Source organism: Psittacula echo (assembly GCF_963264785.1).
Source record: "Psittacula echo genome assembly, chromosome: 1".
Classification (NCBI taxonomy): domain Eukaryota; kingdom Metazoa; phylum Chordata; class Aves; order Psittaciformes; family Psittacidae; genus Psittacula; species Psittacula echo.
This window is the reverse complement of record NC_137735.1, coordinates 91,115,211-91,259,389: the sequence shown is the minus strand read 5'-3', so window position 1 is coordinate 91,259,389 and position 144,179 is coordinate 91,115,211. Positions and strand designations below refer to the sequence as shown.

At 41.2% G+C, this 144,179-nt stretch overlaps 3 protein-coding genes across 14 annotated transcripts; 2 read left to right on the top strand and 1 right to left on the bottom strand.

The window, feature by feature from the left end:
* Window positions 1-34,806: 34,806 nt before the first annotated feature.
* On the bottom strand, window positions 34,807-41,286 carry CKAP4 (cytoskeleton associated protein 4). The gene is made up of 2 exons (XM_080613290.1): window positions 40,883-41,286; window positions 34,807-36,437 (listed from the first exon to the last, which is right to left on the bottom strand). The coding sequence occupies exons 1-2, from the start codon at window positions 41,234-41,236 to the stop codon at window positions 35,109-35,111; spliced, it is 1,683 nt and encodes a 560-aa protein (XP_080469416.1). The 5' UTR covers window positions 41,237-41,286; the 3' UTR covers window positions 34,807-35,108.
* A 7,218-nt stretch (window positions 41,287-48,504) lies between these two features.
* TCP11L2 (t-complex 11 like 2) lies at window positions 48,505-65,619 on the top strand. Of its 11 annotated transcripts, XM_080622114.1 has the most exons (12): window positions 48,812-48,852; window positions 49,548-49,607; window positions 51,707-51,827; window positions 53,784-53,953; window positions 55,720-55,888; window positions 56,869-56,989; window positions 57,889-58,109; window positions 58,648-58,784; window positions 59,830-60,017; window positions 61,353-61,534; window positions 62,273-62,445; window positions 63,043-65,619. In XM_080622114.1, exons 4-12 carry the CDS (start codon window positions 53,818-53,820, stop codon window positions 63,291-63,293), a joined length of 1,578 nt encoding a protein of 525 aa, XP_080478240.1. In that variant the 5' UTR covers window positions 48,812-48,852; window positions 49,548-49,607; window positions 51,707-51,827; window positions 53,784-53,817; the 3' UTR covers window positions 63,294-65,619. The 11 variants fall into 11 exon arrangements, with proteins under 11 accessions (XP_080478241.1, XP_080478244.1, XP_080478236.1 ...); XM_080622115.1 differs by lacking the exons at window positions 48,812-48,852; window positions 49,548-49,607 and adding an exon at window positions 48,505-48,743; XM_080622110.1 differs by lacking the exon at window positions 49,548-49,607 and having other exon boundaries at window positions 48,718-48,839; window positions 55,756-55,888.
* Window positions 65,620-67,381: 1,762 nt separating this feature from the next.
* On the top strand, window positions 67,382-143,957 carry POLR3B (RNA polymerase III subunit B). Of its 2 annotated transcripts, XM_080625852.1 has the most exons (28): window positions 67,382-67,488; window positions 68,630-68,662; window positions 71,134-71,190; window positions 71,284-71,348; window positions 71,890-71,965; window positions 74,608-74,708; window positions 75,887-75,978; window positions 77,179-77,296; window positions 78,315-78,423; window positions 86,098-86,220; window positions 87,721-87,837; window positions 88,331-88,465; window positions 95,159-95,320; window positions 98,008-98,208; window positions 99,269-99,431; window positions 101,070-101,223; window positions 103,010-103,084; window positions 103,835-103,933; window positions 107,437-107,564; window positions 114,720-114,929; window positions 116,787-116,945; window positions 118,361-118,478; window positions 119,176-119,318; window positions 130,520-130,623; window positions 131,482-131,648; window positions 134,120-134,233; window positions 138,920-139,093; window positions 143,447-143,957. In XM_080625852.1, exons 1-28 carry the CDS (start codon window positions 67,417-67,419, stop codon window positions 143,574-143,576), a joined length of 3,399 nt encoding a protein of 1,132 aa, XP_080481978.1. In that variant the 5' UTR covers window positions 67,382-67,416; the 3' UTR covers window positions 143,577-143,957. The 2 variants fall into 2 exon arrangements, with proteins under 2 accessions (XP_080481978.1, XP_080481979.1); XM_080625853.1 differs by lacking the exons at window positions 138,920-139,093; window positions 143,447-143,957 and adding an exon at window positions 134,649-134,785.
* The last annotated feature ends 222 nt before the right edge of the window (window positions 143,958-144,179 follow it).

Sequence of the window (144,179 nt, the reverse complement as noted above, 5' to 3'; positions counted from 1 at the left end):
ATCCAGAAAGGATGTGCTCTCCCCTCTGCTCTCAAAGGCTTTTTTTCAACCCCCATGCCAACACAATCCACAGCATGACCCTGCCAAAACCACTGTGCCAGGTGCCCCCAGGCATCCCTGGCCACCTGAGGAACTGGTTGGCCTTCTCTCCTCCTTCCTGAACCAAACTCCACTGAAGAAGCTCTGAGATTCAATTTGAGCAGAGTGCTATGGCAAAAATACACAAATAAATGACAGCTTCAAACACATGCCTCAAAAGCTGTTTTTTTTAACAAACGCTTTGCCATCTTCCCCTGCCAGACTTGTGCATAAAAGATTTCATCCTTTTGCATCAATGACAAAAATGACAATGATAAAAATGGCAAAAAAACACCATTGAACAAAGGAACGTCTGTCTAGTTACCACATGGCTCAAACGAGTATTTTTATCCAATCCTCATCACTAGCCTTAGTGATCAAAAAATATTCACACTCAATTTTAAAATAATACCTGTGGCTCAAATAAAGGGAAATATCATTCACCATCAGGTGTTTCATGGAGATTAGAAATAATAGCAGAGATGAAATGCCTTTTTGTGCATGGGAAACATGATATGGAGGCTCTGAGCACTCCATCAGCAACAGGACCTGAATCGTTCTGATTTACCCATCAATGGCTAAATTTAGTCTCCAAACTTGGCATGGTATCTTTCCACAGGAACAATTCATTTCCTCTTTTTCTTTTTTTTTTTTTTTTTTAAGCCTAACATCCCTAAACTGGTGTCTTTATTCCAAGGCATTAGTGCTCAAGCCCAAATACGCTGACTCAGCTCCTCGGCAGAGTAAGACCTTTGGATAATTGCAAGTCCCCCAAGAGCTGCCAGACCTCAGAACAAAGACACTTGGCTTCTCCAGCCTCTCTGCTTAAGTCGTCCCACATGCCAGCTGCCTGGCCAGGGTAGCCAAAGGGCTCTGGGATTATCACAGGCCCACATTTCCTGGGAAGGCAAGGCAACAGCGACACAATGGCTGACCAAGCAATGCTTTGTCACAGAGGCAGACAGCCTCACGCAAGGCTCAGGAGACCATCCCTTGCATCAGGCTGGCATCCCATGGAATCCAACCGCAAAGGGCTTCAGGTGCCATGCCAGAGGTGTGGCTGAGGTGAGCTGAGGAACGCTGACACAAGGATAAGGGAAGGCCAAGGAGGCAACCAGAAATTAAGTTACATTAGTCACACGTTAACCTAAGCAACCTCAACTGTCTTCTTAACACTTACAAACCACAAGACCTGAGTTTATTTTGTGATTGTACATCCACCTACAACTGACACAGGACAGTTTCAGACATGCCAGCCATGCCAGTCCCTTTTTCCATAGCTGCTGTGTGGCTGGGTTGTTTTGGGTTTTTTTTAATGAAAGGAACCACCCATTGAAGTATTTTATTTTCCTCCATTGGTGAGAGCAGAGCCTGAAAAGTTACTCTTGAGCAGGACCCAGGCCTTTGCATCCCACCATGGGCCAATGGCAGCTTTAAGGACTGATACCTCTTAAACCACCAGAGCTAGGAGCAAAGCCCATCTGTCTTTGGAGTGCTAGGGAGCACTAAGCATTTACTCCGTGCAATAGTTTAACAGACTGAATTGAGAGTTGGTCTATGGTCTTTAGTTCAAAAGATAAAAAATACTGAACTCGAATGTACTAAAATGGTACAAGAGCAAGGGACAACTATAACCTTGCCCCCTGCCTCTTTCCCCCTTTGCAACACACAGCAAAGGTTACAGGAGGGTTCTCCGCATCTATTGAACATCTGGCATTTTTGGTGTGGGTCCAGGATGTTTGATGGGTATGGCCAGACATGAAGTTATCACACCCAGCCCTGTAGTGTTCAAAGGTCTAGGATCCCCTAATTTATACAACATACTCTGTTGCCTGCGAAGACACGGTGATACATATATTCTGTTTAAAAGCAGATACTTCTGAAATCATAACTTGCAGATGCTCAAAGTCTTTCATGTGGGTAAGACAAATGAGAGCCATAGAGACTGATTTTGTAGCCAGGCAGTACAGGAAGCAACAGCAGGAGAACACTATTGAAAGCCTGGATACACTTATGGCTTTAATGAATTGGTCATCAAATATAACAACACACATATGCAGTTTTTACCTTGCTTTGTAGTTCGCTCCCCACCCCCCTCAGCTATCTAGCGAAGTGGAAATTATTTTGAGTTTAGTTTATTAAATGGAGACACATGGTACTCGCATCTGCTGGAAGATATTTGAGGGAAAAACACTGACAAATATAATTTGCATATTCAGTCAGAGACCTTTTCATCTGAGACATTTCCTCTGACATGCCAACTATCCCAAGTACATCAACCCATCAGGCTAATGACAAGAGTTTTTCTATAAAGTGTCCGGTGCATGCCTGGGCAATTTAGGGACAAATCCTGACTTACATAGGAAGCAAGAAGAGACAAGTTCAATAACCTCTGTGAGCCAGATTCCCACACCAACATGCCCATCACTAGCATGCAAACCATCAAAACTGTATGCCAGAGGCAGGAACTGGCAGCAGCCTTCATCGCTCCTCACGGTCATCTTGTACAACGGTGCCCTGCTGAAAGGAACATGGTGCAGTAAGAGAAGATGCTTTGGCACCAGCATCCTGCTTCACACAGATGTAAGGTACATAAGCATGGTACAGGAGGAAGAGACTCAAGACAGGGAGATGCCCACATCAAAGCAAAGGTCAGCCAATTTCTGAATCCCTGGAATACAAGGCTTGGAAACATGTCCCACATGTTCTGCATTTGGATTACCATGGCTGTACATACGTTGACCTGCCAGTGCCAAGCATCCTTCCTTGGCACTGTCATGGCCACCACATTCTTCCTCACAATTCCTTACTCTAGCAAAGACTTTCTAGTTATTTATTTACCAGACAAAACACAGACTAACTACGATTACAGTTCTGTAAAGAATAAACAATTGCTCACAAGAACTGCACATTCCACACGGTTTTATTCAACATGTATGACCCCAAACTACAATATATACAATAATTGTCTCCACATGGCAAATCCACATTGTGGTCCTTAAAAAATAATACTAATTTTTAGAACACATGCCACCAGAAAATGCAGTATATTTTAGCCATATCCAATGAAAGACTTTGTATAAGCAATTTCCATTCTGTTGTGTTTTCTAGCGTATGGTCTGTGAAACCATTTGTAATAACGCTCAGGCATTTTATAGTGTTTTTAGCTGAAGGCTGTGTTACAAACATTGGCTCAAATTCTGTTGTGCATTTCCCATTTAGACGGATCACATTCAGTACACAGCAGGCCAAAATGTGTCCCATTAATTAGTCTAACTTCTATATATTAAGTAGTATCTCTTCAGAAAGGGATATACTAAGGCACAGGGAAGTTAATTGATCTGCCCAAAACTGTTCAAGGAAGGGAAAAGGGAAGGGGAGAAAGAAGCAGTCTCTTGGAAACTTTTCATTCTTCACCTGTAAGAAAGCCCAGCATCTCTGAAGACATGATGTCCTCTCAAAGCTCAGAAAGAACACCCTGTTCTTTAGTTTGGTAAAAGATTTGACACGACAAGCTAACATATTCAGATGACCCCTAACTGGCTAGTCATTAATTCAGGCTTTCGTACCACTGGACTATACTCCCCTGAACAAATCTGCTTCGCCAACAAGAATTCCCAGTGCAGAAAACAAGTATTTTGTACTAGTGCCTTCCCTCAGTGATCTGCTTGCTGAAATCAGTTATTTTTATCTGCAACCCTTTATGTTTAGGTCTGCTTTGGCATTTCAACTATACAAGTGTTATGTGAAGACTGCAGTAGCACAAGTCTTCTGCAAATAGTACTTACAACCAGGTAGTAACTCCTCTTATAATAAGCCCACAATATTCACTGTGAATTACATTAGATGAAATCCAGTGGTTTTTTTCTTTTCCCTTTTGAAACCAAAGTCTCAGAACACATCTAAAAATTAAGGGTGGAACAAATAGATCAACAGCAAAACTGTTTTCAGGCCACATTATCTTTCCAACTTCTGTTCATTCCGTAACTAGAATATGCGTGCATGCTTTGGTACAACTTTTACAGAGGATGACCTGAGTTTCACCAACATGCCTTCAGCACCATGAAAACATTGTCCAGATTTAACCACATTATGAGTCCCCAAAAGAACTCAGTATGCACACCTTAAGTAATTCAGGTTTTGGCAATATGTTTTGCAAGAATGTCTCTTCCACTGAGGAACCTTTGGCCCAACATAAGTGTGCTGTGGCAGAAGATGTGTATGCAGCATCTCACCACAGGCTGCACAGGTTCTGCTGGCAGCTACCAGCTCGGAAGCAGGGAGCGAGGCAGCACTCTCTGTGCGGGTCACAGCGCTGGCATGCAGAACAAAGTGAGAGGCAGCAGCACAACTGGAGTACAAAGAGGCTGGGAACAGAGACCAAAGCTGAATGTCACCAAGGGACAAAGACCCACGGCAAAGAGAGTGCCCAGGAGGCAGGAGAGACCGAACTCTGCAGGAGGAGGCTGTCATCCTGAGGACCCTGATGTTACATACTCTGCATGTCTGGAAAAATCAGGTATTAGATTGCGCACTCAAAACTAGCTGATACTTCTGATGATTTTGGCTTCAATTGCCAAGTTTTTCTTTCTCATGTATAAGACGGGGTAGTGATACAAGCCATTGTTACTGTTATTCAAGTGTATTATCATAGCTGTGGAAGCCACATTCACGAATCGGGATCCTGCTGTGCAAAGTACTGTACATGCACTTTACATCACAGCAGTATTGTGTAGATACTTCCACTGGTGTCTGCAACAAAGGAAGATATCTTAATAAGAACAACAAAGAATCTCAAAAAAACTCTGCATCAGATTTGGACATTATCCTGGAGAAGATGCACGCTGAGCGATCAAGACAAAAATCAGCATTAACTAGTGACCCAGCTGCTAACTGAAGCAGAAGTTGTCAAGAAAAAATTGGAATATAAGATCTTATTAAAGATAAGGGAATTCCCATGCATAAGACGGAAGAGAGGGATACCAGCAAAAGTAGACAAGAAAACTGGGACAAACATCCCACCTGGCTTTCACTGTACTCAGTGACCCATGAGCATGGTTTTCTCTTGTTATTTGGAACCCCTGAAAACCACACCACAAACAAACAAATGGTTGTGTGGCCAACAAGGCCTTAATTACTGACATGAGCTGTCACTGTTGGTATTCATGTTTTGGTTTTGTCATGATATGGAGAAATACAATCAGCAAAGCAAAGGTCCTCCTTTCATGTAATCTCTTCTTGTTTCAGGGTTTCCAAAAACCCTGTGCAACTCTCCAAAAGGATCACGAAGCAGAGCTGTCTTAAAGCAAAGATTTTCACTGGAATTGTAAATAAAGTATTTCTGTTGCCCAGAAGTTTGGTGGTTTTTTACAAGATTTTAACAGATTTTTACAGAAACTAATTTCATTTGGCAACATCCTTCTACCAACTCTTCTATGCAGAAGAGATAAAGAACACACACCACCACATGTAACATGCCTGCACTGATATGCACCGCATGCCTGTTTTTCATGTTGGGCTGCAGCTTGTCATCAATTCCCAAATAATTAACTTTCTAGAGGAACAGCTGGAGGAGAATAGTGCTTCCTCCACCTGCTGGTGAGGAGGAAGAAAAGATGTCCTGGCGCTCAGGCACAGAGAAGGAGGTGAAGGCTGAGGGGAGGCCCCTGCAGCTATTCCCTATCTCCTCTGAAGTGCAGCCTAAGGAGAGAAAGGGAGAAAAGCTCCTGGCTTTTGCAAATGGCAAAATGTCTCCTAAGAACAGAAGGGTAACCAAAAGGAAGTGCAGATAATACAGGGTGCTTCATGAGAGGTTGTAAGAAACCAGCAACATTAGCAGGCTCCAGGTCCACAGTGGAAGGGAGAGCAAACAGCTCCCAACAAAGCACCTCACAGGAGGGCACGCACAGGGAGCTGTAACAGCCAGGGTATGGAACCGCTGGGTTAAACTCTGCTGGGAGTGCTCCAGGTTTATCTGGTGTCTAACAGGGTTTATCTGGTGTCTTCCATGTTTTAAAGAGCTACATGTTCCTCTACTGACATCAATTTAATAATAATGCATTGTTGTATCCAGGCATTGCTTTCTGTATGTCAGGAAAAGACAGATAGGAGTTTTCAGTCTTGCTATCTGTATTTTAAAGTTGCATTATAAGGAGTATTTACCCCAGTGGAATCATTTACTCGAAGAATCCAGCAGCACCTACCAGCTTCACGTATCATGGATGGGATCAGCCAGAGGTGGTCAACATACAGCTTATCTAAGTCTGACATAAGTGTAACTGTGGATTTCTTGGCTAACAAACAGTGACTACATAACACAAAAAGCTCAGTTCTTTGGTTTAACATGTGCAAGATGACAAGTGGAGAAAACACCCACAGAAATGTCAGCATGAGCGTTACTTCACAGGCTTGCGATATCATCTCTTCATCCTTACACTTACTAACAGGTGCCTTAATTTAAAATACTGTAAGCTACACAGTGTATACTGAGCCAATATTAATGAAGGAAATCTTACTGGCAGTATCAGGCACCTCATACATCATGTAGCGGGCCATATTTTAACGGCTTCATGCAGCATGCAACACTGTCTGCAGTCACCATGGTAACTAATACACAAATTCACATAAGTTGTTTCCAATAACAAACTAAATGTATCATACAATCTACCTCAGAGCTTTATGGCAGGAAGCTTTATGATCACTTTCCACCGAATTAAGAGGAAAGACAAAGAAACTATGATGATTTGAATAAACATGCAACCTGTTAATAAGTGCCAAAGACTACTTTCATTCAAGTCAAAATAAATCCTGCTATTGATTGCCAGTGGCACAGGACAAATGCACATGTGTACCGCGGATCAAACTGTCTTCTCACCTTGGTTTTACTTCATTAACGCAGATCTGCTAATTTCTATTTCACTCCTGAGCTCTCCATTTATACAGATGACAACAAAACTGAAGTTTATGCCTGGCTAATCATACAGCTATCTTCAGGAAATGCCATACGGCTAAAGAGATTGTTGACAGACAAGAGAAGCAGAAAGGCCAAATACAATTGCTTGGACAAGGCTTATAACTCGGAACACAATGCCACTGCCAAGGTCCAGCTCTGCAATCTGTTACCATGCAGCTTGAAATACCTGCTTACCACTGAGTAAAGAAAAAAAGATATTAGCTAAACCAGTAGCAGAAGAGGAAGCAAATGGACTGGACTAGAGTGACCTTGGGACTCTCTCTCTTGCTACCTAGCTGCCAGTTGCAGAGATGATTTGTACTGGATGCGGTACAAGAGAGGGTGCCAGATAAATCGCTCGCTGTGTGCATCCCCTGCTGGGCATCCAGTCCAACCTGCTCACCAACACTGCAAATGCTGTCCACTAACAAGAACTGAGGAGAGGAAAGAGGAGAAAGGTGATGGTGAGGGGGAACTGAAGGAAAACTCTGCCTCTTTCTGATCATTTATCCTGTCAGTGCTCTCATCTCACCCACGGAAAGTGATCAGTGCTCACCGCCAACAGCCAGACAGGGGAACTGTCAGAAAACAAGAAGCATTTTCCATTCACTTTGGTCTGGCTGGATTCCTGACAACTAGCTTTTACTCTGTAAGCAGACAAAAGGTGGGTATTTTACATACACTCACAGATGTTAAAGTTCAAACACACATGTTGCACCAGAACTCGCCTGCAGACTAGTTAATAATTATAAAGTGCCACACGCCAAGGCTTATATTACTCCAGTATAAAACTCACACCGCGGTAAGGATTTGTTTAGCTTCTACATGCCAGCTGATAGAGTGTAACATTTTTACAGTATTCTGATTTTCACCCTCTCCATTTCAAGATGGCATTAGCCATACAAATTCATTTCAGACTGTATCATCTAAGTACTCTTAGCTGTGCAGCTGAAGCACTTGACAGTTAGCAAAATACACAAAGACCTGCCGTGTTGTTAACTTAGAGGAGATACACATCTATGCTACATCCTTTCCTCCTGTGAGGGCAATTCCCAAATCTGCATCTCATATTTACAACAGTGACCTTTGCTTTAATTTATCAAGTCTTTTGAAAAAAGGGGTTTTCAACGTATTTGTTTATTTACTACATTTGGTAGTGCAACTCAAAACTAACGTACTTACAAAATAGTAGTTAGCATATAACCTAGCCCTGGAGCTTTTCTTAGCTTGGAATTGTAAAACAGCCAAGACAGCAAACTTTAAAAATCATGGACTTGGAGTGAGCATGTGCAGAGATGTCCATCTCTGGTTTCTCTTTAGCCAGCCTCCAAATGAGCTAATAAACTGAAAGCATACATGATATGACTGTACAACTTGGCTGAAACACGCATTTTCACTGCAGACACAAAGATATTTAGTTCCAAAGTAAAACATCCCTTACTGGCATCTGCAATTTCATTTTCTGTTTTACAGCTGCTTCTGCCTCTGGGTGCGTGTTGAGCTTCCAGGCAACAGAAAGGGAAAGATACATGAGGCAAAACCTATACCATCACTAGGGAAATGCCTCGTTTTTAAATAAAGTCTAGTAAAAACTCAATCAGTCTTTTTCAAACGAGAAGCAGCGCTAAGACCTCTTTAGAAAACCACCTATTTCTCTGGGCGATCTTTAAAGCAACGCCTGCCTCTCATTCGCTCACCCTCTGCGAACAGTTACGTATTTCAGGGAAGGAAAAATGACAATAAGCCTAATGTGTACATTTCTTCAGTTGCATTTCTACACCCTGCTGGAGCACTGTATCAATGAGGAAATGCTGAAGCTGAGTTATTGCTTGGACAACCTCCGGGCTGCTTGAAGTCTCCAGCCAGCCGGCACCGCTGAGCGGTGAAACGGATCATAAAGACCAATGGGGCTGGGTTGCAGTCCCTGCAATTTTTTTAGGTGTCAGCAAAGTTCAGGTCACAAGAGTATGATTGAATCACGGCATTTTTAATGGGAGAACCAAAGTCTTCCCTTCTGACGGTACTTTGGTTAGCTGGGGGATGTGACAGGTTCCACTAAACCACTGGGGAAAGATAACTTGGTCACAGTGGTCCACATGTAAAAACAGAACAAAAACAATAAGCTACCCCATTCTTCCAATAATAACACATCCTTTTAAAACATACTGATGAGTTACTACAACACTACACCACTCCCCTCCTCCCCCAAAAAAACAAACAAACAAACAAACAAACAAACAACCCACTAAATTTCTCTATAGGATCTGTACTCCAAACAAAGCCCTGGCTGGACCCAAGCGGCTGTGGACACGGGTGGGATGCTCACACGCTCCCGGGGCCCCGTGGCTGCCGCCTCACCGAGACACATACAGGGACCGGTACCCAAGAGACTGCACCCAGTCCGCTCCATCCTGAAGTACGTGTTGGAAGGAAACATTATATACACGCATGCACATTTATATATAAGAAAAAGGCAAAGAGGAACCCCTCCGCCTGCCTTACCACTCTGCCAGAAAACCTCTCGATGGCCCGCTTGACTTTGCCGTAAGTGCCTTTGCCCAAGGTCTCCTGCAGCTCGTAGCGATGCTTCAGGTTGTGCTTGTGGTGATGCCGCTTCACCCCCTGCTGCTTCCTCGCCGCCGTTACCTCCGGAGACGGAGCCTCCCCGATCGGCTCCTCCATGGCCGCTGCTGCCGCCGCTGCCTCACCGCCGCCGGCCGGCCCGGAGCCGCAGGAGGAGCAGCGGGGCTGCGCGGGGCTGCTGCAGCTGCTGCCGCAGGCGGCCGCCTCGGCACCCTCCATGCCCGGCGGCGGCGGGCGCGGGCTGTGAACGCCCCGCCGGCCTCAAAGCCTCTGCCTCAGCCCCGCGCCCGCGCCGGCACCATGGGGCGCGGCGGGGCGGGGCGCGAAGGCATCGGCGCCCCGCGCTCTCCTCCCCTTCGCCGCCCGCCCCGGCGGCAGCAGCAGCAGCAGCAGCAGCAGCAGCGGCGGCGGCGGCGGCACAGCCGTGGGACGGACCCTCCGCTCCGCTCCGCCCCGCCCCGCCGTGGCTGGGCCGCCCCCAGCGCCGCGGCCCGGGCGGGGCAGGCCGAACCGGCGGGGGCGCTGTCCGGCAGCGACCTTCTTTGTGCTGTGATGGGTCGGGGTACCACGGGGTGGCCCGTTGGAAAGCGGCTCCTCAACGGGGCTGGCCCCCGGCGTGGCAGGGAGGGAAGGGCGGCCTGCCCCCAGCCCGGGCTTTCTCCGCGGCTGAGCCCCCCGGCCTCTGCGGGCCGGGCTGAGGCGAGACTGAGGGCCGGCTCAGTGCCTGCGATTGCACCTGCAGAGCCTGGGTGTGAGTGTGGGTATGGGGCTAGCGGGCAGGGGCCTGCATCGCATTTGGGTTTGGGAGGTTTTTCCAGAAAACGCGTAATTCCCCCCATTTGCCAAGCAGGCGAGGGTTTCCTGTAGGGTTTCCATGGAATGGGAACTGGTGGAAAAACACGGGCACACCCGGCTGCTGCTGGTCCTTGGCATGGGCTTGTGTGGTTTGCCTCCTCCAGGAGGTTTTAGGCTGAAAGGAACCTGCCTGGGTACAAGTCCTGCAGTGGCTGCCATGCAAATCTAGAACGGAGGGACCTCGTTACCATTACCCCAGGACTGCCAAGACCACCACTAAATGGTGTCACTGAGGGCCTCATCTACACTTGCATGGGGTTGAATCATTTTGGCATGCTCCAGTGTGACGAGTTTGCTCGACCAATGTAAAGACCTTCATGTGTGATTCTTGTCTTGGTGTGTCCTCCCCACTGACTGATTGTGAGCTCTGCAAGGATAACCCACAGACTTTTTGAAATCCTGGGTTCAGCTTCATGGTCACAGTGATGTCAAGGCACAGAGTTTCAATAACTTCTTCCACCTTGCTGCTGGAGTGTTAACACAGAAGTTAGTCCATGTGCTCAGCTGATCTGACTGGCTGACTCCTGCAAAGGCTCAGATTTGTCAGAGATGGCTAACTTGGGAGCATCGAGGTGATGGGGTGATACCCAGGTGTGTCATTTGGTTCCTCCAGCTCGCCAGGCTACGTGTAAGGCAGCACTTGCTCAAGGTTTCTTCCCAATAGTGAACACACTGCTCTGAGGTTGCAGCCTTAGCCCCTCTGACTTGATGAACTTGAAAACTCTCTGTAATTACCACCTCCACAGCTTCATTTTAGGATCAGCAGAAGTGCTCCACTGGCTCAAGGCAAGTCTGCCTAGTGCAGTTCCTGGCAGGAGACAGCACCACATGGCACAGGTTGAGGATGACAGAAAGAATCCTGCAGTGATCAGAAGTAAAACCTCCTGTGATGAATTCTTGATCTTTGGGACCCTGATATTGGCTTAAGCCCTGGAGCATGGAATTCCACATCTCTTCCATGGAGTGCACTGCAGACTGGCTATTCCAAAGCAGAAGGGGTAAGGGAAGCTTCACTCTGTTACTATAAAAAAGAAAGACCACCTCGTAGTAGAGCACCTGTAGGCCCTTTCCTTCATTTTAACTGTGGAAAGGACAACAGTTCTGTAGCCACCTCTGGGTAAGAAATAAGACTACATAGGTAGCTTTCATGTTCTTGTTTTATGTTCTGAAGCACTATTGCATTCCCACCACCTAGCACAGAATAAAACAATGCCTGGGCTACCTTGACATGCAGGAGAGGGAGATCTGCTACTGCATCGGCTGCCTTCCATGCCCTCAGTGTGAAACTGACTTGTGTAGCTCTTCTCAAACTGGGGGAATGCCCCAAGAAACACCCACATGAAGGAATGAAGGGCAGACCTGCTGGAGGCAGGGATTGGTCCAGGGATGGAATGGGGATGCAGCAGCACCAAGAGGCAGAAGGGAGCTAGGAAAAGGGCTGGTAACACGCAGAACAGGAGAGGTGCCCTTGACTGCTGGGAGAAGTGAAAAATCGTCCTGGCATGTGTTCACCACAGTGCAACTTCACTTAAGTAGATTAAATTAGAGTCTTGATGTTGCTGAGTGCCAAGGGTACAGCACTCTGTCAGGATGACAGTAACAACTGCCCGGTGGTTTTGCATGTCCAGAGCAATCCCTCATCCCACCTAGATGAGAGTAGCCTGGGTCTTGCTCTGATCTGCACCAGCTGCCTGCACGCTGGACTGTGTGGGAGCAGCTCAGAAAGGGCTTGGTCCCCCCAGAGGCAGCAGGGAAGAGTGTCCAGCTACGGCTGTCTGGAAGTTGCCTTCAGGCTGGAACTCATTATAGCCTACATCCAGGTCCTTTATACCTCTTGAATAGCCGAAAAACATGAATGCTAGTGATGAAAATAGGTTTCATTATGTTATACTCCTGAGCATTGTTAATGTTCGTAAAAGTATTCTCTTCTAGGTGCATGGAAGGAGACAAGACAGTTCAATAAGGAACTATGTCATCAATCATTGCTATATATTGTGTTTGGAGAGATATAAGGCATCATAAAACACTGAAAGCTCCAAAATGAAAAATGCCAATTTTGCAATGGAATATAAGCACAGGTACTTGGAGCATTACAAATACCACTTCTCCTTTTTAAAGTTCCATGCTCTTAAATGTGCAGCCAGAGAGCATTAAGCAAATTAAATATGTAAATTAAAACTGGACACAAGAAACTTTCTGTGCTCATTTGTAATAGCAATGGGAATTAAAATTCATGATAAATATAATAGTATACATATGATTGAGTTTGTCACTGACATATAGAGATATTTCCTTTTAATTTTTAGCATATTTGCAGTCAGTATTATACTTGTCAGTACAGGAATAAAAATCTCTAGAGCAAATAGTACACCAGTGTCCTTCACAACAAGTATGAGAATACCAAGAAGTAAAAGTCGCAGAAGAAAGATGAGACAATGTTAGAATGGAAATAGAAAATCTTAAATACTGACTTTAGTAGGCAATTTGCATTGTTGTAGCTGTTCCTGTCAGTGTAAAACATGCTGTGTTTCATCCTTTCTGAAATAAACATTTGGTGAGAATTTCAGCTCTCTGAGCTTATAGACATCACTAGGGAATTCTTCATTTCTGACAGTATTATTTTACAAAAATGCTTTTCCGTATTCACAAAAAGGAATTATCTTCCCATTGAAACCAGCAGACTCCTGCTAGACAGCTTCAAAGGAAATAGGATTAGGCTCTAATTTGCAAAATGGCATTAGGGGATATGTTGTACCAACTCTGAGCTATACAGATAATCACAATAACAATAAAGGCACTGATTTCAGCAGGCTTACCTTCTTGAAGTCAGCGTCAGTTGGTGAACAATCTATAAAGATTGCAACGTTAGGATTATAAATTCATCCCAAAATTCTGTACAGTTATATTGCAGTGTAACATGGTGAGATGATATAATTTATACACAAACAGACTCTTCAGTGTTTGTGAAGTGTTCAACAGTGTTGTTACCACTTGGCTTCCAGGGGGCTGTTGGAGAACTGGAACACTTTTGACTGTAATGTAGAGGAAAGAGAAGAAATGAGTACTAAAGGGATTCCTGGATGTAAGGATCTTATTCTCTGATATTAACGTCCTGCTCTCTTAAGTTTCAGTCCTCTTTGCTGAACTCTGGTCTGTATGTGGAGAAACATGGAACCATCATCTTAAGTTGCTTTTGCTCATGCTTGATGATCAAGCTAAGCATAGGCGTACACATTTGCTGGGCCAAGCTGAAGTGCTCAGCATTGTCCAGTCTGCAAATCTAAAGATGATATAACTGCAAATATTTGGAAGGTGCTGGCAGGCGAAACCAGAGGCCATTCTCTCAATTGAACTTTCTCCTCTGTGTAAGTACCTGCTGAGAGAAAGCTTTTTGTTCAGCTGAAGTGAGAGCATGTTAATGTGTTCCACTCAATGATAGGGATTATCCTTTAGAAAGAGGCAGCTGGCAGAGGCGGCTGCTTTCTTGCAGCAGGTATCTGCATATTATCTGCTCTTGGCAGATCACACCCAGTCCTTGAAATTGCATGCTTTATGAAAATTACAGAAGTCACGCAAGTTCAGGATTAAGACTGCAATGCTGATTTTCTCTGTAGTGAGCCATATAAAAACTTTACCTTGACAAGCAGTTGTCTTTTGAGATTTGTCTCATTTGCATCGCACAGATGTCAGTTCACTATTAAAAGAATACTTCAATCAAGTAATGAATACCCACACCCTGGATCGGGATCCAGGGCTCAGATTCAGAGGTCATAACTTCCATCTAAACTCTTGTTATTTGCTTGCCTCAAAGCTTCTCAAGGTATCCGTGCAATAGGTGTAGTTAAGTCCTCTAAAGCTGGATCCTGGACCCATTACAGAGCTTTATGGGCAATGAAGAAGTCGAGGAATACTTTTAAGTCTGTTAGAGGACTCTGGAATTTAGGCTAGGGTTCTTTATAAGACTTTCAATAGCAGAGGAGCCATATGTCCCTAAAACATCTTTTAAAATTCCATTTCCAAGCCTCAAGCCTTTCTTTCAGTAGCTTCCACCGAGAATTTAGACAATGAGCATGCTATCAGATTTTCCTGTAATACTGGTTATTTCTTTTACTGCTTGTTGTGTTTTATTGGAATATCCATAGAATAGAGGATACTAGTTGCCTGCTGAATTTACATCTCCAGATCTGAAAGTTCATTTTCATATTTACATATACATGTGCCTGTATGCTTATGTCAAATTATTTTACCTATGTAAAATCTGCTTTTCTACACCCAACAGTTCTGTGTGGTACCTGAACTCCTCACTGCTGTTGCTAAACTAGGGCACGCAGTACCTCTGAGAAGTGAGGAGAAACAAGTGGAACCACACGGGACAGAAAGCTGGAATGTAGGGTCTAAGGCCCAGGGTCTCTTCTGTGGCAGGGTTCCCAAAAGGATTGAGCACACACAATTCCTTCATCTGTTGCTTTCCTATTTCTTGTTCAGCTTAGATACTCTTTCAGTAAAACTCAGTGATGGTGTGTTTATTGTGCTATTTATATAGTATTTTTATTAAATAAATGAGCCATCCGATCTAAACTACCAGCTCCATGCTTTTGGAATTACAGTCCACATATATCAGCAGGCTGTGATGAGTTAAAAACCAACACTGCAGTTTCCATCATCGTGAGCAGGGAGTTGCGGCAGACCACGGTTGCTGGATTGCTCATCTAACCAAAATAAACTGCAAAAAACAAAGTGAAAAAAGCAGTTAAGTCACTCAGCAGCACGCTCCTCTCCTCTCATTGCTTCCTTCTTTACCTTCAGTTCCCTCCCTTCCGCCACCTGTGGGTTTTTTGCCCTTGAGAGACTGACTGCATCACTTTCAACCATCAGCATGTTAGGCCACGTGCAGGCAGCCAGATCTCTGCCTGGCCCATTTTGTCCGCTGCTGTATCCCACACGTGGAACAACTGTTCTTGGAATAGCATACACATGTATGTCTTCTCCAAAGCACCAGGGAGGCATCACCTCTGAAGCATGACTGAAGGGACACTCCCTGGCCACCATTTCACAATGCTGCTGACCCCAACTCCCCCAGCTCAATGGTGCGTGCAAGCAAGGTGCCTTGACTTTGGTTTTCGGTGCTTTTCCACCCTTGCAATTTCCACAACCCAAGCCCTTATCTGGTAAACATGGGTAGACTTTGGTGGTGCCTGTGGGTTGTGGCGGAAAAGGGTGGAGCTGTGTGGCCGTGGCTTGGGTTGGGGCCGGGAGGCAGCAGAATGGAGAAGGGGGAAGCGAAATGCAGCCGAGGTGCTGACAGCCTGGGGGGCATCCTGCTGAGGGCTGCTGCCCACACTGGGAACTCCAGGGGCCTTCTCTCAGAGACCCTTGTATGGGAATGTAACGGGGAAGTGTGAACTTTTACCATTGTGACCCCTTCATCCTGGATGACTCACAGATGAGATGGGGCAGATATGTCCCTTCAGGACTCCGGGATTTCCTGCCCAGTCTGATCGACTGGAGATACAGCATAGCCACTGGGTAGATCCTACAAAGAGTGGTGCTTTAGCCTCCGTTGTGGCTTTTGTGTGGCATTCATTGCACTGATGCCTGTGATGAAGAAAACCAAAAGTATGTTTTGCACAAGATGTTTGTTTTGATGTTGAGATCTGTGGATCTGTGTCTAGATTGTATCGCTCTTTTCATGCAGCTATTGGATGTTTTCTTGGAAATGCTAGAGTAAGGCTGCTCCAATAATACAGAGTAAAAAAGTCTGGTTTTTTTCTTAAATACATATATTTTTAGAGTGAAGAAGGTTAAGCACTAGATGTTATGATAGAAATCATGATGCATGTTGCATCAATGAGTAACTGGACGTTCATGACTTTGAAGGTACTCATCTAAGCAAGCCTTTCCCTAAGGCTACCACTGACCAGAAGGTATCTGGGATAATGGCAGCAAATCTTGCCCAGTTACTGAAAATGGACTCCATGACACTCAGAACATAACATCTGCTGCGTTATGATAGATACACGATGTACCTTATCAGAAAGAATAGGATTTGTTATATTCGACTGGTAATACGCATCTCTTCCCTGGGTACAACCCTGGCTTGGCAGTGTGGGTTTGCAGTTCATGTCTAGAGGAGGAGAGGGCACTGTGTGCCACCTTACTCCTGTTGGGAGACAAATCTGTGGAGAATAGATGGCAACATGGCTCTCTATTCCCTCTTTCCCACTTGTGCTGCGGGTAACTGGCAACCTGCTTCCCTCCGTAGACAAAGAGGAGCAAGGGCTGAATTGTGCCTTCCTGAAAGGCAGCCCTTTCCTCTCCTGAACGTGGACAACTCCACCCCTTGCCATGAGCACCACACTAGGGATGCAGTCTGGCTCTGAGAATTTGCTTCCTGCTCCTCACCTCCCTCTAAATTCCCACTGAAACAATGGAATTCACATAGTGTGCATCAGGGCTTCGTAGCTTTAAGACTGGCTGTATTTTTCCTTTAGTGATAATTAGTTTGTCAGAATCAAAACAATACTGAATTAGAAAATAGACTTAGCATGGAGGCTGCCAGCTTCCTTTAGTGTTACTTTGTTTACTTTTCATTTGTCTGCAGCCACTTCCTGGCTTTAGAAAATAGCGTTGTCTATGACTTGTAAATAAAATTAGGTCAAATAATAAAAACTGTTAATGGCAGCATAATAATTTTATGGTAAGTGATTAGAAAGATGTAAACAGAATATTATGACTTTAGGACGTGTACCAACGATGCAGCATGGCTTTTACAGCAAAAGGACATACCCAGAAGTCTGGGGCAGCAAACTACAAAGAGCAGCTAAATGGGAAATGAATCTGTTTGCGTATAGATACCCGAGAACCAAATATAATTTTCCATTAGATCTTTTTCAAGTCCCATCCTTTATGCCTGTTTGCCAGCAGAGAGAACTCTCTAAATCAATAGCAAATTGGCTAAGCGACAGACTTGATCAAAGCCTCATTATGCATGAAAATTTCATTTCACTGGCTAGGGAATTGTGAGGGGGGAGGCTTTATGGTTCTCTGTGTTTCCTTTGTGCTTCTCATGGAGTATGAAGGGAATTGCAAATTTCCAAAATCCCCGTAGCGCCATAGGGAAGCAGAGGACTCCAATGCTGTCCTAATTACCAGGCCCACAGCAGGATGACTGTTAGGGCTAGGGTGGGGGCTTTCAGGGATGGGGAAGAGATGTTCTTGCTGTGCTGACAGGCCATTTTATTTGGAGCTGATGCTAGCTGGTCCACACGACAGCCACCTCTAGGCTTCCCCAGTCTGCGCTGCGGCCGCAGGCAGTCACAGTTCAACAACGCCAAAAAGACAACACAGATCTTCAGAGAAGATGCAGCCACAGTCATACAAGGAGAAGGAATGCAACACAGTGATGCCAGTAGCTTCCCTGCAACAATGCAAAGCGCACAGCACTCTGTTTAAAGCTAAGTGTAGGAAAGACCTGCCTTCCCCAAGAAGTCCGCAGAGATGCCTCACTCTCCTCCATGAGCTATGGCGAACCAGAAAATCTGGCCCAGAGCCTAAAAACACTTTTAAACTTGTCTTTCCTTATCTCTCCTCCAGAACTAGAATGCTCTTTCCTGCCTCCCAAGAATTATACAAAAATAAATCTTCTCGGATCTGCAGAATGCTTTGCTGACATTAATTGTGTTATAGGAAAGAAACAGATTTATTTTTAATGGAACAGGACACTCATTTCTAAAGAACATGTTTGAAGGTCTGTTACCAAGATGAAAAAAGTGTTCAAATTTAATAAGAGGAGCAACGTGACCTCTGCATGTTTCCCATTGCCTTAGCAAGGCCGAATCCTTCTCATTTTACCTCAGCTTGTGCTAATCTCCATGAGGGCTCCATGCACAGGAGTCTTTGTCAGCACCGAAGATGACACCAGCTAGGCTGCCTAGAATTAACCAGATGCTGCTGCAAAACAGCTGGAAGTTACTAATCTTCTCCCTCAGTATCCGTCCCCTCTTGGCCATGACACTGTCTGAAGTCTTCTGTCTGATCCCTTCCTGCTTCTGTTCCCTTCCCTCAGTCCTCAACCCACTCTCACTTGCTGGGGCAGATGCAGCAGGCTGATTGTGGGCATTTCCCCCTTAGGACCTGGACATGGAGCTCAAGAACTTTGCCCCATCAGGGGTTCTGTTTTGCCCCATCACCGTTCTGCCCTGGCTTGATAAAAAGGAGTGTTTTGACCTCTCATCAGCTGTCACCTACGCAGTATGTCTGGGGTTTTCCAAGGAGCCAGAGGGCTGTCGGTGCTCAGATCTCGCTGGCTTTGCACGGTGTGACACACATCCTCTGCTCTGAGTCACTGAACTCTTGAATGTGCAACCTGAACGCACCTGCTTTCTGTGAGTGGTGGTGCTCAAGAAAAGCAAAAAGGAGTGCTGGGTGATCAAGAAAAGCAAGAGGTGGCATGGGGCATGTTCATTTTTAAACGGGTGAATTAGCCCAGGATGCTCCCTCTCCTGCAATTTTCAGCTCCATTGGAAATGCATAGATCAAGTATCTGATAGACGGAAATGAATCAGATGGGGCTGTAACTTTACACACACCTTCAGTGGGGAAATGCAATAGCTAGATTTCTAAGATTTCATCCTTGCAATACCCATATGAGAAGAGAGAAAGGAAGAAATGTGCTTCTTGCTACAGCCTTATCTAATGTGGTCTGGTTGCTGTTGGTGAAAGAGACAAAACCTGCTTTGCTTTAGAAAGCGAAGCAGACCCTTTCTGTAGCACCACCAAGTGGTTGAGCATCTGTGGAAAAATCTATCTGCAAAGCAAGCAAGCAGCAGTGCTCACAGGAACGTTTTTCAACTACTTTACAGTCTTTTAAGTAGTAAATATTATTTTCAGCATGCAAACCTGGATGCAAATTGGTATTAACATCACTGAAGCTGGCCAGAGTGTGGGTGAAGACAGTATTAGATGTATTGCACTCAAAGCTATCAGAAGACTGACAAAAACTGAATGCTTATCTGTCTTCATTGTGGGTAAGCAGATGTCTTGAAAAAAAAAAAAAAAAACAGGACCTGGCTGCATTAGGAGTGCAACAGGTTTATAAAGCAGATTTGAACAGCTATGAAATGGGTTGTGATCAGAAATAGAAATGGGGTCGGGTTCCTGGTTCCATGAAAGGCTCCTGGTGTAAAATTGCCCCATCAGTGAAACTTCTTCATATGAGATGTTACAAGCTGTTGCTGCCCTACCTTCAGGGTTGCTACCCGAGGGGGATTCCTTTGTCTTCAGTCTCCTTATGATGGAGAGGGGCCTGTAACAGCCTGGTTGCTCAAGCTCACCCCTGCCACAAAGAGACTTTCAGGCAAAGAGATTGCTTGGGGTGTCCCTTGTAAAACCTGGCTCCCAAAATGGTCCTCAGGAGCACACAAGTATCTAGTATAAGAGCCCACACCACTGGTATTGTCCTGCTCATGGCTTATTTGAACCCACAAACCTGACTTATCCTGCTCCGGGGACTTGACCATCAGGCTTCATCTGTATAAAACTGATTTAAGCAGGTTTCAGTGCAGGAGCAAAGCCTTTGCATCTGGGGTAATTAGCCCTTAAAAAGGCACACTGTGTAATATGCCTCTCGCCTACCATGTCCGCCTGCATTCATTAATTGTAGGTGTCATTAGGTCTTAGCCAATGACCCCTACTTGCTTCCTGGCTGAAAAGGAGGACACTGAGGCTTGTGTTCATCACTTACCCTTTGCAGAGCCACAGCAACACTAGCTCCCTTCTATCTCCAGGAACAAAGGGGACCAAAGGTATCTCTGTTTTTCATGGGGCCTGCTCAGGTGGAAAGAGCCCCAGGAGAAATAAAAAGCCACCTTCTGCTGTGCCAGGTTCTGTAATTAATAAAACACATGCTTGGTGGCCATTCTGTTTGCCAGCCTGCAAACTTCATGCACATCCAAAGATGCCTGAGGTACTGCTGTTTGGAAAAGCAGCAGAAGACTCAGCGCTCCTAGTGACAGAGATAGGCTTTCAAAAATGCATTTCTTAGCATGACAGGCAAAGCTGTCATGGGGTGAAGTCTCAGGTGAAGCATTGCAGAGTCCCATTTTGAGGGACTTCCAGTGATATGGTTGCTAGACTCATCCTGCAAGATGCTGCAGGTAAATAATGGGAATATTCTTACTTGAAAAGAAGAGAAGCACCAACAGACCAGAACCCATCATAAACAAGCTTGTGAGAGCTAAATGTGATTTTCAGAGGAGGTGATTATGCATGGATGTCACAGTGTTCACTGGGAGCAATGGCTGTTCAGCACTCCTGAAGAGAAGGCTGCATTGATCCTGAGGGAAAGTAGATAAATTGAGTCAAAACACATGGTAGTTTCTAATCTAATTTCCAAGAGATTATTATAGTCAATAATAACTGTGCATTTGTGCATATGCGTCTGTGATATAATGAACAGCAGTATATATATAAGTATATATAAAAATATTATCTACATATATGTATGTACACGAGCAAGATCATATTGCTTTAACAGCTATAGTAGGGACCCTGTCAATGTTAGCCATCAATATAAAACATCCTTTAATGTTCATCTTGATGCTTGAAAGTCATAGTTGACAAGGAGTTGAAATATTGTTCACTAATAGCTCTAAAACTGTAATCACAGCAGAGCACATCACTACTTTCAAGCCGAAGTCAAGCTGCCTTTATTAATACAAAGCCGGGCACCCCACTGTAGCTCTGCCCATCTGTATGCATGCTGTATTTAAAATGGAAAAAGGCCTCCAGGGAAAGTGAACCAGATTCACCACGGGTACAAGCAGGCATGGCTCCTTTGAGGTCTGTGGAATGTGTTTGCTTACACCAGTAATGGATTTAATCCAGAGAGCATTGTTCTTTATAAGACTGTCTTTTTCTTTGTGTTTATGCCAGCTTAACTCCATTTACTTTGGTAGGAATAATAATAATTTATACCAGTGTGAGTGTTGCTATATAACACCTTTCATTGCCTGTTTCCTTTTCTACTTTACTGTACTTTTTCAGCAGGTGCTGCTGCTCTGTTTTTTCTACTTCAGATTTCATTGGTCTCAATGAGAAGGCAGCCAGGCCTTCAGTGCCCACATCCAGTACCTGTTTCCCAGTGCACATCCCATTCCTGGTGCTGAGGATTTCTCTGTTGCCTTCACTGGCACTTCCCTCCTTCCAGCATCACAACCACCACCATTGCAGCCAGAAAGATCCGTGCATTCCAGTAGTTCATCAATGCTACTTGTTAATTGTCCAAAGACTGGACGCAGAGGGGTGCTGCTCTGTGTGTGTGAGGCACCCCTTCTCTTCCTTGTGGGTTGACTGGATAACCTGATTTTCCATGGAGAAATAACTTATTAACACCGGCCATGTCAGTAAAACTAGGTAGGAAACAATAGTGTGCAAGTATCAGGCGGTATTGTAGAGCACTAGAGCTGATCAAAAGGGCTTAATATTTAGTGGTCAGGAGAGCAGACCAGAATGAAGGTAATGGTAACTCTCCCTTATCATGCAGTTAGCAAAAAGCACACACTTATTCTGCCTCTTTACTGTCAGACTTTGTGTCTCCAGACTTAACCTTGCAGTGAGTGCCACCAAAAGCTATTTCCTTAAGTTTTGCCTTCCTGAAAATCAGTGGCAGAATAGGTGCATGGATTTGGGCTATTGACTTTATATATGCTGCTAAAAGGAGAGCCAGTCAGAAAAGGCTACCTAACCATCACACCATGGGTGTGGTTGGAGAGGTTAAAGTACAAGCTGCCTTTCTTAAATGCCTGTCCTCTCACAAACTGATGTCATTTCCCCTGATAGCTGGAGCATTAGCCCTCTCCTCGGTTGAAAGATGAGTCCCCAAGGAGCCTAAATTAAAGACGCCCGTACAAAAGTGCAGGGCCTGACCTCTTGCAGCTGCACCGGGGCTAATACTGATTCATTGTGCTGCTCCATGTTACAGAACAAGGGGGCAGGGGAGGGATATGGAGGCATTTCGGGCTCCTCGTTAGCTCATTCATAGACACCTGGTATCCCGCCTCCTCCTTACGCTTCGGTGCACACCACCCCTATTGTGTAGAAACCCCACTTCTTTAGAGATCTGAGCTGCTTGGGCTGGACAAAGACCAACATTAAATCCGCAGCTGCCCAGGAAGAGGCTTTCTCCGTCAGCAGTTATTATTGAGGATGTCTGATGAGAGACCGGAGTGGGAAACTCCTCTCACCTCTGTCACTTCCAGTTACAGGTTTGGATGGATCTGTCTGCACATAGTTTTCTTCCTTCACATAAAAAACATGGGCCACTCCATAGCTGATCTGGACTGTCACACCTCTGCTGACCCACTTTAGCTCCAGAGCTCCATGAGAGGTATATGATCCGCTGCACTCATCACATTTGGCTGGACAACACTCCAACTGTTTACAGCCTGCAGGGGCAGTGAGGCCAAAATGCCCCCATTGCAGCTCCTTCACCCTCAATGAAGTTGCATCAAGGGTAAATTTGAACCAACAAGGGCCACCTCCTATTCTCAGTTACCCCAGAGAGAGCCTGGAATTGCATCATCAGTGTCCAGGGAGTTAGTTTAGATCCACATGGGCACAAATGTGAGCAGAATCTGGCATGGGGTTTAAAGGAGCAGAACAAAGAGGGGTTTATGTCAAAAAAGAACAGTGGTAGGCGGCACGTATAAGCTGTATAGTCCTGAGTTTTGAAAGGAAAAGAAATGTAAAGTTAATAGAAAACCTTTGTGGCTACTAAATATGTTTTATTCTTGAATCCCCTGTGGAAGCGATCAGCCCCTTGGCTTATAAAAATAGGTGCAGCAGGTGTGAGTTTGAAGACTTTTGTGCCTCGTGTTAAGGGCACTAATGAAAAGTTTATGGTCAGTGAAACCTGGAGGAGAAAGCGGGAGTGGAAAAAATTCTGCCCTGCTACACTAGAGAACATCTGGAGCCATGCCATTGATCAGGGGAATTTAAATCTACATCTCAAAAGCTTTGCGTATCTGATCACCATTCCCACTATCACTGCCTAAACAGACCTCATGCTGGTAACCTGACCTATTTAGTTGGTAGCTGCGCCTCCTTTTCTCTGCATCTAACTCATTTCTTTCAAGGTGATGCTGAGGACCAGTGTTGTTATCTGATTTTCTTTTGATTTCCCTGTTTACTCTGATGTGTTTCCTGTGTTTTCTTTGGGCACATCAGCTAAGTTGCAGCTCTTGAAGGCGGCCAAGGACAAGTTGCCTCCTAGGGACTGATGCTAGTCAAGCTGCAGCATGGGGGTGTGAACATTATGCAAATAGCAAGATATGGAGCTGAGAGTGGGGATTCACAGCCGCCACGGGGAATTGGATGACTGAATCCCATTAGGGTTGCAGTGAGGTTTGGCAACCTTGCTCTTCCTGGCTGCCTTTGAAGAAGTCTCAACACAAAAGCTGAAGGCTAAATCTTGCATAAAGCAAGACACTTTTACTCCCACAGGAATGAGTACTGCTCATTGCTATTGCAGTAGCTGAGCTGGATGCTGTGTAAGGACCCCTAGGCAAAACTCTCATTATCCTGTATAAGGATAGAAGGAAATACAAGAATTTCAGGCACTGTCAAAAGATATTATGAGAATGTTGAAGATCTGTCCAAATCTCTACAGGCAAATCAGCTAGAATGATAACTGCAATATATTGGTATGATCTGTGCATATTTATAATTATACTATATTTATACAAAGTGATCAATGTTCTTATTCAGAGATCCACATGCACTTTAGCAGATGCTATTACTCATTTAGTAATTACTGAATTGCTAAACGTGTGAATAGTGAAATAGTGAATTACTAAATAATGAAATAGTGAATTACTCATGTGACTCTTCAAAACGGAAAGCCTGGTCATCAGAAACTAGCTGCCCTATGTATTGCAGTATGGAATCATAGAATCATAGAATAGTTAGGGTTGGAAAGGACCTTAAGATCATCCAGTTCCAGCCCCCCTGCCATGGGCAGGGACTCCTAACCCTAGGCCATGTTGCCCAAGATTCTGTCCAACCTGGCCTTGAACACTGCCAGTGAAATTCTGCCCCAGCTTGTAGATACTATGGGATTTGGGACAGCAAGAGGCAGTTAATCAACATGTTTAACCCAAAGATGGACAGTACCAGACCTGTTCTACACATCTTAAGTAATGCCAGTTCTTGACTGACTATGAAATTGTTTTAACTTGAAAGTACGTTTACACTGCCAGAGTGATGAGAAGGGGCTCTTGTGTCTCAACAAACCAAGCTGCAGAATTAGGGACTTCAGCATTACATCTCATCCTAAGGGTCCTGCAGTCTTCCTTTGCCCTCTGCTGCTGAAGCAGTGCATGAGAGTGAACAGGCAGTGACAAAGCCCTACTAAACCCCAGTGCTCTGGAAGGGTTTCCCACACAGCTGCTTACTCACATTTAAATATTTAAGATCATTAGAGTATCATAACAATGTGCTGCTTCCTTCTTGCTTGTGATCATGCAAGTTTATTTGATAAATTAAAACAAAACTAAACAATCCCTACTTTAAAATGGTTTAATTTTTACTTTAAAAAGAGTAAATTGAGTTGAACTGCCTTGAAGTGCTGTGTTTGTCTGTAGGAAATACTCCTAATGAAAGGAGTAGGAGAAGGCAGGGAAAGGACAGACCCCACGGTTTCCTACCAAGGGTTAATATAATGTAGAGTAATATTGTAGAAGCACAGGAAGCTGTGAGATTCTCCATAATATCAAGACTTATATTAAAGCAAAGTGTTGTTTTGAATAAACTTTGTGATAGAAACTGCATTAGAGATCTGCCAAAATGCCCAAAGTTCTTCCTTGATACCTGTGAAGGAGACCCAGAATACAGGGGTTTCATTGTCAGAAATGTGCATATAAAGTCTAGGGTCAAAGTGCATGAGAAGATTTTCAGCTACATCTCAAATGTTGCTGTTCTTTTTGAAAGCAGGTTGATTGGTGGTCTTGAGCCTTTCGCTGCACCTGGGACCTTTCCTCAGAGGGAGTTTTAACTGCACTCACTCTACCTCACTGTACTGGAAACAACGTGGAGAAAGGCTTCCTCCTGCAGTAAAAGCACTTCAGCGAACGCATTGATGAGGAATGTCTGGGACTTAAATACAGGGAAACCCATAGCTGACAGCCTGGAACAGAGGGAGATATAACGAGGCAACTTAAGAAAATAAAAGCTAATTACAAACATGTGTAAAGCATAAGGCAAGAAAAGGAAAACCGGGAAAGAACGGCAAGGATCCTGTGGCAAAGTGACCGGTCGTGAGCTGTCATGCCCAAAGCCACAGGATGAGGTCCACAGCATTTATTGCTCACTGGAAGTCATTTTTCAAGTCAAGGAGCAATACTTCTCCAACATAAATGAAAAATTCCAGTCAGCAGAGGGGAACTGAAGCTCTCTTTAAATAAAAGTATCATTGAAGAGGGACTAATAAATCACCGAGTGACTACATTTTTTCATCTGCAGTGGAGAATCCTCTCTCAAGCCAGATCCCTGTGTCAAGCTCATCCCTGTGGTATTAACAACACACTTCAGGATGTGTTTATCTTTACTCGGTACAAACTTCAGAGAGACCTAAGCACTTTGGGAGTAATCACTTTGGCTGGGAGTTCCAACTGTCCTAGTGGGAGAGAGAGCTGCTAGCCTGAGCCCCCAGTCCCCTTTGTCTTGTATAAACCTATAATAAAGGGCTGCTTCTGCTTTCTGGATGCAGACTGAATGGAGGGAAGGAAAGAAGCTCCTCCGGGCTCCTCTGCCCAAATACATACTGAACACCACTCCCGAACACATTTAGGCATGAAGGAAATTTGAGCTCACACTCAAGACATAGTATAGCTGAATCCTCTGAAAGTCCTTTTGCAGGCAGCAGTATTGAGGTGGGCTGGATTCACTGAAGAACGTGGCAATGTACATTTGCTTGTTGCATTCTTGATTCCTTTTTGCAGGAGTCAAGTGCAGATCACTAACTTCAGGCATCATCCTGAGACAAACTTGTCCCCAAGTTGCATCCAGGAAACGCTGAAATCAGGGCTATATGTATTAACCACCTATCTGCTGCTAATAGTTCAGACAAAAATGCAAACACTGAACTTCACTTGCTCAATGCATCTTTCCTGAGTTTGCTTCTCTTTTGCCAATGCAGAAAAGCACACCTAGTCCTGTACTTGGATTGTGCAGTGAAATTCTTAAATTTATTTCATTGCTCTGCAGGCATAGGATAACTTTCTGTTACAGTGACATGAGAGAAATTGAAAGGAACAATAAATAGCATTCCAAAACCTCTCTTTAATAGATGTGCTTCTTTTTATAGTTCAGATACTTTCACAAACAGGGATTTAGCTCTGTGCAACCATTTGAAACAGCAGCTCTGTTACCAAGTTAATTTTATAGGTAAAGCAGTAAATTCTACCAGTTCTAATGAATGCAGAATAGAAAACTTAAGGAAACTGAAGAGCTTCGTGAAAGCACCCGAAGGTAAATCAAGATCTGACAAAGGACAATGTAGTAGGACTGTTGAATATATTAAGCTTTTACACCCACTGTTCGAGGTTTGGGGACAGACCTCCACATGCACGAGAGCTGCATTACTGAGCTGTGTTAGGTAGAGAGTCAGCATGCAGGCCGCAAGGGGCAGGACACTAAGACATTAATATGACATTCTTCCTGGGAGAATGGACAGAAGAATAGAAGATTCTTTGCCTGGAAAATGTTGTAAACTAATAAAGCTCCCCAGACCCTGGAAAATATGTAATGGGGCTGGAAGCTGGAAAGCAGTAGGCATCCTTTGATCCTTGCAAATTTTGCTTTGCAACAGAGTTCTTCCCTATTCTGATCCTACACATAATTCATCCAGTGACTGCGGAAATTGACAAAGAAGGATCTATGCATGTCCATGGGCCTTGGAAAGACGTGATACCACAGAAGACAGGGAGGGGAAGGGGCAGAAACACCTAGAAGTTAATGTTATAACAGGCACAGTGGTTGCCACCAGCCAACTAGACTGGTTGCTCTCTCTGCTGTGTGCTACATTGCTTCAGCACACCTCATCTTTGTCTTTGATTGATCAGCGCCTTTGGCAGATAGCCTCTTATGTGACTATACAGTGGAGATTGTTCCCCATGCTGTTGTTACAGGATAACCCAAAAGTGCACATGTGATAATACACTCAGAAAGCCCTACAATGTCCTGGCCTGGCTTAATCAAAGGAGGCTCCCCTGAACCCAGAGTAGGAGGAGTCATCCTGCTGCAGCTTTTAAATCCCAAGGGCTTAGGGAGGGGGTACAGGGCTTTTTCCAATCCTGCCCCCAACCTGGAAGGTTCACTGGAAGGCTGTGACATTCTTCTAGGATGCTGTAATGCAGTTTAATCACTGAATGCATTCAAGTACAGAGGCATTTTTCAAGGGTCTAAGAGGTTATTATCACCTCAGTTAATTATCTGTAAGGATTCAGACTCCAGCAAATGTTAATTATCCTTCCATCAATCTCATTTTCACAAAAGCTTAGTAGGGCTATTTTTAGCAATACAGATATCTCCTTCCTCAATGAAAAAGCTGCTCTTTTCTTGCATATCTTTTTGCAAATGTTAAACACATTAGGTGGAACTGAGGGGATTTTCCCTCTCTTAGAAACCATCCTAAGAATGTGCAATACTTAATGAAAGTGCTAAGAACAATGCCATCTTCAGACCTGAATGTATGATGTTAGAAATCTGGTATGGGGATGGGGCAAAAATTATCAGAATGGAGGGCTTGGAGTCCACATTTAATCCTGCAAAATATCCCATTGGTAGAGCAGTTTGATGCTCAGACCATTCGAGTGGATAGATGCCTACATAAGTCTTCTCAGCCGGCACCTATAGGACAGGATTTGAACCACTGGGTGATGGTGTTATATGCATTATGTAGGAATAACAGCGCTACATGCAGATCAGTTAACATCCCTCTTGTTTCTAGAGCTGAGGGTTGTGATGGGATCTCTAAAAGCATCAGCTGGATGTGTACCAGTGTAGCTGCTTTGTCTGAAACCCCAAGCAGCTGGAAGCAATAGCATTGAGAAAGCTGTCCCTCAGTTCAGTGTTTGCTCTGGAGCTTAATGATGAGCATTGGGCTGTCTATACTATTAGTGTTTCCAATTTTTTGGACAGAAATAGGTAGTAAATATGCCCTGGGGCCCAGCCTGCTTCCCCAACACCATAAACCATATTTGTTTAAACCATAAGCCTTACAAGGCAATACTACCTCCTCTGATAATGTTCTTACATTGCTGCCTCCAGACACCAAGAAAGAGACTTTAGAAAGGAAAGGCTCACTCGGGATGGGAAGATCTGTTACATATTCTGGTAAATAGTTCTCATGCACTCAGAGGAGAGGATTTTTGGAGCTTTAGGTACTGGAAATCATCACTGGGTATATTACACATTTTCTGTGTGGCTTTGGGCAAAGTGCTTTGGCCTCAATTTTGTACCAGGGAAGGAAAGGGGAGTGTAGCTACTGGCTTCTACATTTCCTATCTGGTTGGAAACTTTCCTTTAAGACCTCACTGTTTTCACTTTACAGGCTTTGAGTCTCTTACAGTGCTCTCTCCAAACAGGTGGCCTCTCTTGAGAGGTTATCCTCTCAAGCCCTGTTTCAGCTTGTGGCTTCAGATTATTGCTGTAAAGCAAATAATATTTAAGCATCATATTCTGCATCCCCCCTGACATGTTGATAGGAAGTTGGTAACAGTGGAGAAAGTAAGGGAAAAGAAAACTATCAGCACTTTGTTTGAAAGCCAGAGCACTAAAAAAAATGGAAGTTTCAAGGTAACCCTGATTCTTTCTCCACTTGTTATGTTTTCCATCCTGACTCATAGCTCTAGGACTCCATCCCAACCCCAACCTAAGCAGTATTGACAGGAAAGGATTATCCACAGGAATTTGACATAGACAGTGCCAAAGAAAAATCTTTCTGAATGGAACAAAGCCGGCCTTGTTTGAACTAGCTTCTTCCTCTAGAACTGTGGATAGACACCAGGATACAGGGCACAGGAGTTAACTGTGCAATAAGTATTACATCAAAACCATTTATTTCTAAACAGGATATGTCATAAAATGAGACATTACCTCTTTGGCTTTTATTCCTCTCACAGTGAAATTGGAATCACTTGAGAGAAGATTCAGCCCGAATGCCAAGCTCAGCATCTAGATAGCATTGTCTTGGAAAAGATTTAGAGATGTTTGTGTATCTGCCGTAGCCAAAGGAACACCTGCTCCATAAGCTCCAATATAAAACAAAGCAGAGTTCAGGGATCTCTTTGTCTGAGGCCTAGCTGGCTACTACTGTGATGCTGCATTAACTCTGAATAGCTCTGGGGTTTAGTATTTGCATTATAAATGCAGGAATCATCAAGTGCTGCTCTTATAAAGAGATTTTCAAGTTTGCTTTCTCAGTGCATGAGCAATCAATCACTACTCCTGAGAAGATAACATTATATAGGGAGCTTGCAACATATTGCATAATAGAGATTCTAGAGAGGTTTTGCTATGCCAGCAAGAAGAAAATGCACTTTTTGCTTTGGTGTCCAAGGCAGAATTGCTTTTTGAGCATCCTTGGTCAGCGTTAGACCAAATGGGTTCTTGGCAAAAGGGATTGCTCTGTATGCTGTTGTACCGTCTCATGCCAGAATTATAAATAAGCGCTGTTAAAGTCCTGCAGGTAAATACTCTGTCTCTGCATTTCTGACATCGGTATCTGTCGTCACGCACGGAGGGAACACATGCACAATCAATATGATTGATAAAAGTGATCCGTTTATTGTGCTCAAATAATGGGTATATATAGTGTCAAACTGCCACGTACACACAGCTTCCCGTAGTGATTGGTTGGCATATACAGCATTGGGTACATTCCAGGTGCATTTCGGTGATTTCCCCTGCTCATATACACATCCTCCTCTCAAGGTCTCTGCTCCTAGTTCACAGACAATTTTTAGCTACAAGGTAGGCCGGCTGGTCTTCTATCTCTATTGGTTAACTTCCAGGGTTTTTACACTGCTGGCAACTGTACACAACTGGTGTTTTTTCTCACTTTCACAGAATCTGTGCTTAATTAAGCTCAGACATTGGAACATGACCTTTGCTTGCTAACCATACCTCCACAGGTATCTATTTGCCCATGGTTGGGAGAGAATGACAATGACTGAAACATCTGCAGAAAGGGCAAGGTAGCAGCAATGTGTGAGCACTCAAGAGGACCAGGAAGGATGAGTATCTATCTCCTTGTGCTACATATCATATACAGCTGGTACTAAAACCGAACTCAAAACAGCCACAGCTTCCCTCTCCCTAAATACCTATAGATGATGACACAAGAACTGGGCCAGGGACCGGTTATTGCCAAAACGGCCAAACTGGGCAGCGTAAGTAGCACTTGCTTCTAGAATCAGCCCAGCGCTGGCTGAAGGCACTTTTCAGGGGGGTGATACCGCATGAGGAGAGCATCAAACAGGGCACATAAGCCCATGCCGCTGCGGGACCAGAAGGGGGATGGAGGGGGAGCTGTGGCGCCTTTGCGAGCCGGAGGCGCGAGGCACAATCGCGGGGCAGGGATTGCCGTGGGTCGGGCGGACGAAAGGACAGCCCCTAGGGAGCCGCCCGCTGCCGCGCCGCGCTGCCGCCATGAGGGGGCGCCCGCCGTTACCGCCTGCCGCCGGTTTTCCCAGCAAGGCCTGCTCGGGGGTTGGAGATGGTTTATGAACCTCTTTTCCTGTCAATCCTCCCTCCGCTTCCTTGGAATGTAAGCAGCCCGATAGTTCAACTGCTCAGTCCCCTCCTTATGAGGAACGGCTGAGGGAACTGGGGTGTTTAGTCTGGAGATGGCTCGGGGGGACCTTATCTCTCTGTCCAACTCCCTGAAAGGAGGCTGTAGTGAGGTGAGGTTGGTCTCTACTCCTAAGTAACAAGTGATAGGAGAAGAGGAAACGGCCTCAAGGTGTGCCAGGGGAGGTTTAGATTGGATATGAAGAAAAATTTCTTCACAGAGAGTGTGATCAGGCCCTGGAAGGGGCTGCCTGGGGAATGGTGGAATCACTGTCCCTGGAAGTGTAGATGAGGCCCTCAGTGACACAGAATCAGCTAGACTGGAAAAGACCTGTAAGATCAAGTCCAACCATTACCCTGGACTGCCAAGACCACCACTAAACTAAGGGCAAACTGATCTCCCCTCATGATCTCCACTTACAGCCACCCCTCATCTACCCCCCATAGTGGCACACACTGTATAGCTGCTGCCCCTACCCCTCATGGCTGCCCCTCATCTTCCCTCACAATCACCCCTCATGGACGCTTCTCACAGCCCATGGCTGCCCTTGCTGTCCCCTCATGACTACCCCTCCTCTCCCCTCATGATCCTCCCTCATGTTCTCCCCAGCCACGCTGCTGCCCGTGGCTGCTGGAGTACACAGACCAGTACTGGCACCCCCTTCCCTGCCCCTGTCAGGACACACTCCTGAGCACTGACATGGTTTAGTGGTGGACTTGGTAGTGCTGGGGTAATGGTTGGACTTGATGATCTTGAAGGTTTTTCCAACCTGGTTGATTCTATGATTCTCTTTCATCCTAGAACATTTTACCTCTTAGCATCACTCTCTTCCTTGAGATGCTCTCCAGCTCAGCCTCACCTTTCTCGACGAGCTCCAAATGGGACAAACTGCCCTTGGCATTACTGAGCAGAACTGATGACCCACACTGGGTGTTTTTAGGCTAGTGTCTGTACATCTCAGAAAGCTTCTTTTACTGTGGTCATTTAATTTCTCCGCAGCTTTATTTACACTACCAACTGAGTTACGTCAAACAAGATGGTAAAAAGACTAAATCACTAAACCACCTTTAGGCTCCCAGAAACTCTTCTTCCTGTTACAGATTATTTCACTTGAGGCAGCAGTTGATGCGCAAATGGGAGAAGCCCCTGCACAGCACAAGATTTATCTCCATCATGTTTGCTGGCACAGCTATTTGGGCAAAGTTCTTTCAAATGTGATCAAGTCCACAGTGCCGTGGTACAATGACTTCTTCATCTCTAAGATGGGAGCTTTCGATCTTTGAGATCAAATATAGCCCAGCTGCACGGCTGGCTTTACACCCTCCAAGTTCCCTCATCATGCAGCTACTATCCTTTAAAGCCCACTGCATGCTCATGACCACCCTGTTGTCAACAGGTTATATATAATCTTTCAGATGGTAGGTAGTCTAATAACAGGGATTGCCTACTTCTATGAATCTGGCCTCACGAATTGCCAAGGATGTGATGATGCCCATACTCCTGAAATCATCCTTTCCCAAACTTTTGAATGACAGTCATCTATCATGAAGATTGAAACAGTTTATGTGCCTTGCAATTCAGCATTCCAAACTACGCAAAAGCAGCAGCCACTTTGAAGAGATGACATAGGTCCTTTCTGCACACTTTTTCTGTTCTACATGCTTTGGACATTGAAGTCTTACCAAGGCATCACTGGCAGTGTCTGACACAGTATTCATTCACTGCATAAATCACGTATTTCACGTATCACAAGTACCATGTTGGGCTTCTGAGTCTGGAAGTCAACATCGCTGCCTTAAGCTGACTCAAACCCCACTTTCACGAGCTCACCTGTAACTACAACAGATTAAGAGTGCCTCCACATTCCCTTACGAAAGCTGAGAGTACAGGGCTGCGCCACATCTGGTGGTTCACCCAAGCCCTTTCCTGTAACCTCACTGGAAGCATTCTGGGAAACACAACATTAAGTAAGTAGCAATCAGAAAAAAAAGGTGCAAAGAATATTCCAAATGTTTATTATGTATTAAAAATACCGCAAATAAGCCATACAGTTCATTTCACAGTAACCTAAACAACATTGTTCAAGAACTTCAGAAGCCAACAATGAACAGTGCAGTTCCAACAGCGACAAATTACCTTAATGCCATGGCTCCCTCTTTCTCTGCCAGCAATTCTTTCCTGTTTACAGTGGGAACAACTCTGGATATGGTTCAATATCTTACTTACCTAAGAGAACTCCTTTTCACCTGTACTGTTCCCATAAGCACACTTCTGGAAGGTGCTGTTTCAAGGAATTCTTCTAACGTAGTCACGGATCTGGCTAGTGCAGGCTGAGGTGGGATGATGCCCACAATGTATTTCCAAGGTATCTGTGTGCCGACTCCTTTACCAAATCTTTGGATAAAGTTCAAAAGTAAACTTAAAAAAGGAGGGATATTGGAACTCCTTTCCAGAAAGACAGAAACCCAAGAAAGCTCAATGAAAAACTGGGTTTTAAATGAGCACCTAGAGAATTACAACACTTCTTCCTCACTCTCAGCCAGTTCCTAGAAGGATCCTTTGCTACCAGTGCTGCAGGCAGACACCTGGGGACAACGATGGTGACAATCAGGCACCAAGTCCTGAATACATAACAAGAGTTCAGGTTACTGTCAGCTGTGTGAAAACCTGGAAATGTATATGCCTTAGAGCAATTCTGCTGATTTCACAGTGATCTTCCCCCTTGTGTGTTTTGGAGTGTACTGTTATTGTTAGCATGCTCGCTATACATGGAACACAAGGTGCATTTCTGGTCCTTCTCTTTGTTCAAACCTGTGATAGCTTTTACAGAAAACCCTGTATTACCCTGTATTAGGCCTTTCCAGAAGAGACACATCCTCATTATGGAAAGAGTCTAAAAATATGACAAAAATATTACTGTACCCTCTTGAAAGTTACCTCACCCTTCAGATGACCCTTCTAAGCACTGATCTGCACCAGCAGCTGAAGATGCTCCAAAGAAGCCTGTGATCACAGAGAATGAATCTCTCCAGCCATGTGGTGGAACACCTCTCTTAGGTCTTGGTCCCAAGCAATGCCACTTAGCTCAAACCTTCCTTTGAGTCGACGGGGCTCCTTGTTAACTCCTTGGTACAGATTAAGGACTCACAGAAATATACTACAGCTCAGCTAACACCTGGTAAAGTGACCACATGGCTGAATCCCAAACTGTAGAAACAGGTAGGTTGCTTCAAACCTGTTCCACACTTCAAGTTTACTGGACTAAACAGCTTAATATAAGGATGTAGTTTTGTTCATTTGTTTCTTAAACCAAAACATACCAGTAAAATTCCCAGTGCATATAGAAGTATGCTTTTCATACCAAAAGTTGTAGCTTTTCTGTGTGGGGTATCTAGTGTCATAGTGTGAAACACCTTCGTGCCATGAAATATGCCCATGCTGGTGAAACACCTTCGTGCCATTAAATACACTCATGCTAATGAGGTTGTAGTGCCTCAGTTACACCACTACAGTTGCAGCCGTACAGCTTTATAGAGATGAGCCCTTAGAAACTCAACCCCCAACTAAACTCTTGTTTTCCAGAAATTAAAAAAAAAAAAAAAAAAAAACCAACAACAAAACAACCAAAAACACTACACAAGAGAGAAATAAAGGAAATAAGCAGAACCGTCTCTATTATTAAAGTATTCTTATTCTCTTTGGAGGTATCAAATTGCTTTTAAAAAGAGTAAAAAACTGGGCATACAAAAGCTATTCTCCTTAATCCATTATCTGCACAAGGAGCATCTCTGCCTAAACTTTTTCATGGATTTTTTCTACTTTCACAAACAACCTTTCCAGGTCATTCCTCAGGTCATCTATTGAGCTCTTCACAGACTCCAAGTTGTTCTCATTATTTTCAATTTTCACCGAGTAGGAGACTAAGCTATCCACTGCAGTTCTTATCATTTTCAAATCGGAGTCAACCTGGCTGACAGAGGATCTCAGTTCATCTACAGAGCCTTCCACAGAAGAAAACTTTTCAAGATAGCCTTGCGACTGTGCTTCACCCTGGAGATTCCCTTGATCCAACAAAGTATTGATTTGCTTCTGGACATCCTGAAAAGCACCGGAGGATGGCAGTTCACTGATGCTTCTCCTCAAATTCTCCATGTCGTTGTACAGTGAGGTCTGTGATTCACCAAGATTTTTCAGAACATCTGTGACTGAAGTTAAGTCCATGTCTGAGATTCCCTGAAGAGCAGCAATGCTTTGTTCTAGGGTACTGAGCTTATTCTTATACTCTGCCTCCTTAGAAAGAAAGGATCGCAAGTTTTCACTGTTTTGAACAGCAGCAGAAGTTAGAGACTCCAGGCTGTCTTCTATGTGCCTCAATCGAGACTCCAGTCCTTCACTGTTCTTCCCAAAAGTTTCTAATGCTTTTCTGAAGAGCTCATTTTCTTCCCACTTGTTGAGGTCAGCTTTAACTTGCAGCAAATCTTCATCGAGTCTTTTAATGTCACTAGGGAGACGCATAATAGAATCCTCAGCTCTCAGAACTTTCTCCTGTAAAGCTTTTAATGAAAGGTGTTCAGTGTCTGCAGCCTCTTTGAATTTCTCATGTTCTTGTTTGAGGTTGACTAGCTCTTTCACTTCAGTATAGACATCCGACTCCATGGAGTCTATTGTACTCTTCAAGGACTCTATGTCTTTTTCTTTGGTTTTCATGGATGCTTGCATCTCATCAAAAGCATCTTTTAGCACCTTAATTTCATGTTTATACACATCTGCCTCCTCTAGTGAATCAACCTTTGCTTTCATATTGTTGATTTCATCTTGGCTCCTTTGCTGGACTTCGGTGAATACAGCAATGTTATCATTTATAGACTTGGTTAGCTCTGTTAGTCTCTCTTCAACTGTGTTTTCCAGAGATGTGAAGTCTCGTTCCCTTGCATCCTTCACCATGTGGATGCCATCAGACAAGTCTTTCAATATTTCATTTTGCAGCTTCTGCAGCACTTCACTGATGCGGTTTATTTCACTCTCCCCTCTTTTAACAGCCTTCTCAGTCACCTCCTGCTTCTGCTGAGCTATTTTTATCATGGACTCAAATTCTCCAAATGTGGCTTGAAGGGAACGCACCTAAAACAGAAATACACATGGTTAATACTTACAATTTCATCCTCACCCTTTGTGTCCTTATGGCCCTTGTTACTATACGAGATGACCACCTTGCAATCCTTCATGCTCTCTACCCAAGGTGACCCTATGGTGAATGGATACAGCAGGCACAAAAAGCCCATCATCTAGAGCCTTACAGCCATACAGAGAAACCCATCTTCTGCTGAGGATCCTTGGCCTCACTGACCTGCCACCGATGATCCAGGAAATGCATGTGTAAAAATCAAATTCAAGCCTCTTGAGTTTGCATCCACACCCCTGAGCCATCCCTCCCCTATATGATGCCTGGTTCTACAAGCTGCAAGTCCACAAGGGAGAAAACGGAGGGGGGAAAGCAAACAAACAAAAACCATCTGGCATCAGCTTCTGAATACAGAAAAGCTGGCATTAGAAGTTAGCAGGCAGTAATACCCAAGGCCAATTCATGAACATGAAAGAAGTTTCACAGTACACAAGAAAGAATAACAGGAAAAACTAAGGGGAAAGGGGAGGTGGGAATGGCTGGGGAATGGGAGTAGTGACATTTCCTATACACCAATTGAGATACAGATTTTTCTTGTTAGCTATTTTTTAAGATAAAAAACATAGAAAGGCTTTAATGTTCTCAATACTTAGTACCTCATTATTCATACACTCACATGCTCTTAGTGAATGTGCACAGGCAGAGAAAAAAGCCATAGCAGCTGCCAAGGGGACTGACTCGCATCTATCTCAGGTTAATGCAGAGGGCTGTTACCACTGGATCATGGAGGTCCAGTGAAAAAAAACCCCTCTCTTTACAGCTGGTTTTAGTAGCAGCAGGAGGGAAAAAGGCAAGGGGTGAGTGACCTCCACGTTGGTTTACTCTTACAATTAAAGGTAATATCCAGGCCAGGGAAGCACGTATTACTTCACCTGGGGGCCACGCCGAGTATCAGTCTCAGACTGTGGAGAAATCTTTTTGTGTGCGTGTGGGGACTGTACTTTTTAAAACTTTGTAAAGCAATGTAAGAACGCCCACAGGCTGCAACAGGAATCCATCACGTAGAAAACACCTCAAGGCTTTGGCAGGATGGCAAGTGCTGAGTAATGCATGCTGCCTTGCCTCATGCTACTCCCTATGTCTGAGGGGTATATTAATCAGTCGTGCCACACGGGCTGCCATGTTTACTGATTAGATACACAGCTGGAGGGATGGTTTTATTTTATAAATAGAAGGAAGTATATTTTATATGTTCTTAGAAAGAAATACACACAACTCCTTTTTTTCTTCGTAACTGAAGGAGGCTCCATCAGTTCCCAGTCAGACTCTGAACACAGAAATTATTTTCAAAAAATCTAACAGATCTACTATTTAGAAATTAAATTATTTATATGTATTTTCACAAGACTAAATCCCTGGCCAAATCCTCCTTGATTTTCATGGAAGTCTATACTGTGTAAGGATTGTGGGGTTTGGCCATGAGATTTACCCTTACTCCAATAGGTCCCTACAGTTTGAAGCATACCCATATAGATGACTTCTTTTTTTCCCCTTCCCTCTGTAGAAAGGTCTGTAATGTCTTTACATTCCCTATGCTTTTACTCTCTAGTGCTCAAATATGAAACTAGAAGCAAGCTGGGCGGGGCGGGGGAGGGAAACAGATAATACTGCCATATATATTGTAGCAGTGCACCAGCCATTACAGTGACTTACAAACCTTACCTTTCTGTATCACTATGAATAGACTTCAGAAATCTAAAAGAAGAGCACAGCAAAGTTCTCCTCTCCCTCTTATGACAGAATTTTTCTTTGACATATTCAACCAAATCACTGGATTCATATTTGCAATTAACTATCTTCACTTATTAGTCTAAGAAAAAGCATCAGAAATGGCCAGGAGAACTCTCCAAAGGCCAGAAGGTCTCTGCTGCTATATGTTTGACAGAGATGGATCCCACTCCTCCTCAATGGAAGTACTTTATATCGGCTCCTCCACTGCATTTGGACAATGCTCATTGTGGAACTTGAAGCTATTCTCCTATACTTCCCACTGGGTCAGCCACATGAAGGTCAGAGAGCTCTGCCATAATAAAATGGACTGGGGTCTTCAAATTAGACCAGCTTCTAATCTGATCTGTCCTAACCAAGAGCCACCAGGGCACAAAGCAAACCCCTTGAACATGAGGGGTAAAACTGCAACTTCAGAATAGTAGTTTGTGTTCTCTACACAGTTGGTTTGCATGTGCACCGACATGTGAGTTTGTGCGTTTGGTGTCCATGGATGGTAAGGTTTGAGACCATAGCCCTTGAAAGGTTTCACAGCATAAACAGCACATAAAAATGTATCTATAGCTAACGCCTATGACTTCTCTAACTGGTCATACTACCTTCTGTTTTAAACACCAAATGACCTTGGCCTCTCAAGAGAACTGAGCTATATTCAAGACTAAACTTCCACATCATTTCCTTTCTCCTACTGATGTGTAAAGCAGATGAGTTCATATAACACTCCTGACAGGAGCTCTCTGCAATAAAAAGACTGAAGGACAAAGCCAGTTCCAGATGGCAGCCTGCACTGATGGCACACTGCAGGACACTGCACTTTTGGAAAGCAGTGACAACAGCCTGATCTCCTCTGCCTCAAGTCCATTCTTCTGTAAAGACATCAAACCAAAGCAAGCAAAGCTTTCATGAGTTACACTGAAAATCTGTGTAATCTCTTTCCCCTGCCATTTTTGCCTTACTTGTATGTATGTCTTACATCAGCCACCTGCTATACATAGGCAAATAAAGTTTCAGTTCTCTTTGAAACCAACTATTTATAAACATTGGTTACATACCTGTCTCCTAGAGTATGTCAGATATACCTATGATTTTCTGCAATGACATGGAGATGGGAGGAAGCAAAATGTACCCATTCCTATGCTTATATATACGAACGGCTTATATACTGCACATACATCTGCATTCCGTGCTCATGCATTGTACCCTTGTGTCCTGCATTCCTTGACATTGCAATTCCTCCCTTCCTACAAAGAGTCTGTAAAAATGCCTTAAAAAACAGGAAAAAAACAACAGCCCTCACTAGTTCAAATCATGACTTGATCATCAGTGACTAATATCCCCAGGATTTAAAATTAGCTTCAGAAACAACACTACAGCCCTGAATTTTACAACCCTTTTCACCCCTCATGTGAGTTTTCCCTTTCCTCCTTGCAAGGAAGAAGGAACACCAGTGCTGACCCTACAAACTCCACGTGTGCAGGTTGCCTCGCTTCCGGGAACACCACAGACCAGTGAGAGGATCTCTGCTAATGCCTGTCCCAAACGCCCTGTCCCCTCACCACCAGCCCAGAGGGATACACGGAATCCGCACAGCAAGCAGTCAAGCTGAGACAAGAACTTCCTTTTCTTTGATCTGATTCAGTTATAACTTTACATACCGCTTTCCAACCAATTTACCTACTCCCCAGACAGGAGCTTGATTACACGCTGATGATACGCCCTCACAGACGCCATTTCTTAAAGGTTTTAGGCACCCCAAAGCACATCCAGATGGACAGTGCTGTTTGTGAAACTGTAGCTCAGGGGCTAATAAGGCCTGAGACAAAAAGAATTAGGGAAATAACCACTTCTTTCACTACATTTGAGCCACACCCTTTGCCAACAACTTGTCAGCTCTTCCAGGGCCTTGGCCTGTCACAGACGCAGAGAGTGTTGCTCCCTCGGCTGGAGGTAGCAGCAGGAATGTGGAAGGCAGGGTACTGCAGCGTTTCTGGCATGGTCTCTGCTGTCTGGTGAAGTTGGCCCACGTTTTGTTTTATAGAGGCAGGATGGTGCCATCTCCGACCGCGCTGCCACGCCAGTGCACACACCTGCCCGCTCGACGCGGCGACAAAGAACAGCCCATCTGCTACGCTCGGGTTAAACTGATTGGCGAGCGTCGAAGATGCGGAATCACCGCCAGCAGGCTCTCGAACTGCGGCTCCGCCACACTACTGCCAGCGTAAGCATGCTCCCTCCGCTGCGTAAAATGGCTTCGCGCTCAAGCCTTGGAGGAGCGAGCTGGGCAGTGAGCCGCCTCCGGCCGCCACTGCGGGCTGCCCCGGGGGCCGCCCCCAGGTCCCGCCCCGGCCCGGCCCCTCTCTCTGTTGTGCTCTCTGCCAAGGATTCTCTTTTTAGGAGGCCACGTTTGCAAGCGCAGGCCCAGGCTCGATTTGTCCCTCTAATGCCATGAAAGCATCTTTAAGGAGGGGGAGAAGTGGAGGGGGTGGGGTACGGGACACGTCTGCTCTCCCGCAAGCCGGGCTGTCCCGGAGCTGCGTGGCTGCTTTTTTAAGGGGTGAACCCCCCGCCCCGCCAGTCCCGCGGCCCTGCCCGCCCCCGCCGGGCTACTCCGCAGGATATCCCGCCCGCCTCCCACCGATGCCCGGCGCCGCGCTACCTTCTGCACCACGGCGTCCAGGGTGGCGGCCAGTTCCTGCCGCTGCCGGCCGGAGGCCTCCCGCTCCCGGGCGCTCCTCCCGACCTCCTCCCGCAGCTGCCGCACGTACCAGCCGGCGGGCAGCGCGGCGCCCAGCACCACTGCGGCGCCCAGCAGCAGCGCCCAGCCGCGGCGGGAGCCAGCGCCGGAGCGGCTCCCTCCGCCCCCCCCGGCGGCCCTACCGCCCCGGCCGTGCGATGCCGCCGGCGGTTTCTTCGCCGCCGGCTCCTCGGCGCCGCCGGGCTGCGCGCTCTTGTCGTTGGCGGCGGCGGGTGGGCTGCCCCCCTTAGCGCCCCGGTGCTTGGCGGTCGACATGGCGGGACGCCGCCACCGTCGTGCGCGGAGCGGTAGCAGATGGAAAGGGAGGGAGGGATGGAGAGAGGGAAAGAGGGAGGGCGGGGGCGCCGGCCCGGGCAGCGCCGCGCTCCCCGCCCCGCCCCGGCCCCCGCCCCGGGGTGCCGCCACGCACACGGAGACGGCCCCGTACCGAGGGAGGCAGCGGGACGGCGAAGCGGGGGGCACGGCGGAAGGCTCCCCGCCCCGACCGGCGGTGACAGACCCGATCGCGGCCTCTCTGACTGCCGGCGGGACCCAGCCCGGAGGCCTCACAGCGCGCTGCGCCGGGCCCTGCCTTCTCACAGCCCCGGGTGTCCCCAAACCAATCCCGGTTCCGCAGCCGAGTAGTTTCAGTGGCCTCACGCAACTCCTGTTTTGCTTGGTTGTGATTTCGGCTCACAGAGCAAGCTCCAAGAGCAAGGCACGGAGAAAAAGTTGTTTTCTCTATCTGCAGGCTTGTTTCTGTGCCTGCAGAACAGGGACTTGGCATAAGGCTGGTCCCTCGGGCACACAACAGCTGCCTTGACTGGCAGGAGTGCTTCTGGCCTCACAAGCTCCCACCAGTTTCGCAGGGTGCTTTGTGTGAGCACACTCCGTCGAAACTAGGAACTCGGCGCTCAAACTCCCTACGGAGCCTTCACGCTCCGAGCATGCTCTTTTGCCTCACCACATCGACACGAGTCTCCTGCATCCCACATGGCAGGGAAGGATGAGCAGGCTTCCTCCTGCACCATGAGCTCCAGCCGAGGCCTGCCAAGGTGCCAAGCACAGACATCCCATCATCTTTTTCTCTCAGTTTTTATGCTAGCAAGAAGCCAGATTAGAGGGAGGTGGGAGCAGACTGATTTGGATATGTCGCCAAGGAAAGAATTGTGGAGGAAAGAATAAAGCAGAACAAAGAGATGGGATAAGGCACTGGTGGAGGAAACGATCTGCACTGGATTAATTAAGAGGTCCTATGGAAGGGGAGAATTGCATCTGATGCTGTAATACAGGATCCTTATGCAAATTCCACCAAGGAACTGGGTGGACGAGGCTGTGGTTTTAGGGCACTGGTAATAGAGGGCTGGGGGTAGGTACTCTTCATGGAGGAAAGTGGTAGGGAACGTGCTGTACAGCCGTGTTTGGGTGGAAGGGAGATATACAGGAATAACTTGAAAACTTCTGTTGAAGATCCCTGAATTTTTTCAGCATCACAAAGACTTGCTTAAACCCTTTTCAGAAACTGAGTAGTTGTATCTTAAACTGTTATCACGTACTTGCTTGATTGTGGAAACTTGAAAAAAAACACAACCTAAATGCCTTTCTGCTGTCTGCCTACAACTTTGGCCAGACTATAAGACAGGTGACAGCACAGAAAAAGCCTTAAATTTAAAAAAAATTGCCTTGAGTTCAGCAGTATTGTACCCCTTTTTTGTCCTTTAGTCTTAAGTGAAGAGGTTAACATAGTGACTGTTGTCCAGTAAGACATCCAAGTGCTCTGCCAGGTCACTATGTCACTGATGGCTTAGAGAGACGGACTTTTTGTAACGTTTGATGTCAAGTTGTCCACACACGCACAGCACAAGGCCAAAGTGTGTAACTATGTCTGATTTTTCTAACTATAGGTTACAATTCTCAAAGTGAGTCCTAATTTTCACAAGAAAGGACTGGGGCATATTCTTTTTTAATCTCACTGGGTACCTTCCAGGCAACAGCAATACAGACTTTCACATACTAGCTGAGTACAAATACAAGTGCATTGCACTTGTATTTGCTTGGCCTTCTTCAGCTCAAGAGCCCCCCATGCCTTCTTCACTTCTTGAGACCCTTGTGCTGATGTCCTGTTTGCTGCTTCCTTTGAAGTTGGAAGCACCACTTAACTCCCGTTTCATGAGTTGCCTGAAGATTCAGAGTGAGATGGATATTGCAAGTTGCTATTTCAGTGTTACTAGAAGAGAGCTTGCAATCAGGTGGAAACTTGTGTATTGCTGGCAGCTTCCATGAGGTTCTTGGACCCAGGATTCTGGACCTAGGACAGTGTTGTAATGAAGTGTCCAAGTAGCTAGGGTATCAGGATGGACTTGCCAGTATTTTTGAAAACTGCCTTTCATTTCACTACAAGATGATCAATGAACAAAGTAAAGCTGATCCGGTTTTGTTTCTTTCTTTTACAATTATGAAGACCAGAGACTTACACAGTAGACTTCTATTACTGCCTCTGTCTCATGTTTTCAGGGGGTCATGCAGAGCAATAATGGCTCTAGACCTGGGCTAAATGCAAACTGCTAGACAACTAGTAGCAAATGTGGTAGTTTCAAAAGGATTTGGTGTATGTGTTTTTAAGAACAATACAATGAAAAGTTCTTGGCTGTTGGTTTCTCCCTCAGACATGTTACTCTTCTGCTGTATTTTAATTTGTGTCTTTCCAGCTAAAGCTAACTTTTACAACAAAAAGTCTTTACTCATGTTTCTATCTGTTAATATTTGACTGTATTAAATATCTGTGGGGGATAAAAGAAAATTCTGTTCAAGACACAGAGTCAGTGAATGAAAATAATACTTTAAAGCTCTACAGGGGCTTCTGGGCAGAGATCTTACGTGTGTCGCTTCGGTGTCTCTAAGAAATGAAAGAAAATGTTAGTAGCAACAAGCTCGTTCCAGTTCCCTGCCCGGGCTGCTGAACTGCTGATATTAATTTATTTCCTTCTTGTGCCTTTATGTTACATGGAAATGCATTGCTTGCCAAGAGGCGCTGCACAAGTGAAGTTCAGCACATTACTGTGCAAGCCATAACTCCTTGCAAGAGAAAAGCTTGAGGTGCTAATGTATCTGTTTCTCTGTTTGATTACAGCAAGAAATCCAATCAGGTTTTGTCTTGGAAGATATTTTCTTTTCTTGGTCATTCATTTGATTCCCAGTATATATTATAGGCTTTATTTTTAAATAAATTTTAGGTTGAGTATTCTTCAGAGACAACAATCTTTACCTAGGCAGTATGACAGCTCCTGACGTCAGACCAGCAAATCCAGTTCCATTCAATACTTCCGGCAAGGCTTAAGAGGAACTGAACTGTTTAGCCTGTACGTTACTAGGCGGTAACTACTAGCATGGGTAATAGAAGCAGAATTTGTAGTTGAATGTCTCAGGCATTTTGTCAGCACACTTGTGTTTAAACACCAAATGACCTTGGCCTTGACCTTCTACAGATCTGAAGCCAAAAGTTACTATCTGGAGACGATGCTGAAGTGACTGCAAGTTACGGACACAACAGCAAAACTTGCTTAGCTGATTGTACTGACCATGATAGTCCCAAATAGTGGAGAGCTTGCACAGAGTAAAGAGGTTGTCTTGAATACATCCCAGAGGTGGCTGGAGCCAATAGAAGGAGGAGGCTTGCACTGAAACAGTTGAGGAACCTTCAATACTCTGTCCACCTCAATACCATGGGAGTAGAAATCTTCATCAGTAAATGAAGCCCCTGGGAAGGCTAGGACAGCAGTTTCCACAGTGAACATCCAGCCGCAGCCTTAGCTGTCTCAAACTTTGTAAATGTGATAAAGGGGATCTCAGATTTCTCTTAGGAAGGGACTAGAAAGGCCAGGATTTGTAGCAGTACCCTGAGACCCACCTTTGAAGCTGTTTATTTCAGAGAGCTTACAATAAGAACTGAGCCGTATGGATGTTACCAGGGACGATAATCAAGAGGATCATCAGTGTTAAGCATGAAGGGAAGCAAATCATTTTCAGATAGTAAGGCAGTGTAGGCAACTGTTCTACCATTTCTCCTCCAGCTTGGCAGTGACAAGAAAAAGCTTAGCCATGTACTAGCTAGGGCTTGTTCTCACCAAGAAGCCAAAGCAAACTATTCCACACCAAAAGTATTGCTCTACAATTTCTCATTGTACTTGGTGTAGTGTGTCAAACTCTTTCTTTCCTATGTACAGAAAGACAGAGCACTAGTGCGGAGGGGAGTGTGCATTAGGGATTCGCTGAGGCACAGAAGTAGCTAGAGACTGCAGACTGGTGCGGTTGCGGAGTTTACTGATATACCAGTTTCGCTCAGACTTCAGTATTCTGGTTTGCCTCTGTGAATTTGAAGCCAAATGCTTCAGTGTGGAGAAGCAGCAATCCTGTTTGCCTCTCACAAGACTTATTTCTCCGTGGAACACAGGAAACAACAAAAGAGCAAGCTGAGAATGCATCCTTAACACCTGCCTTGTGGACTTTTTGTCTTACCCTTGAGCCTATTATCAAATCTGGGCCTGATGGTCTCAGCCAACTCAGAGTCTTAACATCCATCTGTTAATGCTAAAGCCAGTCTGACTGGCTCAGTTATTAGGATTAGGGTAAAATATCTCGTGACTTCAAGTTAAGTTCCCAACTTAGTTGTCATGAGCCCTGGGGTAAACAATAACATGCCTTGTTCTTTCCCTCTCCTCCCACTTAAACCATCAGTTAGCCGTATACTGGGCCATTTCTGACCTGTGGGGCCAAATGCAGCTGCATGTCTTACCTACTCAGTAGCTGTAGCTATAGCTGTTTGCTGGATAAAGCAGTGCATTAATTGTAGGCTTTATTGGCTTTGCCAGTTTTACTGGTAACAGTAAGAAAATGTTACAAACTAACACCCTGCAAAGGCTGAGCACAACCAGTTCTTCATTTCAATTAACAGTGCTTCTGTAGTGAGAGAGAATTAAGGCCACATTGAGACATTAGTCAAAATTCCAAATTTGTACGTTGTCGTGGTTTAACCCTAGCCGTCAGCAAAGCACCACACAGCTGCTCACTCACTTTCCCCAGTGGGATGAGGGAAAAGAAGCAGCAGGGTAAAAGTGAGAAAACTCATGGATTGAGATAAAAGTAGTTTCATAATTCAAATAAAATAATAAGACATTTTAATGAAAAGGAATATAACAAGGAGAGAGAAATAAACCCCAAAAAGGACGAGTGCTACAAAGGAGAAAACAACTGCTCACCACCAACCCACTTGATGCCAGTCCCCAAGCTGTGATTCCCCAACAACCACCCTCCTAGTTTTTTGCTGAGCATGACTTACTATGGCATGGAATATCTCTTCGGTCAGTTGGAGCCAGCTGTCCCCACTGTGTCACCTCTCAACATCTTGTGCACCCCCAGCCTACTCACTGGTGGGGAGGTGTCAGGAGCAGAAAAGACCTTGATCTTTATAAGCACTGCTCAATAACTAAAATATCGCTGTGTTATCAACACTGTTTCCAGCACAAATCCCAGACATCATCCCATACAAGTTACTATGAAGAAAATTAACTCTATACCAGCCAAAACCAGCACATACCTGCATGTCCTATATAAGACACAAGGAAGTTGATCTTCTTTATGGAGAACACATTTAAAGGTTGTCCTGGCTTACACTGCAGGAGACACAAACATCCACAGTGATATTTCTCCATGGAGAAAATCTCCACAGTAGGTAATCTACTTCAAGATCTAATTAATGGCCTATAGATGCAGTGCCTGTGGATCAGGAAGGAATTGAAACCAAGAAGGAGGTTAAGTGTTGAGTACTCTGGTGTCTAACTTATTCTTGGTCTTTGGACTGGAATCTCGAAGAATGTTTTTGATGTCTCAGCTATGTATACAGATGCACATCTCAGATAGATAGATACATAGATAGGGCCAACTAGGTACTTAATGAGCTCCAAAACAGCTATGTGCTGTGGGAGAAGGGCACTGCAAGCTACAACTGGAAAAAAAAAAAAGGTTGTTTTAAAGCCATCCCTTTCTGGAATCCCATCTCTTACTCCATGATGTAGGGTGATACCCCTGAGATACGTTTTTCTTTAAAGTTCTTTCATACAAATACTTAGAAGCTAGTTTACTTGGTGAGGCTGTGGCATCCCTTTCGTTCCCTGTGCAAGCTAGGCCAGTGAGCATCACAGGTTTCCTCAACTGCCAGTCCACACAGACAACACACAAAATGCACCTAAGTCATTGGCCCTGGTATTTGCAGCAAGTACTCTTTGTGCAGTTTTAGATGATATAGCTGGTTAATTAATAAAAGGTGCCAGCTGCCATCACAGGAAAAAGCAGAATGCAGCTTTCCCCCATCTTTCAGATGGCATTTAAGACAAAATGGATGTAAAACAATAACACTAAATAATGTCCTCTGAAGTGGAAACAGTCCTGTACAAGGCAGCCCATCTGTGTGCCATCAGTCTTCTCCAAGGCTCTTTTCAGCTTCTCTCAGATTGTCATTGCCACATGACATGCAGAAAGTGGGGCAAAGTAGCGCAAACATAGTTATTTAAAACATCGTCTTCTTTCTGGGAGCTATCGGATTAGGCTGTTGGACTTAATCCCATTTAATGTCTCTGGAGGCCAGGCTCAGAGCGCCAGGGCTGGCAGGTGCTCTGCACTGCCAGGAGCTAGTGCTCCTACCCAACCAGGGCACTGCATTTGCTTAGCCAAACTCCCTTGCCTGCTTCAGGCCCTCACTTTTATAGTAGAGGTTAATAGGACCCACAGTGGGCTTTGGTCTATGCAAATACAACATCTATCCCATATAGTTCACTATGTGTGCTAAAAGATTATCTGCAGGAAGGGGACCTCAGTGTCTCCATGACAAACAAAGCTTGATTTAGTTACCTCCTGCCTCAGACATGACTACCACTGTTTTCCCCTCCATGCTTCCTGGTAGGTGGGGCAATGGTGGCACGTAGCTCCTGTGACAGGAAGAGGTGATGACCCCGACAGGTACTGCTAGCCCGGCGGGTGCATGAAGCTGCCTGGTCAATGAGGTCAATACAGTAAGTAATGTATTTACAGTAATAGTGCTGTACTGCCTCATGCCGCGTTCCTCAGTGGGCACTCAGCAGGCCTCCCCGCACCACAGCCATGAGCAAGGCAGCTGACCGAACTCGGCACAGCCCTCAGACTAAGATGGCGGGGGGTGGCAGCGGGGGGCCAAGTTGGCCGGGGTGGGGGGGGGGCACCTCACCCCCTCCCCGTAGAGAGACTAAGGAAAGCAGGGCAGGATTGCTCGTGGGGGCATACTTGAAGCTCCCACGGCAGCGCGGCTAACACAGACAGGCAAACACGCCTTGAGGTGCTGCCCCTTCCCGTCTTGAGAACGGGACCTTCAGTGTCCCGTCCCCCTGCCGTGTGGCCTCACCCCCTGAGGCAACGCGGGGCGGGGCTAAGGCGGAGACCCTGCTCCTTCCCAGTGTGGGGCGGAGCCAGCCACACCGACGCGGCTCTTCCGTAAACACCACCCCGGCCTTCCCACCCACCCGGCAAGGCCCATTCAACGCGGGGGAGTCTGCAGAAGCGTCTCCCCCGTCACCTGATACATTCTCCCCCCTTAGTGCTCGCAGCCGGGTAGAATGAGGACATACGGACGGCTTCTGCGGGGACAGACGCAACTTGACCCAAGTTTTCGGACCAACTGGCCGCTGGCAGGCCGGAAAAGGTTACGTCCCCCCCACGTCACCGGCGGAGATGGACGCGCCCAAGGAAGACACTAATAGTCCGTGCTGGGTATATAGCTCTTGGGGGGAGGGGGATGTTTAAAGCTCTGGCCGGCGCCGCGGGGAGGGAGAGCTGCTTCTGCCGCCGGCCCGCGGTGAGTTACAGGGGTAAGCACGGTAGGGCCGCGTTTGTGCCGGCCTGCGCTGTCCGAGGCGGCACGGCACGCGTCTGGGTGTCCACCTACAGGCTGTGGGGTCAGAGCTGGCCCGTGCGGAGTGCTGGCAGGAGCGGGATGCGCTCTGCTCTGCAGCCCCAGTGGGGCACACGCTGCAGCAAGTGGGCTTAGCAGCCACTGCTGTGGGTCTGTAGTGTGGCCCTTGCCCTGCGTCTCCTGGGCTGTCTCCGTCCCTTGATGTCCGCTGCCCACCGGGACGGGTGCAGCAGTGGGGTTTTCCCGTTGCAGCCCCGCTCCTGCTCCCTTCCCGGGGCGTGTGGGGCCAGGACGCTTGGAGACGGGCAGCCGGAGACAGGCTTCCCTCCTCTCTTGTCCTCCTCCCCCCGGCCCTGTCCTTGGAAACGTTGTTTGTTTTGGTCGGCCAGTGCCAAGCTCCTGCCTTTGGTAACTGCTAAAAACATGGGGCCGGGGGAGGAGACAGGCACAGAAACAGATGAAGGAAGAGGAGGAGCCGGCGGCGGTGCCGCTGCCCCGCTGAGGGAAGGGGGTCGGACGGGGTTGGGCATCCTCGGCCTCAGCGGTATTTCTCGCCCTGGGTTGAGGCGCCTTGTGCCCAAATGCGGGAAGTGAGGGTGACTGCCGTTGGCACGACAGTGGGGGACACTTGCTCATCTCGTTTTTACATAGGTTTAAACTCTTCTTCAGGAGAAGCCTCTATGTAAAGGGGAGAGCTGCGGAACTAGATAGGTAAGGGAGAGAAATGACGGCTCTGAGCTGTGAAAAAGGAGGCATGAGCAAATTCCTTAACTCTTAACAAAGGCTCTTTTCTGCTCCGGTGCCGTGAGTGCTGGCAGAGGTAGAATCAGTGACAAGGAAACCCTAGCCCAGAGGAGATTCGGTCAGTGCCAGCTAGAAGATAGTATGTAAGCCCAGTAGAGTGAACGAAGTGAAGGCACTTAAAGTGGTAAAACTGGACAGAGCACTTTAAAAGTGTGCATGGATGGAGTGACTTACTTGAACAAAGCAGGGCTGTGGAAAAACTTTTCTTGACGATGTTATCTGAAGTTAAACCCATCCAAACTGTCTTTCCCTCCCCCAAGGTGCTTCATAAAATAACTTTTAAAGGAAGCTTTTGGGAATAAAAAGTGTTTGTGTTCTCTAAAACTAATCGGATCTTGTGATCTTTATCAGTTATAACTGTATGATACAGTTACCGCATCACTCAGCCCGATAAAAGCAAGGTGCCTTTAGGCATCTACAGTGTTGTATTCATTGCATCCAAGCTGTTTAAATAGCAACAGAAACCATGATAACTTAGTTAACTAGAATCTTGGGGTTTGTACACTTTGAAGATATTTTTATCTTGATCTCCTATTTAGAGTTTTTCCTTAAAACCCTGTGAAATCATACAGATTGAAAGAGAGAAAACGGTATATTGAAGCCCACTTTGAAGGAGTTCAACCTAATGTAAAAGTAAATGTCAGTTGTTTTCAATTCAGGAAGAGTAAAGCAGGTTGTAACCACAGGCTGGTCCTTTAATAGAATAGGTAGGATATTAAACTGTGTATTAAAACAACAACCTAATATGTAATACCTAATAAACAATTAAAAAAAAGTTGGGATTGTCTATTCAGTATGGAGAGTTACAAAAAGATGTTGGAAGGTCAAAAGGATTTCCGAAATATTTTTACTTGGGAATTATATTAGACCTAAAGTTACATGTGAACTTGACTCTTAATAATTTACAACAAGCTCTGTGCTGTCTGGAAAAGCAGCTCTTCCAGTGTTTAGGCTATAAAAAAAAGGACCAAATAACTTTGTTGTCTTTTGTTGTAACTACTTAGAAGTGCTTTTTTTTTTTTTTCTGGTTTGTACTTCCCTTTGATATGCTCAATGAATGTACTTTTGTCAGAGCTTTTTAGCTGTTGGGTAACATATTAAAACTGTAGATGACATGTCCAGATTCTGCTTGCACATTCATCTGTGTTTACTTTGTTGTGCTTACTGCCTTGTTTATCTTTTAAACTTGTAATTTAGCAATAATGTTCTGAATCTGCAGAATGTACCCATTCTTCCTTACCATTCCATTTGAGGCATCCTACTCGGTAATACATTTACTGTGGCAAAGATTTCAATGTATTTTCAGTGTGTCATCTCCAGTTGCACTGTTGAAACCTGTTATTTAAAACCTCTTATTTAAATTGGGACTTCTGAAGCACTCTGACAGCTCTGCTATCTGTATGTGTGTATGTGTTGTAGGAACAGCTATGGTCTCAGTACTTCAAAATATGTCATGGGCCTCTTTGAAATGCACGTATTTGTTGCTGAAAGACCCTTTACTGGGACTAGTATGTAAAGATTCAATGTATATAGAATTTTATCATCATGGAATCATCATAGAGTGGACTGGGCTGGAAGGGACCTTAATGATCATCTAGTTCCAATGCCCTGCCATGGGCAGGGACCTCCTCCACTAGAACAGGTTGCTCAAAGCCCCGTCCAAGCTGGACTTGAACACTGCCAAGGATGAGGCAGCCACTTCTCTGGGCAACCTGTTCCAATGTCTCAGAACCCTCATGATGAAATTTTAATTCTTACCTTAATGATTTAGACCTCTTGGGAATCAAGATTGGGGCAGAAAATGGCAATACTGACTTTGCTCCATGGCTGGTTGAGTATTTCTGTCAGGAGCACCTTGCAAATTTGAATATTAACAAATTGGAGTATTTATTAGGATTATTATACTAAGAAGTTTTTGAAATGATGATGTGAAAATTGTGTCAGAATTTAGGGATATTAATGGTCATGTAACTTCTTCCATGTTGTTAACACCTGGACTGGAGCAGTAAACACATCTTGAAGTGCTCATGCTAGGCAAGTGACTTGCAAGACCTTTTGGGCCAGTACGCTGCTAACAACATTAATTGAATCTTTCGATGGACCACATGCAACATTAACCTTTTGGAGGTTAGTTATTTTTGTATAAATAAAGGGTTTATACATGACTAACATCTTGAAATACAGCGTTCTGATGCTTATCCAGAAACAATAGTGGGAGGGCAATATAAGCTTTGCAGGCTCTGTAAAGTATTTAAGTGACCAGTTCCATGTCAAAAACCTACAGGTAGGTTACTTGTCACAATTAGTTTCTGGCTGATGCTATCCTGGAGGTCTGTAGCACATGTCTTAAGCTAAAAAGTAGTTTTAGTCTTTTGTGTAACATTAACTAGTGATTAATTTTTAATTGTAACTTAAATACAATTTTCAAGTAAAAAAAAAATCTCACCCTTTTGGTTTTATGGGTTCTCCTGCAACTCTCTTTAGTCAATACTGTTTTAAGTATCTGCCTGTTTTCAGTTGCTTGTTAGACATTATGAAATTGCTGGTTTAATAAGTTATGATGTTGAAGATCACAACACTCTAAGCTTTGAACCTATGACCTCTATCCTGATCAAAAGTCTGTTACTGGCTTCTTCAGTAAGATCGTAAACTGTCAATTCTTGATGCTGTGATTATTTTAACAAAAAACGCCAATGTAATTACATAAATAAGGCACTCAAATGCATCTTCTTTCCTCTTGAGAGAGGAGGAAGAGTAAGTATACACCTAACAAATGTTAATCATCTCAATTAACAGTATAGTACTCATCAGTGTAATACTTCATCAAGTTATAAAGGCCTACTCAGGATGAGCTGGTACCCAAAAACTCAAATGCTCTAAGCTGTAACGTGGTGCCAGTGTAAAGAAATCTTCATTTTTACTCCCTTTTGTCTATCTCTTGGCCATGTGATATGTTGATTCACGTAAATACACACAAAGATCATCCTTTTGCTTCCAAAAGTGGCTTTCCCAAGTTCAACAGTTGTGAAGTGTGGTATTCCTTGCCTGCTGAAGCTGGTGCAATTTAATCATAGATGAAGTCATAGTACGTAAATTTGCTGATGGAGAGTATTGTTGGCTGTGTCTCTGCGTAAAATCTACGACAGAATGCTTCGTAGCTGTAATCAAAGATGGACAGCTACTTTTGGTATCTGGGCCAAATTCCTTTGGTAGTAATTATGGCTGACTTCTAATTCCTCATTTTAATATGATTAGGAGCATATTTTTTACTTCCTGTCATACAGCCATTAATCATCTCTATCGCACTATGCAGCTGTCTAAATTCTCTGCAGTTGCAGTTTATCTGCCTGGGAGGCAGTTTCTTTATGTAGACAGAAGCACTATGAAGCATGACGTTTCTCAGTGTTGTTTATGCTGAATGTAATATTAAGAGGCTCAGTTGCCATTTGATTTAAATCACAAAACCCATCCACCCTCACCCTAGCATTATTTTTGTGGTCTATGCCATTATTGGTCCGATTCTGAGCAAAAACCCACCTAAAGGAGGAGGCCAGGCTTTCAGCTACACCCTGTCAGAATGTAGTATTCTGAATTATTTGACTATTCTACTCAGCAACTTCTGTTTGCTTCACAATTGTTCCACTCAGTACAGTTTGTTTGTGGAAGGAAGTTAATTGCTAAACATCACTTGTTGGTGAAGTCGGGGGGGGGGGGATGGTAACACCATCAGTTGCCTTTATGGATGTTGAGAACTTCCGAAGTTCTGACAACAGGCAACTTGAGGAGTTATGGTGTGTAGTCTTGTATTTATTTATTTTTTTTTAATACAATGAATTTGCAGACTGTCTCTAATGTAACCATGAGGGTATGAAACAGCAGAAGGTATAGAGCTTGCTTGCAAAACAAGTGTAGTTTGTTAATAACTGTGTGCTTCTGCATGTGAAGCCAGATCCTTTCTGCAACACCTTTTTAAGAAAGGTAGCTACTTGTTCTTTATTGACAAAGTAATGATCAGTATCTGACTTCTGAGAAATAAACAATAGTAAACATTGGGTTTATGGCAAGCATATTTTGTTTTTCCAGGTCTTGTGTACTGTAGCACCTAAAGTGAATCAGAATGCCTCTCAATGATGAGCATAACAGTGATTCAGAGTCTTCACGCCTCTCGGAAAGCACAGCTGCTTCTAGCGACACTGAATATTCAAGACAGAGCTTTAACAGCGATTCTTCAAGCAAACCCAGTTCTCCAGCATGTAAGCCTATTTCAACCTTACCTGCATTGTGCATAGACAGATGAGGCTAATTTATTTCATTTCTCTTTGCTATTCTGGGTAGAACCTGGGATTCTGAATCTCTGTTTCAGAGTATTAAGAGAAAGGCATGGCTTTCTCTCTGCTGTGAAACAATGCATCTCCTTGTGTCTGGAACACCACCAGCAGCTGTATCCATGCGGGTCTCCCTGTGCACTCCTTCCCTTCAGAAAGTGTAAGAAAAGTGTGCCACTGTGGACATCCTAATCTTGATGTGGGTAGCGGTCTCCCACTCAACCAGATACAGCTTTGTGCAAAGGGTGACTTTCTTCTGTTTGTTCCATACAGTTAAAAATTATATCTGTAGCTGTCGTGGTTTAAGCCCAGGCCGTAAATTAGAACCACGCAGTCTACTTCCCCCCCACCCCCCCAGAGGGATGGGGAGGAGAATCGAAAGAATGTAACTCCCACGGGTTGAGATAAAAACAGTCCAGTAACTAAGGTATAACACAAACCACTGCTGCTACCACCAATAATAATAATAAGAGAAATAACAAGGAAGAGAATACAATACCACCCGCCGGAAAAGAGCCCGACCGAAAAGAGGACGTGCCCTTCCGGGTAGCTCCCAGTTACATCCCCCGGCATGATGTGCTGTGGTATGGAATACCTCTTTGGCTAGTTTGGGTCAGGTGTCCTGCCCCTGCTTCCTCCCGGCTTCTCCTCCTCCTTGGCAGAGCATGAGACTCACAAAGTCCTTGGTCAGAGTAAACATTCTGACCAGCAACTGAAAACATCGGCTTTATCAGTATTATTCCCAGGCCGAAAGTCAAAACCACAGCACTGCACCAGCTACTAAGAAGGAGAAAAACTGACTGCTGCTGCTGAACCCAGGACAGTAGCTTACAGATTTATGTTATAACATCAAGTTACATGAAGCTAATCTCAAATTCCTTTTTTTTTTTTTTTTTTCATAAATACTAGGATCAAACAGAAAACACACAATTGCACAAGGAGTATATTTTGAGTAATTATAAATAAAACCCTGGTTAAGATGTGCTTCATGTTCATGTCTAAGCATTCTTAGACCATGCATGCTTTTTAGCATCTCTGTAGGTCTGACATTAAAACAAGCTTGTTAGTGGAGCTGTAATTGGCAGCTGGCTATCTGTCTGTCTTTATTACCTGTCTTCAAAGGGTTAATTCCAAATACTAAATTAAAAGGCAGAATTTAGGGGTTTAGAAACTTTGGGAATTACTCTTGCTTTCTAATGTAGAGTTTCTGTTATGTTGTTAATGCTTATTTGTAAAAAAAGCGTAACTTACAATGCATCTGCTATGGAACATAAGTGGGGGTGTTTTGAAGTCTGTAACTTCCAGAATCTTCTCTACAGGCAATAAAACCACAATATAGCCATTATATGCTCAGAATTATAATGGACATCTGGTATCTGTTATTGCCCATGTTTTTGATCTGATGGATTTTACAGAAGAGTTGATAAGCAAATCTGTGGAATGCAAGATCCTGTTTTAAAGGAAAAAAAAATATCTTAGTTAAGATGCAAAAATATGAAATTGCTCTTCAAAATGTTATGAGGCTTGTGTGGTATTACCCACACACACCCCCTGATAAGCTGGGAGTTTCCTGAGTTAGTGTTTTAAGAAGATATAAAGACCCAGCAATCCTAAGTTGTTTTTTCTAGAGTCCAGTTAGCAAGCAGTGAAACTTCTAAATTTTAGTATTTTTCTATTGCACTTATGAATTATAGATACTTGGCTTGAATGGATCTTGTTTGTTCCAGCAGCAAGTCCCCCTAAGATGATTACATTTGATGAACTGATGGCAGCTGCAAGAAATTTGACAAACTTGACCCTAGCTCATGAAATTGCTGTAAATGCAAATTTTTGCATAAAACACGAAGACTTGCCACAGAACAGGTAAGAGCCTGAATTCTGTGAAAAGCAGCACTGGGGTTGGGAAAAGAGTGAAAGAAAATATCACCCCACTCCAAAAATAACCCAATCAAAACAAAAAACCACCAACAAACAAAATCCAAACCCTAAACAGTTTTATCCTGCACCTCCAGGAGTCACTGTCAATACTGTCTTGCTTGGAACAAGTGGAGCAGTCCAGCTGAGTTGATAAACTGTATTGGCATGTTGCTCTGTTTTAAATGTCATGGAAGATAAAGGGTTAATGTAATATGAATGCCCATAGTGAAGATGAGTATTGGTTTGTTCTGTGCAGTACCGAGCCCTGTGGAAAAGGTGAAATGATGGCTTTGTATCTAATGGATCATTGGTGTCATAGTATTAAGAAGCTAAAGCTCATCATGAACATAGCTCTAATATTAGCCCCAGAAGATATGCAGAAATACCTGGAGATCCAGAGGAAGCAAGATATAACTTCCCTTATGTAGGTAGCTAAACAGACATATCTGTGAGCAAGAACAACTTAAAAATGACCCTGCTCTTTGCTTTGAGAAGACTTAGTAAGAAAACAAGGGTATTTTTAGTTGCGTAAGTCCCTTAACTGGTAATTGGCTATATAACTGAGTAGTTTTTGAGAAAGCATAGTACATAACATACAAAGTTAGGACAATAAATACAAATCCAATAAGGAAAAAAGGCAGTTAATACTACTTTACAGACGATTATTATTATTTACAGACTTTATGACACCTGAATTGCCAGCACCACTTTCTAAGACACTTGTATTTTATAAAAGACTCATCAGTCTAGATGATGTTTTGGGAGCTGATGACCCACAGCCCAAGAAAGACATGATTGCAGGGCACAGTAGCTGGTGAGGTGCATTTCCCTCACCAGTGATTGTGATCCGACTAATCTAAATCACTTTTACCAATGATGAAAAATAGTTGGGAGTTGTTTCTGTATCTAATTGAATTATTACACAGTTTTGCAGGCACAGTGAAACAGATTGTACACAAGGCATTTTGGGATCACTTGGAATCGGAACTGAATGAAGATCCTCCAGAATATAAACATGCTATCAAGCTCTTTGAGGAAATTAAGGAGGTAATGTTCCTCCTCTCCTGTGCTCCAGTATTGTTTTGTCAGCTTAGGTCTGAAAGGCTCTGACTTCACTGAAGGGTCTGCTAACTCAGTCAACACCTTTATGTTTGTTCTTTAAAGATGAAACTATATTACTCAGAACTGCAAATAAATGTATTTATACTATATTTATATTAATATATTATGATAAGTTGCAAGTCAGCTCTTCTTTTAAAGCTTTACATCTCTCCTAGTTTCTTTCCAGCAATGTACTGTGAGCTTATGGTATGAACAGGAGTATAAATGTGACTGTACCTGCTCATGTAGACTTTGTTTACTCACCTCCCTGGGCATTTCACACCCACAAGACCCACTCTCAGCACCTTTTCTGGCCCTTTAGATTGGATATTAGGAAAAATCTCTCCACTGAAAGGGTAGTTAGGCGTTGGAACAGGCTTCCCAGGGAAGTGATGGAATCATCATCCCTGGAAGTGTTCAGAAACTGTATAGATGCAGCCTTTAATGACATGATTTAGTGGTGGACTTGGCAGTATTGGGCAAATGGTTTGACTTGATGAGCATAAAGGTCTTTTCCAATCTAGCTGATTCTGCGATTACACATGGAAGCATGCACACCTTCAATCCTAGCACAATACTAAGTCTTTCAAAAATTTGAGTTAGGAAATGTTTGTTTTATAGGGCAGTATCCCAGACATGCTTTCTGTTTTACTAGAGCGTTGAGCTTTTTTGCAGAACTGTACTGAGATAATTTTAGTAGTACTTCTCTGCTACCTTAGTGTTCAGACTTAATATGTCTTGTCAAGTGTTTTTAGCTGACTATAACATTAAGATCTTACTTCAGCATGTTTATGAAGTGGTTTGGTTTTTATTAATACGCTTTTTTATTTCCCGCCCTACTTTAGATTCTTCTTTCCTTCCTGACTCCTGGAGCAAACAGGATTCAAAATCAGATTTGTGAAGTTCTAGATACGGATCTTATACGACAGCAGGCAGAACATAATGCTGTTGATATTCATGGGCTAGCTAACTATATTATCAACACTATGGGAAAGTTGTGTGCTCCAATAAGAGACAATGATATAAAACAGTTAAAAGCAACTGACAATATCGTAGAATTACTGAGGTGGGTATTTGGGTGTTTTATGGGTTTTCAGATGAAAAACTCTTCTGAAAGAGTACTGGGCAGTGGAACGGGGTGGTATAGTCTTAAAAAGCCTTAAAAAGTCTTAAATTGTGTCAGTTTACATAACACCTGTTCTCAAATGATATGAAAACTTATTTTTATAGGTAAGTATTAAAGGGGAGAAGCTATGACATGCTGGCAAGAATATTGTTTTACTTTGTAATGAAATGGGTAGAATGCCTAGCTCAAGCACTACCAGCTCTGACTATCTAAGCCACTGAACAAAAAAAACCACTCTTGCAATAATCTTTTTCAAAGACTGCTTTTTCAGTCTTGTTCATCCTTACAAAACTTACACAGCACATTTGTACAGTTCCTTCTTGAACTATCTAGTGCATGTAGGAGGCCAAACTTTGCATTTAAAAGATCTCTAGAATTCTCTTTCAGAATTGAAGTTAAAGTATGAATGTAGGTATACCTCGCATGTGCTGTTTAAAATCAATAGACTAATTGTCAAATTTTAAACTTCTCCTTTCAGACAAATATTCCGTGTTTTGGACCTGATGAAAATGGATATGGCAAATTACACAATTCAAAACCTTAGGCCATACCTTCAGCGTAATTTGGTGGACTATGAAAGAACAAAATTCCAGGAAATCCTTGAAGAAACACCAAGTAGGTATCCTGCTATCTTTAAAGCAAAACTTTTTGTTAAAAAAAAAAAAAAAAAAAAAAAAAAGGACTATTTAAAGACATGCTATAAAATCTATCAATTGCAGTTAATTTTGAGGAAAACTTCAATTTCTTGTCTGGATCTAACTGATGCAAAAGTTCTTTGACAGGCAAGCTACCAATGGACAATTGCTTAACTTGCTGTAAAGATTGTTTATCTGTAATCTGGGGTGTTTTCAGACAAATTTGTATTTGCTGTATTGGTTTGTATCTGAAAAACAAACAGTGGCTCTTCCTGTCTGGAGGCAGGAGCCCTATATACTGAAAGATGAGACTTTATCTCTTTTGTATGCAGCTAGTCTATTGTTAGTTTGAAGTAAACACATAGAACTAGTTAGTATGCATGAAAGTTGGAACAGGATCCTGCTTTTAATAAACAAAAGGCAAGCTCTGAGGGAATATCTTAGATGATGCAAAATCAGCTTTATCCATTATTACAGGTTATGTGTAATGTGGCTAAACAGGGTTCAGGAAACGTTTTCCAAGAAGAAGAAGTAAGCTTACTAATGTCTGGAGAAGGGGCTTCTAAAATAGGAACCCTGAGCCACTTATGCAGCCTGCAGTATTTATATATGCAGCCTGAGGAAAAACTCTGTTAACAGCAAATGAAATGCTCTTAGAGTTCTTTCTCCCTTCACCTCTATTTTCCAGTCCTGTACCCCAACTAGTAACTTGCCTTCCTGAAAAAGGAAAATTAAAAAATGCTTTGGGAACTCTGAGGCTGCTTTTACCCCAAGATCTTGGCTGAAGTCTTAACAATTTGTTGCTGGGTTTGTACAAGCTAGCTAGAATATTAAGGTGACCAGTGGAAGATAAGTGGAGAAAAAAAAATAAGGGGGAGACCTTACATGTTAAAACTTAGCTGTCCAGTATGTTTGAGTCTTAAGAAGTCATACTCTTGTTTATGAGTTCAACTCTTTTTTTCCTCAAGATAGTGCTTATTTTGATGAGAGCATGCAGTAAATCTGTACTGATTTGCAATGCTTAGGTGCCCTGGACCTCACAACAGAATGGATAAAGGAATCGATAGAAGATGAATTGTCATCTACTTCTGATGAATCTTCATCATCCCCTGGTGCTGACAGTAGTTCTAAACGAACCATTAGTCCTACACTGGTGCTAAACAATGGCTACTTGAAACTGTTACAGTGGAATTATCAGAAAACAATTCCAGAGGTAGGAAGTCTATTTCAGTGTCTTCAGATTTCTAGCTATATGAAAATATTTGTGTAGTATAATAATCCTTCTATTGATGACTAAGTGAAGTATTCTCTTGCACTACTTATATTTCTGAATAGTAAATTTGGAGAGTATGTGCTAGGGTAGAGTCTGTAAACTTTGTCTTCATTCTGTCCCATTATAGCTCACCAGCTCCACCCTGAGAGCAGTCTTGGCCATGGTCACAGGTTGAGCCTGGTACCACCAGCTCTTGGCTTTGTGTACCTTTGAGGGGACTGATTATAACATTCTGTTTTCCTAAGAGCAGCATGAATTAGTGGGATTACTCTTGCTTTAGAACAGAATCAGTAAAAACTTGAAGCCCTCTAGAGTAAATATTCATCTTTTCTCAGTGCATATAAACTATTGCTTTGAGAATCAGTGTTCAGTTTTTCCTACCGACTCCTGATCATTGACCTCTGCAACTTTCCATAAAGCCAGTTTGAAATTGGCCATCATTCAGGGCTAAAATTAGCGTCTGCAGTGGCCTCCTTAGCTATACTTAGGGTGGCCTGGCAGAGAACTTGATGAATACATGGGGAGGCTCTTGTTCTCAGTCAGTGGACATAAGGGAAACCACCGTATTCTTACCTTAATTTGAAAAGTTTTGAATAATAGCTACACACAGGTATCCTCTGGTGAATGTAGTTTGCCATGCTATGAAACTACTGCTACTGAATGTTAATGCCTGTGTGCTTCACAGTGGAGGGATTTGGTTAGGATTGAACTCTTTATAACCTAAAAAGTCACTCCAGCTACGTTTTGCTGTGGGAATTACAGTCTTGGTATGATCAACTGTGTGTTTGCCTGTAACAGGTCATGAATCACTTGCAGAATTTGCTCTGGTTCAGCTGGTGGTTGTCATGCACAGTTGTTCATCACTGTCTGTCAGTTCCAGATTGCCATTTTTCAAAGAACAGCTGAATCTAGAAGACTATTGTCTGTACCCTTGATTGCTACAGTGTCCTCTGGACCCCCTGAGCATTTTGCTTCATTGAATTGTTGGCTGCAAATTTCCATCAGCAGTGATGAGGAATAACATGCAATGTCCTTGGTTTCCTCTGCACTGAAGGCATTACCTTTCTTCCTGCCATAGGCTTACTTGTGGTACTCACACATAATAACACTTTGTGCAATATTACATATGCAGGGTATTTCAGCTGCTGTCTCTTCTGACATTGTGTATTTGTGGTTAAAAATATCAATGCTTCATGACTACATCCTGTATCTGTCCTTTTTCCTGTCTCTCTCTCCCTCTGTATTCCTAAATTAGTATTACTGTTTCAATTCCAGACTCTAATAACAGATGAAGCTCGTCTTCAGGAGTTGAGGGAAAAGCTCAAACAATTAAGGATCATAGCTTGTGTTTGTCTTATAACAAACAATATGGTGGGTGCAGCAATTGTAGATGTGCCTGATTTTGCGGAGCAGCTGAAAAGGATTTCTCTTCCTCTTCTTGAAGGCATGAACAAGAAGTAAGGCCTTATTTTTATCACTCTTCATATTAGTTTATTTATATTAAACAGGAAATACCAGGTGGATCTGAAAACCCTTGGAAACAATTCAAGTGTCATAGTCAGTGCTTGTTAATAATAGGAAAATGTCACATTTTAATACTCTGTATCTATATTCCCTTGAAAATTTAAGTCCGCTCTGTTAGGCACATGCTTTGAAGGGTATATTTTAGTGAAATCTTAATCTTGATGTTAGTATACAGAACTTTGAGCCCTAGTACTAAAGTTCATGCATATGCTTCTAATACTGAAGTGACTCTGGCAGTACATTCACTGAATTGTCTTGCCAGTTGCTTCAAACTAGTTGTAGTTAAAGCTATTTGGCTGCTTACTTCTGCTGCCTACAGGTAAGTGATGTGATCTGAAGGAGTGTCTTAAAATAGTTTTTCCACTCTGCTTTTTCTTACGAAGTACTATGCGTGTGGCCCAGGAAAATACCTTAGCATAATGTCAAAATGAAGTGGTGTCACTGCTGCACACTTGAAATTATTTTTCATGTTAGGTACTTACTTTATCTTCCACATGAAGATTTGTGCTGTACCTGTAGATGCTTGTAAATCTTCAGAAGATAACTTTTCTAAATTCTTTCATTGCAAAGAGTGGGTTGAAAATAAAAGGGGAAAAAGACAAGTAAGGTCACTTTACAACCTATGCTCTAAAAACTGCCAAAGTTAATGCTTTTCTTTTTCTTTCTTCCAGAACTTTTGATTTGAAGGAGGCTCTGAATGCTATAGGTGTCCAAATTTGCAGTAAAGTGAACAGGTCTCTAACTGAAAGAGGGCTTCCCACTCTTGATGAAGAAATGCAGAGTAATTTAATGGGTCAAATTGCTCATATTGTGGAGGAGAATAATCCTGTCTGTTCCTTGATTGGTTAGTAAGATTATGTGTAATTGTTGTCTTCTATGTGTTATGTCATATATCAACTTAATCCCAGCAAGCTTAATCAGCTGTGTAATTATTTTTAAAAACACTTTTTACTGCAGCAAAACACTGGGGCAACTAAGAGTAAGGAAATGTTGTTTACATAAAGAGGGTGTTCTTAGTGTGCTGTAGAGCATGGCTAGTCACAGCTAGAAATACTTTAAAAAGTGCCTGTAGAAACAAGCCTTGACATGTTCATATTTTGACAGAGAATTGAGGAAAAAATGAGCACTATTCAGTCTCCCTTGTGTCAGTTCTGGGTTTAAACGGGTGTTTTTTTAGTGGGTTTTTTTTTTTAGCGGGTGTTGTAATTTGAGTCTACTTAGGTAATGTAACTTGTTGCAGCAGGTTTATGCTGCGTGCAGCTTGCAGGAGCCAACTTTGAGAAGCTTTCAGTATTGTTTCCCACTACAGCACAGGGTTGGGAAAGAGTTGTTACCTACATTGCTGGATTTTGTGCTGTGCTGATGTCTAGGGTGCTTACAAGTTGACTATGGTTTCAGCTTGGGTTCTGTTGTTCTGAGTGTACTTCATACTTTGTTTCAGACAAACGGATCCAATTCTTCCTGAGAAGCTTGCTTGCTCTTCCCAGTTTTCAGAAGTCTATGCCTACTGTGCCAGGAGGCCTTTCTGTGATTCAGACAGAGATGGAGCTTGTTGGATCTCAGTATGCAAGCATTGTAAACTTTAATAAACAAGTTTATGGACCATTCTATGCAAACATACTTAGAAAACTACTTTTTCCTGAGACACCAATGGGAAAAGCAGAAACAGGAACAGCAACAGCTACCAATTAAAAAAATTTCGCCTGTTTTTATCTTCCAAAGTGTTCTGTCTTCCCCACTAAGAGGAGCCCACTCCAGTGAATATCAGTGAGAGAGATCTTGTAAAATGTATACAGAGAGCTTCTGAAATTCACTGGAAAGACATTTAAGTTCAAGGACATACATATTCTAATAGATTAAATTTGTTTAATGCATGTTGTCACTTGTAATAGCTAGTGAACTATTAGTTCTCATAGCAAGCATTTATGATTTGCATTGGGAAAGGGCTGGCAAAGTACTTGGGTTTTTGCCCCATTAGAACAATGTTATTTTTTCAACTTAATATATTTACATATAGCAATGCAATTATGAAATGAGAAAACAATTGTAGATAAAATGTACTGTGCTTACATTGTATTTTTGTAGAGCAACATCTAATACAACATTCAAATTTCTGAAAAGACTTTAATGTAAGAACTGCTTTTGTAACCAAAACCAGGTTCGTACTAGGCCAAGTTCTGGTACTCCTACAACTACTGGAATGAGAACTTGACCTCTGTTAATGTTAAGGAGTGCTGGTGTTGTAAGCTGTATGAAGTACAGCAGTTACAGAAGAAGCATGCACCATTTGAAGTAGGACTCATTCAGAACTTCTCAACTGTAATTGAGATTAATGATAAACACCTAAGAAACATCATGTTGGTGGGAGAGGGCTGGAGTTAATTTCTGTATATAATGTTTATAAGCATTTTGTTTATCCAGTGGTGATCATACAGCTCTTAAATCTAACCTTTAATATGTGTATATACTAATCTTTGATCTTAATGGGTATTACATATTTTTAAGTTGGGTCTTTCTGACCTTTATTCCCAAAAGCACTTGAAAGTGACCTTAGAGAGTACCACAGAGCAACTTTCCCCTTTTATATTCTGTTGGATGAGGGCGTAAGCTTTTCAAAGCATATTCTGGGGTCTAAAAGCAATAACCCAAGTGATGAGTCATTCTGAAAATGTGATTGAGTTCACTTTCACTCATTTTGTGAGAAATATTGCGGTTTTCTTTAAAGTTCTTTGTAATAGGCCGCAATAATTAGTTCCCATTTAAGGTATCAGGAATCTTGCATACAGAAAATTAATAGGCTTGAAATTGAGACACATGGAAATAAACTGTAGGTTTACACAGGCTTTATTTTGCATATTTCAGATTACTGGGAATAGATACTGCTGGAATACATATTATAGATATGTTGTCTATGAAATTGAATTGTAATTTACTTGAAAATAATCTTTTAATATATTACTACATAATAGTCCTTTTTAAAATGTCATATATAAACTCCATATGGTACAAGTTATATAGCTTGTTCTGATATTTTATATTACAATCTATTTTTTATGAAGAGACAAGATCACCCATAAAAGCTTAATGTGTCCTACAAATTGTGTATGTACATTACTATGTCTTATCATAAAGGTCTAAAAAACCTGGGCATTATTAGCACTGTGGTTTTGTAGTCTGTTTCTAGAGAATTGTGTACTCTTTTTGATAAGGGAAATGACTTCTGGTCAGTTGTTCCTCACTGTTGAAGAATTTTGGTCACATGTACATAAGAAACTTTCTCCAAAATGCCTTTTTAGAAAAGAAATTTCTCTAGTGCACTTCTGCTCTATCCCTTGTAAAAAACATTGCACAAAATAAAGATGAATACATATTTTAAAGGGAACTGTTTCCTGAAGCCTGAAAAACCTAGAATATAGGAATTGTGCCACTAGGTAGAACAGGCTTGCTTAGATGAATGTGGAATTTTGATATGCAATTCAAAATCATCAAGAGAGGAATGCATTTGAAAAGCAATTATGGGAAGTTAAATCCTAGTGATTTGCTGCACCTTTGGAAAGACAAACTATTTTAAGCTTCAGCTAAAAGAGGATCTTATCAGTGTTTGAAGATGATTTATAACATGATATTTTTATCCTAATACTTTATATGCATTCTATTATAAAATTAAATGCAACTATAGATCTTCAATGTTCTGGGGAAACTCTCATACTAGGTTTTACCAGTAAGTACTCAAGGGTTCCTTGGGGTTTTTGGTGGTTAACTAGCAAAGGGCAATTTGTAGCATGGCGTATGTTTCAAGTGATTGTTTAATGTACCTTAATTTTTATTTAATGTTTGAAGCATAGGCACTGCATCAGTTTAATGTCATGTGTTTCATGCTGTTGATGCTACTGTGGCTGAAATGCACTTGCCTTTACTCTGAAGTTGTCCTTGTGAACCGAGATGCAATTCTGTAGCAGCTTTCCCTGTTGAAATGAATATTTGAGGGTTTGTATGCATTAAATTGTTTGTGATATGACTGGTGGTGAGAAGTCATTTATGCCAACTTTCTGAAATGTAATGGATTATTAAATGCTGAAGATAAATGATGGCATTAATAACACATGATTCAAATTTCTCAGTTGTAGGTGGAGTCTAGAGCTGTGATTTAAACTGGGCTACACAAATAACGTTCAAAACACTTGTGTGCTTAATTCGGATTCCTTGGAAGAAAGTTGTATTTATTTTGCAGGGCATGGTTTTGACAGCAGGGTGTTTACAGGGGCATCTTCTGTGAGAAGCTGCTGGAAGCTTTGCCCCATGTCCAATAGAGCCAATGCTAGCTGGCTTCAAAACAGACCTGCCACTGGCCAAGGCTGAGCCTCCCATCAGTAATGGTAGCACCTCTGGGGTAACATAGTTAATAAGGAGAAAGAGAAAAACCTGCTGTACAACAGCAGCCAGCAGAGAGGAGTGAGAGGTCAACCCACCACAAAGGTAACGTGTACTTTATCACAGCTCCACTCTTGGGAATCATTAAATAGATGGGAGGCTTCACACTAGAAGATAACTGGGAGTAGAGGGCAATGCCAGATCTCCGTAGTGAGTGGCAATAAAGACATGGGTAAGCATTCTGTTCTTCCTGTAAAATCTCTTAATCTCCTAGAATCACAGAATGGTTTGAGGTGGTTGGTTTAGAAAGGTAAGGAGAAACTCTTAATCCTCTGAACATCATTATTTATTACTGTTTTCTATTGTGGAAGTAATCGTGATTTCTGATTATATACTAATGGAGCAGGCTACAGGTCGTTGGACTGAAACAGTTACTTGTTGAGTATGTCCTTAGGTAGAATCACAGAATCATAGAATAGTTAGGGTTGGAAAGGACCTTGAGATCATCAAGTTCCAACCCCCCTGCCATGGGCAGGGACACCCCACACTAAACCATGTCACCCAAAGCCTCATCCAACCTGGCCTTGAACACCGCCAAGGATGGAGCATTCACAACCTCCCTGGGCAACCCATTCCAGTGCCTCACCACCCTCATGAAGGATGTTGCAGCACTGCTATGTGTTGAACTCTTCAGGCTATTTCTATATTCACCTATTATTCACCTATTAGGTAGGAAGCTAAATGGAAGTGATACGAAATGCTGCTACTCTCAGGTTTAACGTGGGCCTTTGTGTCCAGGATGTATGCATGGAGCCCAGACCAAACTCAGCCACCTGTTCATGCAGAATGTGAGCTAAAGCCATGGTTATACATGAACGGGCAAAAACTTTCTGCCACAGGAATTTTAAAAGATCAGTAATGTTTCTTTGCTTAACCTTAACCTGGGGAAGATGAGTAGTCCTGTTAACTGATCTGGGCATCTCTATAGCACTGATACTTGTGGGGAAAGAAAGGTTGTAGATGATCCAGCTGCAGCGCTGAACACTAAGCTTGGAAAGAGACAACAATAATAATTTCTGAAAGCTTTTCTTTGCATCCTAAACATTGTAAAGCATCAGCACCCCACTTGCTCTGTGCCCTCGTGGGTCAGCCTGCTCCCCAGATTCAGAGGGAGACCCCCAAACGCTGACAGGCATTAAAGTCCCCTCCGAGGAGCCAGAGCATCGGGGGAAGAGGAGGCTGGAGAGACCGGGCCGCCCCTAGGGGAGCCCACTACTACCACCTTCGGCCCGTTTTCCTGCTTGTGCCTCTGCGCTCATCCCTCCGGTGCTCCTGGGCCCGGAACGTTCGTGCACCCAGCGGCTGCTGCGGGAGGACGCGTTTGGTTGCCGCACACCGGTCCCTCGCCGTCAGCCTCCGCTGGGGCTTCTGTGCGGGGCTGGGGATGGAGGCGCTGGCGGAGGAGCTGGGGGCCCTGACCCCAGAGCAGGCGGCGGCTCCCGTGAACACGGTGGAGGTTAGCGGCGGGGAAGGGGCGACACGCGTGATGGGGGTCTCCGTTCCTTGGTTTGCCTAGGAGCAAAGAGGCCTCTGGCCTCCGCGGTGTTTCCTTAAAGTTTGAGGATTGCCTGGCGTGGGGATAGGGAGGAAGCGAAGGCGGCTGTGTGTCAGGTTGTTTGGCTGCACTGGGCTCCGTGTGTGCAAAGAGCACGTCAGAAATGGAGCCTAAAAGCCTTGTGCTGCGATTTGCCATGAGTTCCTCTAGCAGCTCCACCGTGAACGACTGTTACACCACGACTACAGCGCTGACATGTGCTTCTGAATGTCAAACTAAAGTGGTGATGATCTGTGAATATTACTGTATGCTCTCTTCCCTGGAGCCAAGTGCTGCAGCCTCCTGCTGTGCCCTCTGGTCCTCCTCACCTTCACCCTCCACCCGCACCCCTCATCTCCAGTGAGGAGTGGGCTCTCCATGCCATGGGGGGTGAAGGTGGGGCTGATGTAAGATGTTCCCAGGGCTCATCAAACAATAGAAGTGGAGGAGAGTCTGTAGGAACCTTGGTATACTTGGACTGCACTTTGTTGGATATCAGACTTTGTCTTGCATCAAACTTTGATAGTTTTGCTAAATCTCCATAGGAGTCAAGGTGCTGGTAGGTTTTACAGACTCATGTCTGCAAGTGCCGCTCTCAGGACTGAGAGGCAGACTCAGGACTCTTGCATGTATTTTGTCGAGGAAAAGTTGTAGCAATTCTTCCCTTGCTAGGGATATAATTTACAGTGTTAACAACCAAAAAACCATTAGTTGTTCTTAAATGAGGGTGTGTTAGTGAGGAATTTTCTAAGAAATATATATTCCCACATAAGTTGCTTTTAGAAAAGAGGATGTCCCGTTGCATCCTGAGTAAATACTGCGTAGTACATATAGCTTACTAAGATGATCCCAGTCATCTCTCTGTTTTGTTTTTACTCATCTAGGTAGGTTTTGCAGTCTTTTTTTTTTATAAATGGATCTGATTTTAAATAATGTTACTGTTTAAAATTGTAATAATAATAACAACAACAACAATAGCAGTAATAAACCAACCCCAAGCTTAAGCCTCTTAGATGCTTGGTCACTCTTTGGAAAGATATTTCAAATTGTTTTTTGTTTTCAGGAAAAATGGAGACTTCTCCCAGCATTTCTGAAGGTTAGTGTTGTGCATGCATTTCATGGTATAAATCTTTCGTCTCCTTTCTAACTTTACATTCCTCTCTTCTAGCTTTTGCTGTTTCCCAGAATACCTGTCCTCACCCGGGTGGATTTTGCTGTTATTTTTTTCTTAATTCCAATACAATTATGGATAAAGTCATTACATAGATAGGTTTCTTGATTAATTTACAGATTAATTTGTGGGGGCATTCTTTTAGATGATTTTTGAATGGCTATTTTCAATGAGCAATGTATATATATATAATGTTTCGAGATCATTTTACTGGCTTGCTGGCACTCAGAGATCATATCATGGTCTTTATAGAAGACTGAGTGTTAAGTTTGTAGTTGTATTTGTCATAGGAATCATATAACTACAGTTCTGGGTTCTGCAAAGGCTTGAATATATGTATATCTTCCCTTGTGAAGTCACAGCCTGACAGAACTCAGATTGCTAGTTTCTTAATTTCAGTGCTACTCATTTAATCTGGTATTAGTTTAAGGCACAGTTCTATAGAAAATGCCATTGGCTGTAATAACAGGACTGACAAACAGTTGGAAGTGAGGGAGGAGAAAGGCAATAATGAGAATTGTATCATAAAGATGATAGGTAAAGTCTGTGGTGTTCATAGGTACCTTCAGGGAATTGCAGCCACCTCTGCACCCACCGTCAGTCTTGAGAAATGTTGCCCGCTTCAGCAAGGTTCTTTTCAGCCTCACTATGTTAATTCCTTTCCTTCCCAGTTTCTTCTTTCTTTACTTCTCTTTTTGTTGTACCCATGAGTGTTTGATCCTGGCAGGAAAACAAAGCTCAAAAGCCAGTTACTGATTGTGTATGTTTTCACTTTGGCTCAGGGCTCTGAAGATGCTTCAGGGCCCTAATGAATCCTGTTTCTGTGTCTCTCCTAGCAGCCACATGGACTTCCATCACACACTTGAGCTAGTGATATTGTCTGAATTCTTGAGACTGTGAAAAAGGGAGGGTTGCTGCTGATTGTGAGGTGCAATTTGCTGTGTGCATTATGCCAAGTGTATCCATCCCACATTACTTCCAGCCAGTGAGCCCTTTGCTACCAGGCTGCTGATGGTGGTCTGGCCTGTCTGTTGCATGTTGATTTATTTATGCCAGCAGTGATACAGTTATACAAAGCTGATGTGATGCATTACAGTTTCTGAAGTGGAGTTTCCTTCAATAAAGCTGTTGAGATCACCTCATTGAAAAATAGAAAGAACTACTAGCCTGATTTCTAATAAATCCATAATATTTTCCCTAATAAATCCATAATAATAAATCTAATATAATAAATCCATAATTAATAAATCCATAATATTTTTCTTACCTATATCATGTGATGTGCAGTGTTGTTGTAAATTAGGGGAAGTCTTATGTGAAGAATTCTGCTCTGGAGTCATTTCTCCTTTGTCTTAACCGATGGAGGTTTCAATGAGAAGCCTTATTTGTCATTCTAAGCTTCCCATTTCCTACTAGTAATTTTAGAATGAACTGTTGCCTACCACGCGAACAACATAAATGTGTCTATATTCTCTACGAAGTTTTAAGTCTTACAACCTGTAATTTGTCATGGGATGTTTCAAAGCTTAAAGCCCTCTGTAAGCACGTAAGCATGTGTCAATATCAGCTAGTGCTCCTTCCTTTTCAAGGCTGGATTTTGCACTGTAGTGAGGATGGTTACACCTTTTATTTCTGCAAATGCCAGTCTGTTAACAAAATGCATGCTTCTCTTAGTATTCCTTCAAGTCAAAAATCTTTCTTCTTTTCTTGAATCCTAGATAATTTTATTTAGTATAATACCCCTTCTTTTGATTACTCTAAATACCTTAAACTTAAATCCTTGAAATGTATTGTATTAACCCATTACCTGGGGGAACTGGGTAATGTTTATTGTGTGATATTACCCCGGGCATGTCCTCTCTCTTCCTGCCTACAAATCAAACTCAGATTTCTTAGGAGTGTCCTGCCCTCCTGTGACTGTTTCCTTGCTTATTGACCTCTTTCACACCCCACTTCTGTTCCATCTCCCCTATTGATTTGCGCTCCCTCTCATTCCTTATGCTAACTGCTCTTGTTAGAGTGCAGGCAACTTCTTTCTCAAGCTGCACACATGGCTAATTATACTCTAAATGCTTAAAATTATTTCAGAATAACAGCAATCTGATAAAAGATTTTCCTTTGTGTTGGCTCTTGTTTGTTTATATGAATTTCAAAGTCTATTGGGTGTTTACTTGTACAGTTGCTGAATTATTTTTCTGACTCAGAAGGCAATGACAGCTCATGGCGATGCCTAGTGTAGAACCAGACTGGTTGTCCAGGCACTTCTCAGAATTTTTTAACTGAAAGAATTTAGCACAGATCCAAAAGTACTTATAAATTCTTGTCTCTTAATTTCTGCCTTGTATGATTTATGTTACTGACACTAATTCTATTTGCTGCATGCGTGTATATTTTAGGTGAAAGGACTTGTGAAGCAGCACATAGACTCATTCAACTATTTCATCAATGTGGAGGTATGTTTTCTTAGTGGGAAGAGAGTGGCTCTTAGTACTCAGAAATGGCACATGATTCTCTTATGTTGTTCTGTTTTTTTTTTTTCCCTCCAGATAAAGAAAATTATGAAAGCGAATGAAAAAGTTACAAGTGATGCTGACCCAATGTGGTATTTGAAGTAAGCATGAAACGATTTCCATATCAATAGTAGCATCCGGTACTGTCTTATGCGTTTGTCATTGGCTATGCTTTTAGGCACCTGTGTAGGTATAAATCAAGAGAATATTTTCCATGGCTTACCTTTTCTTTGGAGTTTCTCTTCTTTTCTATTGAAATATAGGAATATTTAAAGAATAATTATGTGAAGCAGACTAAATAGCCAGCTGGTAACAATACTTTATGTCATGATTTTTCTGTAATTTAATAATCTTGGATGACAGGTGGGAGTTTCTTTTTGTCTGTTTGCAAAGATAACTTGGGGTTTGTTGCATGTGCAATTTAAATCTTAATTTTAGCTAACCAGAACATAGCTCAGATATAACGAGTTACTTTGGGGAACGCATTAGTAACCTACCTTCGTTTATCAAAGCATTTTTCAGTAACATTTCATATTTCTGAAACCTATCAAAAACGTTTTTCAGTATATGTAGAATTCTGCTTCCTGAATTCCCTTAAAAATATTTGCCTCATTGCTCATTTTGGAGCTGTTTGTATTACAGGTACCTCAACATCTATGTTGGTACTCCAGATGTGGAAGAAAGCTTCAATGTGACACGACCTGTATCGCCTCATGAGGTATTAATGTGTGCATCTGTGTTTGTTTGATCTTGGGAATGTCTTGGGTACTAGCTGCAGATAACGTTATTTTGAGTATGTGCATGCTACCTGAGGTGATACAATGCATGACATCATCACAGTAGACAGAAGTTTCAGAGATTTAAACACTGCGTAATAAATTCTTTTATTTTTTAGTTCTTTTTTTGTGACATGTTTGTAGCTGTATTTGGTGTTTCGTGGTAACTGTATCTGAGTGAGTTTCCATGAAAGTGGTGAAAAGTACTTCTCTTGCTTAGTCTTTATGACTCTCCTTATTACAGCTGAAGTCATCACACCACAATGTGGTGTTCTTTGATGGTTTTATTAGCTTCTTTTAAATATTAGCCTTGCTACTGTCTATACCATAGGTCAGTTCAGTCTCCCTTTCCCTCACAGTCTTCTTTGGGAACATACATCTGATTTTTTTCTCATAGTTCTTAACTCTGAGTCAGAGAGCAAACATGAAAACTTTGAGAAAACCCAGGTGGAAGTTGATAAAATTACAAGAAACTGCAGAAGAACATTAGCTTTATGGGTAGTATATTTAACTTCTTTGCACTGCTGTAAGCATGTAGATTAATGAATGGATTGTGTACTTCTGGAATGAAGATGCATGTTGGAGAACAGATGCTGCTGTGAACTGACATCAGAGTGTCTGTTGCTTTTGGAAGGATATAAGGTAGCTTCTTTACGTATAAGGAAGCCATAAACTAAGATAAAGTTTAGACTTTTTAGGATTGCTTCCAGGTATTTGAAGTCATTCAGTTCCCATCAAAGATTGCTCAGGAGTAAAGTACTCCTGTTGCTATCCTTTGAGATTTATACCACTGCAACAGAGGCACTGACAGCTTCTTTTTAGCTTCAGAACAGGAGCTGAGCTTGGAACAAGCCTGCGGCTTGTTGTCAACCTAATAAATCAGTTCATGTATCAGATGCTTTTTATCTTGCTATGTACACGTGATTCGTGAGGTTGAATTGTTTGGTTTTTGTTTTTTTTTTCATGTAGAGTCTTATCATGAAATACATTCTGTCCTTTGGAGAAATTCTGGAAAATCAAGCCATCTAGTGGTGGCTGCCTCTTGTGCATAGCCACGTTTCTGTCTCCAGTGACTTGTCTATGTAATTCTTATTTTGTATCTGTGTCTTGTGTGGACAAAGCACACACGAAGAATCCCAAAGCCTTTATTCCCCCCCCAAGTAATACTAATGAAGCTGTTTAAGTCCCCTTCTCACATAGTTCTTATGGGAGTTTCATGAACTCTTCATACAGATGAATTTAAAGTAATTAGAAAACAGAATTATTCTCAGTTACTTTTAAATTTGATGAAATCGTTGGGAGCACAACAGGACCTAGTTTCTTACAGGTCACAGCTTGAAAACTGCTGGTGCGCATCAGTATTTTATTACTAGAGAAGTAGTTTACTTTTTAATGTGGCGAGAAGGAGCAATGATGTGGTGAGAAAGTCTGCAATGATCGTGGGGCATTTCTTTCCATACAGTTGCATCTTCAATGTACAGCACAATCTTAATTGCCTTTTATTAGTGCATAATGAACACATTGAAAGACTATAGTATCGTAAACGTACAAGTCTGAATACTGATAGATTTATAATCCTGGAGCTCAAAAGTATAGAATGCTCAGTGAGGTTATGAATGGCCTGATGTGCATTGCTCAGATTTATTCAGCAAATGCGATAAACCTTGTCTTTATGACAATAGGCCATACCTTAAAGGCTAGCAAACAGTCAAAGAGTGAGGCTGGGGAGAGCAGATCAGAAAGACTGGATTAGAAATGATTGAGCCTTGAGCAAGGTTATGTCCTGAATATGAATATCTTGCTTCTCTTGCTGTTTGAGGAGTTTTCAAACTAATTCTGGGAATCTTTACAGGAAGTGGTACTGTAGTGAACCTTCTGTAAGACATCTTTAGAAATGGTACCATACATACAGTGAGATTTGCTCATTCTGTTAATAAGGTAGCACACTGTCTGCCTTACTCTCATGTGTTTCTCTCCCATCAAACTTCATATGACAGCACAGCTCTACAGCTGCTGAGAGTCTTCATGCAGAAATGTCCTTGAGCTGAGCACTGCTCTCAGAGCCTGTGACACAGTATGGTCTTTGTGTCAGCTCTGCGGATTAGGCCTATTTGTTTAATTAAACTGTTTAGAAGTTGTACTCTGCAGTGCTGTCCTTTGAAGACAGATCCACTGACTGCTTTTGAAACATGACAGTGTTTGGTGGGTTTTTTTGTTGTTGTTTTGTTTTAAATAGGAGACTTATAGAATCGTAGAATGGTTAGGGTTGGAAAGGACCTTAAGATTATCTAGTTCCAATCCCTGTGCCATGGGTGCGAATGCCTCACCCTAGGCCGTGTCACCCAAGGCTCTGTCAAACCTGGCCTTGAACACTGCCAGGGATGGAGCATTTACGACTTCTTTGGGCAACCTGTACCAGTGCCTCACCACCCTCACAGTAGTCCAGGTACCGTGAAGAGCTTGGTCAAGCTTCGCTTTGCTTGATTTCTTTGAGAATTTACAGGAGACAGGGCAAACATGGAATGTTTTAAGAGAGTCTCTTCAGCTTATAAGCCAACATCTAACCACATGACTGTTCTTTTAGTGCCGCCTACGAGACATGACTTACTCTGCCCCGATTACAGTGGACATTGAATATACACGAGGAAGCCAGAGGATCATACGCAATGCATTGCCCATTGGCAGGTAAGATACTGTATGTCAAGCATCTGGTCCTAGTTTTCATTTGCTGCTGTGCTGGGAAGAGGTTTTACTGCAAAGTAAACATAAGCTAACCTTGCTTCTGTGTTAAAAGAGATAGTGAGCAAATTTTCATGAGCAGCTGTACAAGGTGTGATTGTCAGGTTCTGTTGTAAGATCCTGTTTTGCAAAAGCTTCTGGAAATCACTTTCCTTCCAAAAAAGGGTGATACAAGGACAGATGTTGTCCATGTTTGTACTAATGTAAAACAAAAGAGGGAAATATATGAAAGAATACTGGAGCTGCAAAATGAAAGTAATCATGTTTGCTTTGTAGCCAGATTACTTATTCTTTCATACACAATATGCAGAGATACATCTGTAGAAGGTGAATGGTAAAACCAGTAAGACAAGCATTAGTTTTTCTGCATGAGGTTGAGATCACCTTTAAATTTCATTTGGTTTAGGGTCAAGGCTGAGCTTTAATGGAGAAACATGGAGAACTTTTTACTGATTTTGTTTTCTAAACTCTGTAAAATGACTTGAGGTTATTATTTTTTTCTTTAAGAAATTAGATGTCCTTCTTAACCATACCAAAAATGCAAAATCACTGACAGTTCTAGCTTTAGTGAAAGCAGAATTCCATTTTAAAGGCAATAAAGATGTCAGTCTTTTGTAGACCGAATTTTTAAAGACCAGCCCTGCTGGCTTTAAAGGTCAGTGCCTTACAGAGATTGTTTACTGTGTGACTGTGCATCTTGCTAAAGGTGGAATAGTAGTAGGAAAGAAAAGATGCGTACTTAAGGAGCTACACTTGTAGTGAAATTTTAAGTTTTCATATTAAACAAATATACTTTAATTCTGTTGATAGAACATCATGCACAACAATGCTTTTACAAAGCCAAGCTTCTATAGGTGTAGTAACAGTTTCTTGTTCTAAGTAATTTCTTAAGAAAAGTCTTGAAAAGACCATCTAAATTTGAGTCCTTTGAATTACTTCATGGTGTGTACTAAAGACAAAGAGAAAAGTTCAAGTAAATGCTCATTTTCAACAAAATACATTACCAGTTTCTATACAAAAGACAGTGTTTAAGGAGTTTATTCAGCAAGGTTTTTGTTCAGAATTTGACTTTTCATATTATTCTCTCTGAATCTAAAGTAAAAGCGTATCTGGTTTTCTTGCAGAATGCCTATAATGCTGCGTAGCTCCAATTGTGTTCTTACGGGGAAAACTCCAGCAGAATTTGCCAAACTTAATGAATGTCCTTTAGATCCAGGTACTTTTGCACTCATGTTCTTTTTTTGCCATATGTGGTTTTAGTTTTAAATCTTTTTCAGCATAGACCTACCCCATTGTAATGTTTCATGACACTGTGAAGTCATCATGGGAACTTCTCAACTGTATGCTTGTAACTGGAAGAAATGGGCAGGCTTTTGAAAATAGTAAGAAATGGTTGACAGCATGGAATCTTTGTATGTGCAGACAGTTTTCAACCACAAAAACAATACACCAAAATGCTGAAAAAGTTGACAAATATACATAGTATTGTAAAGTGGTGTGTTATATGGAAAGAGAGATGGAATTTGTTCAGGAAAATGAAGAGGATCAAGGGAGATCTGCATATAATGGTGTACTCCAGAGTGGGAATTCTCATTTACTGTCTTTTGCAAAACAAGAATTATGTGTTACATGATAATATTTTAAATGTAGAGAGGAAATGAAGGGTTATAACAAGCAACTTCTTTGGTTTTTATCTGCTGCCTTTGCAGCATGCACTGGAAATGTGCTGTGCTTGCTTGTGGTGGCAAGATACCGCGACATGTTGTGCTGGACTGGAGGAGCATTAATAGCTACAATTTAAGAGGTGAATCTAACATGGCTTATGTGCGGATTCTTTATATTGTCTTAGATAAACAAGGGCTTAAAATAAATTTTTAAAAGTAATATAAAAGAAATTTATCTCTGGACTACTAGGGAGAGCAAGTCAGTAATTATGGAACACTTTCTTTATTTGATACCAGGCATCTGGAATGGCCAGTACTTTTTTTTGATGCCAGTTCTTTTTTGATATATTCTTCTCACATGCAGTATTTTTACCTAATTTGTAGAACTAACAATTCTGCACCATCTTTTAGTAAGTATGGTTATCTTAAAAGTTTGGGATTTTTTACAGCTTTACAGTTTTTGGTCTGCCTGTGAGTTCTTTCTTTCTAAGTTCTTCCCAAATGAAGTCTTAGATCTCAAATACTATGTGTGAACCTAGCAAAAGTTCTGTTTAGTCTAGTGGTACATTATTTTAGTTATCATAAGTTCCACACAGAGTTGGAACTTTACTCTTGTAAGGGAGAACTTACTCTCCTGTTTTGTCATTTGTGTACTCCCTGTATACTTCTAATAATTTATATTCAAAGGCATAATGGAGGCAAGTAAGGCACAAGGGTACTGACATGCAAAATCCTTCTTTTCCATCAAATAGGTGGCTATTTCATTGTTAAAGGTGTAGAGAAAGTCATTCTTATTCAAGAGCAGTTATCCAAAAACAGAATAATTGTGGAAGCAGATAGAAAAGGCACAGTTGGCGCTTCTGTTACCAGGTATGGTAAATGCCTGCAATTACATACAGAGATAAACACAAAGTTTATTGTTTTATTTTAAGTACCTGTGTAGTTTTCTTTCTAGTATAGTTTTACAGGAAAAAGCTGTAGACATTCAGTTCCCCTCTCTTGCTAGTGCCATTTTGTACACTAAAACATCAATCTCAAAATCAGTTAGTAGAGTATTCCTGCAGAAATCAGTGGGAGTTGCTCGTACACTTGAGGATTCGTCCCAGACTAGAAAAAGCAAGTTCTAATTTTTAACATAGCAACGTGCACTTCCTAATTGATGGTGTTTGTTCTCCTTTTGCAGCAAGTAACATGAAGTTACTGCAGTGGAAATTGGATAGTAACCTTTTGTCTGACCATCTAATTGGTATAAAATCTTTTAAAGGCAATTGAGAAGGAAACAAAAAATCAAGTATTTTTGTACTGAACAAATTATTGAAAACAGCAAGATAGTCTAAATTTGGCCTTTCCTCCTCGTCTAAGTTTTCTCTGTATTTTGTTTGCTTTTTCTTCTTTGAGCTACATGCTGGTATAAGGTGGTTATTGTCACTGTTCAGTATGAGGGCTGTTTTTATTTCTCCAGAAGCCTCTCTCACGTGTCTCCTAGCCTAGCTACTTTACTGTTCCATAGTAAACCTAGATGAGGTTAAATGTGCAATACAGGGTACTGTTATATCTCATTACTGTTATTGCTTCAGTACTTGTGCACAGTATGAGCTTGCTGATTATATCCAAGTCGATAATAAAATCATGCAAAGATGATTTTGAAAAGTACAGGCTTCTACTTTCTTAAGTCAAATATTGACCTTCCCCATCACAGGTGATAGTACCCTTTTGGCTTGGAGTTACAGGGTGATTCCTGACTGTTCTAACGTAGTTTTTAGAAGAGGAGATAGTGGGATTAATTCAGCTGCAAGATTGGTCAAGCTTGATAGGTCTTATAGAGGAGATTCTAGAAGTGTCAGTGTAAGCTTTGTTGGATGTATGTTGATTGTTTTTTTAACTTCAGTTCCACTCATGAGAAGAAGAGCAGAACAAATCTGGTTGTGAAACAAGGAAGATTTTACCTGAAGCACAACACTCTGTCAGAAGATATTCCCATTGCTATCATATTTAAGGTAATACAACTGTTATATTTAAGGTAATACAACTGTTGGTTTGGAAAGGAAAGAAAAAGAAAAACAACCCAAACTGTGCTGTAGCTGAAGAATGAAGATTGGCAGCAGCTCTCTGATGTTAATACATACAGAAGGACTTGGCAGGGCTTAGGGAATGCAAGCTTTTTTTCCCTGGAAAAAATCCTTATTGTACAGCAAAAGGAGAAAAAGCACTGCATTTTTCTGCAAGGAGAGCATTGGTGTGCCAGGACAAATGCCTGCTACCACCTTACTGCTTTGTAAGGTCCCTCGGCACCACTGTCTGTGCTCCTATTGCTACAGAAAGAAGGGTTTTGGTTTCTTTTGTTATGAGTTATGTTGCAAACTTGTGTTAAGGCTCTTCATTTCTGGTTTTGGTCCCCACCACTTCCAACTTGTGGACTGCTCAATATCATTTGTTTTAGATCTGGGGACATAATGTAGCCATGAGGTCATTATACATGACTTCCAGTCATAACTGTAAACAAAACTGATGGCCTTTGGGGAAGTCTTGCAATTCTTAGACCTATTCCTAAGTTTTTTAAGACAACTAGTGAGGCTTGCATATCTTGGCAGTTTACTTCCTTCCTCTGTGAATGATCTCTGCCTCAGTCAGAACACTTCAGAATCCCTGTTCAATTCAGGAACAGTCACTTGTTATTTTCAGTGCAGTGAATATCTGGTTAGTTATCTGAGCTTTGAAGTGATCTCCAGTGGGACTTAAAACAGCCTGTGGGAGGCATCTACCCCTGATTCTGGGCAAGAACTGAGGAGTATTTCACCTGCCAGCATAGCTGGTGGTCATGTCTTGGCCCTCATTGCCTGTGAAACTGCTACAACTGCTTTCTCTTGCTCTCTGCTTCTCTTTCTCATTTTAATTCACCCAAGGGTGCCCATAACTGAAGGCGTAATGGTGACTTCTGCCTAGCTGCCCGATAGAACTGGAAGCAGACAGGTAGCCCACCTGTATGTGGTATCAAACGCATGGGCTACATCCAGTGAAGATGATGGGTGGACGTGCACTGTCCAGCTGCTGCAGAAGACAGTAGAGCATGGCCAGGCTTTAAGCTAGGACCTTTCCTCCTAGGGGTTGATAACTTCTTCCTGTCCTATAGGCTTCACTGCTGCCTGTGGATTTGCAGCCTGGTGCACTGTGTGTGCAGAAGGAAATGGGTGGCAATCTTGGAGGCACTGTTCACATGGAAGATGGCTTAGGGCACTAAAATGCTTCTGACTGGATCTAGCAACCCATAGAAGTAAATCCTATAGCTTCCTTTTCATTTTAGCTGTTTACAGCACGGGAAGTTTGGAAGGTGGTAGTCGCTCGAGGAATTAAATTGCCAGGAGAGGGCAGCACTTACTCACAGCATCCAAACAGTTTCTGCCAGCGGGGCTGATTTGTTGGCCTTGGCAAGCGCAGACTTTTCTGTATTACCACAGCTCTTTAGCTGATTGAAAATTGTAAGAATCGGCTTTCTTGTAGAAAGTGCTTTGGGGTTTGTACTTGAAAATAGTTTAAGAATTGGATTTAGACTTGAGAAACAAATCTGTTATCTCTGTTTAAGCTGGTCACTTCAAGATGATCGCTTGGGGGAGATCATCTAGTTTTAGTGACCAGTGTTAAAGGAGGTTGAGAAGTTATTGTGAACAGAAATGCACATAAAAGCGTCAGGATTAAGTTCACAACTTTTCCTTTGCAGGAAAGTGTTAATGTTGCTCCCTTTGCTGGAGTACCAACCAGCTGGATTCCACCTTCCCTTACAGACTTTTATTACATTTTGTCACCCCCTGCTGGTATAGATAAATACCTGCTCACACAAGAGTAACTGCTCAGGGTTATTAAGTCTGAGGAGGTGGTTGTTGGGTTTTTTTTAAGCAGCGTTGTACTATTTGATCACCTTCCGGTAATGCTTCCTATAATTGTTCCCTGTCTATATTTTATATTCTATACCATGTTGCATTATTTTTCATTTATTGAATAAAGGGTTACAGTTGTTAGAAGCTCTTTGCTGTAGTGCCTTTAAAGATTTCTACTCATTTAATCCAATAGCAAATTAGCTGCACCCACTTCAGCTATTCTTAATGTTCCGTTCTTGACCGGCACTTAACTGTACTCATGAGTTCTTACTTTGTTTTTAATGACATGGGAACTTTAGGGATCTTCTGTCCACTTTTGATGAGTGTCCAGCTGGAAACTAAAAATCACAGATAGGCTTTTCAATGGATTCTTAGGCAGGCACCAGCCTCTGATCTTTCTTGGGCATTGCTATAATGCAGTATTACTTTGTTGTATTTAAGTACTAAAAGCAAGGTTACAAATGCTACAGCTCTGAAACTAGAAAACCCCTAACTTAGGGATCCCTGTATAGCCTGAGCTCTCTCACATAGTAGTATTATGCATAGGGGATTTGTTGCAAAAGCAACAAGAATAGTTCCCTTCTGCTGACACCAAGCCTTGGGCATAAAGCATGGGAGTTCCTCATTACTAGTAAGTGCTGTGATTCTTGTTATGTAAGGACACACATCTGCAAGGGTCAAAGTTAAGCTGTACAGACGGTATAAGGTCTGAAGTTTTGGTTGCCTTTGCATCCTTAGCTTTTACGATAACAAGTGCTTTTATAATCTCCAACTAAAAAAATAAAGGGAGAAAGCAATGACAAAAATTTCCTCCCAGAGCAGCATTCAGGCTGCAACCGAGTTCCACAGACCTCAGTGTTTTGACTAAGAAAATGGCTAGCGATTGATAGACGGCTGCTATCCGGTGCAAGGGCCATCTAGAGGTGACAGTTTTTTCAGGGGCTATCTGAGAGTCAGTGGGAGAAGACTGGGCAATTTTGGATTGTCTTTCTAATCGCACTAGCTTTAAATGGCCCAGTGTCCCTCCAAACGACTTAGGATGTAGATCTGGTCCAGAAAATCATTGTAACTTTATAGAAAAGAAAGCAAGTATTGGAGATGTATGATCCAATGTGGATTTAGAGCTACTGCAACTGTAAAGTGAAAGTGTAGTAATAGCCCTTAGACATCTTTGTCAAAATCAAGGGCTATGAAGTAGAAAGCATTACAAACACTACCTGCTGACAGAGCTGAGGCCTAAAATTCATAAAGAGCTTGCTAGACTAGATCTAAGAGCACTGTTGTGTTTCTGGCGTGAGTCATGGACACAGCTGCAAGGGCAAGACCTGGGCATACAGTGCTCTCATCCTACATTTTCTTTCCTGGTGAGGAAGGAAATACAGGCATGTGAGCTGTTGGGAGGGGTGGAGTAGTGTGGGTCTAGAAGTCTGTTGGTCTGGATAGGTGTGAAGGGGGTCAGGACTGTGTGGGATCACACTAAAGGGTGTATCTGCCTTGCCCTTGTCTTTTCTAAACTGGAAGCTTGAATGACTTTGTTCTGCTGCTTTGCTTTTCTGCCGTTCAGACCTGTAAGGATCTTTGTGATAGATGTATTTGTAGATTTAACAGCTCGTTGTGGTTTTGTGAAGTTTACCACATTAACACAGCTAACTGAAATTTGATAGGCTACAAATGGCATTCTAGGACAGACTAGAAGTGTCTGCTCCTCAGGTGTGGGGGAGTTAGTGCTTTGTTGCTGTGCTAGCTTAAATATGTTTCCCCTAACCTTTCTTCTTGAAAGTGACAGAAGTATTTGTGCAGCCCCCGTATATGTAACTGAAGTTTTTGGTTTGAAATAGTGACATAAATTGAACAGTTTTGCCCCCAAAGTATGTATTTGTTGAGGTTTCTAAAGGGCTGTTAGCTGCCTTGTAATGGGAAGTAGGCACAACTAATATGTTTCCTGTTCGTGGTGTAGCACTGCTTCATTAGTTAATACACACATGCAACCAGAATGGTATTCAGGGTGTTCTGAGTTGACTTGCAACCCCAGGAGATCTTTACTTTAGCTGTGTGTCAGTTGTGCGCAGGTCATAGGACTGTGTGAACATTGTGGGGTTTTAATACGTCAGGCTATGAGTTACACACGCTTTACCTAGGGGCTTAAACGGTTTTAGATAGCAGTGAGCATTAGAGGAGATGTGGAATATTTGTGTAGTACTTAAGGTGTTTCTATCCTGAAAAACATCAGGGTTAAAGGTGAGGTAATGCTGCTGCTTTTGCAGGCAGCTCCCTACATTGCAAGGAGTTAGAGCTGTTTTAAGGTAAGGGGTATTTCTTTTTTTGGGTTTGTGATCTTGATTCAGTCGGCTTGAGTGTGTCCTGAGAGGTGATGTAAATGGAGGTTGCGTGCTGCACCAAAACTGGCTGTGGAAAAAGAAAGTGTAAGTAACCTAAGGGGACTTAAAAGTTGAATTTTACGACCTGAATTGCTAGGTGAAGTATCTTTAGTTTATGTGGGAGCTATAAAGAACTGCACTAGGACCTGCGGCAAAAGATTTGAACAGGGGGTCAAGTTTCATTTTTACAAATGAAACCTGTGTCTTGGAGCTGTTAAGATGCAGCTCTAGAAGAAGAACTGAATGGTGGTCTTACATGATCCACAGAATTACGGGTTCCCATGGTTGCGGTTTCATAGCTCGTAACTTTTGAATTATGAAAGCTCCAGACCAATTCTGTCTGTGATGTCAACCTTGAACTTCCCTGACATCTTTTTAATCCAGTCATCTGCCTGTCTCCATTCTGTAATTTAGCCTGATGGCCTGCAGAACTACATTCTAGGGAAGTGCCATGGAAACGCCCAGATATCATCATTAAGACACGAACTGGGGGAGGAAGAGCCGGGCTCACATTCTCTTATGTGCTGTCTCTGATATGCACATGTGTGTGCACACACACAGTTTGGGCAGCAGGAACCTCCCCAGTCCTAGGAAGTGGCTGACCCCATTTGGACTGCTTTTCCCTGCTTGAACTCAAGGGTGATCTGAATGTTTGCTTTGATTTGTCTGCCTTCTGTCCATCGACTACTAGTCTTCCAGCCATGCTCTTCAAAAGCCTGTTACCGTCTCCTTCCTCATCCTTTCACTGCTAATGTTATCCCTTTGCAGTGTCTCCCTCCCCTCCCCCCGTAAAATCATCCCTTTGTGACATTGCCTTCCAATGAAAAATAAACAAGACATCTTGTCTCCTGCTTTGCTTTTATGTTAATTCCCTTTCCCTTGACTTTGTCCTGGGAGCATGAGCACTGTAAGCATAGGACCCATTCCTACTTGGCATGTACTCAGTGTTTCTGTAACACAAGCAATAACTCAGGAATATTTTGCTCCTGTCCTTTTGTGATGTTACAGACTAATTTCAAAGTCCTTTTTTGGTTTGGTTTGGGTTGGTTTTTTGGGGTTGTTTTGGTTGTTGTTTTGTTTTTTCTTTTTTAGAATTGCAGCTTCAGAGCCAAATTTACTAAAAAAGAAAGTGTCAAGATTACAAATCTGTCTGATACCGGCGTGGGCCTGTTGCTTGCCCTGTTAGTATTGCATGTAGGTGGATTTGTGTGTGCAGCTCTGCCCATGATTGTTGAAAGTACTGGGGAGAGAAAATAGGTTTACTTTTAGGCTATTGTATCAGCATATCTTTTTCAGTCATTTCCCTAAGCTTTTAGTCATTACTCATAAATTAAATTCCCCCAATTTGCACTTATTTAACAGTACAACGTACGTTGTTTAATGACAGATCCCACCCTTTCTTGCACACAAATTCAGAATTCTCAAGTGAGTTTGCTGCTGCAGAGTTCAACAAGAAAATCTATGTGTGCATAATGATATGTCCTATTCTCATCTTGTTGTCAGACTTCCGGTCAGAGAATTCATCAAGTTAGAAGAAATAATCAACCCTTTTTAATTAATTGTGGCTTTCAGGTTTTTTAATGGGTGGAAAAGCAAAGTAAAACTGCACATTGACTTCCTGTCACACACACTTGCTTTGTTCACTTCTTACGTGACTCTTACAATCTGGTTGCCATCCAAAAATTAACTCGATAGGCAGAAATAGGGTGATATTTATAAGTTTTAGATAAATTTACTCCTGGTATGTGTGCCTGGTATGGCACAAAGATTCCCTTAATTAAATTTTGTTCTTCTGCAGGCTAAGTGCAATAATTGTATGAGTCCAGTTGTGGTTCCTAAACTGGTTTGCTGGTCAGCAAGTCCTAAACACATAGAAAATGACTATTGTGAAGCTTTCATACCTCTGTGGAGTTTCTGGGTCTCAGGTCATGAGGGATTTTGTTAACTACTGTGTGACCTTATTTAAAAGGGTAAGGAAGAATAAAAATGTTGAAAAATAGAGATCTGAACTACAGTAAGATCACTTGGGAAAATTCTGGCACTGAAAAGACCCTTGAGATCAGAGGGGTTACTACTTAGTGGGAGCAAACTACAGTGAACTTTCATCTGGTGAAGTAACTGTATCTTGATTTGGCACTCAAGTCTGCCTGAGGTGGTGGAATTGTGATCTGTGCTTTGCACTAAAATGAGAATGTTTTCACACTGCACGTGTGCTACTTTTGCACTGCTTTTCATTTCTAATAAGCCACATGGTGAACAGGCAGAGTTTGAAGTTAAAGGGACTTCAACCAACCACTTTGTTGAAAAAGAAAGCAGAAATGAAAGAAAAAAAGAAAACAAATAGCTGGATACTTCACAATTAGAGCAAGAGTTTTGTAAGGGGATAGTGCTAGCTAGGTGCTAAGCAAAATGGCACCCAATGAAGGCAATAAGAAGGGAAGGTATTTGGGCATTTTTGAGGAAAATGTGACTTTTTGAGGCACTGCCAGTTTTTAATGAGAACCAGAGTATGAGGGTCTACATAGGCCATGATTTACAATGGTCTTTGTGGCAGCCAGCTTGAGGAATAATATGAATGCAAACGTAACTTCCTCACAAAGTTCTGAGGAGCATATTCCCACTCAGCCAGAAGAGGTTTAGTGAGATTATTCCATTTCTTGATATGGCAGAGCTCCAGGCAAATGTGTGAAGGAGGGAGCTTTAGCACCATCTGGAATCCACAAAGGCCTTCACTGCTGGCTGCCACCTTGAAACACTTACTGATAGAGATATTTTTCTAAACCTGTTAAGCGCTTTCTTAGTTTATTAAGCTTTTTCTGCAGTATAAAGTCTAACAAGGTGTCCAAGGATCAGTGAAATAATAGGATGGCTTTCAAGAGGAATTGTGTAGTGAAGTCATCCTCTAAATGCAGAGAGCTGCAAAGGAGGTAAATTGTAAATATTTCCCAAATAGAACATGCTGCTTAGTCAACTGAGTTGACAAAATTGCCTGTGGTAAGAGACCATGTGTAATCTTCTAAGAAATTTCACCTTCCTTTATTTATTATAGATTCTTACTTGGTTTTCATTGTTGCATGTGTAAAGTTGTTAATACCTGGTATTTATTTATTTTTCTTCAGAAAAAATAAATTTTTTAAAATTTATTTTTCTTCAGAAAAATAAATAGGGTTTAATTTCTGTCAGTGAGGGGAAAATAGCTCTCCAAAAAGTATGTGTGTGTTCTTGCTGCTTATCAAGAGTTCCATTTAGCGTTCTTCCGTAGCTAGAATATGTGCTGCCAGTGCCAGATGGCACAGTTTCTTAGAGAAGAAGTAGCTCTTGCTTGGTAGTAATGCAGACAAACAATACCAAATTAGCATAAGCAAATGTCAGTGAGTTAACATAAAGCCTGTGCTATTTCTGTCTTTTCTTCTTTTCCTAGGCCATGGGTGTTGAGAGTGACCAAGAGATTGTACAGATGATTGGCACAGAAGAGCACGTGATGGCTGCATTTGCTCCTAGTCTGGAAGAATGCCAAAAAGCTCAGATTTTTACCCAGATGCAGGTGTGTCTTTTCACATGGCCAGAGGCCATAAAAATCTAAAGACAGTGGGTATTGACCACTTTGCTGTGTCAGCAATCGACATACACTTTGTGTTTTGTGGTTTCTTTTTGGGGGGTATTTTAAGCTGAGGGTTTTAAAGGGGACAGGACCTGTCAAAAGCGAAGCTTTTCTATCATTGCCCAAGTGAGAAAAAAATCCAAAGTCAAGAAATGGTTCAATTTCAGAAACCCAGGGTTGTGTTTTGTAATGTATAGGACAAGTAGTTGATGTCCATAAGATTATGGGGTTTTGTTGAGGACAGTTCCTATTTTTTAAGAAGTAATTGCATGCCCCGTTTCACAGAAGCCTCACTGTTGGGATATGACCATTTCATCGACAGTAGATGTTCTTCTCCAATTCTGATTTCTTGTATAAAGTCCACAATAATAGCCACCTTCCATCCTACTAAAGATTTGCAAGAATTCTCTTCAGGTCACGTGTACTTTTATAATTAGCCTGAACACAGGCCATTTTTCTGGCAGCATTTCCATCATGTACGTATTAATCTGCTAGGAGATTAGTCTTGTTTCTGCTATTTCATTGTAAACTTTATCAAATCTTCCCATGTGTAATGTTGAGTGTTGTAAAGTGAACATCCTTCTAGTTCGCCTCTTTTGGGGCTTTTCAGGGATAGAGGTAGTGTCAAGGCCTCCTAATTCAAAGTCATAAGAGTAAAATGATGATGCTGGAGGAACATAGGGAAATGTGAAGCATCCAGGAAAATAGGAAAAACAGAAATACAGAAGTTGCTCTGTGCATGAAATGTCAAATTAAATGAAAGTGAGCTATATGTGGAAGAAGGTAACAGATGGAAAGGATAGCCTGTTATTTAGTAGAGAGGGTAGTTCTTTGACGTAAGGGGCATGGCTTCATTTCCGGGCAGTAACTTCCTGTGTGGACCTGAATAGTTTCTTTCACTCATCTGATCCTGAATTCTGCAGATTGATTCCATTTCTTGGACAACTGACAAGAGAATAAGAATCCATTAATCATTGTACTCTTTGAGACAGATGTAGGTACCAAACAGCAGCGTTTGTTCCTATTAAACAGTGAGTGCCACCTCACAGTTTAATATCTGAATGAAAATTAGAAAGTACACAAAAGAAAGGTGGAAAGTCAAATTGAATCAACTAGGCATCTCTGAAATTTCTAGAATCCTTTTTCCTATCTCTGCGATCTCCTTTCTTTTAGTATTTTAGTATTGCTCTTCCACTGCTTCACATTCCATTTGCTAAGCAACATGTTATATATTTAATTATAATCAATTGTGTAAATTTTCAAGATTTTTTTTTTTTTTATTGGCCTCACTTACATGTTTCATATTTTGCTCTTTGTTTGGAGTTTGCATCATCTGTGGAAAGGGATTGTATGGACTGATGAATGCATACAGATCTCCATGCATGTGCGTATTTGCATAGGTTACAATTCTAACGTTGACTCGTTAATTCCCACCGTTGGCAGGCACTGAAGTACATTGGAAATAAAGTACGAAGGCAAAGGATGTGGGGAGGCCCAAAGAAAACAAAGATGGAAGAAGCACGAGAGCTGCTGGCATCAACTATTCTGACCCATGTTCTTGTATGTAATGTTGGATTGGTTTTTTAAAACTGGTGTAAATTTGCATGTGTTTTTTATGGTGTGAGCTTTGTTGGCAGGGGAAGATGTCTTTGAATGCTTAGTAGCTGAGATAAAGTAAATCATCCTCAAAATAAAGGGAAAGATTAGAATTGAGTCAAAGGTAATTTTTATGTTTATGAAATGCTGTACGATAGAACTACCTATCATACAATGCATTTTTTTCTGCATAGCCAGGCATATCAGCTGTTAGTTCAGGTTCTTATTCTCATGATCTATACCTTTATTCAGATTTGTTTTCATTTACTATCTGTTTCCATGTCATTAATGTATATTACTTTCAGCCTTTTTTAAGAACATAACGTGCACAAATCCTTTTTCCAACTCCTCAGTCAGTCAGATTACCCACTGATGTAAATGGATATGTTTGTCTGAGTAAGAACTAAGGAACTGATCCTGAAACAACAGTAAGGTTTCAGTTTTGTTTTGTTTACAGGTGAAGGAATTCAATTTTCGTGCCAAGTGCATATACACAGCAGTGATGGTGCGCAGAGTAATTTTGGCTCAAGGAGAAAATAAAGTAGATGACAGAGACTACTATGGAAATAAACGTTTGGAGTTGGCAGGGCAGGTGAGTTTTTACTTAAGAGTGAGTTTTTACTTAAGAGTAAGCTTTTCTTACTATCTGCTTTTAAAAGATGCAAAATACGGAGCTGTCCTGGGTTCAGCAGCAGCAGTCACTTTTTCTCCTTCTTAGTAGCTGGTGCAGTGCTGTGTTTTTGACTTTCGGCCTGGCAATAATACTGATAAAACTGATGTTTTCAGTTGCTGGTCAGAATGTTTACTCTGACCAAGGACTTTGTGAGTCTCATGCTCTGCCAGGGATGGGGGGAAGCCAGGAGGAAGCAGAGACAGGACACCTGACCCAAACTAGCCAAAGAGGTATTCCATACCACAGCATGTCATGCCCAGGATGTAGAACTGAGAGTCCCCGGAAGGGCATGCTCTCTGCTCTGTCGGGCTCATTTTCAGCAGGTGGTATCATATTCTCTTCCCTTGTTATTTCTCTTACCATTATTATTACTATTGGTAGCAGTAGTGATTTGTGTTATACCTGAGTTACTGGACTGTTCTTATCTCAACCCATGGGAGTTACATTCTTTCGATTCTCCTCCCCGTCCTTCCAGGAGCAGATGGTAGAAAGGGGTGGGGGGGAAGTAGACTGTGTGGTTCTAATTTACGTCTGGGCTTAAACCACGACAGGAGCATCCCTGTCTTCTTGACTGAAGTGGTTTTCCTCTCATTTTATTTTTGTTGGGTTTTTTTCTGTGTTGACTCAGAGATATGCTTCCCTGATTAAGACTTAGAAATTATATCCTCATTTCTGTGTTGCGTCTTTATACCATATGAATGGACAGAGCAGTGTAAATACGGTACTCATCGTAACAATGTTAGTGCCAAAAAGGCAGCAGTGAGATCCAGTGTCCCTGCAACTATGCAACTGGGTAATAGAATAAACTGGAGCCAAGTAGGTGCCTGCCTGTCAGCTCTAGGCTCTCCCACTATGGGGAACCCAGCTTGTGTAGCAGCTCACAGAACAACCACTCAAGCCTCCTGTAATTTGCAGATTGCTTATTTGTTGTCATCTGCTTTTCTGGTCTCTAGAGCAGCATGAATTAACAGAATGGTTTAAAGTTGACTTAAGCAGCTAAATGAAAGTGGATTGTGTGGACTTCTCTGCTTGCAGAATTTTGGCACTGAAGGTAGAAGCAAGAAAGGGCTGTGAAGGAGAGAATGGTTTGAGGTGTTTGATGGGCAATGTTCTTTTCCAGAGAGCATGGCAGTTCACAGCTGTTGACCAAATTATGTTCTCCTAATGCAGTGGGAATTTGCCTATCAGGTGAAGGAACTGCTTTGTTACCATGGCATGGATTTTTCATTTCTATGTGTGGCTATTTGATTAACTAACTTAGGTTAGGATTGGACTAATTTACTGTGCTCTGATTTAACTTAAGTTGGAGTTTTGGCAGTCAGTATCATCTCTGGTTATTGATCATGCATGCATCAGAACCTTGGACAAGTATACATAATGAACCAGGTTGGTGAAACTGCATCTCTGCTCTCCCCATGGTTTGCATTGGGATTTCTGTTGTAGCACAAGTAACAATATGCATTCGTTTTTGTTTGTATCCAGTGGGAATTCTCATCTTCTTTTACTTTTTAAGATGTGTGATTGTGTATTGTCTCATGCTCCTATTCACCTTCCCACCCTGCCCTGTCCTCCTTGCACGCACGTGAACACACACACAGAGTGCATAGTCATTTCAGAATAAAAACACATGCTTTGCTTCCTAGTTCTCTAAAGGAACTAAGATGACGCTCTTGAACACACTCTAAGCACAAATACAAGGGGGAAAAAGACCCCTCTTAACCTATTGGGGAAAAAAAATCCTTTCTTGAAAATAATACGTTTACTGTTCATCAAACTTCCGTGCTGAAGCAAGACATATTTGTAAAGATGAGTGGTAAGAGGACATTAGTGCAATATTCTAATGGAGCAATTATTTTAAGCTGTAATGGATTTATTTGGATTCTGGTGTAATGTTGTTGCTGTAGTTCAGTATGACTGTAATCAGTAAAATTAGTTGTTGCTTTGTCATCGTATTGTTCTTATTTAACTGGATTGAAGGAGTAGTTTGGTTTTTCCCAATATTTTTAGAGGCAGAAGGTAGAGCAGGTAAAAGGTTTTCTGCAAGCTGTATGAAAAAGGCCTCTGCTTGCACAGGTGTTAAGAACTAAAGTCCTTTTAAATTAACTGGGAAGAGGTTTTAAATGTAGAGGATCATCATAACAAAGCCCGTGCATATTTTTTCTGCGTCAAGGAGAGCTATGCTGGGGCGTGCTTGTGGTGTGGTGTGTTGTAATGCTTGATTAAGAGTAGTTCTGGCTCCCCTGTGATATTTTAAAAGCTCATTTCAAGCTGAACACTTTAATTCCTCTCTGCCACGTTATCAGTGTAATATTAATTTGATTGGATTACAGACTATAAAGTGTAGAGATTTTTTGCTGGTTTCTAAATGTCTGTGTTTAGCTAAGGTTGCATGGGTAAGATAATTGGTGCAGGGTTTTTTTTTGGGAGGGGAAGTGTTCTGTTTTGAGGGGTTTTTTAATGCCAGCATGTTCCTGGAATAAAAATCCTGTTGATTTAAAATTTGAATAAAGGCAGAAAAAAGATTCCCATGTGAGGAGAAAAACATAGCGGTCTAAACAATGTAAAGACATAAAAGGCATTGTGTTTATAAAAATGTGTGAAAACAATAGCTGCTAATTTCACACCCCATGGGACAAGAGAGTACGAAATGTGCTTTAGCTTTAGATAACAGAGTTGTATCCACTAGCCAAGCTGGTTTACAGAGCTTTCTCTTCATCTTTCTGCCACTAGAGGCTCAGTAGGCCAGGTGCCAGCTGAGGTGTTAGCAAAACCTACCGAATTCAGGCTTAATCTTTTCACCTACCTTTTCTCTTTCCTTAATGTGTTCATTATTTGCTAAGCATTACTCAGTTCTTTGTCCTCATTTTTTTTTTTTGTTTCTAATGCAGCTTGCTTTGTATGGGTGAGATATGGAACAGCACCAAAATCCGGCACCCTGGAAAGCAAGGGATTTCTACCCTGTGACAAAAGAATACCGCCTTGACTTCAGAGATTGCCTAATCCCAGCTGTTCTGATAATATAATTAAGGCTGCCTAATGTCTTTAATTTTGCAACCAGTTTGTGTGAAAAGGAGAATTTGGCACTCTAAAGGCTTAAACGCTAAATAGCAATCTCAAGGCGCCTAATTAGAATTCTCTGACATTAAGCTAATTGGTGAAACTGTATTTCAGCAGCTTAACTTCTTTATTAATTTTTCTTAGCATTTTCAATGAAAATCAATTGATGAGCTGTCAGTATTTTTGTTTTCTGAAATATAATTTGCTCTTCAGTGCTCCTGTCTGAAGCAGGCTGAAACGCCCTGGACTAACTACGAAACCCATTGAATATTATCACTGGCATTCCATCCTTTTTCTTTAATCTCTTGCTCTTGACCTAAATAATGCAGTTATTGTGAGATTCAACTTTGCCAGATAGTCAGAGCTCTTACAGACCGCGAGTCTGGGAGTGAAATTAGCAAACTGATGCCTTTCAGACTGGCAGATAGTAGCAAGTTTATGTACTTGGGATGTAACTTACTTTATTAGTTCAGAGAAGGGGAAGGATGGTGTGGCTTTATAATCCCTATGGCATGTGGAATTTGGGGATTTTTGCAATTTTATGATCAAGAAATATGAGAAATTTTCTGAAGTGAATTTTTCGGATGTTCTATTGAATGTTTTGTTAAATGTTTAAGTTCTGCTCAAACCTTTTGAGATCAAATGTATGCCATGATGGAGTGCAAAAGAGTCTAGCTGTTATTTGACAAGACATCTTAAAACTGTGCACATCCCTTCCTTTTACTTTTTCCCTACTTTTGCAATAATTCCCTCAAAATCTAGGTTTTGGAGACTCCAGTGAGTTCTCCTTTCTAATATCGCTTCATAAAAGATGCTTTTATTTCTGATGAAAATACAATTTAAATGAACTGTGGCATCACAGGTGAGTTGAAGGTGACTGGATTTCTGTTGGCAGTGGTGAAAGGGTACTCCCTTGTACCTATTAATGGTACTAAAAGCATCAGGAAGAGAAAGAAGGTGTACAACACCTTCCTCTCATGCTAAGGCCAGGTCTTAAAAAAAACACTAGACTAGTTTTCAGCAAAACCTCTCTGTTCAGAATGGAAACAGGGTTCCATTTTTGCCAAAGGTTTGCCCACAGTGTGTATTATTGCTGGTTTTACAATTTAGTGGCTGAACACTACGTGTTATGGAATCAGAATAGTTAGGGTTGGAAAGGACCTTAAGATCATGTAGTTCCAATGCCCTTGCCATGGGCAGGGACACATCACACTAAACCATGTCACCCAAGGCTCTGTCCAGCCTGGCCTTGAACACCGCCAGGGATGGAGCATTCACAACCTCCTTGGGCAACCCATTCCAGTGCCTCACCACCCTGACAGTAAAGAATTTCTTCCTTATATCCAATCTAAACTTCCCCTGTTTAAGTTTGAACCCGTTACCCCTTGTCCTCTCACTACAGTCCCTGATGAAGAGTCCATCCCCAGCATCCTTGTAGGCCCCCTTCAGATACTGGAAGGCTGCTATGAGGTCTCCACGCAGCCTTCTCTTCTCCAGGCTGAACAGCCCCAACTTTCTCAGCCTGTCTTCATACAGGAGGTGCTCCAGTCCCCTGATCATCCTCGTGGCCCTCCTCTGGACTTGTTCCAACAGTTCCATGTCCTTTTTATGTTGAGGACACCAGAACTGCACACAATACTCCAAGTGAGGTCTCACGAGAGCAGAGTAGAGGGGCAGGATCACCTCCTTATGTCTTCCTTATGTCTTATGTGTTCCTTATATCTTGTAGAGTAGACTGTTAAAGATAATCCAGTCTTGCTCCCCATAAATGCCGTTGGGAGCATTTTATTGCAAATCACATATCTGCCTTGAGTTCTCAGATTTTATTTGTTATATTTTTATTCTTAAATGCATTTGTGATGCCAGTGAAAAGAGTAGCTTATATAATTTAGTTAGCTGCTTTACAGTGTCATTTGCCAAATGCTTTGGTCAGCCTAGCGGAGGCATGTAGGCAGAGGGGAGCAAATGAAAGCTAGTGGCCTATCCCAGTGACAAAGAAATGAGTGATTTGCTTTCTTATTTCCAGAAGGTGAGGAAAAGTTTGGATTATGTCTGATGGAGACAGTTAAAATTCAGTTTAATTCTGCACATGCAAAATTAAACAGTACAACTGACTCCAGAATGTCTTAGCTTGTGGTGGCTGAATACCTAGTTTGTTCAGTCCTACAATGCTTTGTATACTGGGAACTATCGTTTCTGGCATTGGTAGCTGCTGCATTTGTAGTTCTTCTGACACTTAGGAGCTGCTGTAGAATAGAGTCCCAGGATGGGAGAGCCAGGCTTTAGAATTTACATTGCTTGCTTGGAAAGCTAATCATTGTGAACACTTAATATGTATCATGTAATGCAGATTTAAGTGTTTTGGGAAGCTGTTAGTGTCTGCAAGGAGAGGTTGAACAAACTGCAGAAGCAAGGCATATTGGAGAGCAAAAAAAAAAGTCAGATCACAAACTTTGGTAGCCTTTTCCTTTATTTTAAGGACTAGAAGTGATTAGTATACATCTACAGAAAATAATTGGGTTAAATTGCAGCACTTTTGAAAGGTTGTGTTGCTGTTTGGTTTTTTGGTTTTGTTTTTAATTCAGTTCTGCTGTGTTACATAGCTTCTTTGCTTAAACTGTAGACTTTACTCACATAGCAATGATAGTAGCACTTCTAGAAAAGGATATTGAATCAGGTGGACTCTGTGGCTGTAACTGGTTTTCCATAGAGAGTGATGGGCAGAAAGTAGCAGAGTAAAAGTGTATCTGAGTGAGAAAGCTGCCTGCATAACCTGAGATATGTCTTGCCAACTGTCAAGAGCAGAGATTGCTTCTGGGCCCCTAAAAATGCCTCTTTTAGTTTTGCTTGACCAGGAAGAATGGGAACTCTGCACTTCTTGTGTTTCAGTCTGCTCTTGCAAACTGTGCACTGCTTCCAGACTCTGTGCTGCTGAGCTGCTTGCCCTAAGGGCCCCTTTACAGTTGCTTGGGTGTCTGTCTTGTCCATTTTAAATAGTTCCTAGGAGTGGGCACTTTAAGCTGCCTTTTTTCAGTTTTAATGATAGAGAATCTCAAAGTGACTTTTCACTTACTTCTTTACTGCAGTTATTCCATCCAGTATTAGAATAGAAGCTGGTCTTGCCTTCAAATCTTGTGCATAATTCAGGGTTGTACATTTAGGATATTAAATCTTTAAAAGTTTGTGACAAGTAGATCAGATGGATTAGAATGTGATAGTTTAGGAAAAATAGTAAATTGGTAGCATATGGATGAGTAGGCTAAGATATTGTGAAGGAAGAATTAAAGCAAACCAGAAAGAGATGACTGTGTAGGCTTAGGCCATTCTACTTGATTTGCTTTCTATTATAATTTCTTTGATATTGCAGTTTAATTTAACAAAGCAAAAATCTTGTGAGAAAAATATCATTTGAGAAGCAGAGAGGATATTTTTTAACTGACAAGAAGTATAAAGGTAGAAATACTAAATGTATTTATGTCATTCCCACCCTCCCCCTGTTTCCAAGACCTGGAGAAGTATAATTTTTCCCTTAATCCAGTTGTTTTTTATTTCCAGCTTCTTTCTCTCCTATTTGAAGATTTGTTCAAAAAATTTAACTCTGAACTGAAAAAGATTGCTGACCAGGTAATCCCCAAGCAACGTGCAGCTCAGTTTGATGTCGTGAAGCATATGCGTCAAGACCAGATCACCAATGGCATGGTCAATGCCATCTCCACAGTAAGTATTGTTTTCTTTCTAGTATGTAAAGTTTTTCCACCATAGAAACCTTGTAGAGCTAGATGATTTTTAAAGTCCCTTCCAACACAAACCGTTCTATGATTCTGTGGAAATGTATAAATTTTGTTCTGGTGACTGCCATCTTTGACCATAAAAGCAAATCTATTTAGCATTCTTTACAGATTAAAATTGCAAAACGCTGTCATGGGCAGGGCCTTTGGAATTCACTGAAGAATCATTAATCATCAAACCACTTTTTATTCCACCATTTATTTCAAAGTGATGTTTTGGTGTTTGTGAAGGAATGGTAGAAACAAGCAGATTTCAAATAGTGATCATGTTGGTATTTATCCAACTTGATTCCTTCTAGGTTCTACTTGACTATGTGGTTCATGGTATTTTTTTATTACCTGGATTTAGCTAGGGTCGCATTATATGATCTGTCCAAAAGGTGGTTGAAAAACAGCAGGAAAACATCACGAACAGAAGATAACTGGGGTGGGGATGTAGGCAAAAAACCCAAAGCCAACCTGAATTTTTAGCTCTTTAAGAGCAGTGCCTTTTTGTTGATACGATATCGCTAGTATGAGCAAACTTGCAGCGTAGAAATAAGTACTTCTCTGCTAATGATACTGAAGTATTTAACAGGGAAAACTGCTACATGCAAAAAAAAACCCCATACTTAAATCTTTAAATATTTGTTTTGATTAGCTCTTAGCCTGTGTCTGCCTCTACTAGAATGGATATTTTCATTTGCACCAGTGGACAAGGATAAAAATAAAATTACTAGCTTTGTCTCTGACCTTGCATGTCTGCAAGAGCAATTTGTGAGATGGTTCCTGAAATCTAGCTCCTAGCTTGTAAGTGACTTCGAAATCCATGATTTTTTAAGAAATTAGATTAGTCTGAGTATTTTAGTAGCTGGTAAAAATTGTGCAACTTAATATTTAATCTTTGGAACTCTTGAGAGGGCTTTTCTGCTTAGCATGAAACTGAGTTTTTTCTTCGGTTCTTGTACAAAATTAACCATACAAATTGCATCCAAAACCACCAACAGTCTGTTACTTGCAAATCCCAGTGTTAAAGCTTATGACTGTTTAATTTTATGAGTGCTCCAAAATGTAGTTAAATCTCTACAGTGCACGTAACCAAAACAATTGACAGATTTGTTTCTGTAAATGCTAGTGCTTTCTCCTAGCTGGTGCCAGTTTTTCCGTTTGGACTGACAGAGATAAATCTGCAAACTATTCAGTACATATTGTAAAGTCTTCCTTCTTCCACTATCTTTGGACTTTTGTTTTTTTACTGCCACATAAGCAGTTAAACACCATCTGCTCTTAAGCATTGAAAATAATTTCTCAGGAACAATGCCCAGTGCATATTATTCAAGAGATTAAGCAAATGCCGTAAAAATCATTCTTGGAAATAACAGTCCCCAGTCTCTCCAGAATGCTTCAATGATAGTCTCAAAGAGCATAAAATAACTCAGTAAATTCATAATTACACCAGAAGCATGCAAAAGAATTCATAGCATTACTGTATCAACTGTATGGTGGTGTTCAGTGATACTTGCTATAAGTCTTCTTTTTATCCTGGAAAATAACAGAAGAGAGGGTAGGTAAAGCAGTAATGCCGCAGGCCTAATTTCAGCATCTGCAGAATCATCCAGTGCCACTGAGAGAGCAACTTTTCAGTTCACAGGAGTTTTCAGTAGGAAATTCCCCACTGGGGATGGTCTCACAACAAATTAGCAGAAGGCAATCCTTGGGAAAGTGTAACCTTTGAAAACTTCATTGCATTTGGACTGACCGGTGGCATGGTGGCTGGGGTAAACAGTAGTTGGGACAGAAACCTGCTCTATCTACTGACTCAGGTGTTGGGAGCTGTATATGAGTAGATGTCAAGACATCAAAACTTGTAGCAGCAAGTTTCAAGATCTTACAGTAGAGATTATTAAATCTGCTTGGCATGGAGACATAACTGTGTCCTACAACATACGCTGAACTCTCTGTCATCCTAATTAAACCCACAAGTGATACTGCATGTGACAATCCTCAAACATGAAATCTGTGACCATCCCTACCAGAGAAGTCAGATAAACCAAATGCCCCCCACTCTTCTTCTATGAGAAGACACATCAGTGAGCCTTTTTCTTCTGGATTCTAAAAGACTTCAAGAGCGTACAGATGGGTTTGATGTCAGACTTCTCCAGCATGAATGCATGTTTTTCCTACAAAAATAACAAACCATGAAAAAGGCAGAACTGAAACTTTGTGGGATGTATTGTGAAAGTGTATTTCACTCAAAATATCTTTTAAAAAAGGAACTAAAAAAAATCTATAAAGGTAGAACAGGAAATAATTTAATTTAGCTAAATTTGAGTATTCATTTACCTGTGAGGGACACATGATGAAGAATCCTGGTGTGATTGAATGTATATTAGCAAAAGTATCTTCTTATCTGCCAGAGCAGTTTTCTGTTTAAACTTAAAAATACTTAGTACAAGTATGTTAGAATTAGTAGCTTATATGCAGATAGGTAATCAGAAATTTGTTTTATGTAAATGGGCATCATTTGCTGTGTAGAGCTGCTCATATCATTCTGTCTAGGTTCTGAAAAAAGACAGATATTGTTGAGACAGGGATAAACTGCAATAACTTTTCTGAAACAGTCACTTTATTCTATAGGGAAACTGGTCTCTGAAGAGATTCAAAATGGACCGCCAAGGTGTGACGCAAGTATTGTCCCGCTTGTCTTATATATCTGCCCTGGGAATGATGACTAGAATCTCTTCTCAGTTTGAAAAGACAAGAAAAGTGAGTGGTCCTCGGTCACTCCAACCATCTCAATGGGGGATGCTCTGCCCATCCGACACTCCTGAAGGAGAGGTGAGGAACTGCTATTTTGCTTTCAGTATTTCTTGTCTCGAGGAATGGAGACACTGCTTATTTTGAAGCAGGTGAGCCTCCATCAGAGGAAGAATTCTGATGAGGAGGTTTCTGGAGAAATAATTATCCTCAGCTTGATAACTTCTATGTCTTCTCACATCCCATCTATTTATATCCTGGTCCTCCTTACTATATTACCTTTTTAATCCTACCTGAGAGGACTGTCTGGAAACTGTTCAGAAATCGTTTGGCTGCATGGGAATGACATGCTGATTCCCAGTTTTGCTCTATTGATCAGAGCAGAGAGGAGTCCTAAACTCTTACCCTTCTGTTCCATAATAAACTTTCTGCTCTGAAATTGCCCTGTCAACCTGCAATTTTTCTAGAAACATTTATTATTACAGAAACACCTTTACCCTACAGTTTGAGGAAGAGCACTGTCATATCTTTTACTTTAAAGACATCATCCAGCTCTTTCAACCAGATGTTTGATAGTGGCAGTCTTCTTTTTTTCCCCCTGAATAGAAAGTACTGGGGGAACCTTGAACTTTCTGGCATAAATATGTAGTTAATATGAGCTAGTCTCATTAAGCAGCTGAAGTGAAATTGCACTGTTTAAGATACTTGGTTATTTTTCATTTTAAAATGTTGAAATTTGTGTTAGAACATACTGGATGTTTGGCAAATTGATAAATAGACTGGTTTTGTATTTCCATTATGCTTTTAAGTAGCTGTTGCTTTAAAGAGAGAAATACAGGGTTATACATGGTTGGATAACTTAAGAGCTACAACTTCATCACCTATATTTTTTATTAGTTTGTAAAAGCTAAAACATTACATTTCAGTGTAATAGAGAAAAATCATCCTTTCTTCCCTCTTAATTTTCAGTGTAGTTGATTTGGTTCATTTGTTTCACTTTATACTTAGCCTTTTTTTATTGTTCATAAGTACTGTTAGTAGTAGTAATACTGTTACCACTATTAGTAGTAGTAATACTTTGGATTAAAATGGATAAAAAATGGTTTTTGGTTTTGGGTTTGTTTTCTTTTTTTCATTTTAGGCTTGTGGTTTGGTTAAAAACCTTGCCCTCATGACTCACATTACTACAGATATGGAAGATGGCCCAATTATTAAATTAGCTAGTAATCTTGGAGTTGAAGATGTCAACTTGCTCTGTGGTGAAGAACTTTCATATCCAAATGTGTTCCTTGTTTTCCTTAATGGTATGTAGCTTTTCAGCAGTCTTGACTGATTTGTGGCTGATGGAGAGTTAGGTTTACAAGTTCAGAGCTTTATTCACAGCAAGTATTTAATTTTGCTGTAATCTTTGTGTATTTTATTTTTATACTTACTCATGCAAGTGCCTTTAAAAACAGAAAGGAAACACCAATAGTTTGCAAAGTTTAGCAATGCTACTCTCTTTAAAACTACCTTTTAAAGGGAAACTTGCTTTGTGAATGGTTAGAAAAAAATTAGACCTTGGAAAATAGGCCTTTTTGTTAAAGGGATGATTTGACATACGTGCTTTTCATCTGCACACTTATGTTCCTTCTACGGCTTTCTATTATCTACAGGTACCATGATATCACGTTTCAAAATATTGACAGGTTAAAAACTACGACTGCGATTTTTACAGTAACCCTTTGTCAACAGCATCTACTTCCAGGGACCAGTATTTAATATCTGTCACCATGAATAAGTTCTCCATTTACCTTTGAATTAAACAGCAGTTGTTCTTCAGTCCTGCCTTTTCCCAGTAACATAAAATCAGCACTTGACCAAACTACATTGCTTTGCTCTGCTTTTCTGCAGCAGTATGTTAAAGATAAGGTTCAGTGATACCATGTGCACTCTTTTCTGTCTTGTTTTATTTTCCAAAGGGGAGTGCAGAGCAGAATTAGACTCTTCCTTCACAAGCTTAATCTGTTGTATGCAACAAGGTAGTTAGGTTCCTACGTGTAGGTGTTCAAGTACTAATGAGGCAAAACAATTTACTATTCAGTCTACTAGTTTGTGGGTTTAATCCATAAAATGTTTCAGGCTTATGGGTGGCTGACTTGATTCTGATTTAAACTTGTAACCCAAGAGGGCAGAAAAATCTTTTAAGTACAAATCCTTTAAGCTATAAAGATCTTTTTTTGACTTACAAACTCCCCACACTATTATGCTTTTTCTCCTCCCTTAAAGTTTTGTTTAAAATGACACCATAGTCATTTTACATATTAAGATAACTTTGGTAAGGTGACTCTAAATGAATTTTACTCTCTTGTTCATTAAGAGAGTAAAATACTCATCATCAATAGAGTAAGATGCTCATCTTGTTCATCGTACTGAAGTACATCAAAGTACTTAATTATGCACTAAAGTGCCCTGCTTACATAGCAGTAGCTTCTTGAGCTAAGTTCCTGAAGGAGGAATTATGGTGCTGTTGTGAATGATCACATATATCAAAAATACCAGGTCTTTCCAAAATTTCTGACAAGGCAGCAAGACAGTTCCTTGGTCTGTTCTCGGAAACCTTGGATTCATTTCAGTACAGGTGAAATTACAGGTTTCAGAAGTGTTGTTTGCTTGTACACTAGTTGCTGAATGGGCACCTGAGCAGAAACATGGTTTCTGAAGCTTTTTAGGAGGCAAATAGATAGATGACCTGTGAAATTCTGATACTTAGGGATTTTATGTTTCCTGAGAGAAAAAAAAGCCCATTCTTATTCATGCCAGAAAAGGGAGATTTTATGACAACTCCTGTTACTTGCAAGAGGTAGGAAGTACTTCTGTGCACGCTAGATGTGATCAGAATATCTAAGTAGAGTTTTGGATATGCAAAGAATGCACAATGGATTTCTTCTCTTTCTGAACAGGTAACATCCTCGGTGTCATACGTGATCATCAGAAATTAGTGAACACATTTCGGATAATGCGTCGGGCAGGTTATATCAATGAATTTGTTTCCATCTCTACGAATCTTTGTGACAGATGTGTCTACATTTCCTCTGATGGAGGCAGATTGTGCAGGTAAACACCAAAATTCTCTCACTAGTGAACTTACTATAAACATTGTTTTATACACTGTAAATACACTGGGCTAAGAGTTTCCATGGGTACAGATATAAGCAAATTCAGTAGGACTTGACCATCTTTTTTTCTGCATAAATAGCCCTCCCTCAAAACAGACAGGTCTGAAAAACATCCTGTATAGTCGAGCAACCTAAAAAAAAGAACAAAAGCCCAGAGAAATCTGATTTATCTGTAAACAAAATTCAAAACAAATTCTTTCTTTTATCTTCTTAAAAAGCGTGAGAGGGGATTAAAATCAACCTGATTGGCAACTCTAGTAATATCCAATGTCCTCAGAGAGGTTTTTTGCTTCCTGTGAAGTGAGAAACAAGCAGCCATTAGTCTGGTATCCCATGGGTGTGATACTATGTTTTAGAATGAGAAGCTACTCGCTGTCTTTACTTCTGGTGCAAAACTTCCTCAGGTGTGTATACCTGTTTGTTATAATACCAAGAAGTATGTCTTCCAACTTTGGTTTTTTTTCACTACTTACCCTTAAGTAGGTAGGAAATTCAGTAAACCAATAAGGAAGGTCTCTGCCTTGAGATGCGTTTGCTCTTTATTAGACATAGGAAAGCAGAAAGGAATTGGGTGTCTAAAATGACAAAGAATGGAACATAACGTTTTGAGATAGAAAATCATGTTCATTTATAGCAGAGAATAGAAACTCCGGTCAGATTATGGTAACAGTGTGCAACTAGTTCAAAAAGGGAGTAGCCCACTAGCATTGACTACTTGTGTGCATATTTTGTGTGTACTTTAAAGAAGCAGCAGTTACAACTGCAGTTGGCATTCCACCTTATTCATTAATTGAATTTCAGAGTATGTTGAAAGTTGGAGGTAAACTAGAGGCTCCAAAATAGTACATGTACAAACTATCAGTTAATCATGCCTCAAGAGATACACAGTAGGTGCATATTCAGTGGCAGAGAAAGCACTTCTCCAGTCAGGGCTAATATCAGCCATTCTGCAGGTTTGGAGATGCAGTACAACTTCTGATTTGTAATATAAAGACAAGTGATATCATGTAGATTTCCAGGAGTTTACCAAGTTTGCTTTGTGGCAACACCACCCTGCAATTGTTCAGCTACCCCCATTAACCATTTGAAAGTAGTCTTCAAACTGTTATTTAGACTTCAGAGTGGACTCCACAAGTATCTTGTAGCTATTTGCTGCTCTTTATAAGAGCAACTTGTCCAAATAGCAACAGCCCTTGACATTTCATTCTTGCATACCATCCTTTGTGTCAGTGTTTTTGTCTGGTAAGGAAGCCTTCAGAGATCCATGTGCTGTTGAAATTTATGGATTTATCTGAGGTCACCCATAGTAAATGCCTGTAATTTACATTATATAAGTAACAGCAAAATGCATTCTTGTATGTGGACACTTAAGCACAAACTGTTCACTCAGTGTTGTATGAAGTTCCTGCAGTATCCATAGAACTTAGTGCTGTTCTTAGATTTGTAGATTGGGAAACCAAATCTTTTAAAGCCAACTGCAAGATGTGTAGGTAAAACTTATAAAACATTAGTTTAAAGATTTAGAGGGGGAAAAGAAGCTTCCTCCTCAAAATGGAAATCTTAACTTTTCTTGTTTACTTTTTGGGTACTTCATAGACAATATATCAGTTCAGGATATCTATGTATCAAACCAAAGTTTGAATAATTACTGTATTTGTGTGTTACCTGCCTAAATATTTGTTATGATAATACTTTTGTTGTTTTGGTTTTTATTTTAATTGTAGACCCTACATAATTGTCAAGAAGCAGAAACCTGCAGTTACAAACAAGCACATGGAAGAGCTGGCTCAGGGATACAGGTACACAATTCAAGAAGACCGTATTCGTGTTTACTAAGTAAATACCGTGTGGAACTACTTCAGTCAGTCAGTATTTCAGTATTTTGGGGTTAGCTATGTAGAGAAGTTTACTCTCTTAGATAAATTAATAACTGGTGTATTTTAGATTTAAAGTCTTAATTAAGTCTAGTGGTCTTTTTACTGCTAAGAAATTGGTAATTATACAGAATAAATACATCTCATAGGCTCATCTTTTTGCAAGTGGAAGGCCTGAGACAGTATCGTCCTTCTCCTCATTGAAAAAATCAAACATTTTGAAGGAGTATCAACGTGATTGCCCTGAACTAGGGACATTCAGAATTAGTTTTGAAACTCCTTGCACACTCTTAGTTTGGTTGTTTAAAATAGCACACACAGAAGTGTTTAAATTTAGCTCTAAATAAATTTTGCCAACCATTGCAAAAACTCACTAGATTACCCTTAAATTTGCTCACATTTATGGTGATGATGAGTACATGCAGGAAGATTTTATTTAGTTGGTCAGATAAATGGCATTGGTCAGCCAGACTGCGCATCAGTAAATGGGCAAGGGGCTTAATTTTAAAAAATACGTTTTCTTTAAATATGCAAAATGGGCAAAACTTTTGATGTAAAAGTATTTTTCTAGTGTAGCTTCTACACATCACATTCCTCCAATATACGTATTATGTATTTGTGCAGAAATACAAGCAAAGACAGTACTCCTAGTGTAATTTTTTAATCTAACTGTAGGAATTTTGAAGACTTCTTGCACGAAGGCCTTGTTGAATATTTGGATGTGAACGAAGAAAATGACTGTAACATTGCACTATATGAACATACAATTAATAAGTAAGTATGCATTCAGATGAAACACTGGTACAGTAAAAGTTTTCGTAGGGTGACTCTCTGAAATGCAACCGTATTAATAATGTTGCTGTTTTCACACACACTGCACCATTGCAGTATGGTTTCCTTGGTTGAAACAACTCAAGATGAAAGCTAAAGAATGAAATCTGTTTACACATCCTAAATTTTATCCAGGGTGTGGTTACAAAAAGGGGTTTAGCTTTTAGGTTGCGGGGATCTAAACTACAAAATACTTGAAGATATATCCTGTTTCTTTTGTTCTAATGATTGGGCTGCTCATCATAAGTAATTTTATACAATAGGAATCTACAAGGAAAATGGTTACATGTGTTAAATCATGATCCTAGCATGTCATGACTGTTATTTGGGAAAATCTGTATGGCTGTAGAGAGTCCCTAAGCAACCATCTTACACTTTGACTTTTAGATGCATGATAGGCCCTGATAAAAACGCCTGTATCGTTCTGTGTGTTCTTTACCCTATAAGTTAAACCCATTCCTGGTATGTGATTTTCATTTAGAAAGGTTTCTAGATTTGTTGTGGTTTCCATGTATCTGAAGGACCTGGTGCTTTGTTTTTTTCCCTGTGTCTTGTGGCTGTGATAAAGAGTCTATATTAAAAGAAGAATTCTTTTAAATTTTTAAGTCCTCGTATCTTTTTTCTTTTTTTTTTTTTTCTAATGTTTTTCTGACAATATCCTGTCAAGTGAATAGAAGATATTAGAAGATGTTAGAAGTTATCTCCATGAAATGGTTGATCAGTAGATTTATGCAGAAAATGCATTTTCTAAATGTTTTGTCCTGGTCAAGCACTCATGGAAGCCAGCAGGAAGACATCATTGATTTCAGTGGATCTGGATGAGACCTTCAGTTATCTTTAACCTTTGCCAGATGAAATGCATTAAATCTGCTAATTATATTGTATTGCTCCTGTCCAGGCTTTTGAAGACGTTATCACTTTAAGAAATTACTCTTGCATGCCCTTGGCTGGCTTCTGTATACCTGAGAAGAGAAGAGCACACACAATTGCTGTCATTTGTGCCAAAATTAAATAACTTCCACAAAGCACCAGAGCTAAAAAGTTTAAGTTACAGGACACCTGGCACAGCTAGGAATATTAATGGGAGCATATCACATGAAATCACTGTTTAATCAAAAATAGGAGGAGACAGTGAACTTCCAGTAGAGTAGTGTGAGGAAATGATTCTACAATAACTGCCAAGAACTGTGGGAGATTCTTACATTATTCATCAATTTCGTTTGAGTTTAGCTTCAGTGCTTGTAGCTAATAGTGCTGTAAGGTATTTGAGCTTACACTGGATGAGCATGTTTCTGCTTGTGTTTAGTAGTGATATTCCCTACATCCTGAGTAGTTGATTTGTGTACCCCCTTCCCCCAGCTGATCATCTTGCATTTTAAACGGTGCAACCATGTTGGTACAGCTTGTTCTGGTAATACAACTGATGCAATCCACTATTGTGAAGTATCCCATTAACATTCCTGCTTTTGTAATGTAGGGTTCTTTTAGCTACAGTATCCTCTCTTTACCTTCCCAATCCAATTAGAGGGTTTTTCTTTGGAGGATTTGACTCTATTTAATGTGTTCAATTTCTTCCTCACACATTTGTAACTCTGATTTTCAAACTCATGAGATTACCTCCCTTTTTGGGGCTCATTTCTGGCAGTGACATTTTGACTTGCAGAAATTAAACTGCTCTGTAAAGTTTGAAGATCTCTTATTAGCACTGTGGAATACTTCATAAGATGCTAGGATCTGCAGATGTTATATCTTCTTTGGTTGAAAAAGGAAAAATGGAAAAATACCTGTACTGAATACCCTGTCTGAAAATGTATATGTAGTTCCATGCCCTGTTATTTTGTGAACAAATTCACTGACTTCACTGTCAGTAAGTCTTAAGCCTTTTGTTTTATTGTTTGAGAAGTGTCAGCAGTTCTATGAAGTTCTGCAGAATGGGGAGCAGTCTGTGCTTTAAGTTTGCTACTTGCTCCTGAGACCATTTTGCAATTACTTGACTGCAATTAGGATTCTGCCATTCGTTGATTGAAGCCAGGCTTCAATTATCATAGCTGCTTTTTATTAAGTGAAGAAGAATAGTGGCTATCCTCCGACCAGCAGGTGATTTTTAGGTTGTTTGAGGATATTTGTGATTTATAAAGAGTTCTGGGTATGATAAATCATTTCACTAGGTTTGCTCCTCAGAGTTTCCAGGTTTTTCAGTTTTCAAACTTCATTTTTTCCAGTAATACATACATTGTTTATGTAAGTTCCTGCTGGTCCTTGTCTTCAGTCTTGTGGGTAATTCCTCAGCCTTTTTGAGCTTGTGATGCTTTGCTGGCTTGTAAGTGTTGTAAAGATTTTGCCAGTCATTTCCTTTTCCAGGTCTTAAAGTTTTGTAATCAAATTAATGTGATTAACTAATTTTAAAAAGTCTTCCAAAAGACTTCTAAGAGAAGTCAAACATTAAATATGGGATTTCCATAATGCAGTGGGTTAGGCGTGTGGGAGAAGCAATGCATGCGTAAACCCAAGCTCCGTGTGATAACTCCAGAACATTGTGATATTCTTTGGATAGGTGTAGTTAATGTTATCTTTAATTTAGATTTCCCTATTTCCTCATTATTATCTTGACTTAAATTCAGATCTGCTCCAGCCAAGCTTTATTGTACACTCCATCCTTAGTCTTCAGTCTTTCCACTTGCATCCCAATGCATGTTAAGGTTTAATTGTCTTTATTGAACATGGACTTTCTCCTCTGAAGCTCATGCCAAGTGGAACAAATTCTGATATTTCTCAGTCTTTACTCCTCATCCCTGTGTTTTTACATGTTATCGATACTGCCTTTTAACGGTCTAATTACTTCCAAAATACTTGCAGAGCTTTTCCATTAGTGTTTTATTATGCCTTATCACCTATGGCATTGGATCTGTTTTGGGCATAGGTATTTTCCCTCTAACTGACTACATAACAGACCTTGGAAGACTAAAACTACACTTTTATGTTTTCCAGTACCTGAATCTGTTTTGCCCTTCCTTCCTCCACCTCCCCAGTGGATTCCTAAGATCTCTGAGATTTGTAATTTCTTGTGGAGGACTCTCATTACATGAGAAGACATTCCTTAAGGCATTTTAGGTGTCTACTGTATAAAGTGATGATTTATTGTCTTACTGAGCTCCCTCAGGTTGTCGTCATCTGGAGGCTTTTTGTCCACGGTGGAAATTCTTAAACCCTCATTTATTTCTCCTTTATTTCTTCTCATGTGGAAACACTTAAAGCCAAAATAAAGCTTTTTGTAAAAAAGTAAAAAATAAAAAAATCCTATAGCGAATGCATATTTTGAGGTCCTGCTGACTTACGTTTTCCTAAGCAGAATTAACTGAAGTATTATGAGATACTGCTAAGTTAAACAAATTCTAGTGAAGATGTTTGTTTACGAGACTGCTATAATTGGTATTCTTTCCTTTAAGAGATACAACACATTTGGAGATTGAGCCTTTCACACTTCTTGGTGTCTGTGCCGGACTGATTCCATATCCTCACCACAACCAGTCCCCAAGAAACACTTACCAGTGTGCCATGGGGAAACAAGCAATGGGTAAGACTTTTTTTATTCCTTTTTTGAATGTTATGTAGTTTTTGAAGCTACATAGCAGAAGAAACCAGAAATTCTTTCTTTCTAGTTCATGTGAAAGCTTTGCTGAGAAGAGGAAATCGGCTCTTCTTTTTAGCTTTGAGAAGAAAGAATTTACTTCTGAAAGTTGGGAAAATTAAAAGCAAAAATACCATTTAGTTTTACTCAAGGAAGAGCAATCATATCTGCAGGTCTTAATACTTTAAACAAAAAATGGAGAAACTGGGACACTACTGCTTTTTTTGTTGGGTTTTTTTGATAATTGTCGTGGCTTTCACATTTTCAGCCTAGCTGCAAGATTGACAAAGTGTTTTTTTCCTCTTTATGCTCTAATATGCTGTGGGTTTCCAGACAAAAAGAGTTTAAAAGTGTTCTCACAAAGAGAGACAGAGCATGGAAAGAGGAGAATTTCCCTGAATAGTTGAGTAGGTGTCCTAAAAATGAATAAATAAATAATTACATTGACATTAGAGAAGAGTAATCAAAAATGTGAAAGAAAATATTTAGTTACTTGAACACTTCCTGCAGCTGTAGTTTCGATTTTGTGCTTTTTCTGGTTTGGATGAAGAGGACGAGTAACAGCTCTCAGTAAAATGACTGAAAACTGCATCACTTAATAATTGTTTCTACAAATGTGATAGTTGTTCATTAAAACTGAATGGTTTTACGTTTGTTACCATAGATAATTGACACTAGGAAGTTCTAATCCTTCCTTTAGTACACAGCTAAACTAACATTGAAACATCCAAGTCATATGTCCCGTGATCAAGCCAGAGTGAGTCCCAAGAAGAACCTGACCAGTAGTACATCAGTTCAGACAGCTGTATTCAGACTGGTGCTGTACATGCCAGTTTTACGTGTTGTAGTGATGATTTGCTCGCAAGTCGAGACCTGCAGTAGAACAACTCTGTGTCATGGAAAAACTACCACTTCTATTAGGTTTACTAAACCATTTGTTGGATGCTGTGTGTTCAAAACTGAAACGCTGCACCTTTTGTGAGGCTTCTTCAGCAGAATTAATGGCAAAGCAACTGCCTTGTGCTGAACTGTCATGTTTGGTGCATCAAAATAGCAGAAAATAGCAACAGATGCATGTCCTCCCTTTACATTTAAAAATAAAGAGCAGCGATGCAATCTTTTTACTTACAGTTCTCCCCCATCCCATTATCTTTCCCCCACCCCCGAGTCTCTATTTTATGACTATTAGTCTCAGAAGGTTTGGTTAGTTACCACACACAGTTAAGCAGGATCAGTGTGTACAGAAAGCCAATTCAGTATCTGTGGAGTTCTTTTGTAGTTTTCTGTGTGAAGGTTTTTTTCCCGTTTTGTTTTGAGTGTCATTTGCAATTCATTGTCTGTGTTTTCTGAGGTTGGTGTATTCAGCTGCTTTGACCCTAGGTCTTGCACATTTAGCTCCTTGGATACAATCCTCTGACGTTCCTGCTGACGCTAGGAACACAAAAGCCATTGAATATCTTGAGCAATAAAAAAAGCCTTTGTTTCGGTTTGTTATGACAAAACACCTGACTCAAAGAATAAGCAGCTAGATAAAAGTACATTTTAAAAGTTGGCACATGACCTGAGCTGTATTTTACTCTGCCTGAAGTATCTGCAAACACCTGAAAATTTTTATAATAACTGTTAAAAAAAAAAAAGGAAAAAGCCACCATAAGTGACAGTAGGTAGAGGCAGAAAAGATTTTTCTCCAAATTTATTGATCAGTTGACACTTAGAGGATATTCCTGAAACTTTTCACATGGAGGGGGAGTTCTGTTTATATTTAGGAGAAGATGTGATGTAGTGCTTCAAACCCCCACCTTTCAGTAACTATCTTATTTTCTTTCTCCATACTGAAATTGCAGAGCAGCTCCTGGTCCAGCATTGCCATGTAGAGAGTCTCATGTCCAAGTCCACTCTGCCACACCCTTGGCTGTCAAAACCTGGGGGCATGGTAGTAGGAGCCCTGGGGCTCAGACTTGGAAAAGAGAGCCCTGTGCTGCTCAACACTGACCCCCTCTGACCATGTCACGATGCTATGCCAGCAGCTTTGGACGCTCTTAGCTCTTTTTTTAAGCAACATCAAGCCAGGGAAGAGTGTGAAAGCACAAGTAAATGGAGAGTGGACATCAGAGCTTGCAATGGGGTCTGTAATACAGTATCCCTGACAAGCATTAGGTGTTAAAATATTAATGTTTCTGCAGGATAACATTAAATGTCCTGAAAAATGTCCCTTTCATGGGCAGAATGAGTCATCTTGAAGGAATAGGGCTGAACAAACTGGGTTTCAGTGAAATTAAGTTGAAAGAAATCCCTCTGTTTTGGCATAGATAATTTACCATATGTTGCAGGTCAAACTGTAAGACTGAGGGGAAGTTATGATTATGTGGCAAATAGAACAGCAGCTGCAAAGACCTCAGTTCAGTGTTGACATTTCAGTGCAAAGTTAACAGCTGTAGCTTAAATCTGAGAAGTATTTAAGATTAAAATACAAGAGTCTGTGCTGTTTGTGTTCCATGTGTTGCTAAAATAATGTGTAAGAGGATCAAAGGCTCCTACAATTAGTGAAATCATTTTAAAGGGAGCTTCTCAAGTCCATTAGCACATAGTTTGACACGCTGTACACATGTGACTGTGAAGTGTTGTATAAAAGCCTGATGTCAGAAATTAAAACATACACATTTTCCTGCCAGTAATCCACCATATTGCACACGGACATGCACATCTGTGAGAGCATCAGTGTGGGTACACAAAGCAAGCTGTACACCCTCATAGCACGACTGTGCGCTGCACTTTCAACGCATATGTCATTATGTGAGTTTTGAGTAAGGAAAGGAGGGTTCGGGTGCTAAAGATTACTTCAACCTGTGAAAGAGTAGAAGTATTTTAGGGGAGGGTGGTAGGTGGACAAGCTTTGTTGCGAGGTTTATGTTAAAGCAACTTCTTTAATATTACAAAAAACCCCTCTTACTGTATCATGTAAGTACTGCTTTGCTTCTGTGAAATAGCAAAGCCCTTTAAATACTGCCTTACCTTGTACTGTAACCAGCTGAATATGTTAAAATTGAGTTGAGAAGACAAATGTGCTTCAAGGAACTGAGTGCTCAGGGTTGTTGGGTTTTGGCAGTTATGAAAGGCTTGTTAGTAGGATGAGAGCTAACAGAGAACTGAAACAAACTTCAAAGAAAAACCAGCTGTTGCTGGTCATCACAGCTGGACCACAGTATTTGGTGGTGAGGGCTCATTTTTGCCACTGTTCTTTAAGGAGCAGCATTTGCGCTCTGTGACACGGTCTCTTTTTGCCAGCTCTTCTCTCCCTGGTAGCAGGCACAGAAGTGCTGGAACAGAAATGAGCCAGACTACTAACTCCAGTTTACCCATAATCTTTTTAACTGACTTCTTAATCTTTCTCCACTGAAAAGAGTATTTCAAATGCTTAATGTCCAGATCACTTAATACGTGTACTGTGAAAATCTCTCTGAGATGAGTTGGAGTCCCCTCTACAAGGCTTAGTGCAGCATTTAAAAATTCCTTTCTCTGTTGATTTGTGGTCATATGTAAGAACAGAATAGTAGAAAATCCATGGTGAAATCAGGAGAAATACAGTAGTACTGCAGTTCTTTTCTTGCCGTGTGCAATAATAGCCCTTTTGGCTCTTATCTTAAGTAGATTGTTTTCTGTATCCTTCTTATTTTGATTGTACTATGTAATGTTGCTCTAAGTAATAACCAGAGAATTGAATAAATGTTTGTTTTAGCTGGCTATTTGTTCTGGTGAGTTCTCAAAACTGCATCAGAATAAAAATACCCTACTTACGCTAAATATCAATAGATAGCATTTTTATAGTGATTACTTCACACTGAAGAGTGATCAAATGGTACTTAAAAATAGAAAGTAAGGAAATGGAAAAAAAAAGGAGGAATGCACACACACATTCACAATATACCAAGCAAAAGAAAAAAAGAGAAAAGCAAGAAAATTATCTTTGTTGTATCCAGGTCAACCTTGCGTGTTTTGCTTTAAACAGGGCTAATTACCAATGAGAAAAAAAATTGGTTCTTGCTGTTGGGATCATTATAAATGTGGGTCATTGTGAGCAGGGTTTGTTATGGTGAACTTTAATTATACTTTACTTTCACTTGGCTGTTTGGCTGAAGCAAACAAGGGCTCTGCTCTTTCAGAGAGAAAACAGAAATAAAGCTAGTGACTTCCCCCATTTCGACACCCACAGTGAGGTCTCGTCCCAACACAGCGGTCCTCAGAAGACAAGAGCTGCTTCTTAATTTTAAATAGGCAGATTGTGGTTTAAGGCTGTGGTTTGATAGACCAGTCTAGAGAAGGCATTATTTGTATAACCATTAAATCATAGCAATTAGGACAAATATTGTTGGCATACAGCATGCTTTTTGCCTGATCTATTTCACTTGTGTGCTTGAATCATTCTCTAGCTGGCTTCCTTCCTGCTATGGTATCCATTATTTGTACATATGTATATGTTTTCCATTTGATATGAGACAGCGTTCAACTCCTGAAGACTTGACCAAATACAATATATTATTGCAGCTCAAAATCTCAGTGATGTCAATCTCTCATGGCTCGTGGTCTGATAACAAACAGTAATAGTTCTGTTAGGCTCATCTGAACCTCTGATTACAAAACGCCAACTTTGAAATACATGAAGCTCTGAGAGAAAAATAATTTGTATTATATGTAAAAGCGTCAGCTGTAATCCTTGATATATAGAGGATTTCCACAGATTTTTAATGGGGTATAAAACAAGTTTAGCTATGATCAGGTGCTCTGGACATTGTTGCATCTTAGTATCCCTAACCAGTGAACCATAGCAGATATAGCATATAAGCATCTCAGAGGAGAAAAACATTTGCAAGCATTTAAAAAGTGAAAATTGGCATGGCTTTCTTGGGAGAAGATTTCTGTTAACAACAGGAAAACGTACCTATCCATGAAACTTTGAAGATGAGCTTTACAGCAGAAAACCTATCCTGAAAGCACCCAGATTATTCATCTTAGGTGCAGAGGGAAAAATGGTCTAAACCTTAAGTTTTTTATTTGAAATTTTCCTACCTGTGTAGTAGGAAAACCAAGGTGGTTTGTTTTGTTTTGTTTTGTTTTTTTTATCAAAGGGGAATGAAAACAGTGTGTGATACTTAGGCTAAGAGAATATCAGAAGTAATAGGGCTCTCAGAAGGTAGACCTTGAGGGGAGTGACTGGGAAGCTCTTCAGTGTTGATGAATCCAGGCCATATGAGCTTGTTTCTTATGGGACACAGAAAATACTGCTCAGAGATGATTAATTTCATTCTCAAAAAAAAAAAAAAAAAAAAAAGGCAGAAAGGCAGCTGCTCAAAAGCGAGAGACAAGTGAAACCCATCAACTGCACCAAATCTTCCTTGCCATTTGAAAATGCTGTGCCTGTGGCTTCAAATCCTTTTTCTAGAACCAAGACAAGTCCAAGTGTACGAGAGTCAATTAAAACAGTTTATTTTCAGACAGTATCTGTTGAGCTATCTCCTCATTGTCCTTCGAAATAGTCACAGAATCATAGAATGGTTTGGGTTGCCTTAAAGCTCATCCAGTTTCATTCCCCTGCCACCATCAGGGAACACCTTCCCCTAGACCAGGTTGCTCCAAGCCCTGTCCAACCTGGCCTTGAGCACTGCCGGGGATGGGGCAGCCACAGCTTCTCTGGGCAACCTGTGCCAGTGCCTCACCACCCTCATAGTGAAGAATTTCTTCCTAATGTCTAATCTAAACCTGCCCTCACCTGGGGTGGTTTAGGAAGGAGAGCTTAGTGCCAAGGACAGGATAGGTGTCTGGAATGCTCATGATTGCTGCCTGGTTTTAGAAATCTGTTTTTCTAGACATTTTACTTAAATGCAGGAAATTGAAAATTGCAAGTATATGCATCTAAAACATGAAGCTGCCCTCCCCTAAGCAGATTTGTGTTCAGTTGTACTATATTGTGGCCATGTGAAGTCTTCATTCTGCACTGGCTGTTTTCACCCTTCCTTGAAAGCAGCCAGCCTCTGAAATTGCAGGAGAAAATGAAAAAGTTTTGAAAGACTTGCCTCCTAAGCACAGGCACTGCAGAATATTTATCACTTAAAGCTCTAAAACTTTTAACTTTTCAGACTATAATTTCTTAATTACTTAGAGACATAGCATAGTCCTGGTACAGCAAACTCTAATAACATACGATTGCCTTAACTTTTGTTCTGCTACACAGCGGTTTATGTTTCCCTGCTGGGTGTTAATTATTTTTTCCTGGGATTTCAGAAGACACTTTGGCAGTCTGATGGGACAGGGCCAAAAATTTCAGTCTCAAGCTGGGAGGTCTGTACAAAGGATTGAGTTCTGAACCATAAATTTAAAATTAATTTCATGTAAAAAGACAAATATATTGTGAGTGAACTTCTACTGTAGTCTTTCTCGCAATGACACCTCTAATTTCAGAAAGTAAATCAGTCTTGGCTGCTGTTAACTGTATGCTTTGTTCGTGCTTTGTGACATTCTAACGCAGGCTGCTGTTGAGCTAATTATTGCCCAGAAAAGGAAGGAAATATGATGTGGAAGACACAGAGCGTGATCCACAGTTCCTCATGAACTCGATGGGAGTCTTTCTATTGATTCTCATGAAATTTTGGATCAGGTCTATGGAATCAAGTTCAGCTCTCCAGAGAAAACCCTATGGCTATTAGAACAATGTGAATAAAACTTCATGCTTGCAGTTTTAGTCAGTGTCATGGTATTTTAAAAATTCTCATTTGCATTCAGTGATATAGGACCTGACTTCGATTTCTTTTGTTGTTGCTCTTTTTGTCTTGATGCTTAGGTTTTCTGTGTTTAAAGAAAAATAAGTAATTCTTTCTGGAAGCATAAATGAAGAAGCTACTTACATCTTTATTGAAATATAATAATATAAAGTAGTTTTAGTTCTGTCTTTCACAGTTTTCCACCTTTTTTTCCTTAAGAATTTCTATTATCAGATTAAATTCCTCAGTTTGTGGGTTTAGGTAATTTATATCTTGGTAATTTTTTAAGCCAAAACATTTCTTGGTAACTCACTTTGTTCACACAGTTTTGTTTTTCATTTACGTATAGGTACTATTGGATACAATCAAAGAAACAGGATAGATACTCTCATGTACCTTCTAGCCTATCCTCAAAGGCCAATGGTAAAAACAAAAACAATAGAACTGATAGATTTTGAGAAACTGCCTGCTGGACAGAATGCCACAGTTGCTGTGATGAGCTACAGTGGTTATGATATTGAAGATGCTCTTGTCTTAAACAAGGCCTCTTTGGACAGAGGTAAGAACCATCAGTTCTTTCCCGCTTCTCTAGTGTGTGTTCTAGTATGTATTTTCATAAACTTGTTGTCTCCTGGTGTTATCCTAGACTAACTCTTATTGCAGTTAAGAGCAGTACATCTCCAATTAAGAAATCAAATTCCAAAACTGCTTTGTATGCTTTTGTTTGTTTTCTGCATGAATAGTGATTGTAACTCAATGCTTGCAATAGTGTGGTGAAGTTGCCAGCATGGGAATAAATTTCTGACTATGGATATTATAAGAAAAAATGGCTAACTTTCAACCTCAAATAAAAAACAGTAAATGGCCCCTTTTAAATAAATATTTAGTTTACAAAAAATGGGAGTTATTATTTAATCTGTTCTGTTGGGCTTGCTTTATAGATGGTTACCTGGACCTCTGCTCATTACTAACAGAGAGGGTGTCTCATTATTTTCACCAATAAAAAAAGCAATAGGTGAAATTAGACTTCTGAATGTATTTGGGAAAGGAATGGAACGTGTGGCAGTTGTGTCATTGTCAGCTTATGCTCTGAGGGAAAAATGGTAGTATTGCCTGCTTTCTGAGAGAAAATAACAGTGTTTTCCTAAAGCAAAATAATTTAGTGTTTATTCAGAGATAAACCAATGACCTGCCTCCGTAAAATAATAATCTCTGCAGTGCTGTGTAGCTTAAGTAGAAGTATGTAAGCACCAAATATAAGGTAACTAAGTGAAACCAATGCTTGTGCCTGTCTCACTCTCTCCACAGTTCGTCAGCGCTTTGTATTAATGCTACTGGGGGTTGGAGGCGAGTTGCTGTAAAACTTTGTCTCTCTCCCTTTCCTAAATAAATTCCCTTGGGAGAGGACATAGTACAGTGTGATCAAATTGGTTTTAGTTTTGGGTGGCCAAAATCAGATTCTTCCATCACTTCATTCCCCCTACACTCCCTTCCTACTCGTTGCTAGGCAGCAATAATAGTATTCCTAGACATGTATCTTTGGCATTAATGTCTGCCGCATTTAATTTATGCCTCCTTTTCTAAAACAACAACAGGCATGATTTAAAACTGAATGTTTTCTTTTCTGGTAGACTGGTAACATTTACAGGGAGAGCTGTGGTGCTTGTCAGGAGTTACTTGACATAATCTAAAGATATAGACGTACTGTATGTGGCTGCAATGATATTTCAAATGAACGAAAATAAGGTAGGATGATTTGAAAGCCTTTCTCCTGGCTGTTGTAATTCTAAATGCGATGAAAGTGTTTAGTGTTGTGAGTAGTTGCTGTACTTGGAGAGAAATTCCAGAGACGCTACTCTTCTCATCTAAAACCCAAAACAAACCGATTTTATAACAATATATATAACTCAGAATTCTTTCAGATGGGAAAAAAAGTGAGCAACAGGGTGATTATATATGAAAAGCTCCATCAGTACTTTCCTGGTAGGCTAACTTGTGTCAGCCACAAACATGAGTAAAAGTTCAGGTTTCTTAGAACTCCCGAGAGGAAGAGGTGCTGTTCTCATCCTGTCACAGTCTTCTATCCTATGTTATGTCTCTCTGTGAACCACCAAAGGTAAGAGAAATTATGTGTGTGTGTGTGCAGAGGTATGGAAGTGGATTAGCACAACTTCAGAATTAGACTGTAGTCCAATGTCTAAAAAAAGTAGCTTGCATGATCTGATTTTTAAGTTCTGAGCTACTAAGTGTCCATGTACAATGTGATACATATCCAAGACAATGAATAATCTGATTAATAAAAAAATATTTTATGTTCTATCACTCAGCAGGTAGATCAGCATTCTTGGTTTGTTCTGATAGTGTGTTATAAAGAATCTTTGAACTCCTAAGCAAATGAGTTTCTGTTGCATTTTAGGTTTTGGAAGGTGTCTTGTATATAAGAATGCCAAGTGTACACTGAAGCGCTATACAAACCAGACATTTGATAAAGTCATGGGTCCGATGTTGGATGCAGCTACCCGTAAACCAATCTGGCGCCATGAAATTTTAGATGCTGATGGTATCTGCTCTCCAGGTATGTCAGACTACATGTTCGATCATAGCATGTTCATAATTTGAGGTAGAAATTAATGTTCTGTTAGTAATTCTTGTGCACCTTGTTTTATACTGGGTGTAACAAGTTTGTTATTTTTTTTCTTAAAGGTGATGTTATTGTAATGGAAAATTAAAAAATGTTAGCTTCTGAAAGCAGCAGGGTACCAGTCACTGGGGGATTTTGTGCTTTATATTTAGGGAACTTTAAGTAGAAGAGTTAAGTTAACAGTCAACACTGTGAATGTATTGAAGCATTAGAACTTGTATTCCTCTTCTGTTCCTGAACTGGCAAACTTTTGATACTGTAGGTTTTTACTGTTGTCTTTCATATGTTCTGTTGTTGCTTTTTAAGGATAGATTCCTTATTACTTCGATTTCGCATGTCAAAACCTCCTGCCTTGCTATCAGTTAGGACAGTTGCTTGAGGAAGTAAAACCTTGCGTTTTTAACACTTCAGAAATATGTTTGGAGAGAGAAAAGAAAACAAATGCAACTGCATTTAGTTATGAGGATAAGTGTATAAGTTTCCAATGGAAATAAATTTGAGAAAGAATCGTCCCATACTATCATCCTTCAATTAGGAAATGGTTTAATAGATCTGCCAAGATTTAATAAGAAAGGTGCTGTAAAAGGCACTAAACTTAATTCCATTATAGCAACACAACTGAGTCACTTTTTCTCTTTTACACATCACAATGGAGCTTTTGAAGTTAGTTAAAGAAAAAAAGACAAGAATCTCCTGGAGTGTTAGGACACTGTTCTCAGTGTGGAGGTAAAAAACCTCTGTAAAATAGTTCATGTGGACAGCAAAGAGACATAGGCTGAAGTTCAGCGTAATTTTGTGGAGGAGGTTGGAGGCAAGTATTTGATGTGCATTTGTATCATTGGGCATGCTGCTGGTCTGGTTTTCTATGTGATGGGCAGGATAAGGGAATAGAAAGGAAAACAGCTGAAATGAGAGACCCGGAAGCAATAGAAAGAAGTACAAGGAGAGGCTGGAAGTAGTATTACATAACTGCTTGTGGAAATGATGTGATGTCCCGAATACAGGTGTGAATTTATAAAATTTGCCAGTTAGTCTTGCTTGTTAATTTTCTCCATAATTACAGCAAATAACTTCAGATGCTTTTGTGTATTCTTTAGACCCAGGGTATGTTGAACAGCTGTTCTCATAGTGCACCAGAATGCATCTATTCTGTTTTGGTTACCAAAAAAACCCCAACCTAGTTTAATGATTCCCTTACCATATAATAGTCAATAAAATAACATGGCAAACTTCCTGGATATGTTCCTCTCAGTTAGTCCAAGTTATCTTTTTCATGAAGCTTAAAATGTATTTCTAGCATAGGTACCCAGATATGTTTTCATAGTGCTTTTTTTCCTTGTTCTTTATAGGTGAGAAAGTAGAAAATAAGCAAGTCCTTGTGAACAAATCTATGCCGACTGTGACCCAGACGCCTCTGGAAGGAAGTGGAGTGCCTCAGCAGCCACAGTACAAAGATGTGCCAGTAACGTATGTTGCTTCATAACTTTATACTTGGGGAAGGTACTTGGAGGAAAGGTATCTGAGAAAATATTAAGTTCTAGAAAAGTCAAAGGAATATATTTTGCAATATATACAAAAAAGCAAATACCAGAATAGTTTCCTTCCTGCTCTGTGATATCTGCCTTTTTTTCTTTTTTTTTTTTTCAACTCCCAAAAATCTCTGCATCTCAGACTGCAGGGTTCATCTCTGTTGGTTCCCTGTACTGTGTTCTGCCCTTGGTTCATTTCGACACCTGCACCTGATGCATAGTTTCAGTCAGGATATTATACCATGATTTTGTTCTTAAATACTGATGATATGTTCCTTGAACTCCCTTGTCAGCGGTAAGTCTGTGTTTGGCTTTTGCTTGTTTAACTGAGGATCCAGACATTTGCAATATACTAGGAAGCTTTTTTCCATCTAGAAGAGCCCACATGGCAAGAAAATACACTTTGTTCTTTGCATGTTCAGATTAATTCTCCCTTTGTTTCTGTTGTATCTCTTAAGCCTTTTACAGAAACATACTGTACTCTGGAACTTATATAATCTTTGTTTCATTAGCTTCCAAAATCTAACTTCCATGAAGACTACAGTTTGGCCAGAAGCTTCCAAAACACAGATACTTGATTGTAACTTATGTTTGGTTCATAGATGTAAAACTTGTCTTCTTTCTTATTGTACTAGCTACAAAGGTGCAACTGATTCTTATATTGAAAAAGTAATGATTTCATCAAATGCAGAGGATGCTTTCTTGATCAAAATGCTATTGAGGCAAACTAGACGTCCAGAAATTGGAGATAAATTTAGCAGTCGTCATGGGCAGAAAGGTAAGCTATACATTTAATAAAAATAAATGCGTGTTGGATATGCCTGCTATACATGCGTAATATCAACATGCATCTTTCCATTGATCAGTTCAGATCTTTTATGAACGCAGTAGTAGAAGACCATATCCCTTTTTTTTGTTAAGTTCATCTAATTTAGCAATGATGTTTCTGGAACCAAGGAAAGGAATTGGTACACAACTCTCTGACTTATCAATCTGGAAAATGCAGTAGTTGCCCATTTTAAGCAAGATCAGGCTTTTGAGGTTTGGTTGTTGGTTTTGTTGTCTTTTTTTCCCCCAAGTGTGAATTTGGGTTTAGGTGATAGGTTTGTCAATGGGCTATCAAGAAAGATTGGAGGAAGGAGTGAAAGGGCTTATTTTGAATGGACAGAAAAGACCAGAGATAGAGTGGGATGTCTGCAAGTCATCTGCACAGACATATTTCTTTAAAGATGAGACTGCAGATAGATGGCTCAGAGCTGTGGTGTAAGAGGGAAGCAAATCAGGAATCGACTATGAGTGCACCAGCAGAGACAGGAAAAAGGGGAAAATGCTTTTAAAAATACACCTGGGACATGATTTGGGGCACCTCTGGATCTTCAAAGTGAGAACTGAAAATGGGTAACTACTAGGAAGCTTCTTGGTGGCAGGTAGCCCTCTAGTGTTAATAGTAAGATGAAAATCAGAAGCCTGTTTCTGTATCTGTTGAAAAAAGCAGTGAATTCCCTTTGACCTTGATGGCAAAAAAACATGACTTATACCATGCTGTCTGGATCTTGAAGGACTGGGAGGTGTGGGAAGGGTGTTAAGGAAGAAGTGACTGAAAACAGTCTGACTGCGACTTAAAAGTGTTTTGATCCCATTGGTCTCAATGGGGGGCAGGTTGAGACATCTTTTCGTCTATCTGTACACTTGGAAAATACAGGTTCTGCCTCACTTTGTGCTGTGCTAAGCCTATTACCTGTATGTTACAATCTTACAACATTTTTAGGTATTACTTTTTGGTGTGAGAACATTGCTCAGTCTCTTTAATATGTGGTAAGGAAGCAAAAAGATTGATGTTACCAAATCCTTTCCATTGCAGCACTTGCACTGCTTTTCTGTTGCTGGGCAAATGTGATACTGTTTCAATAATTACTGAAGCAAAAGAATTCTTACTTCCTTGCTTTGATTTCTGAGGAACTGGAAGCAGAGCATTGAGTGTAAAGCATACCAGCCTTTTAACATCTGGTAACACAAGTACCTGCTAGGTCTCTGTGGAGACCAGAGAGAGAACTGAGGAAATAACAGAGGACACTGTTTAGATTTGAAACACTAATATTTAAAACTAGTTGTAGTCAATTAATTTTGCGGTAATACAACAAATTACAATACTAGCTAAGAGGTGTCTTGTAAACAAACTGGCCTTTTGTGGGCAGCATTCTCTTTGTCAGAAGACACATGGAAGAAAGAATGCTTTTTGTTATGAGGGGCTTCCAAAAGCATCCCTTTCAGCAGTTTCTGACATGGTTCCAACTCTAGTCTCAGTATCATGTTGGGTTTGACCTTGTGCTAGTTCACATCCTGTATTCTTGGAGTGGACCAGAGAACTCTGTAGGCAGATATGCCCTGGAGTGAGTCAGCAGAGAGCTGGTACTTGCACAACGTCCTTATGTAGATATCAGCCAGTGAAAACAGATGAAACTACAACAGATGTCACCAGAACACAGGCAGTATCCAGCTTTAAAGCTCTCTTACATGAAGCTTAAACAGAATCATCTTCAGCATATTCAGTGCCTGTGTGACTGGAAGAGGTATGAAAAGTGGTTGCTTCCAGATGGACCCAAGGGACAAGTAAAAAATAATTTTTGTAATGCTCCATGCCACTGTTTACTTCTTTACTCACATGTGTAGCCTGAAGTCAAACTTGAGGTCCTTTATGACTTTCTGGGACTATGGGAATATATCACCAGTGGCAATCAGGTGGCCAGGTGTAACCAAAGTGAAAGACCACATCACTGTCATGAGATGCAGACAATAGCGATTCTCATTTCTTTAGTCTCCAGGTTTGGTGATCAGGACATCCAGCTAGAGCAAGCCATCAGTCAAAAGAGGTGAAATGGGTACAAAAAGCAGTAGTTGATCATAATGTCAGCTATTACCAGATGTTGCCTCAAGTTTGCATGGTTTCTGTAGAGTACAGTCAATGCAGGCTTTCTCAGTACACTCAGCTCTCCCCAAGATCACTCTTCACAGTGTCTTTCCATAAACCCATAGAACCCGTTCTTGAAAAGAAGTGAAAGAAGTTCTTCCGTTGATTCTGCTGTCATTAAGAAACAGAAACTCTTCTGGTAAGCTCTGAAACATTTTTCCTGATGTCTTTTGATCTAAAAATAGGAAGTGATTTTCACAGGGTCCCTGAGTGATTTGGAAACAAGTACCTGTTGAAGGCTTCAAAAAGGTAAAGAAGCAGCAGTACATTCTTGACCTTTCTTTTAAAATCCAGTCTAGTTCTTGCCCTACAGCCACATAGGGTGGTATCAGTGAGAGGGAAGATCATTAGCTTCAGAGGCAAACAGAGTTGAGCAGTTGGAATGCTTCAACTGCTTCATTGCTTCCTTCTCTCCAGGAAGATTCTCCTTCAGGAAGGTTTCATGTAGAGTCTCTTTCATATGATTTTTTAATCTCATACACGATGAAGATATGCAGTACTTTTAAGCCTATGACTGCTTTTAGAGCAAAGCCCATTTCTTCCTATATTTTGAGCTTTGTGTAATTAGCCGTTTCTCCTCATAGATGGCATGTGGTGTTTTAGCTGCAAGTTATTATATAACAATATGATCACCACTTTGCAGGACATTTTCCGACTAGAATTAAAAAAACCCCTCAGACCTACAAATTGTAATAAAGAAGCTGCTTGGTTAATCATGATAAATATTTATGGACATTTGCATGAGATATTTAAGCAGGTAAGATTTTTCTCTGTGTTTGGGCTATTGATGTGCACCTATTGAAATAGTTGAACAGGTCTTAAATGGAACTGATTTTCATGCCTGTTCAAAAATTAAGAAAAGGGGCCTCCACAAATCTAGAACCTAGCAGAGGGGAAAAGGTGGAAGTGAAAGAATGGCGGAAGAAAGGACAGTTTTATCAGGCAGGCTACATTACGGCTTTAGGGAATAGAGGGCCTTCTATAACACTGAATGCAGATAAAGCATCTCACTGTCCATAGCAAGCTCATTTTAGAGGCCTTGATGGACAGACATCTCATGAGTACTTTTGCTACTCATCAAATCCTGATACTCACGGTCAAATGCAGAAACAACTAATGTGCACTCTGCTGGAATCTGGGGGTATTTTCTTCAATATCCCCAAAGCTATAAAGAGTAATTCTTTCCCCCCAGAAGTAAAATACCTTTGGAAATCCCATGGCAATGAAAAACAACAACCTAAATGCTGTAGGGAGCTTGAGGGTGCCCATAATAATGCTTTGCATTTCATCAGGTTAGAATGACTGATCCCCCAGGTATTTCTACTTTAGACCTATAATAATAACAAGCCAGAATATCAGAATAACAAATGTCCCTTTCAGCTTGGTTTTGGAGGTAGAGAGTTGGGGTTGTTCAGCCTGGCGAAGAGAAGGCTCCAGTGAGATCCTAGAACAACCTTCCAGTACCTGAAGGGGACCTAGAAGAAACCTAGAGAGGGACATTTTTCAAGGGCATGTAGTGACAGGACAAAGGGGAATGGCTTTACACTGACAGAGGGGAGATTTAGAACAGATAGTAGGAAGTTCTTTACTGTGAGGGTGGTGAGACACTGGCACAGGTTGCCCAGAAAAGCTGTGGCTGCCCGATCCCTGGCAGTGTTCAAGGCCAGGTTGGACAGGGCTTGGAGCAACCTGGTCTAGTGGAAGGTGTTCCTGGCTGTGGCAGGGGATTGGAACTGGATAAGCTTTAAAGTCTCTTCTAACCCAAGTCATTCTGTGATTCTGTGATATGAGTGGGAACATTGCAACAGTTGTATTACAGACTTTACAGGCATGTGCTTGCTAGCTGTCCTGCACATTAATCTGTAGTAATCTCTTGTGATCAGGGGATGGATCATATTCTAAATTATCACACTGTACTAGGATACATGGCCCTCCTGGTAGTAAGCCTCTCAGTCTGATGGCTTGTAGTACATTGTGGGAACAGATGTTATAATAAATGGGAGAAGGGAGAAATATGCTTAGTGAAGATGCATGTGTTAGATACCGTGAAAAAAAAAAAACAACTATTGGCAAGAACAGTGGCATTCCCTGTTTTGCAACTTCAGTATACAGCAAAAAAACAGATAATCTTCGTTTACAGGCCATGATAGAACTGGAGAAAAGGCATGAAAAGGAAAGGGAAAATCTTTGCTAGCTGTTTAAAAACACAGCTGGTATCATCCTTCTCTGACGTCAAATCGGGGAAGGATCAGGCATAACAAAGGCATATAGACAATTGTGAAACAGAAATCATTATACTAACAGTTTAACCTTTTCCATTGAGAGAATTTTTAATTAGCCTGAATTTGTTCACTCATCTCTGTCTGAATGCAGGCGATTACCACTTCAAGTTTAATTTGTGTTAGCTTTAAGCGCACCATAGGGGCATTTAAAACCTATGATAAGCTTAAACTAACAAGTGCCTTGATTCAGTGAGAAGGAGGGAAAGCATATTTCTGTCTGTGTTATCAGTCTTCTCTGTGAAACATTTTTGTGTTCTAGCTGGAATGCATGAAGATGAGATTTGATTTCAGAGAATTGTAGTTTTAAGGTTAATTAAATATGTGCAAAATAAGAGATTGCACAAACCACATTTGTCAGATTTTTTCATAAGTTTTTCCATCTACGCCAGATTGATTTGTACGTGTTCCTTGGGCAGAAGTGAGAGGAGTAAGAGAATTGGAAAGTGTCTGGAATACAACAGATTAAGTCTCGCAAACCAGCTTTAGCTTTTTGTTACAGGAGAGCCTTTCATTAAATATGTAGACAGATTTTGTAGGCTTCTAATAATATAGACCTATGCCACTGCCTATGTAACTGCTGTCTTTGTGTTCTCTCACGTCAACATGGTATTGGTAAGGGGCACCACTTCTGGCCTGTCCACCACACCCTCTTTTCATGCAAATCTGTGTTTTAAGTACATTTCTACCAAAAAGCTAGCGTTTCCGTCAAGACCTGACAACAAAGGAGTATATGGGGAGAAATGAATGAGGCCATCATGTTGTGTTCTGAAATGCAAATATTTTGCTCTATTTCAGTATTCATCTTCAAACTGGATATTGCAGTAAGATCTTTGGGACTGAGACTATCTCTTTAGTCTACAAAGCCCTTAAGCTTCTACTGTCTCATAAACATCTACCTACCAGGGAGGATTTATCCTGAGCTGTAGGGCTTTGTTTTAACTATATTGCATCGTATATTTTCCAGAAGTATAAAGAAACTTCTTTTTTTTGTTAATTATTTTGGGTTTTTAATCTTACATTCTTCAAGCAAAGTCACTTTTCAAAGCACAGAAGGCTAAAGGATTGTTAAGCTAAAGAAGTTTCATCTGAGTTCCATACAAACTAAATTATTATATTTCCAGATTTCCTCTTGCTTTGCTACAAGTCACAATGAGGAAAAAGTTGGGCTCCTTTGATGTGAAAAAAAGCAATATAACACTTCTCTGAAAGAACATTTCTCAGTCTCTCATGTGAAAAAGGATTAACACCTCCAACAAAGGTCCTGTAGATCACAGAACTAAGCAGCAATACTGAACAGTATTCCTGAGGAGTGGAAAAACTGTATTTAAGCAAGAGATTGTTTGAACTGGCAAACAGAAGCTTTTTAATAGCTGAAGATCTAAGATAAAGGATTAAACCTTTCTGAAGTATCTGCACTTAAACAACTCTAAAGACAAGGAAACAAGTTTAAATTCATGAAAGATGGCCTTTGTTTTCCTAAATGAACCATGTTCCTTAGTGTCAAAACAAAATCCATTCACAGCATTGTCAGCTACATAAACTTCATGACAGTACCACTTATCTACTGAAATCTGACCTTGTTTAGTTTTAAAAATGTTTTCTAGTTTGAGAATCTGCCTTCTGCTTGCCTAACTTCATAGCTGAGAACAACTTCTCTTTTTCCTTTTAATAAGCAGTTGTACAGTACGCATAGCAGAATGTGTAAAGTAAGATGTTAGTTTTAAAAGGCTACTTGTGTCATTTTTCCCCCCGTTACAAGTCAGACTTAGTACTTTATCTCTAATAAAACATCAGTGGATTTATAGGAATTAAATGGTTCAAGTGGCATTAGAAAGAATTTGCTGTTACCGACTGCAGGAATGTGGGATGATTAGTAGTTATTAGGCATCAGGAAAGGTAGGAATTTCTTACCTTATTTTTATCTTCAGAAGTTGAATATGAGAAACGGAGGTGTCAGAATGCCATTAAAACTTCTCCTACCATTCTTTTCTCTTTCTTTTTAACAAACCTGCTGCTTAGCTTACTGTCTTAAGAAGAAAATCACAGCATTTTTTTACCTCGAGCAGCAAACAGGTAACCTTATGACCTTTTCAGTAAATCCTCAACTGAACCTCTGAAATTAGAGTGATTTAGCATTTTATGGCACAGAATAAAAATCTCTAATTCTGTTTCCAAATAGTGTATCCTGAACACACATTTTATTAAGCTCTTGACTCATTCAGCCATGTGTATTTTGTAAAGTTCCTATGGTTATTGTTTTACAATAGCTGCTTCCAGAAGCATTGTAAGGGTTTCAATTAATCAGCTCTTTGTGTGCTTCAGACTATGCAAATTTATCACATCAGACCATTCAGCAGCTCATGGGAAAGCAGTGTACAAACTGTATTGTCTTCTAGCACCTCCTCTCATTTAGAGTGATGTTTTTAATAAGAAAACTAATCAAGTTTACTTATGCATTATTTATCTGTTAATTTTAATTCTGTTCTTTACCTCTTATGTCAAATGGGATGTAGCAAGTGATACGATAGATCAGTGAATGATTCAATATTGAACAAAGCTTATGTGATGCAGCACTTTTTTCTTCTGGACTTGTGTTATGCTTAGTTAGCCAATGCAGTACGTAATTAGAGAGTTTTGAAGCAGATGTACATTTTTGTTTAGCCTTACAGATGTTTGCAAATCTGCTTGTCACTTGCCCATAATATAGAGCGCTGAGTTAGTTGTGTTACTAGCACAACTAATTACATGATGTAGTTTTCCTTCTCAAGAGTATTTCCAAAGTCTGGCAAATCTGGTAAATCTAAAATAGATGCCTTTCAAGTTAGTTTTAGCTCTTTTACCACCGTATCATTAGAATAAGTAAACAAGCACATTTAGTAATGCGCTTCTTTTTATCTTGCTGATAGAAACTGGTATTACCACTGCTTCTATTCACTTTGTCTCCTTTGCTCTCTAATGTCCCTCCTGCTGGTAGTAATTAGTTTTCTATATTAGGTTGTTTTGACTTATTTGATGATTTTTTTTTTCATTTGGCATGTGTGTGTATAGAAGGCATCTTACCGTAGCCCTGTGAAAAACTTTCCCATACTGTCGTGTTTTGTCCCTGCCCCCTCTCTGCCGCCCCCCTTCCCCCTCGTTGCTGAATTGTTGTTTTACAAGTCTGGATATGTTCATGTTTGTCAGCAAACTGTAAAAGCAGCCTTATAAGAGATACGCCAATTCTGGAAACCTGAATTTCTCCTGATTAGAACAAGAAAGTCTCGAAGGACAAAAGTACAGGAGTGAGGGGATTGCTATGCTCTGAGGAGATATATGGATGGTGAGATGCTGTTGGGATAGCGGGCGTGAAGATGGGGGCCATCATGCATAGTCAGAGGGCTGTCATTTATTGGCTGGCATACAATGGCATTGAAAAACACGCCTATGGCTGTTTGATACTTGCATGTTAAGCCACTGTAGGTGTCGGATTTAAGTTTATCCTAATTTAAAATGTTATCCTTGCTGTAAACTGCCACACTTATTAATTAAATATTTTTTGGAGGGCTATTTTAAAAGAATTTGTTAGCATTTTTGCTGGTTTTCCCTCTAAAGTAATGCTATGAAATTGATGTGCAAAAGTTTTTTTTTTTCTAGAATTTAGTTTGTTTTTCAATTGAAAAGAAATAAATTTAGCAAATTGCTGGTGCTTTGTTGCTCAAACATACAACCCTCTTGTTAGCCCACATTAAAAAAAAATAGAATTGTTTCTTGTATTGTCTACAGCTTTTTCTTACTGTTAATGTTTGATTCTGGTCATAGATGAAAACTCCAGAGCTATAGGTGAGAGCCGATTCAGGCCCAGTACAGTATAGCATCTAGTCTAAATTGTATTGCTAAATTTCAGCATGTAAAATTGTGAGGGGAAGGGAAGTGAGTGAAACCAAATTATTTTGTATGTCCTGTATGAATGCCGGGGATCAATTTTCATGTGATGTCTAAATCAGTAGTAATTAGGAAATCTTTATAACCTATAGTAAGCGCCACAGAGCAAAGTTACCTGTTAGAGTATGTCCTATTTATGAATATTGGGGGGGGGGGTACTTGAGCAGCTCGTTTGTGAAATGCAGCTCATGCTTGGACAGGGCAACATTCGGAACTTGAGACTCTTTTAAATCCTGCCTCTTCTTTTCTCCTTCACTATTTCCTTAGCCAGTTGCAAGTGATAATGCCACTTATATGGATTAATTCACTCGATCACTTTTTTGCAGCTGCTTGGCAGTGTAGAACTGCTGAGTTTGCCTTTTACTGCCCTGCTGCAAATCCTGGCTCAGCGATATGGGATAAAAAAGAGTAGGAAACTCGGAATTTACAGTGCAGACCTGAAAGCATTAGTCTCTTAAAGAGCTTCTGAAGGCAAATGACTGCGAAAGAAAATCAGGTTTTCATTTTAAAACTAATTGCAGTTACTTGCTTTTATAAGTAGCTTTGTCTGAAGAGTGTCTTTCAGCTTTTCTAACAGTTTTTTATGAGAAAGAATGAACTTTCTTAAAATAGAGGGGAGGAAGAAACTTCTCTCTGTCCTGTTCTCTAAGTACACATGGGCATGCTATAGATCTGTTATAAACTCAGCAGCTTTCTTAAAATACAGAAGCTGAGAATTGAGGTTTTATAGCTTTCTCTTTTTGCTTCTTTTTTCTGCCCCCCCACCCCACTGTAAAATAGAAACTTTATAAATGGCCAAGTGAGCTTCACATTGCTGGATTCTGTCTAAATATTTTGTTTTTAACTTCTAAGCTCATTATGCTGTCTTTGTGTTAACTTGTATTAAAATCTGTCAGCTATGACTGGTCTCATAACCACAGTCAGCGGACCAGAATAAGTTAATTATTTACTTGTGTCACTAGTGCTCTTCATCTAATGAAATGCACAGCTGTGTTAGATCTGCAGTTGGGTGTGTAGGTCCCATTGTTACACAAGTCAGCGGAGGGTAGAAGCCGCTATGATGGAGAGCCCTCAGTTCTTTCTGCTGTTCTGCCTTTCTGTGTCGATTTCATGGATCTTTTATCATTCACTTTCACACAAAACAAACAACACAGTGGCTGTCTGCTATGGGAACCAGCTTGGCATATAAAAGGTTTTCAGACCCTAAAGTAATTTTAAGTTAGCTAAGATTTAATTTTTGGCTTACAGGTGCCATGAAGTCCAGATGCAAGCAAATGCTTTCTTAGAAGTAAATGGGAATAAATCAAAATGTACATGCTATAGTACATACATAATAAAGTATTTATGAACACAATTTTAGGATAAAAAAGGCTGTGTGTGCAAGAGATAGTGAGTTGGCTTGGTTTTGGTTTTCTTCCTTTTCATTTTCAGCTAATGACTGCAGCTTGGAGCGCAGGGTTAGAAGGATGTTACTGATTTATCATAATAGAACAAAGAAAATTAGTTTCAAGAGGTTCAAAAACTAAATACAACGCACACACCCCCTTGCCCCAGACACTCCAATCCTTTTTTTTTTCCCTGCTCCCTTCCCCCATACTTACCATTCTCATTCTATTAACTACTGTCCCATACACCTATCCCTGTCTTGCTTGGACAGTGGAAGAGGAGCTCCCTCCTGAGCAGACGCCAATATCCCCCTGTGAACTGGCTGGTCGGGGGATGCCTTTTTAGGGATGTAAGCAGCACCTTCAGTCTTCCAGGAGCCCCCTCCGCTCCAGCACTGTTCCCAAAGCGTGCTCTGGGAGTTGCAGCAGGCTGATCTCAAATGGCTTGCAGACTTTTTGGGCTCTAAGGGCTTCTGGAAGAAATTGTCCAACTGAAACAGTAGCTTTGGTTCAAAGGAGTATGGGCTTAAGCAGCTGCATTTTAGCACCTGATTTTGAATGCTGGATCTCTTGGTCATTTATAGCTGCAGTATTTTGATCTGTAAAATGCACTATAGAAGTAGTCATAAGGGGTGGACGGAGAACTTGGGGATGTATGATAGGATATTTTAAAGAAGTTTTCATGTTACTGTTTTATCTCTACTAAAGAGTTTTAGAGTTTGGGGGGGGTTTGTTTGTTTTACATCCAATACTGATGGAGACTGAAAAAAGCTTCCAAACCTTTTAAAGGTACAGTTTGTGTTCATGGACTGACAAAATACAAGCAGTCTGTGGAGTAGATTGTACTTTGTGATTCATCGAAAGCAGTCTTTGCTTTCCTGAAAAAACAATTGTTGATTTATTTTTTTGATTTCACCTACTTATGTCCTCGTAGTCCCTGTCAAAGTCCTGCCTTGATTTGCTTTTAGTCACAGTATTTAGCAAAGATACATATGATGAACGAAATTTGAACTAATAATGATTTTGTATGTCCAAAGACAATGCTGTAAGAGACCCAATTTCTTCTTTTTTTGCTGCAGGAAATTATAGCATCAGCTTTAAAAGCAAGGTCTCCTTTAAGATGTTTCAGTCTGACTGGTCAGAAGTTTGCATCTGAAAACTGTATCTAAGGCTTTCTCCCCTAATTTGCTAACTCACAAATCAACTGGGAGCATTATGTAAGGGTATGCTAATTTTGCCAGTCCTGTCACAAGGGCTCTCTTCTAGCCTGCAGGTTGTGAGCACTGGTCATGGTAATGAATCTGGGTAAAAAGTGATCCATGAGAAAGAGAGGAGGAGGAAAACACTAAAGAAAATCTGGTGATGAGCGTCAGCCCTGCTGGTGGTTCACTGCTTGTGAATTGAAATGTTTTCTCTTCTGCAGGGGTGTGTGGACTGATTGTTCCTCAGGAAGACATGCCATTTTGCGATACAGGAATCTGTCCAGATATCATAATGAACCCTCATGGCTTCCCATCGCGTATGACGGTTAGTGGTTATGTTACGATTAAAGAGACAGTGTCCCCCGAGAGGGAAAGTGAAGTAGATCAGCCAGAAGAAACAAAGTTTGAAACACAGTTTCACTGAGCATATTATCCAGTAGGGCTGTATGCTTGCCTTGCTCCTGCGAGTGTTCAGCCTTCTGTTTTGCATGTTTTGAAACACCTGCTCTAAAAGGAGTTGGGATGTGGGCTGTTTGTGCGTCATTCACATTTTGTTCCGTATCAAACTGATAGGAAAGCAACTGAATACTTCATGTGTACCCTTTCTGTTTGAAGATGTCTTGCTCTTCTTTGTTGCGTATGCCCATTAAGATGGCTACGGCACACTATGTAGCAAAGGTTAGAGAGGAGTTTCAGTAATGGTTCTAGACCTGTGTAACTTCCTACCTTACACTCACCTCCCTGGAGCTGATGCGAGCCTTGCACTTGTGCTGCAGGGTCACACCGCTTCACAGTCTGGCCTTTATATGGGATCTCCATCAGTTACTTCATATAGCCTCTGATCTTTTTTTCTCTGTTAGCTTTTTCCCTTCTGTTTCCCCTGCTGTACTGCAGCATGTCAATCTCCTAGAGCAGAAAGCCACATTGGGTGTGTGGACAACTGGGAAAAATGGAGCTACCTCACTCTGGACCTTAAAGGTCTTCCTAGACCCTGCAATGAGTCTGGTTTTGCCCCTTCACACAGGAGTACTCCCTGTTCTTGGGCTTCTTCCATTCCTCCCATTGCATGCAGTAATCCAGGATGCCATGTCAGACTCTTTGCCTGGCTAACTTATTCCATGTCCAATCCAGATATGTGCCTGTACTTGTGAGCAGGCTATTAATTCTGCTTTTCTTTGCACAGGTAGGAAAGTTAATTGAACTCCTGGCAGGAAAGGCTGGGGTCCTCGATGGCAGATTTCACTATGGAACAGCTTTTGGAGGCAGTAAAGTTAAGGATGTGTGTGAGGATCTTATTCGCCATGGTTATAACTACCTAGGGAAGGACTACGTAACATCTGGTATCACTGGGTAAGAATCTGCTGTATAGATTTAGATGTTTCAGGGAAGCGGAGAAATACTTTTGAGACCCATCTGAAAAATCTTCTGTCCCGGAGCTAAGAACTTTCACTTATTAGCAGACAGCTCTGTGAGATGGAGGGAAAGTGCTGAATAGTCTCCTATTTTTTTCTTTCTTTTTCTTTTTTTGCCTTTGAAGTATTTTGTAGTTCTGCGTTTTAAGAATTACTGGTATTTGTGTGGCTGTAATGTGAATGGTCCTTGTAGTACATATGAAAACTTCCCAATCTGCTTGCATGACAAAAAAGGTAAAATCAGGGTTTTCTTTCTGAGAGATTGTAAGAAATTTCCGGTTTCTGTTGCCAGCAAATCATACATACATGGAATCAGATAAGCATTTTCATGTTGACTTTAATAGTACTGTAAAACATGGGTTTGGAGGCAGGTGTTTGTTCTTGGGAATATTTTGTGTGTGCTCTTTTTTCTTTTTTCCTTTTCTTTTTTTCTCCTTCTTTCAATTACACAATGATTCAGTCTGGCATAATACTCTAATCTGCAAACTTCCTGCTGTGTTGATCAGACTGGCTTCTGAGACACAGAGTTCAAAGAATATAAGATAGTTTAGGAACAGGAAAAGGCCATATGGCTTCACATGCCTGCCCTTCCAAAATGTATCTTAATCCTACCTTCCTGCTATTTTTATTATCCTCCCGGTCCCCTTCTCCTCAAGTTTAGGCCTTTTTTGTAAGTTAGGGGGCAGGGATTTAATACTTTTTATTTTAATTGCTTTTCTTACCAACTTATTCCATATGTTGTTTCTTTTTTTATTTTCAGAGACATGATTTTGTTTTCCTTACTTACTCCATATTCCATAAACTTTATGTATCCTCGTGTTTGAAAGACTTTCTGTTAACACATCATGGTAACTTTTAACAAATCTGACTAATCTTGTTTCCTAGGGAGAATAAAATCATCTAGCTCTAAAAATCCCCCCATACCCAAACTTCAACTTTGTAGTACCCTATTTAGAGACTTTGCTTTAGGATACTGACATTCTTCCAAGCAAATCATAGAATCATAGAATAGTTATGGTTGGAAAGGACCTTAAGATCATCTAGTTCTAACCCCCCTGCCATGGGCAGGGACACCCCACACTAAACCATGCCACCCAAGGCCTCATCCAACCTGGCCTTGAACACCGCCAAGGATGGAGCATTCACAACCTCCCTGGGCAACCCATTCCAGTGCCTCACCACCCTAACAGTAACGAATTTCTTCATTATATCCAATCTAAACTTCCCCTGTTTAAGTTTGAACCCGTTACCCCTTGTCCTGTCACTACAGTCCCTGATGAAGAGTCCCTCCCCAGCATCCTTGTAGGCCTCCTTCAGATACTGGAAGGCTGCTATGAGGTCTCCACGCAGCCTTCTCTTCTCCAGGCTGAACAGCCCCAACTTTCTCAGCCTGTCTTCATACGGGAGGTGCTCCAGTCCCCTGATCATCCTCGTGGCCTTCCTCTGGACTTGTTCCAACAGTTCCATGTCCTTTTTATGTTGAGGACACCAGAACTGCACACAATACTCCAAGTGAGGTCTCACAAGAGCAGAGTAGAGGGACAGGATCACCTCCTTTGACCTGCTGCTCACGCTCCTCTTGATGCAGCCCAGGATACGGTTGGCTTTCTGGGCTGCGAGCGCACACTGAAGCCGGCTCATGTTCATTTTCTCATCAACCAACACCCCCAAGTCCTTCTCCGCAGGGCTGCTCTGAATCTCTTCTCTGCCCAACCTGTAGCCGTGCCTGGGATTGCTCCGACCCAGGTGTAGGACCTTGCACTTGGCATGGTTAAACTTCATAAGGTTGGCATCAGCCCACCTCACAAGTGTGTCGAGGTCCCTCTGGATGGCATCCCTTCCCTCCGGCGTATCAACCGAACCACACAGCCTGGTGTCATCGGCAAACTCGCTGAGGGCGCACTCAATCCCACTGTCCATGTCACCAACAAAGATGTTGAACAAGACCGGTCCCAACACCAATCCCTGAGGGACACCACTCATTACCGGTCTCCAGCTGGACATCGAGCCATTGACCACAACTCTTTGCATGCGGCCATCCAGCCAGTTCTTTATCCACCGAGTGGTCCACCCATCAAATTGATGTCTCTCCAATTTAGAGACAAGGATGTTGTGTGGGACAGTGTCGAACGCTTTGCACAAGAAATTTCCCATGCTTCATCTATTTGTTATGAAATTTGAAGGTAGATTTCGTAACAATGTGGAAGTTTGCAAATTCCAAATGTCTAGTCAAGTTTTATTCTTTTCTTCATAGGCAACTTTTGGAATAACAGTGCATCATGTTCAGACTGATTGCCATGGAAGCCCAAACGCGTTTTTCTAGGACTCATGATTCCCACATTGTTTCAAATTCCTCCTATGTGCTAACTATGAGTATTGGTTTTGGGTTTTTTTTGTTTATTCTTTCAGGGAGCCTTTGGAAGCATATATCTATTTTGGCCCTGTGTATTACCAGAAACTAAAGCACATGGTGTTGGATAAAATGCATGCCAGAGCTCGAGGACCCAGAGCGGTGCTCACCAGGTATTGTTACCTAAGGCTAAACACAAAATTCTTGCTTACATTCAGAAGTGTGGCCAGCTGACTGGTGGGTATAAAATGAAGTTTGTTTACCTTTTGATGCATGACACAAATGATGCTACCTGTTAATGTGCTGTTACAGACTAAAATCTCTCACAGCAGGCTGTAGCAGGAAGTTGCTCTGAATGTCCAGGTGTGCTCTGTGTGGTCCAAAACTTAGTTTGCTTCTCAGACTTATGTTAGCAGTTGGTAAAAATACCATCACAGTTCACATTGCGGCCCTTTCCTGTCAGATTGCTCATATTGTCTATATTTGAGGAGGATTATTTTTCTTTCTTTAACATTTGTACTTTTACAAAATCGGACGTGTGTAGGAGAAAGAAATTTCTTTTAATATTTCAGTGTCCTTTGTTATCAGGTTGATACTGATGTGGTCCATGTCTTCATCTGTCAAGGCAAAGCAAATGCACTGGCCCTAGTGTAGTGGAAGCAAGCATTAGAATGATGTGCATCACTGGTATACTGCACTTTGCCTTGGAGACTCCTCCATTCACCTGGAAAACTGAATTTAGAGTTGTATGTGCTGGACCACATTTGTCATTCAATACCGTGCAGGAGAATATCACTTTCACACTAATAAATTGCGATTTGCAGAGATGCCAACAGTAAATCTCCATTTTTATTTGACCAGTTAAAGATATGAAGTTGTCTCACACTTTCCATGGAAGGAAATACCAGTGGTTGAACTGGGAGAGAAATCATGTAAAGGTTTTGTAATTCTTGGCTGAACATTTCCACCAACCACATTAAGAAAAGCAAGGGTAGCACAACCGTTATTTTCTACCACAGCTGCTTGCCTGTATGAACATAAGTGATATTCCCAAATAATGAGCTGTCTGCCCCATTTTCTGTTCTTCAGAATGTTAGTAGTGCTTAGCAGTGCTTCACATGAAAATGAAAGCTCTCTGTCTTAGCTAAACCAGTTGGTTTACTGGTGATCGTAACTTACCCAAATCCCTTGATCCGCTTTTATATTGTCTCCTCGACTTCTCAGCTGTTTAGAGATACTGAATTTAAATGAAACCTAAATCCCAAGTCAAGGGAGCGTTTACATGTAAAGATGAAGGTGGTGTGATTTCCCCCACCCCTTACTTTCTTAGAATTCTTTATTCCAGTCAGTAGCATCATAGTATGTAGCTAGGGCTCTTTATTTGTCTTTCAGGAAAGCTAGTGGATGTTCAATTTATGCTGCCTCTTGACTGTAGTCTTTTAGGAATTTTCTTTTTTCTTCTCAACTAATTAAACTTTTGTTATTTCCATCGCCTCTGCTGAGAGGCTGCTTTGCCAACTTTCATACTCACTATTGTTTTATCATCCATTGCACTTCCTGGAGAGTAGATTGCCTCTAACATTGTTTTTGCTTTTAAAAGTGATCCTGTAACAGTTTCCAACATCGATTTTGGCTGTTGTTGTCTTGAAATGCATTTTATTCTATATCTAACGTGCCGTAACTGGTAGAGCAAAGCTCTAGTTCCATCTGGAATAAGGCAGAAGACCTGAGTTTCTTGAATGGAACTGATTCTAGATACTGTTCTGATTAAAACAAGACAAAGCAGGACTCTTTGTCAGCACAGTCAAAAAACAACAGGATGTTGCCCTCTGAATTGGTATTTGTTAAATGAAATGCAATACTTTGTTTATTTTGCCATGAGTAGTTGACAATTAATTTAAAAACATAGTTCTACATACAGTGTTGCCTAGATACCCAGTCCTGCTGAATCTTTTTAATAGATAAACTGCTTTTAGTTTTCCTTACAAGAGGTCAATATAAGCTTTACCCATGCATAGTTGTTTGGATGGACATTGTCCGAGCTGCCACCTGCATGTTGTTTGAACTTATCAGATATGGCAGTTCCTATTATACTGCAAGGGTGTCCTGCGATGACACTGGTCAGGGCTCCTCTCTGCACTCTGGGTATGTGGCAGCATGGTACGCCCTCCTCCTTCAGGTGGTGTTTTTCTAGGGAATACTCCACTTCTTGAGATGGTTTTCCGTAACAGGCACAATGGCAAGATCTGCAATGCCTGCTCTTATTCATGGGGGTAGACCTATTTCCCCAGACTGGCCAGTGAAACAAGGAACAGGGCCATAAAGCTGAACCTGCTGTTCTTCCAGAAAATGCAGAATTAGTGCCAATAAATTCTTAATGTGCTTAAAAACATTGGAGTTAATTGGTTTATGCTTTTTTCTAAGAGTAGATTTAAATAGTAATACCATTTGGCTGTATTTTTTTCTTTTTATTTAATGTATCACTGTGTTTTATTTAGCATTTAAGAATTTTAAGAACTTTTTAATATGAAAAATACCTCTTTTTAATGATATTCCCAATCTTATTTTCAAGAGTCTGCTTTGTTTTCAAAATGTCATATTTAGAATAAAGAATGGAAGTAGTTGCCCAGGGCAACAGTTGCAGTGTACGTGTGTATGGCAGGAAAGGGGAAGGACAAATGAGTTCTAAACAATGTTTTAGCAGTTTAAGTAACCTTTGGTGTGAGGAGTTTTCAAACTCATGTAAGCCAGAAGACAAATCTGATAGACTTCGGGAGCATAAGGTACATTTTTGGTAGTTTAGAAAACTACTTTTTAGGGAGGAAAGATTTTGTTTGTTTTGGTTTTTTTCTTAATGAGGTCATTTTGACAGTGGGATTGAAACACTTAACGGCTGAAGATTCAATCTGGGGGAGGTGGGGTGTTTTGGGGGCTTTTCCTGGGTTTCTTTAATAGGATTTCAGCTGCCTTAGAAATCTTCATCCTGTATCTCTTGGAAGACCCGTGGCATATCAACTGCTAAACGGCTGGAGTTGACACCACATCATTTTTCAAGCAATTTTGTCCTCCTTTCGTTGGAATGGGACTTTATTTGGACTCGTTAATAGATGAGACTTGTATTTATAAAGCTATTTTGTAATTTTATACTGTGGAACAGCACCCAGTAAAAATTTGGGAAGTCGTACTATGTATGAGCTAGTGTTACAGAAGTCAGCTGGTAAAAGAAACTTGGGCACTTCTAGCGCTGCAGCAAATGCCTGTACCTTTGGAGGCCCCAACTGCATTTAAAATCTGCCTCTTGGGACTTCAGAAGAGAAACTGCATTCACCACTTTAAAACAGTGACTGAACGGTGGTGGTGCTGTCATCTGGGGAGGGCGGTCCTTGGGAGTTTAATCAGGATGTAAACAACCTCTATCCATTCTCCCAACAGTGGGAAAAATAGGAGGTTGTATGAATGAAAAGGACAATTTGAATTACAAGCAGATTAGTTTTAAGGTTCCAGTGTGGGCAGAGTAAGGGAAACTACCTCCCCCTAAAGACAAATACAACTGGCATCTGTAGAAGTTATTTTGGTCTGGAAATTTTGTTACACTTGTTACAAAGTATTATTAGATGTTGAATGCTTTTATAAATCATTTTCTTTGAGTTGCAACAAATAGACAAAAACTTGGTGTATTTAGGATGCTTAAAAATTTTGGTGGTTTGAAATAATATAAACAAAATATGCTCCAAAAGTTATGGGCTAGATCTATCACTGGGTATTCAGTGCAGGTATCATAAACAGCACATAAACACGGGGTTTCACTGAGCATGAAGCCTCATGATTGCCAATATCATTTTTTAATTCCTTCTCTTTGCTGTCATGTTTCAGGGAATATACTAAGGTGGAAATACTTCATAAAATGCATGCGATATGTTAGTGCAGTCAGGAATTAAAGATTGGTTTTGCTTCATAGTTCACACTAATATTTGCAACCTAAGTACTACAGCACTGTGTTAGTACCTGAGAGTAGAACTGGTATTGTATAATATTGCAGTATGACAAACAAGAGGTTAAAAGTTTTGACTGTGTTCAACAAAAAAACCCAAGTGGCTTAAATAGTCATAATATTTTGTATCTTTCCTTGTTACCTCAAAAACTTCAGTGTATACTTAAATGCTTTGTTAAAAGTTGCCTTTCCTCAAGAAAATGAGAGTTTGATTTGTGTTGAGGAGCTAGAAAACCAGGAATCTCTACAATACGAAAATCAATCTATTAACTGTCAGACGTGAAAAAAAATAAACTACATAGATACTAATTAAAAAAATAAAAGGTAGGATTCCAATAATGATTTAGTAATACACGTACTACTTGTTTGCTGCTTTGATTTGATATTATTCTTCCGGAGAATCTCCCAGATTCTCCAAAATCAAAATTGATTTGATTTTAAGAATTTAGTCTTTGCTGTCGTTCAGCTGAAACATCAGCTTGATGATTCATTCATTAGCTGCTGAATATTGTTTCATTTAGTTAGCTACAAACTATAATGAATGTTTTGCCAAATAAAGGGTACCAAATTGGTGTCCAGATAGTCTTGGGTATACTGGTCAGTCTCTTTTTATTCTCACTCAGCTATGTTTTATGAGGCCTGGCTCTGCAGTTGCCACTCACAGAACTGCAACATATTGCTAGTGCAGGAGCAAAGATGAATTGCTGTAACTTGAATAACACATATGTAGATCAGCAGTTTTGGTTTGTAGAACACTGTTGTTCGTTGACCCTGTGCTGTTCCTACAGTTGCAGACAGGCACTCCTACAGTTATAGATGGTATGTTCTGGAATACTTACTGCGTTTTTTTTCAAATACTCATTTAAAGGCAACCCACTGAAGGTCGATCCCGTGATGGTGGTTTACGTCTTGGAGAGATGGAACGGGATTGTTTGATAGGTTATGGAGCCAGCATGCTTTTATTGGAGAGACTAATGATTTCAAGTGATGCCTTTGAAGTGGATGTTTGTGGACAGTGTGGCTTACTGGGGTACTCTGGCTGGTAAGTTGTCTAACTGTAATGTATTTTGTACATCATGGTGTCACCTCCTCATGTTGTCCATGTGACATGTTTCATATTTTCATAAAACCCCTTGACCTCAGGTGCATAAAGCAAAGTAGTACAGATTAAATGTGCCCCTATGTAACAGAACCTTGCCCTTGGCTATAGTGCTTCTTGGTTTTAAAGTGCTCACAGACACCAGTTAACAGTCCCACACACCTTAATCAAAAGCAGTGTCAACGTTCAAAATTGGTGTTTGGAAAATTGGTGACAGGGAAGTGTTCTTTGTAATGGTTTGATTGAAAACAAGGAGCTCCTCTTCGAAGCATCAGACAAATGCAGCAATGCCATGTTGGAGCATGGGAGACAAGCAGCATTCTGGTTGGAATTTCAGCTAGCTTCTGCCCAACTGCCTTGCCCGTAAGAAACTTACCTCTAGACTAGCTAATGGTCTTGCTGTCTTACTCTTGAGTCCTAAGCCAGTACTGAGTTTATCTGCAAACAAAACGGTTTTCCAGGTAGGCGAAGCATAAAACTGGATGTCAAAACTATGTGGAGCTCACCGTGTGTTATACTATGGTCTTTGCTCTAACCGTCTTTTCTCTACGGTAATTTTGAGATGCTAGATTTAAAGTTGCCCTGTAGTGTGTTGGAAATACACCACTATTATTAGAAGATAGGGAACTTCTTTTTAATTTCTTTAGAGGTGTGAGGGAAACTATTTGCTTTTGGTTTTGTTTTAGTCAGGCAGAAAAACAGACTTGTGAGACCAATAGGAATTTATGAGATACAGCATTCTTGCAAGCAGGTGGCCTGGAATACCAAGACTAAGGGAGTTAAAAATAAATGGTGTGAGTTCAAGTTACAAGTTACTGTAATATTTATGTTGGGGGAAGATGGGGAGTTGGAAGAGGAGAAAAATTCATTTCTAAATGCCTCAAAAGAACATTGTTGGAAACTTGCCGCATCTTGGAGATCAATATCAATCTATTGGAAGAGGCAGGAAATTGGACTTTATTCACTTCAGTGCTTCGAGTGTGATTTTTCCATGATATAATGAAGTAGGAAAGTAAGGTGTGTTCTCAGTTTGTAGATGTGTAAAAGTGACAGCTACCGTTTCTGCCCTTTGCTCAGGCCTTTATTCTGAAGCATGGGGCTTCTGCCCAGAAAGAAAGCATCACATCTGTCTGCTAAGAGTAGCAGCAGCATTTCTGCTCCTTGTGGAGCCAGGGGAGAACTAAGGCCTGCTCTGTGCATCCTGTTCTGGTTGATGATTTTCAGTTCGGTGTTGTCCTATTGGCTTTTGTGCAGTATTTTTGGGAGTTCTGGAGTGTGTTTACACCGTGTGTAACAAGTGAGGCCTTTTTCTGATCCAGCTCTCTTAAAACTACTGCAATGTAAAGAACAGTTGAAGGAAGTTGTGTGAAAGGAAGGGCATGGAGTAAGTGAACCAGCCAAACACTTCTAACTGCATAAAGCACTGCCTTATATATACTCACATGCAGATGTAGCTCTATTATTTTTTTTATAAGATCTTGGCTTTCAGAGCAGTCCTTGAAGATTTTCAGAGACCACAGGAATTGAGGGTGCCTTGAAGAAAACTGGGAGTTTGAACTTAAGAAATCCTATTACATTTTATTTTTAAGGTGCTGTTAATGTTACAAACTCCGTATTTTATAACTCTTTTTAGAAGAACTGTGAAAGAAAATAGTCTCAGACAACAGAGCCAGACATTCTTACAATATGGTCCTGTGAAAAGCTGTCTGATGCATGAGAGTAATCAGTGCAAGGTAGTTACTGCTAAATGGTATGCTGTGTCTACCAGTAGCAGAAGCAAGTGGCCCTATAATGAGCATCACAGTAGAGACCAAATCACAAAGAGAAACATCCAAAGGGGCCTTTTCAGTGATTCTGGTATTAACAAGGCATTGCTTCAAGAAACCTTTTAAAAATGTACTGTTTGGTGGCTGGCATTAAAGGCGCTTGTCCTAAGGAGGATGAGCCCTGCCTCCTGGACAAAGACTGGGTGTGTTTTTCTGCAAGATAGTAACAGCAGATCGGTGCTGGGGGCTGAGCTGGTACTTTTGCAGGGGAAGAGAACTGTTGTGGCAGTGACAGAATTTGTCCGCATAAAAAATACAGTGGAAACTTACTGTGTCGTACCAGCTTTATGCAAGTTTTTCAACATTGCTGTTGTACTGGTACTTGGGGCAGGACTTCACCGAATGCAATGAGCAGAATCTGGTTCTTTCTTATGCCAAATTAAGAAGTCCTTCTGATCCCTAGAGTCTGAGCATTTTCAGATATACATGAGGAAAAACTTTGTTTCTGGTCCAGATTCAGCTTTGGCAAAGTTGCCTTTTCCTGTCCAGTTTAGTATCATTCTAGTACCAAACTGGCCTTTCAAGTACTTAAGTTTGTGATTTCTGTTAGACAGATCTTTGTGCTTACTGCATCTTAACCGAAAGGTGATCCCCATCCAAGTACAAAGCAGGCCCAGAATGGTGTAGCTTTCAGCCTGGGTGTAGTGAGCAGTCTCTGCTCCTCAGTCCCTAGTAGCTGTAGTCAGGTGCCAGACATCTGCTCATAGAGGAAAAGTTGTGCCTCATCAGACCCAGGGCTTGCAAGGCTGCTTCTGTATAGAGTGATTGCTTGCTATGTTATCATTGGAAAATGGCTTCTGCTAAGGTCACTTCCACCCACCATAAAATATACCTGTCCCTATAGATTTGGGCTGGGGAGTAGTTACAGACCTGCCACAGAGGTCTGTTCTGTTTTAGAGGCATGCTAGTTGTTAGCATTTTCCCTATGCAACAGTGTCTACAGGAGAAGCCTATTGCAGGGAAACACCTATTTCAGTCTATTACCTTTGTCCTGCCTATAGTCATATTTAGACAAGTCCAAAGCAATTTCGGGGATTAAGTGAAGCTTTATTCCTCATCATGATACACAGAAATGTAATGAAGGCTTCTGTACCATTGGTTAAAAGCTTTCTTGGTTTGAAGAAAAAATAAAATAAAGAAAAAAGAAAAATAAATAGTCCAAATATGGAGCATATGGAGGTCAAGGCAACCACAATTTTCTTGGAAAATAACCAGCTCTTTGACATGCTGTTTAAGTATGTCTGTAAAAGAGAAGTAGCAGAGTCTGAAAAAGTAACTGGAAGACTAATGCCAACTCTCATAACCAAGAACCTTGTTAACACTAACCAACCTTATTGGACCTGTCTCCAATGACTTCCACATGCTCTAGATCAAGTTCACTGGTAACAGAAACAAGTGACCAAAGTGTTGGCTTTACCATAGGTATTGACTCTCAGCCTCGTTCTGTACCAGACGCATGTAGGAATTTTGCTAATTCTTCCTTAACTGGATCTTCAGGCTGTTATGACTTTATGCCAGAAATATAAATCTGAAACACAGATGCAACAGGAGATCTTTGTCAGATCATGAGAAAGTGCTGAGTTCCAATGTGTTCCCAAAGGCCTGGCATTCTCAACTCTCCAAAACCAGAAGATGGAATATACAGGAGATTGGAAAGTGGTATTTATAAGAAAGATGTTTTGGTTTCCTTTGTGTGTACAAATTAAATAATTAAATAATTGAAGCAGTTGCCGCCACCACTGAATCTGAGTCCTGACAATGGAAAGATGGCTGAGTGACCAGCCTATATATTCCTTATATGATCAAGGTTATATCTGTATGACAAAAAATCTCTTTCCCCCAGAATTTTAAGGTCATTGTTTGACTAAAGAGTGCAAAGATTATCTGCTAAAGCAGGTTTACTGATTTCCTATCTTGACTAAGGCTTTGGCTGTTGACACAGAGAGATATAAGATGAAGAATGCCTCTTTTCTGGAGTATGACCCAATTTGAGACATTATAGGGTGAAATTGTGTATAAAGAAAACACCAAAGTGTGAACCTTCTTTCTTCCTGCTGTTTTTTGTGGCACGTATGTAAGACAGAAACTGGACCAATAGCCACAATCTCAGAAATAGCTGGCTTTGTTCACATCCTTTCCCTCATTACTCAATGCTGAATTCGCCTTGGCGAATGCGAGTGGTGAAGAAGCAGCTGTCGGTCCTGTTAGCTACTGAGCACTGTGATTCTCCTCCAAGAAAAGCGTAAGTTTAACGTGAGATTACTGTTGGCTTCAGTCAAATGGTTTAAGGGCTTAAAGTTATGACTTACTTGAGGGCTAAAATGTGTCTCAAGCACTTGGCTCTTCATAGGACTGAGCCCAGTGTTAAAATGCAGGTGGACAAAGAAACCAGTGGATAGCAGCCACTGTTGTGTTCTGCAGAGCTTCATTAATGCACCAACTCTGACCTTCTTTCTGCTTGTTTCTCTAGGTGCCACTACTGCAAATCATCATGTCATGTGTCTTCTCTGCGCATACCTTATGCCTGTAAACTCTTATTCCAAGAACTGCAGTCAATGAACATCATACCTAGGCTAAAACTAGCTAAGTACAATGAATGAACATGAGGAAGAAAATGGGGAAAAGTACTCTACAGAAACTGAAATCCAGCATGTATAACTGGAAGATTTTTTTGGTGAACAGGAGTAACTCTAAAATCTGAGTGGGTAGAAGGGAGGTGCAAGACAATGTAAGGAATCTTTCTTACAGATCCTACCTAGTTTTAAGGTGACAGGGGAGATTCTGTCAGTAGAATACACTTATGAAAGCCTTGATTAGTCTGAGTGTTCGGGATATGAGGGAATTGTGGAATAAGGCCGTGATCCAGCAAAGTAGTCGCATCACTTCAAACACCCAATGCTTAGTTTTGAAAAGTGCTTTGCTGGACTAGGGCTTGAGCTGAGCTAAACACAAATCTTATTCAGAGAGGTTAAAAATGTTTTCCAGACTCGTGTAATATGAAAGACTAATAAATGTTTTAAATAATACTGCCTGAATATGTGTTGATGGTTGTGTAAGGATGGTAAAGCCTTCTTATAATGTCTAAACTGTTTTCCTATTCCTAAAGCATTTTGTTAAGTACTGTCATGCTGAGAGAAATGAAACTACTTTCTTAAGAACCTGAAATGGGACGTTTGGACTGGGATTTCAGTATGCAGGTGCAT

Coding starts and splice junctions, on each gene's coding strand:
- TCP11L2 (XM_080622118.1), top strand. CDS start 53,818: ATGCCTCTCAATGATGAGCATAACAGTGATTCAGAGTCTTCACGCCTC. Junction 53,954..55,719: donor CAAACCCAGTTCTCCAGCAT/GTAAGCCTATTT, acceptor TATGAATTATAG/ATACTTGGCTTGAATGGATC. Junction 56,990..57,888: donor TCTTTGAGGAAATTAAGGAG/GTAATGTTCCTC, acceptor GCCCTACTTTAG/ATTCTTCTTTCCTTCCTGAC.
- CKAP4 (XM_080613290.1), bottom strand. CDS start 41,236: ATGTCGACCGCCAAGCACCGGGGCGCTAAGGGGGGCAGCCCACCCGCC. Junction 36,438..40,882: donor TGGACGCCGTGGTGCAGAAG/GTAGCGCGGCGC, acceptor TTTCTGTTTTAG/GTGCGTTCCCTTCAAGCCAC.
- POLR3B (XM_080625852.1), top strand. CDS start 67,417: ATGGAGGCGCTGGCGGAGGAGCTGGGGGCCCTGACCCCAGAGCAGGCG. Junction 67,489..68,629: donor CTCCCGTGAACACGGTGGAG/GTTAGCGGCGGG, acceptor TTTTGTTTTCAG/GAAAAATGGAGACTTCTCCC. Junction 98,209..99,268: donor CCGACACTCCTGAAGGAGAG/GTGAGGAACTGC, acceptor TTTTCATTTTAG/GCTTGTGGTTTGGTTAAAAA.